A 144,179-nucleotide genomic window follows, 5' to 3' on the forward strand; every position below is an offset into this window, starting at 1 on the left:
AGTCAGTGCCAGAGGCATGGCCACTGTTGTTTCCTCCGCTAACATACTCAAAATGGAGTATTTATTGCTGAGGGGGACATCCACAGAGATGCTCTCCAGTATCTGACATTCTCCCTTCCCTCTTCTGACAGTCACCCATTTATCTGTTTTCTGTATCCTTGGGGTGGCTACCTCCCTGTAGCTCCTATCTATCACTGCCTCACTTTCCCTAAAAAGTCAAAGGTAACAGGACATATGCAAAAAGCATGTTGGGGAGATGAACTTAAGTGGATAAATGGAATGCACACAGAAGAGAAAAAGCTAAAAAGTCAGGTTGCAGTTTCAAAAAGAGCTCTGATCTGCATGCTGTTGAGGAAAACTCTGATAATATTGAGGGTTACGCAAGAATCAGGTTTATTATCACCAGCATATGTCATCAAATTTGTTAACTTTATGGCAGCAGTACAATGAAATATATGAAAAATAAATACAGAGAGAAAAATTGAATTACAGTAAGTATATATGTCTGTTAAAATAGCTAAGTTAAAATAAGTAAAGCAAAACAGCAAAGGAGATAAAGATGCGGGCGGAGCCAAAGATGACAGCAAAGGTGACTTCTCCCAGCTTATCAACAAGACATTTAAATTCCTCCTGTTCTACTGTCTCTGTTTTCCTTTTCAGGGTTGCTGGGTTCTATAAGAATCTTTGATCTACAGCAGCACTCAAAGACTGCAGTTATGCACAACACCACGTTGCTGTTCTTAGAACTCGCCGAACAGCAGTGCTTCAACGTGTCCAGGTTTGGCCTGAAGTCGGGCGCTTTCAGGGCCCGCGCGGCCCTGTGGATGTGAATTCTCACCGGTGTTGAGTACTGAAGTATAGTGGCAGGTGGCACATCAAAGACGGCGATAGTGGCTCTTGGAGGGTTCTGCACTTGTTAATTGATTTGCCAAGTCTTGAGTCGAGCAACTGAAAATGAAAAAGCAATGCTTTAGACTGACTGTAATATCAAAATAGCAACTGTTGTCTCTCCTGTCACTGTGGAAGGAGCGATATCTGTTTTTCCCTTGTTGTTGGGAGAGAGCCTGTGGGATGTCAAAATGTTGGAGTGAACAGTTGGTTTTTAATGGACTGTAGACATGATCTCACTTTGAGGTCTTCGCTTTTGCTTAGTATGGCTAGTGGTGGGAATACTGATGCTTTATGCTAGAAGAAGTGGGGGAGGGTTGATGCCGCTTGCTGTTGCTTGTGTGTGGGAGGGGTGGGGGCTTTGAGGTTCTTATGTTTTTTTCTGTCATTCATTCTTTGGGTTTTTTTTCTTCTGGTTTGAGGATGCTTGCAGAGAGTAAAAGTTTCAGGTTGTACTGTATATTGTACACATTCTCTGATATTAAATGGAACTATTGAGAAAAAAACTGAAATTAAAAAAGTAGTGAGGTAGTGCTCGTGGGTTCAATGTTCATTCAGAAATTGAATGGCAGAGGAGAAAAAACTGTTCCTGATTCACCGAGTGTGTGCCTTCAGGTTCCTGTACCTTCTTCCAAATGGTAGCAATAAGAAGAGGGCATGTCCTGGGGGGTGCAGGGGTCCTTAATGATGGATGCCACCTTCCTAAGGCACTGGTCCTTAAAGATGTCTTGGAGTCTAGAACCCATGATAGAGCTGATTTTAAAATGGAATTGGACACTGGTTCATCTGTTTCAATCATTCCATAAAATGAATTTGAGCTGCATTTCAAAGATGTTAAACTGAAGCCTGCAGATGCCCAGCCAGGAGTTTATACTGGAGAAAAGTTAACTGCTGTGGGAACGACATTCACTCAATAACCAACAAGCGATATTGGGCTTGTATGTGGTAGAAACAAAAGGGCCAGCAATGCGGGATCATGCATGGCTGAGACATCTACGGCTTGATTGAAGATCCACCCATCATTTGCATGCCATATCCTCTGCAAAAGAGTCCAGAGCAAATTCAGAAATGTACTGGATGATGTTCTGGGACGGCATAAGAAAATTCAAACTTATCAAGCATAGAATAGTGTTCAATGAAAGTGACACACACTAATTTTACAAGGTCTGTCCAGTTCCTTATACAATTGACGACAAAGTAGCCAGAGAGCTAGATTGCCTGGAGGCCAAGGAAATTCATTCTAGGGTTGAATGGAGCCCATGGGCAATGCCAATAATCCTAGTAGCCAAGAAGAAATGGTCTTTTAGGATATTTGAGGATTTTAAGGTTACCATCAACCCAGTATTGAAAGTAGATCAATACTCCCTGCCCAGGATAGAGGATATCTTTGCAAACCTCTTGTAGCGATGTGCTACACACAGCGCTGAAATAACGACACGCAGTCGGTAAGTCGTTTGGAGACTAGTTTATTCATGGCGCTGGCATTTAATCCCTAGTGCCTGCCCTCTCCGGGTGGAAATGATGTCAGAGGTACATTACCAAATTCTCCCCCTGTGCACTGGCTATTTGTGAGCTGGTTTGCCTGCGCAGAAAGTGGGTCGCCACATAATCCTCCCCACCCCCCCCCCCAAGCACCGGCGATACACCCCTGAATGTCCACAGTCTGAATCAGCCTCTGTTTGGGAGGTCTGCCTCTGTGCTGCGGTGCCTGAGCCTCGACCGGCTGTGCCAAGTCCACATGGGCCAGTTTGAGTTGGTCCACCATGAAAACCTCCTCTTTCCCCCCAGTGTTCAGAAATTACGTGGACACATTGTTGTTGATCACCCTGAACGGCCCCTCGTACGGCTGCTGTAGCAGTGCCCGGTGTCCGCCCCTTCGTACAAACACAAACTTACAGTTCTGCAGGTCTTTGGGTACATGGGTCGGGGTCCGTCCGTGCTGTGAAGTTGGTACAGGGGCCAGGTTCCGAGCCTTTCGCGTAGCCTGTCCAGGACTGCTGCGGGTTCTTCCTCTTGCCCCCTTGGGGCTGGTATGAACACTCCCGGGACGGCCAGGGATGCTGTACACCAACTCGGCCGACGAGGCGTGCAGATCCTCTTTGGGCGCTGTACGTATTCCAAGCCGGACCCAGGGAAGCTCATTATTTTTCTCTCAGGGGGGCCATGAGAGCCAACTTCATGTGACGGTGGAAGCGTTCCACCAATCCGTTCGACTGTGGGTGGTAGGCAGTTGTGTGGTGTAGCTGCATTCCCAACAGGCTGGCCACAGCCGACCACAGGCTGGAGGTGAACTGGGTGCCTCTGTCGGAGGTAATGTGGGCTGGTACCCCGAAGCGTGCTACCCAGGTTGCGATCAGTCCTCGGGCGCAGGAATTGGCAGATGTGTTGGTGAGCGGGACCGCCTCTGGCCACCTCGTGATTGGTCTACCATAGTTAGGAGGTACCTCGGGACACTGGTAGGGGGCCCACGATCTCCACATGAATGTGGTCGAACCTCCGGTGGGTGGGTTCGAACTGCTGCGGCGGGGCTTTAGTGTGCCACTGCACCTTGGCTGTTTGGCACTGCGCGCACGTTCTAGCCCTTTCACTGACCTGCTTGCGAAGTCCATGCCACGCAAACTTGCTGGAGACCAGCCGGATGGTTGTCCTGATAGATGGGTGTGCCAAACTGTGTATGGAGTCAAAAACTCTCTGCCTCCAGGCTGCCGGGACAATGGGGCGAGGTTGGCCAGTAGCCACGTCGCACAGGAGGGTCCTCTCACCTGGGCCTACGAGAAAGTCCTGCAGCTGCAAACCTGAGACTGCGGTCCTGTAGCTGGGCATTTCGTCGTCTGCCTGCTGTGCTTCCGCCAGTGCTGCATAGTCCACCCCCAGGGACAGGGCCTGGACAGCTGGTCTGGAGAGTGCGTCCGCCACGACATTGTCCTTTCCCGAGACATGCTGGATGTCCGTCGTGTACTCAGAGATGTAGGACAGATGTCGCTGCTGGCGAGCCGACCAGGGATCGGACACCTTTGTGAACGCAAAGGTCAACGGTTTGTGGTCCGTGAACGCGGTGAACTGCCTGCCTTCTGAGAAGTACCTGAAATGCCGTATTGCCAGATACAGTGCCAACAGCTCCCAGTCGAAAGCACTGTACTTGAGTTCGGGTGGTCGTAGGTGCTTGCTGAAGAACACCAGGGGTTGCCAGCACCCCTCGATGAGCTGCTCCAGCACCCCACCAACTGCTGTGTTGGATGTGTCCACCATGAGGGCGGTCGGAACGTCCGTTCTGGGGTGCACCAGCATCGCAGCATCTGCCAAGGCTTCCTTGGCTTTAACGAAAGCGGCCGCGGCCTCCTTATCCCAAGTAATGTCTTTGCCTTTACCCAACATCAGGGTGTACAAAGGGCGCATGATATGGGCTGCTGAGGGGAGGAAACGGTGGTAGAAGTTCACCATACCAATGAACTCCTGCAGGCTTTTGACCGTGTTGGGCCGGGCAAAGTGGCGGATCGCATCTATCTTGGTGGGCAGAGGTGTTGCCCCGTCTTTGGTAATCCTGTGGCCCAGGAAGTTGATGGTATTGAGACTGAACTGGCATTTGGCCAGGTTGATTGTGAGGCTGAAATCACTCAGGTGGGAGTAGAGCTGGCGGAGGTGGGACAGATGCTCCTGACGACAACTGTTGATAAGGATGTCGTCCAAATTGATGAACGCAAAGTCCATGTTGCGTCCCACTGTGTCCATTAGCCGCTGGAATGTCTGTGCGGCATTCTTCAGGCGGAACAGCATTCGGAGGAACTCGAACAGGCCGAACGGGGTGATGAATGCTGTTTTGGGGATGTCTTCCGGGTGCACTGGGATTTGATGGTATCCCCAGACGAGGTCTACTTTGGAAAATGTTCTTGCCCCGTGCAGGTTTGCTGCAAAGTCCTGTATGTGCGGCATGGGGTAGAGGTCTGGAGTGGTAGCCTCGTTCAGTCTGCGGTAGTCGCTGCATGGTCTCCAACCCCGGGCTGCTTTGGGCACTATGTGCAGGGGGGAGGCCTATGGGCTGTTGGACCTCCGTACGATCCCCAATTCCTCCATCCTCTTGAACTCCTCCTTTGCCAGGCGGAGCTTTTCCGGGGGGAGCCTTCGTGCGTGGGCGTGGAGGGGTGGTCCCTGGGTCGGAATATGGTGCTGTACCTCATGTCTGGGCATGGCTGCCGTGAACTGTGGTGCCAGAATTGTTGGAAAGTCCACCAGGATTCTGGTGAATTTGTTGTCTGACAGCATGATGGAGTCCAGGTGTGGGGCCGGCAACTTGGCTTCGCCCAGGGAGAACGTCTGGAAAGTCTCGGCATGTACCGGTCTTTTCCCTTGCAAGTCGACCAGCAGGCTGTGAGCTCACAAGAAGTCTGCCCCCAGGAGTGGTTGGGTCACCGCGGCCAGTGTGAAGTCCCACGTGAACCGGCTGGTGCCGAACTGCAGCTGCACTGTGCGGGTGCCGTAGGTCTATATCGTGCTGCCGTTTGCAGCCCTCAGGGTGGGTCCTTGCTTCCTGTTGCGGGTGTCATACCCCGTCAGGGACAGGACGCTGATCTCCACTCCAGTGTCGACCAAGAAACGGCATCCCGACTGTTTGTCCCAGACATACAAGAGGCTGTCCTGGTGGCCAGCCGCCATAGTCATTAGTGGCAGCTGTCCCTGACCCTGGCCCTTGCAGGGCGGGCGATAATGGTGGGCTTTTGTGCCCCACCGCTGGTGGTAGAAACACCACTGTTCACTGGCCTATTGCCTCTGTGTTGTGTGCGCTCCCCTGCCGGGCCTGGTCTGGTCTGCTGTTGGGCGCGTGGCCTGGTAATCTGACCAACGGACGCCACGCTCTCCTTCTTGGCTTTCCACAGCACGTCTGCCCAGGCCGCCAGCTTCTGGTGGTCACTGAAATCTGCGTCAGCCAGCAGCAGATGTATGTCCTCGGGCAATCGCTCTAGAAACGCTTGCTCAAACATGAGGCAGGGCTTATGTCCGTCAGCCAGGGACAGCTCGTTCATCAATGCTGACGGCAGTCTGTCTCCCAAACCATCCAGGTGAAGCAGGCAGGCACCCCGCTCACACCGTGAGAGGCCAAAGGTCCCAATGAGCAGCGCTTTGAATGCTTCATATTTGCCTTCTTCCGGGGGTGACTGTATGAAATTCGCAACCTGGGCGGCCATCTCCTGGTCAAGGGCACTCACCACGTGGTAGTAACACGTGGAATCAGAAGAGATCTGCAGAATCTGGAACAGGGCTTCTGCTTGGCTAAACCAGACGTGTGTTCGCAGCGTCCAGAAAGTCGACAGTTTTAGCGAAACTGCGTGAACAGATGAAGAATCAGTCATCTTTGGTCCAAGTTCCGTTTGGACCGTCGGGGTCACCAATGTAGCGATGTGCTACATACAGCGCTGAAATAATGACACGCAGTCGGTAAGTCGTTTGGAGACTAGTTTATTCAAACTTCACGGCGCTGGCATTTAATCCCTAGTGCCCGCCCTCTCCAGGCAGAAATGACATCAGAGGTGCATTACCAAAGTCTCCCCCTGCGCACTGGCTATTTGTGAGCCGGTTCGCCTGCGCAAAAAATGGGTCGCCACACTCTTTGCTTTCTCACTATAATTTCCAACTATATATAGTTTCCAACTATACCTGCACTCTGGCAGAAAGCTATGGTCCAGGTGCTGCAAAGCTGCCCAGGCACTCAGAATTACCTAGATGACATCATTGTTACCAGTAAGAATGACAAGGAACATTTCCAAAATCTTAAGACAAAATTAAAAATAGGCTACAAGCATAATGTAACAAGTGTGAATTCTTTGAAATAAGCATTACATATTGTGGTCACATTATTGATGCACAAGGGTTACACAAGTGTGCTGAGAAAATTCAAGCAGTATTTGATGCCCTAAGGCCAAGGGGCATGTCACAGTTGAGGTCCTTTCTAGGATTTGTCGATTACTATAACAGGTTCCTGTGAAGCCTGGCTACTGTGCTCCATCCCTGGAACTCATTACTACAGAGCAGGAAAAAATGACAATAGACTAAACACTGTGAAGTGGTTTTCAAAATGGTCAAGGAAATGGTGATGTCAGACATTAAACTGACACACTACGGTCCACATTGTCCTGTTAAGCTTGTCTATGATGCCTCACCTTATGGTGTAGGTGAAGCCATGTCACAGGGATGAGTGATAGAAATGAATGCCCCATAACCTTTCCATCACATTCCCTTACAGCAGCAGAAAAAATTAGGCACAGATTGAGAGAGATGCCTTGAGTCTGGTTTGGGGAGGAGGGGGTAAAATGTTTGAATCAGTACTTGAATGAGAGAGTGTTTACCCTCATGACTGACGATCAACCACTAGTGTTCATTTTCAATCCAGTGAAGGGTGTTCCACTCACAGCAGCAGCACAAATGCAAACATGAACTCTGTTTCTTGGATGACACAATTACAAGATTGACTAATCATGGAAATGCTGATAGGTTGTCCTGTTTATCCTTGGAAATACCTACACGTTTACAAAAGTGGGCACTCTTCATAACGTATTCTCCCTAACACAAATCAAGAGTCTCCTTATTACAACAGAGATGATCTAAGTGGAAAGCAGAAAAGATCCCACACTGTCTCTGATCTAAATGATCATCCTAATTGACTGGAATTTGCCACAGAAATCCTAGTTCTCCTATTTTTACCTGTGCCAGTATGAACTTGCCCTGGACAGAGGTTGCCTTATGTGGGGATTGAGAACTGTACCATTAAAGTTGAGAGCTAAGCTGTTGGAGGAGTCATCTAGACATGGTTCAAATGAAACTGTTGGTTCAAAACTTCGTCTGTTAGTCTGGGATAGACATGGATATACATACACATACATAGTAGTTATATTATGGAGTATACTGTTGAATTGCATTCTATGTTGAATTGTGGTTTATAGCTAAATGGAGTAGTGTTGTTTATTTAATATTTCAGTAATATTGTAAATATATTGTTTGATTAAGAATTCTTTGTTGTTATAATGTATTGCATATTATATGTAGAAGCACATGAACTGTATACATCATTACACCACCACATCATATGTGTGCCCCTCACTTGAAGTAAAAATGAAGAAAAAACACTTTTATTTCTGGCTCTGTGTTTTCCTTTCAGTAAGTTTTATGCTTTGAAGTTCCAAAACATAACTGTAGCCAGTTTTTGATCCCACGTATCCATCAATGATGATGTGATAATTGGAGGTTTCCGCCTCACTGAATATGCTCCATTCTGTGCTTTAAAAGCTGTTCTGAAATGCTGAAGTGGCACCTTCTGGCCAGGTCCTCATCTCCCTGTAAACCGGTTTGACTCAATTAATCACTCGTCAATATGCACAATTTGCAAAATGGATATGTGTTCTCAGTACCCAAGGTGAAGGTAAGAGTCATTCTTGTACGTTCCATTAATGTTGGTATAAACTAGGTCTACTATATTATCAAACACTTCTATAGTTATACCATGGAGAGCATTCTGACAGGCTGCGTCACTGTCTGATATGGAGGAGCTACTGCACAGGACCAAAAGAAGTTCCAGAAAGTTGTGAATCTAGTCAACTCCATCTTGGCGACTAGCCTACAAAGTAACCAGGACATCTATAGGGAGTGCTGTTTCAGAAAGGCAGCATCCATTATTAAGGACCTCCAGCACACAGGGCATACCCTTTTCTCACTGTTACTATCAGGTAGGAGGTATAGAAGCCTGAAGGCACACACTCAGCGATTCAGGAATGTCTTCTTCCCCTCTGCCATCCAATTCCTAAATGGACATTGAAGCTTTGGACACTACCTCACTTTTTTTTAATATACAGTATTTCTGTTCTTGCACGTTTTATTTAATCTATTCAATATATGTAATTGATTTCATTGTTTATTTATTATTATCAGTTTTATTTTATTTATTATCTTTTTCTCTCTGTTAGATTATGTATTGCACTGAACTGCTGCTGCTAAGTTAACAAATTTCACGTCACATGCTAGTGATAATAAACCTGATTCTGATTCTGATTGTCTCGTCTGGTTGTGAAGTTGGTATGTTGGTAGAACTTTAACAGGACTGTGTTTAATTTGGAATGAATGAAGACACCATCAGGCTGAGTGGCTTCGAGGTCGCAGATACTGCTTCCCCAGCACTAGCACATGGACGGATGTGGACAGCAACAATCACAGTGACAGTGAACTCCCTCAATAAGTAGCAGGGCTGGAACTTAACCATTAACAACTCTATCTGTGATGTGCAGTGAGCTATTAGTACAAAGTCATTCACACATTACTGATGTGGACACACAGACCTTCTCCACAGGTCTTGCCGGAGTTGCTTCATTTCTGTTTGCCCGAAAGGAGATTAAGTGTTCTAACTGGATGGCCAAGACTGGTAAAGCTTAGGAGTTAATATGAGAATTCCATGCTGCATCTCAATAAATAAATAAAACCTATCTGTTTCCCTAGTGCCCTTCAGGAAAGGAAATCTTCAGAGCCACCAATATTAAATTATAAAATATTTCAGGATAGAAACTGACCCCTCAGCTTACCTTGTCCATGCCAATCTAGATGTCCATCTAAGTCCCACTTGTCCGTGGTTGAACCATATCCCTCTAAACATTTACTATCCAATATGTTTAACTCATTACCGACTTCTCAGTTCAGTAATAATTCAGGAAGGACAATAACTGTCAACAAAATCCACAAGGATTGAACAAACCTACTCGATAATTTTCCTACTGAAATGCCACTCGTGCACTGTCAATGCATTTTTATATTTTTAATTAAATTAATTAGCTTTGTCCCAATGGCCAAGAATATGACACAGTGGTTACATTTTTGTCTCTGAAGAACAGCTTTTTGTCTTTGAGATAAAGCAGCAATCCTAACATTGGACACATGACAGAGGCCAATATGATAATGTTGAAGTGGCACTGGGCTCCAGTGCTACAACAGCTGTAACATTAAAAACAATCACTCTCCTCTGTCATTTCAATGTCCAAGAACAAATTGGCAGAAACACAGATTGGTAGATGTTGGTACTCAGCCAGAAATCCCTGAACACTTTGTAAATACAAGCCATAAAATGTAATCTACGAGGCTGCCCAACAAATTACAGTCTGGAATTCTCATTAGACCTGGCCATCAGATATGCTGGCTGCATTTGCATGTATGAAACCAATTATTTTGCTGAAAACACTGTGGCAAGAGGGGAAGAGCTTCTTTCTGGCCCGGCTGAAGAACAAAGCAGAAGGTGAGAGAATACATAGAGCAACATACAAGAGCAAAAAAGGTTGGTTAGCAAGCGTGTAACAATCCACAGAGGGAAAAAGGGATAACATAATGTCATAGCTGACTAGATAACACTCTGACTGCTTTGTACTGACAAACCTTTGTACAAAGAACCAACAGAAAGCACTAATCGATCATAGTGCAGACAGGGCATGAGGATGATTGAACACACTTTAACAGCTGCACTAGCCTGGCTAACTGACTTCTGCTAATCAAATTCGGACAAATTTAAGTAAATCACAGTTCAACCACTTGTTCAGTTGTAACGTGAAGTGTAGACTAAATATCCACTGAAATAGCGGCAAAGTTCCCTCATTGAACAAACTATTTTATCTCAAAGTAACTCTGGACAGCGCACTCTTATGCAAGAGCCAAATTTTGAAGTTGTGCATAAACAAAACTGAAAATATCCTTGGGAAGTGTGAATATTTCACAGTTACTCCAGAGTTGAATGTATTTGTCCTGGGTGAGAAGAGTGCAGAATCAACTTGGGCTGCTTTACGCACATCCTTGCTATAATTAAAATAACATCTGAAGAGCTGTGACCAGCCAAGCAAAAAGGTAACAGAACAAAGCCACTACATAACCCTGTTGGTGCAGATGATTACTTGGTCATACAGGAGCTCTCCTTTATTAGGGAGGAAGAGAGTGTTGGTTTGTTGAGTTGTCGGGAGAAGGACTATTTTTTATTGTATTTCAGATCATGGTCTCTTTTGGGGGCTTTGCTGTTGTTTGCTTGGCGGGTGGAGGGTGCTGAAGTTAAGTAACAGAGTGAGAGGTTTGTTGCTTTGCTGCGGTTTGTGTGTTGGGGGAAGTAGGGGGGCTTTGAGGTTCTAGTGTTTTTTTTCTGTTACTCACTCTATGGGACACTCATGTTTTTGTGGTTGTCTACAAAGAACAAGAATTTCAGAAGGTACATTGTATACATTCTCTGATATTAAATGTAAGTATTAAACGATTGAACTATAGCTTGGGCCATTCACAATGAGCTGTGCCAACCATAACTCACACACCTTGATGGTATAGTCAGCCAAAGTATTATGGCAACTGGAGCAGAGGAGAATTGAACCATCAGGATGTCCTTAAATCTCTACCTCTGTACACAAATGAAAGGATCTATCTTTGACAGGGTGAAGTAGTAGGCATCTAAATCACCTGAGACTTGTGAAAGCAGCGAGCGATGGACCAAGCAACAGCTTGTGGCATTTCCATTGTCTGAGATGAGGCTGACATTGTTTGGGATTTCACCAAGACCAAATTGCAAATTTTTCCTAGAGAAGGATCAATGATTTAAGTAAATACGTATGAAATTAAAAATTCCAGTCTGGGAAATACGTGCAGGGATCCAGATATGTGATTAGCTCTCTGTCTAATCTGACTTGGAACATGTGCACACTGCAGACTGAATGTGTTAATATAACTATAATAAATAACAATTAATATATTAATTAACATAATCAGAAGCATTAATATTACTGTATTAACCACATCATCAAATATTGCAAGTGGTTAGCAACAACCTAACCAGTTTTGATTAGAACCAACCAGAAAAAAACTAAAATCGATTTGTGGTTATAAATCCACAAAATTTTTATCTGGAGGCTTGTCAACTTTGCGGTAAAACTAGAATGCATGTAAAGTGATTATCATCAGTCCAACTGCTGCCTTGATATTCTGTGACTATATGTACTTGGTAGCTTTTTAGTTGTGAATACCAGTGCAAAGCCTTGGAAGAGACGAACAGCAGAAAACTGTGAAGCGTAATGAGTTAGCATTATGGTCATCTACATCATTTTAATGTTTTCTACAATATTTGAAGAACAGCACAATGCCTTTTTTTGTGATATTTATTCATACAAGATTTCTTTTTGTATATTCTCATATGTTATCTGAGAGAGAGAGAGAGAGAGAGAGAGAGAGAGAGAGAGAGAGAGAGAGAGAGAGAGACCGAGACCGAGACCGAGCCCCAAGGACAAGTTTATATTTATTCAGTTCTTGGGATGCAGACATTGCTTGCAAAACAAAATTTATTGCACATTCCTAATGACCTTGAGAGAAAAAAAAAACAGAAGAAAAACTAGGCTACCCTGCCTTGTTTTCTGCTAAACTTTTCAAAGAGGCTATTGGGTGAACTTTGTCTACCCCTCCCCCTTTTCTGCATTCACTCCATACCCTGTAATTCCATTAATACCTAAAATCAATTCAGTCTTCATCCTCAATATATTAACAGCTGATCCTCCATGTTCATCTTTCCCTCTTGGTAAAGAAACTTGTTCCAATCTCAGTCTTGAATGGTGAGGGGAAACACAAACTCCACAAGTATCCTCTCAAGCCCTATAAGAATTCTATACATCTCATCATAAGCACTACTCATTCTTCTATACTCAAGAGAGCATAGGGATAGTTTGTTTAATCTCTACATATGTGATAAACCTGCCATTTCTGGAATCAATCTGGTGAAATTTTACTGCAATCCATCAAGCACCACTTTATCCTTTCCTGATAGAAGCCTGGATTTACAGACGGCTGTATTGGTACAATTTCACCCAGGCTAAATATATTTGGAGCAAGATGATCCTACACTTGAAGTAAAATTCTTTTGAAAAGAAAGACAACATTTCCATTCTAGGAGAAAAACTCAATCTAGTCAATCTATGCCTCTCATAATTTGGAAACGTCCATTGGTTCACTCCTCAGACTCCACTTCTCCAGAGCAAACAATCCAAATTTGTCCAACCACTCCTTATAGCCAGTACTTTATAATCCAGGTAATATCCTGGTAAACCTCTTCTCCACGCACTTCAAATCCTCCAAACCCTTCCGTACTGCAATGATCAGACAGGTCCTTGTTCTTAATTTTCTGAGCTAGTACCTTTGAGGTACCTTTAAGGTACTAAGTTAGTACCTTAGTACCCACTGCCCCTACCTCCTTATTCCACTTTTGGCTAACGCTTCCAAAAACATGCAACGTTTAATTATCAGCATGGTAATACTGCAACTACATCTCTGCAATGGCAAATTAATTGCCCAACTTGTTACATGTTGATTAAGAAAAACTTTGCAATTTAATTTTTTACCATGTACTAACATGTTTGTGTTTGGATACGCCACACCACCCTTACTAACTCTGATTCACTATACTGCACTAAATACATTCTTTTTTTAAAATTTTCTACATTCAGAACAATTACCATCTGATAATACCTGGCAACATTTTTCATCATATTACTGATGACTGAGAGTAAACTGATTGGTTGGTAATTAACCCGATTGGATTTATTCTGCCTTTTGTGGAAAAGATATACCTGGGCAATTTTCCACATTGCTCAGTTGATGCCAGAGTTGTAATTATAATGGAATAGCTTATTTGAGGTTCAGCTGGCTTTAGAACACCACTCTTCTGTAGTACAATAGATTTGAATGGAAAACAAGCAGATTTCATCACAAGATGACCTTTTAAAATTAACTTGAAAATAACAATTAATGTATTTTATTAATACGTCAGGTACTAATAAACTCTCAGTGTATTTAATACCTAACAGATTGTTGCCAACCTTTTAAATGATGTGATAGTGCCACTTTGGCAGCCACCTGAATCAAATGCTTAACACTGTTGGCTGTTAATTTTATCTGGCAGTGATTTACATAAAATGAGACATGCACGTCATTTGCATAAAGTTACTTTATGTCACTGCATAGTATATTAAGGCTTTTATGTGATTTGTTAGAATTAGGTTATTACAACCCCAGGAAAAATATTAAGTTTGAGGTTGAAGAATGTTTTGATGCTTTCCAGGTGAATACACCTAAAAAGTTTGTTTTCTGAGATTGAAGAGAAAGGTATTGAAATTCCTTTGAAGTGGTTAATTATCTATTAGTTATATTCCAGAAATATACATACTGGCCTCTTTATTAGGTACACCTGCTCAATAAAGCAAATATCTAATCAGCCAATCACATGGCAGCAACTCGATGCATAAGAGCACTCAAACGTGGTAAAGGGGTTGAGTTGTTGTACAGACCAAGCATCAGAACGGGGTGGAAATGAAATATGAGCGTGTTTAACGGTAGCATGAATGAGTGTTGGTGCCAGGGAGGCTTGGGTATCAAAATGGCTGCTCTCCTGGGGTTTTTGCACACAACAGTCTCTGGAATTCAAGAGAATGGTGTTAAAAACTGAAAAACATTCAGTGAGCAGCAGTTCTGTGGGCTAAAAAACCTTTTTAATGAGATATGTCAGAGGAAAATGGCCAGAATGGTTCAAGCTGATAGGAAGGTGAAATTAATTCAAATAACCAAGCATTACAACCACACAACACATTGAAGCTTGAAGTAAATGGACTACAGCAACAGAAAATCATGAACATGCATTCATTGACCACTTTATTAGGTACAAGAGATACCTAACAAAGTGGCCAGTGAGCGTACAATGAGGAAATAGTGGTGAAGTTTGGAAATAGCATGATAACAAAAAACAAAACTTTGAAAATACTCAGCAGGTCAGGCAGCATCTGTAGATATGAGCTAGAGTTTATGTTTCAAGGCAATGACCTCTCATCAAAACTAAGCAACGTTAGAGATAAAACAATGAAAATTGGGAAGAAGAAAATAAATATCAAACAGAAGCCAAGAGACACTGCTTTGCACAGGTAATAGAAGTGTTAGTTGAAACAAGATGGTGAAGCTGGTTAATTTATTAATAAATTTTCACTGCACTCCTTCAGCCAGCATTAACACTTCATGTGTCATTCATTCTCTCAGTATCCATTTTACTGGAAATTTCTTTCCATCTCTCCTCCCCTCTCCACCCTCTTCGCTGCAATTTACCACATAACTCATTTCAAATGTTTGTCATTTCTGTAGAAGGGTATTAACTTTAAACATTAAATTTGTTCAGTCTCTACTGCCTAAGCTGATGAGTATTCCCATATTTTCTGCATTCATTTAGCTTTCTGGGATGTAGTTACATTTTTTCCTTGATTACTCCACAGCTCAAGGTCTTTGACAAGGTCCCGTATGGGACATTGGTCAGGACTGCTCAGTCACTTGCCATTCACAATGAGGTAGTAAATTTGAATCAACATTGGCTTTGCAAAAGAAGCCAGAGAGTGGTAGTAGTTGGTTTTCTCTCTGACTGGAGGTCCATGACTAGTGTTGTGCTGCAGGGATGAGTGCTGGGTCCATTGTTGCTTGCCATTTATATCAATGATCTGGATGATAATGTAGTAAAAACTGAATCAACAAATCTGTGGATGACACCAAGGTTGGGGCTGTAGTGGACAGAGAGGAAGCCTATCAAAACATTACGGCAGGATCTACACCAGCTGGAAACAAATGAACTGAAAAATGGCAGAAGGAATTTAATGCAGACAAGTGTGCGGTGTTGTACTTTGGAAGAACAAACCAGGGTAGGAGCAAAACACTCAAACTGCTGGAGGAACTCAGCAGGCTAGGCAGCGTCTATGGAAAAAGTGCAGTTGATGTTTCAGGATGAAACCCTTCGGCAAGACTGGAGAAGAGGCAGCTGATGAGTAGATTTGAAAGGTGGGGGGAGGAAGAGAGAAATGCCAAGTGATAGGTGAAACTTGGAGGGGAGGAATGAAGCAAAGAGCTAGGAAGTTGATTGTGAAAGAGACAAAAGGCCATGAAAGAAAGTAAAAAGGGGGAGGGAGGAGCACCAGAGGGAGGCGATGAGCGGGCAAGGAGATAACGTCAGAAAGGGATAAGGGGATGGGAAATGGTGAAGGGGTGGAGGCAGTATTGGAAGTTTGAGAAATTGATGTTCATGCCATCAGGTTGGAGGCTACCCAAATGGATTATAAGGTGTTGTTCCTTCAACCTAAGTGTAGCCTTATCCCGACAATGGAGGAAGCCATGAATGGACATATCGGAATGGGAATGGGAAGTGGAATTAAAATGGGTGGCCACTGGGAGATCCCGCTTGCTCTGATTGACAGAGCATAGATGCTCAGTGAAGTGATCTCCCAATCTATTTCAGGTCTCACTGATATACAGGAGGCCACGCTGGGAGCACTGAACACAATATATGACCCCAGCAGACTCACAGGTGAAGTGTCACATCACTTGGAAGGACTGTTTGGGGCTCTGAATGATAGAGAGGGAGGAGGTGTAGGGACCTCCCCCTCCAAGTTTCACTTTTCACCTGGCATTTCTCTTTCCCTTCCCCTCACCTACTTCTATCTACTCCTCCGCTTTTTTCTCCAGTCCTGCCGAAAGGTTTCTGCCCAAAATGTCGACTGTACTTTTTTCCATAGATGCTGCCTGGCCTGCTGAGTTCCTCCAGCATTTTAAGCGTGTTGCTTGGATTTCCAACATCTGCAGATTTTCTCCTGTTTGTGACTTAAAACCAGGGTAGGAATTGCACAGTGAATAGTTTTGCACTAAACTGTGCAGTAGAACAGAGCAATCTAGGAATACAGATCCTTAATTCATTAAAAGTGGCATTACATATAGATAAATCCATAAAGAAGTTTTTGGCATATCAACCTTCATAAATCAAAGTATTAAGTGTAGGAGTGGGGATGCTATGGTGAAGTTGTATAAGATGTTGGACAGGCCTGATTTAGAATGTTGTGCACAACTCTGGCCTCCCACCTACAGGAAGGATATCAATGATAGAAAGAAGTTGTAGGGAAAGGTTGAATAGTTTAGAACTTTATTCCTCAGAATAGAGGTAAGTGAGGAAAGATTTTGTATAGGTATACAAAATTATGAGGGGGATAAATAGGGTAAATGCAAGCAGGCTTTTTCCATTGAAGTTGGTTGATTCTACAGGTGATAAGTTAATGGTGAAAAGAGAAAGATTTAAGAGGAAAATGAGGGAAACTTCTTCACTCCTGGGTAGTGAGAGTGTGAAAAGAGCCACCAATAGATCTGGTGGATGGGGATTTCATTGCAACTTTTAAAGAAGTTTGGATAATTACATTGATGGGAGGGGTATGAAGGACTATGGTCCAGCTACAGATCAACGTGATAATAGTTCTGCACTGTACTGCTCTATGATGCTAAATCCTTTTGAGGATTACATCAACTTGTGTACCTGAACAGAAGAATCTTACTTAAGTATGTTCCAGAGTGGACAAAACAAAAAGGGAACTCTGTTTAAATAGACCATGGTCATTGGTTTTGCACATTTAGTCTTAGGCTTAAAGTTTCCACCAAGCAGCAATTGTTTTTTTCTTCATTCATCCAATGTCTTATAACCTGCTTCAAAGAACCAAGACAGATAACTTCTAGTGTAAAATAAGTTGGCACAAGATTTTGGGCTTTTTTTAAAACCACGCTAAGAGCTGGCCTTGCCTTTAGAAATAACTCCAATTAATCACTGATGTAACTTTTGGTCAGCAGCAGTGAGCCTATGGCACATACAGTCAAGATAACACACACAAAAACTGTGTTGGCTTGCAGCGTGCAATGCCACCCCTCAACTCATCAGCCCACCCATAATAACATGATATATGTGATTATTTTTATTGCTAAATGAAGCAACAAGTAATTTCTTACAACCCAAGAGAAAACATCCTTCTCCAACTTGGTTCCAGCTAAATAGTTGCAAGAACAAGTGATGTTGGATAATACATTTTGAAACCCTCATTAACCTGGTGTACACACCAGTATTTGGATAGTAAACAAGTACAATAACAGTACTATTTGGAAAATGTGTTATTTTTCAATTGTCTTTTAATATAAATCATACTAATAATTATGAACAGGTTTTCTAAAGGACCCCATTCATTTCAATCTGTTTCTGTTATACTATTACAGCACCAATGACCCAGGTTCAATTCTTCTGTTGTCTGTTAGGAGTTTGTATGTTTTTCCTATTACCATGTGAGATTCCTCTGAGTGTCTCAGTCTCCTCGCACAGTCCAAAGACATATGGGTTAGTTGGTTAATTGGTCACAGAGGTATCACTGGGCAACACAGGCTCATTGAGGTGGAAGGGCTGATACAGTGGTAAATGCAAATAACATAAATAAAATAATAAAGTAATTAAGAGTTTTATTGGAACAAATTATTGGAATACAACTTCCACATAATCCAATATTATTTTTACTAGGTGATATTGAAGGGATAAAACCGATACCCAAATTGCATAAATATCAGAAAGAATTTATAAAAATTGCATTGGCAGTAGCCAAAAAGGCTATTGCAGTTACTTGGAAATCGGATACATATTTAAGTATAGATTGTTGGAAGAATGAAATTTCCAGCTGTATTCCACTTGAAAAAATTACTTATAATTTAAGAGATAAATATGAAACATTTTCGAAAATTTGGTGCCCTTATTTACAAAAGACAGGATTAAATATATAGGTGCTCCGAAGATGAAATAATTGGTTATTTGGGAAAAGAAATAAATATATATACTAAAGTTATTACGAACTCCGTGGAGCATGTGGGGATCTTCCGATATCCAGGCACTCTTTCTTTCTTTTTTTTTCTTTCTTTCTTTCTTCTTTTTTTTCTATAGGGATGCGAGGGGGGATGGGTAATACCCATTTTTTTTCGTAGTTTTATTTTGTAATTACTTGAAATACAATTTAAAAAAGTTAAAAAAATAAAGTAATTATGGACTTTTTCTTCAAAAAAATCCATAACTATTATATCCTTCCATTAATCAATGATAATTTCTGCTCAAACTTATCAAGGCTGCGAGAGGAATTTTTAAAATACAATGGATTCTAGGTAATTGGGACACATCAGGGCCTTTGCATTTAGGGACAATTCAGTGGCTGTCCCAGTTAGCAGAAGTTTCATAAAAATAGCTAAAGAGATATAGAGACAAACTACCATTTAATTGAGTTGACAGATTCTGTATTTAAAAGAAAAACAGAACAAATTGGAACACTATCACAGTACTATAAAATTGGGCATTAATTCCTAATATTTGTTGATGGAGGAATTAATCCGGTGTACACTGCTGTGTCCTTTTCTTTGACTTTAAATGAACAATATCAGTGCAGGCACCTAGTGTAGATAAAGAACTGCCTTCAGCTATTATATCTTCCAAATTGTTATTTTCATTTTAACATTAAAATTGTGATATTAAAGTTGAAACCTTAAAATTCTTCATGGTCCTTAAATTATTGAATTAATGAAATTGTTTCATTTTCACTCCTGGTTGTTTCTGACATCTCTAGCATTCAAAGGGGGGAAAGGGGCCACAGTGGTTGACAAAGGAAGTCAGAGATTGCATAGCATTAAAAAAAAGGAACTATGACAGAGCTAAGGTGAGTGGGAGGACAGATGATTGGGAAATTTTTAAGGAACAACAGAACTTAACTAAAAAGGCAATACGAGGAGAAAAAATGAGGTACGAACACAAGCTAGCCAGGAATATAAAGGAGGATAGCAAAAGCTTTTTTAGGTATGTGAAGAGAAAGAAGATAGTTAAGAACAATGTTGGGCCCTTGAAGAATGAATTGGGTGAAATTGTTATGGGAAACAGAGAAATGGCAGGAGAATTTAATAAGTACTTTAGATCTGTCTTCACTAGGGAAGACACAAGCAATCTCCCAGATGTATGGATGGGCCAAGGACATAGGGTAACAGAGGAAATGAAACAGATTGACATTAGGAAGGAAACAGTGATGACTAGACTGATGGGACTGAAGACTGACAAATCCCCAGGTCCAGATGGTCTGCATCCTAGGGTACTAAAGGAGGTGGCCCTGGAAATTGTGGATGCATTGGTAATCATTTTCCAATGTCCTTAGATTCAGGATCAGTTCCTGAGGATTGAAGAATGGCTAATGTTATCCCACTTTTTAAGAAAGGAGGGAGGGCGAAAACAGAACTATCATCCTGTCAGCCTAAAATCAGTAGTGGGGAAGATGCTAGAGTCCATTATTAAAGATGAAATAATGGCATATCTAGATAGCAGTGATACGATTGGGCCGGGCCAGCATGGATTTACCAAGGGCAAATCATGTTTGACTAATCTATTGGAGTTTTTCGAGGATGTAACCAGGAAGTTAGACGGGGGAGATCCAGTGGATGTAGTGTACCTCGATTTTCAGAAGGCATTTGATAAGGTCCCACATAGGAGATTGGTGGGTAAAATCAGAGCTCATGGCATTGGGGGGAAGATATTGACATGAATAGAAAACTGGTTGGCAGATAGAAAGCAAAGGGTAGCAGTGAATGGGTGTTTCTCTGAATGGCAGGTGGTGACTAGTGGGGTGCCACAGGGCTCGGTATTGGGACCATTACGATTTACATCAATGATTTAGATGAAGGCATTGAGAAAAACATCAGCAAGTTTGCTGATGATACTAAGCTGGGTGGCAGTGTGACATGTGATGAGGATGTTAGGAGAATTCAGGGTGACTTGGATAGGCTGAGTGAGTGGGCAGATACTTGGCAGATGACGTTTAATGTGAATAAGTGTGAGGTTATCCACTTTGGGAGTAAGAACAGGAAGGCAGATTATTATCTGAACAGTGTAAAGTTAGGTAAGGGAGAAATACAAAGAGATCTAAGAGTCCTTGTTCATCAGTCACTGAAGGTGAATGAGCAAGTGCAGCAGGCAGTGAAGAAGGCTAATGGAATGTTGGCCTTTATTGCAAAGGGAATTGAGTACAAGCACAAGGAAATCCTTTTGCATTTGTACAGGGCCCTGGTGAGACCAGATCTTGAGTATTGTGTACAGTTTTAGTCTCCAGGGTTAAGGAAGGACATCCTGGCTATAGAGGAAGTGCAGCATAGATTCACGAGTTTAATTCCTGGGATGTCTGGACTGTCTTACGCAGAGAGGTTAGAGAGAATGGGCTTGTACATGCTGGAATTAAGGAGATTGAGAGGGGATCTGATTGAAACATATAAGATTATTAAGGGATTGGACAAGATAGAGGCAGGAAATATGTTCCAGATGCTGGGAGAGTCCAATACCAGAGGGCATGGTTTGAGAATAAGGGGTAGATCATTTAGTACAGAGTTAAGGAAAAACTTCTTCTCCCAGAGAGTTGTGGGGGTCTGGAATGCACTGCCTCAGAAGGCAGTGGCGGCCAATTCTCTGGATGCTTTCAAGAAGGAGCTAGATAGGTATCTTATGGATAGGGGAATCAAGGGATATGGGGACAAGGCAGGAACCGGGTATTGATAGTAGATGATCAGCCATGATCTCAGAATGGCGGTGCAGGCTCGAAGGGCCGAATGGTCTACTTCTGCACCTGTTGTCTATTGTCTATTGTCTATTCTTGAAACCACAGTGAGAAAAGTAATTCTGAATTGTCTTACTGTTTGTTACTTCCCAACCATTAGTGACAGAAGTCACTGCTTTTTGAACACACACAAATGACACAATTTAAAAACTGTTTGTTCTAAACATGGTGTAATGTTCAACAGGCATGCAAGGGCACACAACTGAAACTAATTAGAAACAGTTCAACAACAGTCTGTCCCAATTAAGTGACATGGTATCCCAAATAAACAAAGGAAATCATGGCTATTTTCTCGATTAGTTTTTCTCCTTTAAGAGTGGTCCAAATAAACAGCTGTCCTAATTAACCAACAGCCCAATTAATGAGAATCCACTGCATTACTGCAAATTTTGGCATACTCTCTCAAAAAGGTTTGGCAGGCCTGCTTTAAGGTATAAGAACAGATAGAATCTTTAGAAAACCTTATGTGTTATTAATACCAAAGCATTTAATATTTTGTATTATAACTAAACTCCCAAATGTTTCTGTATTGTTTTATAAGTAAAGTTCAGCATTCAAAATCAGGTTCCTCACACAGGTTGTGCAGTAATAAAACTCCACTTAATTGTAACACATATAATTCTTGAAAGGTCACATTCAAAGGCACAATTCAATACTAGTCATTCTTGGAGGATTTTATTTTCAATGATGTGCATATAAGTTAAAGCAGCTTAACAAAAGCTGCTTTTGCTTTTTTGCAAACTAGTACAGTCTGTACCTAGACCATTGAATATGGCTAAAGAAAAATGTAGGATCTCACTGGAATACTGTATCTAATCTTGTTTCATTTGTGGAATTACCTTACATAATATCTCCAACACACAGGGAAATGTTGTGTGGAACAGGCCCATCAAGACTACACCAACCATCAAACTCCCATTTCTATACCAATCATATCTTAATCCATTTTAATCTCCTTACGTTCCCGTTCATAATATTGCAATAAGCATTCTACCAAGGTCAATTAACCTATCCACCTACACATAAGAGGAAATAAAAGCACCTAAAGAAGGCCCATGCAGTTGATGTTGAATGTGCAAGCTCCAGACAGACAACAATTAAGGTAGGCTTTGTACCCAGACCAATCAAACTGTGAGGCAGCATGCTCTACTGCTTCTGTGTGCTGTATCAGCCTTTGAGAATAGGAGAAGAGCCAAGCAGCACTGCATAGCTTAACTTTGTACTTGATGATACTTCCTCAGCATGTCCTGAACATTCACATTTCAGGTCTGAAGATGGATTTGAGCCCAATATGCATAATTAACAGCTGGAGTGGTGGTACTGAATGGGCAAGAAAGCATCTCAAAGAGGCACAGAGCATCTACTCTAAACATTCTTTCCCAGAATAGTGTTAAAGGCGCTAATGTAAATGGATAAGACTGATGGCAATCCAGTAGGACCCTTTAAGTCATCTTGTGTATTTGGATAGGTACATTCTTACCTATTTACGCTCTCACAGGAATAAATCCAGCATGTCTAGAAGGTTTTTAGATGGCTCCTCAAGAACCTTTATGACAAGCTAGAGAAGTATGAGTTCCACAAAGAGCAGATATCGTTCTTGGGCTACGTCCTCACCCCTTCTGATGTTCAAATGAACCCATGTAAAGTTCAGGCAGTTCGTGAGTGGCCCAAACCATCTACAGTCAAACAGGTGTGGTGCTTCATGAGGTTTACAAACATTTATTGCCACTTTATCAGAAACTTCAGCTCTATCGTAGCTCTCATGAATACAGTCTCTTCTCTTTCTTTCTTTCTAAATCTTTTTATTATTATTAGTAATATGGATAGAATACAAATGATATATTGATAAAGAAATTAGAAACATACAAATTCCATTACATATGAAAAGAAAATATAAACAATAGTTACAATATAAATGTTTACCAAGACATAAGCCATACATAATATGTATGAACATGGTAAGTCTAAATGTTTCATAATATATGATATAAAAAAAACAGAAAAAAGAAAGAAAAAAAATATAATGCAAAACTAGCTAATCTACTAATCTAATAACTAATCACTAATATAGAAGAAAAAAGAAACAAAAAAAAGAGAGAAAAAAAAGGGGGCTGTTTATAATATCTCACAAGAATAAATATTCATCAATGTCTTCACTTCCGGTCCTCTCAACATACATAAGCTAAAAGCTGGGAAATCAAATGAACTTGGAACAGGGTCATATTACATCATCTGAAAATGTTGAATAAATGGTCTCCATAACTTTTCAAATTTAATAGAAGTCTCAAAAACACCACTTCTAATTTTTTCTAAATTGAAACATAACATAGTTTGAGAGAACCAATTAAATACAGTGGGAGGATTAATTTCCTTCCAATTCAACAATATAGATCTTCTAGCCATCAGAGTTAGGAATGCAATCATTCGACGGGCAGAAGAAGATTAATGCAGTGAGTCTAACATTGGTAAACCAAAAATTGTGGTAATAGGATGAGGTTGTAAATCAATATTCAAAACTGCAGAAATAATATCAAAAATATCTTTCCAATATTTTTCCAAAAATGGACAAAACATATGAGTTAAAGACGCAATTTCAGATTGACATCTATCACAGATAGGACTAATATGAGAGTAAAAATGAGCTAATTTATCCTTGGACATATGGGCCCTATGTATGACCTTAAATTGTATTATTGAATGTTTGGCACATATCGATGATGTATTAACTAATTGAAGACTTCTATCCCAATTCTCACTAGAAATAATAAGGTTAAGCTCTCTTTCCCAATCCTTTTTGGTCTTATAAAGGGGTTCTGAATGTATCTTCATAATTATATTATAAAGATTTGAAATAAGCCCTTTTTGAAAAGGGTCTAATTCAAATAAACTCTCCAAAATATCTGAAGGCACAAAATTTGGAAATGTAGGGAGTACAGAACTTAAAAAATGTCTAATCTGTAAATATCTAAAAAAATGAAATCTAGGCAAGTTATATTTGTTGGATAATTGCTCAAAAGACATAAAACAATTGTCCAAAAATAAATCAGAAAATCTTAGTAATCCCTTAGTTTTCCAAGCCATGCAGTCTCCAAGAAGACTGCTGTAGGATTCCAGTGGACCAGTGAAGCAGATCAAGCATTCTCAGAGCTAAAGTGATGCTTCATCATCATCCACTATCCCAGACCCATCCCAACCTTTCATCATCGAGATTGATGCTTCTGATGTCAACATTAGATCTGTACTCTCCCAGCTATTTTCAGTACATGCTCAGCTGCACCCTTGTGCTTTTCCTTCCCATCACTTGACTCCTGCAAGAGTGAAAACATGATGTCAGGAGCTAAGAAATTCTGGCTATCAAGGAGGCCCTGGAGGCATGTGACACTGGCTGGAGAGAGCAATGAATCTCTGTTTGGTATAGACCAGGGGTCAGCAACCTTTACCACTGAAAGAGCCACTTGGACCCGTTTCCCACAGAAAAGAAAACACTGGGAGCCGCAAAACCCGTTTGACATTTAAAATGAAATAACACTGCATACAACATTTTTTTTGCCTTTATGCTATGTATAAACAAACTATAATGTGTTGCATTTATGAAATTGATGAACTCCTGCAGAGTAAACGAAATTACATTTCTGCATGCAACAAAAACATTTTGAACTCCGAAAAAAAGACATTGGGTTGAAGGTTACTTTTAAGTAAAATACTCAATGTCTATTTGAGTTCTTCTTGTATTTATGAAAAACGCTGAACTTAAATTTTCCGCCAGCAGCAAACCAAAAATAACATCAGCCAGCTGTCAACCTGAAAAATAAAAGGACTATTTCACTAAACAATGAAAAAATATGAATATTCCTAAAATAATAGGCAATTAAAATATGTATCATACTTGGTTAATGGGATTTCTGCTCCTGGACCTCAGCGCACAGCATCTGCACATCAGGGCTGTATGACGTCACCTTCATCTTTACACAGAATCGCAAGCTGTCATCTGTGAGTTGCGCACGATGTTTGTTTTTAATAAAGTTCATGTTGGAGAACACCTGCTCACATACATATGTGGATCCAAAGATCGACAGGACTCCAAGCGCATACTTTTTAATGTTTACATAAATGTCGGGGATAGCATTCCATGTTTCGAACACAAGTTTGTCCGGTTTACGGAGGTTTTCAATATCACTCCATTTGTGATTCTGAGCAAGAACGGCCTTCTGACGGGCAACATCTTCAAGGTCTGCTGTCAAGCGTCTAAACTTGGACACCCATATGTCTTTGTCGGCTATTTCGGCCAGTTCCATCTCAAGATCAGGTTTACTCACACCTGCCAATGCAGTCGTATTCAGTAGGGAAGGATCGATGCTTGGGGGAGTGACCGGGAAGGATAATGTGTTTTTTTTCCTCTCTGAACTCACAGAAGCGTTTCCCAAATGATGTTTGCATTGCGATGATTGCAGAATGTAAATACTCCGAATTTATCATGTCGTGACCTTGTTTGAACTCTCTCAAATTGGGGAAGTGAGACAAAGTGCCTTTCTGTCAATCTCTGGCAAGCACTGTCAACTTGCGCTCGAATGCCAAAACATCCTCCAACATGTGTAGGGCTGTACGTCCTTTCCCCTGAAGAGCTGTGTTCAGCGTGTTCAGGTGCGCTGTCGTGTCTACCATGAAGTGTAGCTTTTCCAGCCCTTTGCTGCCCAGGAAAGTTTTCACTTCTTCCAGACACGCGACAAATCGCTTCAGCACCTCCCCTCTGGACAGCCACCGGACTTTGTTGTGCAGCAGGAGATCAGAATATGCGCTTTCCAGCTCGTCCAGTAACAAACGGAATTGACGGTGATTTAAACTTTTTGCCATTATTTTATTGACAATCTGAATGACAACATCCATTACTTCTGTGCATTCCGGAGGAAATGTTTGAGCGCACAGTGCCTCTTGGTGCAAGATGCAGTGAAAAATCAACAGCTTTCTGTCCAGCGACTTCTGCAGAAAAGCCATAATTCCCTTGTGCGTTCCCGTCATATTCGGTGCCCCCATCAGTAGCTACTGACACCAGGTGGGTTTATTCCTTTGGCTCTTAAACAATTCAAGACAGCCTCACAGATGTCCGCCCCCCATGTTTGGTCTTTTAGAGGTATCAACTCAATCAGTTCTTCCCGTGGCCCGGCAGAGTTTACATACCGGCAGAACAACGCTATTTGTTCAATATCACCTTAGTCTTTAGACTCGTCACAGGCAATCGAGTAGGCCACAGCTGAATTGATGTCTTTAATTTGCTGTCTTGTGATGTCTTCTGCCATTTTTATGGTTCTGTCTTTGACAGTCTTTACAGAGAGGGGCATATACCTGATTTTCTGCACAATTTCATTCTTGTTTTTAAAGTCCGTGAATAGATGTTCTGAAATCTTAATGAAAGATTCTTTTATATATTCACCATCTGTAAACTGCTTCCCTTGCCTGACTATTTCCTAAGCGGCAATATAACTAGCGTATGTCGTTGGTTTTCTGGACTTCATCCATTGCTTGAAATGATTTTTGCTCAGATCAACCTTCCGCATCAGTTCCGATACGGCTTTTTTTCTCTCATCTCCATCCGGATATTTTTGAGCAAAGGCTGCGTGTTTATTCTAGAAATGCTTTGCAACATTTGACTTTTTGTTGTTTGCTAGTTTCTCATTGCATATTAAGCATACCGGTAAACCAGTCTCGTCAGCAGTGAAAGCAAATGAATCTGTCCACGTATCATTAAACGTTCTGTTTTCTTCAGTCACTTTTCTTTTTTTTAGAATTCATAGTTGGCCTACCTTGGATCGAAAAATTAAAGAAATCGCGCACTGACGGGTGTCAGGTATTGGCAGTGGTGACGTATATTAATAGCGATAAAAACACGTTGTAGCGGTGTGCTCACGCAGTCAGTAAACTGCAGTTGAATAACTTTATTCGAACTAAACAGCCTTGCTTTTAAGCCTCCCTCAACCTGGCCCCCATGGGCGCGGATGCTGCAAAAGACCAATTATTTCCCAAAGCAACAGGGAGCCGCAGCACAGAGGTAAAAGAGCCGCATGTGGCTCCGGAGCCGCGGGTTGCCGACCCCCGGTATAGACAAATCTCTAAAACCTCATTTGCATTTGTGATGCAAAGAGACTCAATTCAAGTCAAGCCTCATATGTTCTCTTCTTCACCCAGTTTAATCTCACCCTCACTTACCATCCTGGCAGCAGAAGTACCAACACCGATACTCTCTCCCACCGGTCTGGCATCTCTGATGACAACGTCAGTCTAGAGCCCACCCTTCCTCACACATGCATAGCTGCTCTGGTGATCTGGGGAATATAAATGGAGGCAAGGGCTGCCAACAGGCAGATCCAACCCAGGTGTGTAACATTCCAAACAGCTGTTTGTCCCTGCCACTGTGCATCCAAGAGTGAGAGTGAGGTCCCTCCTCCCATCAGGTTGGCCATCCGGGGATTCAATGGACTCTGGAATTTATAAATACATGATTATGGTGGCTATCTATGTCTCAAAAGGTCCACAATATCATCGCTGCCAGTCCCACTTGGGCCCAGAACAAGACATCATGGCAGCACCCCGATGATCTGCTCTACCTGTTGACTGTGCCAAACCGCCCTGGTGGATATCATCACTGGTCTGCCTCTGTCAGATGGGCACACTACCATTCTGATAGTTCTGGACCAGTTCCCTAAAGCTGCCACTTCATTGCTCTCCCCAAGCTCATGACTGCCACTCTCACAGTTCAGCGTGTGTTGAGGTACAGCTTCCCTCAGGGCATAGTGTCTGATAAAGGACCACAAATCACATTCCATTTTTGGAAAGCTTTCTGTTCTCTTTTGGGAGCCACAGCAAACATCTTATTAGGTTTCCACCCCCCAAGTTAATAGCCAGACCAAGAGAGTAAATCAGTAAAAGGAGACAACCTGGAACTGCCTTGTCTCTTCCAGTCCCACATCCTGGAGCTCCCAACTGGTTCGGACAGAAATTGCACACAATAACCTCCAGTTGTCAACTACTGGCATGTCCGTGTTGAAGGCCAGAACTTATTCCAGTCACCACTCTTCCCTGATAAGGAGATTGCTGAACAGTTAGTACAAAGCTACAAATGCACGTGGAGCTGGCCAGGGCTTATCTGCTGCACATCCAGAAACAATATGCCCACAGGCCATGCAACTCTGCTGACAGGTGAGGCTTCTTAAGCCAGTGGAAAAAGTCTGGCTAGCATCCAGAGTTCTTCCATTGAGAGCTGAGAGCCACAAGTTGGTCTCATGGTATATAAAAATATTGGTAGTTGAGCAGGCTCTCAACAGAGCCTCCTATAGGCTACACCTACCATCATCCATGAGGATTCACCCAGTGTTCATTCCATATTTCCCAACTAAAGCTGGTGACTTCCTCATCCTCTTGTTTCAGTCATCCCCTTCCCACTCCTCCCAACTTGATGAATGGGTCCCTGCCTTCTGGCATCTCGTTGAGTGTAAGCCAATGTTCAGTACTTTATGGATTGGCATGGGGATGTAGTTGGGTTCCAGCTCGAGACATGCAAGACAAGTCTCTCATCTGGAACTTAGTGCGGGCATAGGACTCTGGTGCCTCAGGAACTGCGTTTGGGGTAAGAAGCCCTGTCACAACGATAGAGTCTGGGCACCCTCGCAGGTAGTCAGCTGGAAGCAGACAGCAACCATGCATGTAAGCATGCAATCTCAGCCATTTAGAGTTTCTTTGTATTGTATTTAACTCTTTTCCTTTCATTTTAGTCAGAATCAGGTTTATTATTACTGGCATGTGACGTGAAATTTATTATAGCTTATTGCAGTTCAATGCAATACATAATTAAGCAGAGACAGAGAGAGAGAGAAAAAATAATAAGAAATAAAATAAAACATAATAATAAATAAACCAGTAAGTCAATTATGTATATTGAATAGATTTTTTTAAATGTGCAAAAGGAAATACTATATATTAAAAAAAGCGAGTAGAGTAGGTGTCCATAGATTCAATGTCCATTTAGGAATCGGATGGCAAAGGGGAAGAAGCTGTTGCTGAATCGCTGAGTGTGTGCTTTCAGACTTCTGTATCTCCTACCTGATGGTAACAGTGAGAAAAGGGCACACCCTGGGCTGCTGGAGGCCCTTAATGATGGACGCTGCCTTTCTGAAACATCGCTCCTTAAAGATGTCCTGGGTACTTTGTAGGCTGGTGCCCAAGATGGAGATGACTAGATTTACAACCTTCTTTCGGTCCTGTGTAGTAACCCCTCCTTACCAGACAGTGATGCAGCCTGTCAGAATGCTCTTAGCAGTACAACTATAGAAGTTTTTGAGTGTAGTTGTTGAGATGCCAAATCTCTTCAAACTCCTAATAAAGTATGGCCGCTGTCTTGCCTTCTTTGTAACTACATCAATATCTTGACACCGAGGAACTTGAAGCTGCTCACTCTCTCCACTTCTGATCCCTCTATGAGGATTGGTATGGGTTCCTTCATCTTACCCTTCCTGGAGTCCAGAATCAGCTCTTTCGTCTTACTGACGTTGAGCGCCAGGATGTTGCAGCAGCACCATTCCACTAGATGTCATATTTCATTCCTGTATACTCTCTCAACACCACCTGAGATTCTACCAACAATGGTTGTATTGTCGCAGATTTATAGATGGTATTTGAGCTATGCCTAGCCACACAGTTATGTGTATACAGAGCACAGAGCAGTGGGCTAAGCACACACACCCCAGAGGTGCTCCAGTGTTAATCGTCAGTGAGGAGGATATGTTATCACCAATCTGCACAGACTGTGGTCTTCTGGTTAGGAAGTCATGGATCCAACTGCAGAGTGAGATACAGAGGCCCAGGTTCTGCAACTTCTCAATCAGAATTGTGGGAATGAGGGTATTAAATGCTGAATTATAGTCAATGAACAGCATCCTGACATAAGTGTTTGTGTTGTCTAAGTGGTCTTAAACCCTGTGGAGAGCCTTTGAGATTGTGTCTGCCGTTGATCTATTGTAGCAATAGGCAAATTGCAAATCTTGTCAAGTGTTGACCATACCTTAGCCAGCAGTCTGGGGAAATGAACCAGTGATTTTAAATAGACACTTATTAAAGGAACAGTATAAATTTAATTCAAGGTTACTGTTTTTTCAAGATGTAGTGATACCATGAGTTTTTATGTATCTTGAGGGTTTTTAGTGAATGGCCCTGTTGGCCTAGCATTTATTATTTTCCTTTGTTCTGTAAAACTGAGCAAACTGTTCATTCTGAGTCTCCCTCGGCTCTCGGATCATCACTGAGCTCCTGTCACTGCTACCACTGCTGCACCACCTGACAAAAGTCAACTTGGAAGCAGAATTCTAAGGAATGGTTGCATGGATGGATGAGAGGGTTAATCTTGTCAGACAGAGCATAGCAATGAATTGAACTCACTACAATCCAGGCCATGAGAAAAGTGCATTTTAAAGGTATTTGAAAAAAAAAGGAATATAGTTAACAGGACAATGGGGAATGAGACAGATAGGATCATTTTGGACAGACTCAATCAACATGAACTGTTGATTTAATGTCCTTCTTCTATGCAGTAACAATCCTATGATTGTAAGTTTCAGTTTTCTCTATTTGGTTGTTCCCTCTGTTTGAAGTTCAAGTTCAAAGTAAATTTATTATCAAAGTACATATTATCACCATATACTATCCTGAGATTCATTTTCTCGTGGGCACCTGCAGTAACTATGAAGAAACACGATAGAATCAAGGACAAACTGCACATAACAAAGAAAGTTAAATAATCAACATGCAAATGACAAACTGCTGAAATACAAAAAGAAAATAAGTAATAATAATAAATAAATAAGCAATACATAATGTGAACATCAATTGTAGAGTCCTTGAACGTGTGTCCATAGGTTGTGAAACTAGATTAGTACTGGGGTGAGTGAAACTGTATGAAATATCCCCACTGGTTCAAGAGCAGCGTGGTTAAGGGGAAATAACTGTTCCTCAACCTGGTGCTGTGGGACATGAGGCTCCTGTACCTCTTTCCTAATGGCAGAAGTGAGAAGAGCTGTAGCCTAGATGGTGAGGGTCCTTGATAATGGATGCTTCTTCCCTACAATGTTGCTCAATTATGAGGAGAGCTATACCTGAGACATGCCAGGCTGTAACCACTACTTTTTGTACAAAGCTCTTCTTGGCCAAGGTGATGGAAATTAGAAATACTTTGAAATTGGGCAGTTTACCCATCATTTTAGATCCACAAAAAGTAGGTTATTAAGTTTATGAATCTGTCTTTGATAACTACCAATACCATTAATGATATTTGAATGAGGCAGACCTCATCCACTCTACTCACTGGTGATCAGGTTTTCAAAGGGGATTATCTGTTTATTGGAACATCTGATGCCTGTTTTAGATAACATTCATGTGTCTAAATGCTCTCTATGAAATTGACAGTGCTGCTATTACCTAGGAGGACTGGTTCAATGGCTATATCAGCGATAAGCTGGAATGATTTGTCACCAACTTACACCACAAAGCAACATAAACCAATTTCCCTGTGCATGTGCCTCTTCACACATCTGTCCTTTGATGGCTTGTGTTGTTGAAAGGTAACCAAAATTTAGGACTAGCCAGATTGCTTTTGAATAGGACCATGCATGCATCTTTAAGCACAGTAACTTTTTGAGGATTTTGTTTTATTCAAATAGTTCTTTCACTACTTCGATTGCTATATTGTATTTTAAGTGAAAAAGAACCAAAAAAAAATTGAAAATGCAGTAAGACAGGCAAGTATTTGAAATACAGTGTTAAAACTTTAAGTGGTTGACCTTTCATCAGGGCTTATATGTTAATACGTATGTCCCTGATTCACCACATTTCTGTGACAACCTTGTCAACCTGTATTCAGCACCTGTTTTCCTCAAATATGTGGGTGATTTTATTTGCCTGAGAGTGCTTAAAGAGGGCCCCTGCTGACTGGCAGCTTCTGGAGAGGATGTGAGAGAATAATTAGAAAGTAGGCTGTTTAAATTTACAGACTTTTTTGAGTTACATAGCATGTGAAATCTTCAGAGAGAATTATGGTGGGACTTTTATTTTTGCAACTTTATGGAACAATATTCATTTTCAAGTTTATCTTCAAAACTTATTAGGGCTGCATGGATTATGCAGTCAATTAGTATGCAGTTAACCAGATGAAATAAAAATTCTATTGCTTTAAGTCATGGCAATATTTTACCATTCCTTCCATATGTGCTGATCAATCTTGTTATGTAGTTGGCAAAGTATCACTACCTAACAAGAAATCCATAAAAGCCATTTAGTCGGAATAAATTGGAGGAGGCAAATACAAGAAGTGCTTTATGTTTTACTTTAACAAGACTAGTCCAGAAGCTGCCTTTGGTGTCTTGAGATCACTGCATCTGCAAGTTTCTACCAAGGGACCTTGACTGTTTTGCACAGGGAAGTAACTACTTAGATAATAATAAGGTTGCGTAAGCTCTGATGTGAAACCAGAAAGGCAGAAACAAATTTGGATTGAGGAAAGGTATTTCAGAGGAAAGCTAATCTTCTTGCCGCTCATTTGCTGCTGAGGTATTCCTCCCTGATTTAAACTTTGTGTTTCCATTTCTGGGAGAAACGTTTGAACCCAGGTGCTGGAGCTCTGAAGTTTTTTTAATGTGCTTCCATAAGTTAGTGGGAAGCAAAGAAATAAAAAGGTAAATGAACAGAAAACTTTACTTAGCCCCATGACTAAGTGGGTACTTGCCCTTCCAAGATCCAATTAAAAAAGACTAAGGTGAGACACATGGGTCAACAGTTTAGTCTTGAATTCATTATGCTTTGACTGGATTTATACGATTGGTCACCTTCATTTTGTGCAGGTACAAGATATTAATAGAGTGAAAAATCAACTAAATATTCTGGAACAAGAGTCATCTATGAGTCAGAACAGGTTATGGTGGTAAACCGTTCTTTAATGAATATTAATGAACCATTTGAGGTTTATTACATTTCATTCATTTCATAACCACTGCCTCTTACTCTAGTTCTCATTATTGATCTATTTAATTCACTGAATTTTAACTGTCCTAGCAGGATTTGAACTCCTTGGCCTGATCTTTAACCTAAACCTCTGGATAATAAATACAGTAGCAGGGGAGTCTATATGTCAAACTATATAGATGGTATGAATGTCTAGAACTATAGCTTCCCAATCTTTATTCTGCTCCATGCATTCTCCACCTTTATTACAAGTATTAAATAAAAACTAATGATTTTTAAAATAGTCAATTCCTTTCAACTTTGCCATACACTCAAATGGAAACTCCCCCCTCCCCCCATTTGGAAATCAAACCCCTTCCTCAGGGAGATTGTATTCCACCATTGGAAAACTTACAATCTATATATTTCTATTGTGCAAACAGAATAAACAATGGAAGGAACATAAACAAAGTAGCAGTAGAGCACGGATATATGCATAGGAAGCGTAGCTGGAGTTCATACAGATGAAGGAAACAAATACTTCATATAAAGAGTCAAGGTGATTTTAGAGTAAGATTTGTCACACGCTAGCAGCTACTTGGAGCCACAGATGAGATGCAGCTATGTAAAGCTCTGGCAAAACCCCACTATAAGTGATACTTAGTTATACTGATGAGACACCACTAAGCCCAGTTCTGGGCAGTACGACTCAGGAGAGATGGCAGGTCCAGCCTTTATCACCCATCCCTATTTTCTCACAATGCATCTGTCTTCTTGTATTACAGCTGACCTTGTAATCAAAGTGCTTCCATACTGATAGGGTGTTCCAGAATTCTGACTCAGTGTCCTGGAAGGATTGGTGGTTCACTGTTAAGTCAAGGTGATGTTTAAATTACCTAATACGAAATGTTAAGCCTATTTCCATGTAGAGGGAGTCCAGATCAAATCTTGGGTCTAAACCATTTTGGGGTAATATCAGGAAGCATTATTTTTTGCAGAAATTAGTGTTTTAGGTCATACAAGTCCTAGGAAATTACAATGCATAAGTCATTCCATTATTAGCACAGCAGAATAATTTCCTATGACCTTTTGCCACTCCATCATAACCCAAGGAGGATTGATTAGCATAGTTCAGTTCACTCGTCCCCATTATCAAAGACAGTTGCACGTTTCCTGAATTATAGCCAGGCTTCTATTCCATCCACTTAAATTGAGAAAATAATTGGGCTATTGAATATAATTAAATCCAGAAAATTAAAATAATTGATTAAAGTAAAACCAAATTTTATTCTTTGTAGATATTATTAATTCTGAGTCAAAACCTGTCACAGCATCTTTTTTCAATGTAATTTAGCATCAGGAGCAGTATATACAGTCATTCTTGGTGTTTACATATCCAGAGACACACAAAAGTAGCCATAAGGACAAGTGATGTGTTGAATATATACTTCCCTTCTTTACCTGGAATTTGCATGTTATGGTCCTATGGCTATGATTCATTTTCAATATCCATATATAATTGAAAGCAGTCAGGTCTCTGTGCCATGCAAGAAAAGGGTACAGAACACATTTGCACTATGCATAATATCACCAGGGGTCCCTCAAACCTAATGCTCAGATTCTCTCTATCACCTGAGAGGGAGAACCATCCCCATTATCCTGATTTCTAGCTCACTTTGACCACCCTCATCTTCTATTTCTTGTTTCTATTCCAGGATCACATTTCTTGAAAATGAAGAGGATAGAGTATCGATTGACCCAGCTACCAAAGAACCAGAGTTTACTCCAACATGAGTGCTTCCATTGTTGTCCCACATAGAATCTATATCCTTGCTGATCAACAGGGTAGATATCTTTGCAGAACATACAATTAAAACAGAGGAGAATAAAAAGTCTGGATTGATTAGAAAGCTGTCTGTTTCCAAAATATTAATCAGGATTGCATTTACGTAGAACAGCCATTTCCCCAAATCCATCCATTAAGAATCCTGTCTAAAAAACAAATCCATCCATGGCACATCCTTATCGCCATGGTTTCTCCATGCCTGCAAACCTATCCGTTCTCTGCACTCTACAAGTCTGATCTCATAGGTGTTCCTGATATTCTTTATTTGGCTTGGCATCAAACCTTATTTACTAATCCACCTGTAAAACACTGGATTATTTTACCACATTAATAAATGAAGGATTAATTGGCCTAAGTGTCCATGATGTTGCATTTTAAAACTTTGAACTTGCCTGCTGGAGTTCAGTCCTTATTGAAGAATAAGAAGTGGAGGGGGTTAGCAACTTTAAATTCCTAGGTTTTATTAGTTCAGTAGATCTGTCCTGAACAAAACACGTAAGTGTAATTATTAACAAAGCACGGCAGTGACTCTACTTCAGCATGACATCTAAAACTTTGACAAGCTTCTATAGATGAGTAGTGGAGAGTATATTGACAGGCTGCATCATAGCCTGGTATGGAAACACCAATGTCCTTGAACAGAAAACCCTACAAAAAATCGTAGATATAGCCTAGTCCATCACAGGTAAAGCCCTCTCAGCCATTGACCACATGTACATGAATGCTGTTGCAGAAAAGCAGCATTCATCATCAGAGACCCCCACCATACAGAACATGCTTTCTTCTTGCTGCTGCAATTAGGAAGAAGGTACACAATCTTAGGACTCACACCACCATGTTTAGGAACAGTTATTAACCCTCAACCATTAGGCTGTTGAGCCAAAGAGGATAGCTTCACTCAACTTTACTTGCCACATCATAGAAATGTTCCTATTACAAATGGACTCACTTTCAAGGACTCTTCATCTCATGTTCTCAATATTTATTGCTTACTTATTTATATTACTTTCTTCATTTTGCATTTGCACAGTTTGTTGTCTTCTCCACTCTAGTTGAAAGCACTAGTTGGTCTGTCATTCACTGATTCTGTTATAGTTACTATTCCATGGACTTGTGGAGTATGTCTGCAGGAAAGTGAATCTCAGAGTTGTATATGATGACATATATGTGGTTTGATAATAACATTTACTTTGTACTTTGACATATTTCCAACAGCTAAGTCCAGTTAAGTTAATCATGGGTACACACCACTCTTGTTGAATGGGAATCACTAAAAGCAGCCAAATTAAATCTTTAAATTATCAGTTTCACCAACATAGTGTTTGGGTTTATTTCAATGTAGGAAATGGAGAAATATTGCCTGGTCTATATAATATTTCATGGATTAATAATTAAGTGATCAATGAATTACTAAAATTAAAGATTTTGAAGGATCATGAAATTTGAACTATTGTCATGAAAAAGTCAACTGCTGTTTCTTTTATAAAGTCATAACCATTGACAAGGTTATCCTAGACATCATAGATAATGCTAAGTTCAAATTTAGCTCAGACCATTTCTATATATATCTAAGTAGTGATACCTGAAATAGGTATATATTATTATTATTATTATTATTATTATTATTATTATTATTATTATTATTATTATTATTATTATTATTATTATTATTATTATTATTATTATTATTATTATTATTATTATTATTATTTCCATCATCTTATTGAAACAATGGAAAATGTTTTCCTTACCTTTGGTGAAGTGGAAAGTTTTCAGTTCTGAATCTAGAATTTTCAGTTCTAGGAATAACTGTGCATAGTTCCCTGAAAGTGGAGTCTCATGTAGATAGGGTGGTGAAGAGGGCTTTTGGAACGCTGGCCTTTATAAATCAAAGCATTGAGTACAGAAGTTGGGATGTAATGCTAAAATTGTACAAGGCATTGGTAAGGCCAAATTTGGAATATTGTGTGCAGTTCTGGTCACCGAATTATAGGAAAGATATCAATAAATTAGAGAGAGTGCAGAGACGATTTACTAGGATGTTACCTGGGTTTCAGCAATTAAGTTACAGAGAAAGGTTGAACAAGTTAGGTCTCTATTCATTGGAGCGTAGAAGGTTGAGGGGGGATTTGATCGAGGTATTTAAAATTTTGAGAGAGATAGATAGAGTTGACGTGAACAGGCTGTTTCCATTGAGAGTAGGGGAGATTCAAACTAGAGGACATGATTTGAGAGTTAGGGGGCAGAAGTTTAAGGGAAACACGAGGGGGTATTTCTTTACTCAAAGAGTGATAGCTGTGTGGAATGAGCTTCCTGTAGAAGTAGTAGAGGCCAGTTCAGTTGTGTCATTTAAGGTAAAATTGGATAGGTATATGGACAGGAAAGGAGTGGAGGGTTATGGGCTGAGTGCGGGTAGGTGGGACTAGGTGAGATTAAGGGTTCGGCACGGACTAGGAGGGCCGAGATGGCCTGTTTCCGTGCTGTGATTGTTATATGGTTAACATATAGTCTTGTACAGATCTTCAGCATTGGCAACACAGAGGTACTGGGATGTGCACTGGTTTAATATGATCTATTATCTGCTTGGATAAAGATTAAATTAATCTTCTTTTTATTTCATTACTTTCACTAATATATGTCCAGCTGTTGCTTGTTCCCTTAATTCTTTTTTTAATCCAAACATTTCTGCTTTTCAAAAGTTCATCAGAAAGATTTGGCTTTGTGAAGTGTCTACTTTTAATTAATAGGTAGCATGAGATGGTCCTTGTGATTCTTCCCTCATTCATTGGGTAAGAGTGACATTGGCAAAGCCATCATTTATTAAGTCTCCCTAATTGTCCTTGGATTTGTTCCAGCTTGTTAAGTAAAGGTTTTCCAACAGTGCTGTAAGATAGGGAATTCTAAGAAATTTTATATATAGCTATTTTCCCTTGCACCTACTGTCTTATTACTTTCCTGATGAAGGGTTTCATCCCAAAACATCAATTGTACTCCTTTCCATAGATGCTGCCTGGCCTGCTGAGCTCCTCCGGCATTTTGTGTGATTTCAGCATCTGCAGATTTTCTTATCTTTGTCTACTGTCTTATTCTTTTGGATGAAAAATTTAATTTTCAAAGTGGATTAAAATTAAATATAAATAACTTCTCTGCAGCAATATTTATAACTGTTAATGTTTTTTTATTATAGCTATAATCTTGCATACTCTATTTCAAGATCAACAAATTAAGCATATAAGGAAGCAAAATTGGGTTTCATCCAAAGGCACAGCTGATCATTTATGTCCATTCTATTTTAGACTGGTAAGAAGAGTATACCACCAATTCTTTTAGACATCCGGAATAATTCAGTGAACTGAAGTCTCAAGAATGAAGATTCAGCCACAGTGGAGATTGTTGGAGCAGAATTGAAATGGTGGATCCCAGGCCTGAGAATGGAAAATGAACTGACATTTGGCTGATTGAAGCACTGACCCAGATTGAAAAGATCAAGGCAGCAAGGCTAAGGTCAAAGTTCATGAACTAGTGTTAAGCTCACTTCTTAGTGAGGTTTACCCTCCTCAGCTGTCTCTACAGCTGTGACCTGCAACCAACAGCCCTTGCCTTATCTGCACATCCTGGACCAACTTCATTTACTCAGTGCTGAACTGGCTTTGAGGCCGTAGTCTGCAACCATCTGACTCCTGCACCAGTGCTGAACTGGCTCCATAACTCTGGCCAGCAGCAGCCTTCATGCTCCTGGAGTGGCTACAATGCTAAACTAGCTTCATGGGCTATAGACTCACTTTTGGGAACTCTGTAATTCATGTTCTATGTGTTATTTGTTTACCTGTTTATTATTTGCACGTTTTGTTCATTTTTTCACACATTGGGTGCTTGACAGCTTTTGTTGGGTGAGCTTTTTTAATGTGCTCTATTGTGCTGCTTTGTGGTGTAGCTCCCTGCAAAAATAATGTAGCTTAAGGTTGTAGATAGTACACATACTTTGATAATAGATGTATTTTGAACTTTGACATTCTGCTTCAACCTCATGGTTGAAGCTGATCTTCTTCCAGCATTCCTAATAGTCATAATATGCAGCTATCTCCTTAAACCATTCCTCCTCACTCTGTTGGGCAGAATATGAGCCAATTCTGAACTGCATTCTGCACATTCTATTGGAGTAGGAATGCAACCTAAGCTCATTAAGCATAATCCTGAATTTAACTGTGATTTCTAATTTGATTCCTACTAACTGAAACCCCATGATATACTTAAGGGAAATTGTTAAGTGAAATGATCTTTAAAGACAGAACAGATTTAAACTGCCAGGTATGAGGTTGCACTTTTTGGTATTTCCGTCATCAGGCATTACATCCAGCAAAGTTATAAAATTTCCCTGTTGGCCCTCACCACCCTCCTCAAACATCTGCTCACCATCTTAACAGGGATAAAGTTCCTCTTGTCATTACCAACCACCCCGTGAGCCTAAATATCCAGCACATAATTTTCTATAACTTCCACCATCTTCAACAGATTCCTAACATGAAACACTTCTTTATCTCCCCTCCAGTCTCCACAGAAATAACTTTCTCCATGATTCCCTTGTCCATTCATTCCTTCACACTGATCTCATTTTTAGCACTTATTCCTACAAGCAGAACAAATGCTACACCTGCCTATTCAGCTCCTCCCTCATCTCCATTCAGAGCCCCAAACAGACAGGGCAACATAACACTTAAACTCTGATTCTGTCAAGGTAATCTACTGTACCCAATGCCCCTGGTGTAGCCTCCTATACATCAGTGAGACCCAACATAGACCTAGGGACTGCTTCATTAAGCATCTTCGCTCTGTCCTCAATAAGTAGGATTCCATCACTTTCTGACATGCAAGTCTATTGCTTTCATTACAGCCATGATGAGTTCACTTTCAGGTTGGAGGAGCAGTACCTCATATTCCATCTGAATAGTCTCCAACTTGACAGTACAAACATCGGCTTATTTTAACTTCAGATAATTTCTCCCTTTCCCCTTCTCTGTTTTATTTTCCCCATTCTGGCTCCCCTTATCTCCTCACCTTCCTATCACCTTCTACTGGTGCCCCTCCTCTTACTCTTTCTCCCATGAACAACTCTCCTCTCCTATCAGGTTCCTTCTTCTGTAGCCTTTACCTTTCTCCACCTGTCACTCCCAGCTTCTCTCACCAACACTTCCTTACCCTCTCCCCTTCTTATTTTGCCTTCCTACCCCTTCCTTTCCAGTCTTGATGAAGGGCTTCAACCCAAAACGTTGACTCTTTATCCCTTTCCATAGATCCTGCCTGACCTGCAGAATTCTTCCAGAATTACTTGTGTGTGTTACTCTACAAGTAAAAAGTCCAGCAATGGATTACAAATCCTGCATTGGACAGCAGCAAAAGTTGACCGTGTGGTGAAGAAAAGGAAAGATACTGGTAGAGTGGCAAGAGGGGTAGAAAAATGATGCCAACCTGTGAGAAAACAATACACTTGTGTTCCACAGAGCCATTACCACCGATGGCCTTGCGAGATCTATCATCATAATCCACTGGAAAATGGTTTGTCAAACTGCAGTAATTCATTTTACAGAAGATAATCCATAGCCACAAAGGCAGCAACCTGAGCTTACTCTGGAGACCTCTGATATTTGATTCCCTCTGCTTGTGACTCAGTCTGGCTAGAATACTCACCATCAAATGCTACACTTGTCCCCACACCTCTCTCCTTACCACCATTCCGGGCCTCAAACAGTCCTTCCAGATGAGGCAACACTTCACCTGCGAGTCTGCTGGAGTCGTCTATTGCATCCGGTGCTCCCGGTGCGGCCTCCTCTACATCAGCGAGACGCGACGCAGATTGGGGGACAGCTTCATTGAGCACCTAGGCTCCATCCATCACCATAGACAGGACCTGGTTGCCATCCACTTCAACTCTGCCTCTCATTCCCATCTAGATATGTCCATACATGGCCTCCTCTACTGCCATGATGAGGCCAAACTCAGGTTGGAGGAGCAACACCTCATCTACCGTCTTAGTAGCTCCAGCCTGGTGGTATGAACATTGAATTCTCCAATTTTTGATAATACCCTCCCCCTGCCACTTCCCCTATCCCAGGTCCCTCTCTGCCTCTCTCCCCTTAAAACTTTCTGCTTCTTTATCTCTACAGTTCTTTCATGCTTATCCCCTCCCCTCCCCCCCCCTTTATCTTTCCTCTGATTGGTTTTCCACCTGGTGCCTCTAGGCACTACCCCCTCCCCTATCTCTATTACTGGGCTTCAGCCCTCTCTTCCCCCCATTCCTGATGAAGGGTCTCGGCCCGAAACATTGGCTACTCTTTTCTCACGGATGCTGCCTGACCTACTGAGATCTTCCAGCATTGTGTACGTATTCTTTGATCCACAGCATCTGCAGTTGTATTTTTTCACCATCAAACCCTGCTTCCAGGTTAAGTAGGCAGATGTTTAACAGCAATTGGCTACCACTTCCATACAGGAGTGGTTTGGTTCTAAGTAATCCCCAAAGATCCGTGCCAAATTGACTCTAGGCTCCTGTATTGGTGCTAGATGATGTATGCTTCCACCCCCAAAAAGGTATTTCTCTGTCCATTTGCATCCATCTTCATCAATAGCCTATGCTGGTGAATTCCATAACTGCAACAGAACTGGAGGATAACCTTTTCCTTCTGGTGAGCTAGCAGTTTGATTTTGCTTTCCCATGACCTGCCTGTAACATACATCATCACAAGCATATTCTACCATTTCGAGCAACTGAACTAATGGTTGTGAATATGAAAGTGAGTGATTGTGCATTGGATTCATCACTGACATCATGCTGCACTTTCCAGACAGATTCCAGCACTTGATAATCTGATGTCGTTGGAATGGGGGCCAGGCCTCTGGTGTGGAGCCAGAATGTTTGAAGTGAGTTACAGATAAGATGATGATGTATCATTGACAACTTTTAAACTTTTAAATCAGAAAGAATTCCTGACTGATGGAGAAGGTGGGATGTGGACTGGAACTTTGGAAATAAGGAAAGTGCCAGTGATTTGATATTTCAAACACACTGTTAATGTGATTCCAGCAATGGTCATAAACATCTCTTCCATGGGCTTAGTGGCATAATCAGACACAGTTGCTCCCGTTGTCTCACTTTGCCCTGCAAATCAGAAGTGTATTGAGGAGGTGCCATTGTGTTGACTGAACAGTTGTGAGTAGGGGATTTGCAGAAATTGTCTGTCTGTGAGGGTGCACTGCAGCAAATGGCAGTGATTTCAGAGTCCTCACTGATAGAGATTCATAGTAAATAAAAGGATGGATTAGGAATGTCGTGAGAGTTAAGCTGAGAATTGAGCAGGGACTTTGTCTTATGGTACTGGTTGTAGGATTTACATTTATTTGGAGATGCATTCACTGGCTTGTTCATTAGTGAAAGGTTAACTAAACTTTGCGCAATATTAAATATTGGTCATTGTGGATGAGTTGGAGCCAAAGGGCCTATTCTATTTGCTCTGTGAATAATCAGGACTTCGGGATTGAGTGCCAGCCAAGGCTCCACAGCTATCTACTCCTACTGCCTTTCAATCAAGTATTTGCATGGCTCTTTGGTCACTGGACATATAACCATATAACAATCACAGCACGGAAACAGGCCATCTCGGCCCTCCTAGTCCGTGCCGAACCCTTAATCTCACCTAGTCCCACCTACCTGCACTCAGCCCATAACCCTCCACTCCTTTCCTGTCCATATACCTATCCAATTTTACCTTAAATGACACAACTGAACTGGCCTCTACTACTTCTACAGGAAGCTTATTCCACACAGCTATCACTCTCTGAGTAAAGAAATACCCTCTCGTGTTTCCCTTAAACTTCTGCCCCCTAACTCTCAAATCATGCCCTCTCGTTTGAATCTCCCCTACTCTCAATGGAAACAACCTATTCACGTCAACTCTATCTATCCCTCTCAAAATTTTAAATACCTCGATCAAATCCCCCCTCAACCTTCTACGCTCCAATGAATAGATACCTAACTTGTTCAACCTTTCTCTGTAACTTAAGTGCTGAAAACCAGGTAACATCCTAGTAAATCGTCTCTGCACTCTCTCTAATATATTGATATCTTTCCTATAATTCGGTGACCAGAACTGCACACAATATTCTAAATTTGGCCTTACCAATGCCTTGTACAATTTTAACATTACATTCCAACTTCTGTACTCAATGCTTTGATTTATAAAGGCCAGCGTTCCAAAAGCCTTCTTCACCACCCTATCTGCATGAGACTCCACCTTCAGGGAACTATGCACTGTTATTCCTAGATCTCTCTGTTCCTCTGCATTCCTCAATGCCCTACCATTTACCCTTTATGTTCTATTTGGATTATTCCTACCAAAATGTAGAACCTCACACTTCTCAGCATTAAACTCCATCTGCCAACGTTCAGCCCATTCTTCTAACCGGTATAAATCTCCCTGCAAGCTTTGAAAACCCACTTCATTATCCACAACACCTCCTACCTTAGTATCATCGGCATACTTACTAATCCAATTTACCACCCCATACCCCGCTAGTCACCGGCCTCCATCCCGATAAACAAATATCCACCACTACTCTCTGGCATCTCCCATCTAGCCACTGTTGAATCCATTTTATTACTCCAGCATTAATACCTAATGACAGAACCTTCTTAACTAACCTTCCACGTGGAACTTTGTCAAAGGCTTTGCTGAAGTCCATATAGACTACATCCACTGCCTTGCCCTCGTCAACATTCCTCGTAACTTCTTCAAAAAATTCAATAAGGTTTGTCAAACATGACCTTCCACGCACAAATCCATTCTGGCTACTCCTAATCAGATCCTGTCTATCCAGATAATTATTAATACTATCTATAAGAATACTTCCCATTAATTTACCCACCACTGATGTCAAACTGACAGGTCTATAATTGCTAGGCTTACTTCTAGAACCCTTTTTAAGCAATGGAACCACAAGAGCAGTACGCCAATCCTCCGGCACAATCCCCGTTTTTAATGACATCTTAAAGATCTCCGTCAGAGCTCCTGCTATTTCTACACAAACTTCCCTCAAGGTCCTGGGGAATATCCTGTCAGGACCCGGAGATTTATCCACATTTAAATTTCTTAAAAGCGCCAGTACTTCCATCTCTTTAATTGTCATAGGTTCCATAACTTCCTTACTTGTTTCCCACACCTTACACAATTCAATATCCTTCTCCTTAGTGAATACCGAAGAGAAGAAATCATTCAAAATCTCTCCCATCTCCCTTGGCTCCACACATAGCTGACCACTCTGATTCTCTAAGGGGCCAATTTTATCCCTCACTATCCTCTTGCGTTTAATATAACTGTAGAAACCTTTCGGATTTACTTTCACCTTATTTGCCAAACCAACCTCGTATCTTCTTTTAGCTTTTCTAATCTCTTTCTTAAGATTCCTTTTACATTCTTTATATTCCTCGAGCAATTCCTTTACTCCATGCTGCCTATATCTATTGTAGACATCCCTCTTTTTCCGAACCAAATTTCTAATATCCCTTGAAAACCATGGTGCTTTGAAACCTTTAACCTTTCAACAAATTGACAGCAATATCAGAAACTCTGAAGACCTCTTTTTCTCGCCCTATTGTGTATTTTTTTCACTGTGTCAGCTTCAGCTACAGAATGCGCTAACATATCATGTTTAAGAGCTGAAGGCTAGCTTCTAGCAGCACACAATAGGTTTAAATTGTGCTAACCACTTTTGACATTGGACCCTAAAGAAATGTTTATTACAGTATGGTTAGGGCTGATTTGACACCCCATACATTTAAATATGCAAGCTACATTGTGAGAATAAATGTTCGGCATGGACCAGAAGGGCCAAGATGGCGTGTTTCTGTGCTGTAATTGTTATATGGTTATATGGTTATACATATGTAGAACTACTAACAGCATTGGTTAGTTTGTTGGTGCTGCATGACCAACACTTCGATCATTTTTGGGGGACTATCAAATTTGGATTCATTGTAATTATATTGGATGCTGCTTATCTGAAAAGTAAGTTTTTCATTGCAACTATGAATACATATACTTGTGCCTCTGACACTAAACTCAACTTTGACTTTAATCAGATAACAATCCTAAGAAATGGATTAAGTTATTCACTGTACAGAGAAGAGAACATTAGATTTCCAAATTGAAGAACTGAATGTTCTGTTTTTGCATGTGAAGGTTGTCATAAAAATTTGTCATTACTTTTTTCGGAATGAGATCTTGTATTGAAAGGCACCGTTACCTAAGAGATGTAGATGGAAATCCATCATGAATCTTCATTTTGTTCAATAGGTTTATTGTTAAAATGACAACAAAAGTCTTGCTATATTATCAAATGAAATTAACAAAGCATGTGGTAATGTCATTATAGATTTATTAATGATGACATTGATGTGTCAGAAATGAAATGACAACTTTCTCTCCACAGCTGTTAGATTAAAATCTTCTCTCTAGTCCTCTTTCAACTTTCTGAATCAAATTATACAAAAGTCCTCCAATTCACTTTAAGCAATTACGTTCCTTTCTGGAGAAAGTTACTGTTAGAACTGCAACAAGAAAAAATAAAAGCAAGGTGCATAAAGGGAGGAAAAAAGCAGCCAAAAAGTAAAGCATTAAAGAATATAAAAATAAATTTTAAAAGAAAGACTGTCTACAGTGTAAATTCAGCAATACCCTTGAGGATGAAATATGTATTTCAGGAAAAGCTTTGCAAAAGTAATTGATCCTCATGGCCAATGCCTCTATTAACTAATCAGAGCACCATATTTGTTCCATTTATATCATGTAATAATGTCTGCATCACAATGATTCTAGCCTAGAAAATGTTAAAGAGCTCCCAGCATTATTTTTCATTGTAGACTTAATGAATTGCCAATTGATAATGGAACAGAGACCTCAGGTTACATTCGAGTTCTCTTGAATATTAAGTCACATGGTTCATCTCCTTAACTAATGAAATATAAGGTAGAGAGATAGAGAATGAAATATTGGAAATTGAATCAAACTGATTTGAGAAAGAGGGAAAACAATGTAAATTATTGAAGATCAAGCAAGATATTGGAAGGAAATTTGATTAAAAGATAAATATTATGGATGTTTGATAATTATATTCAATATTTTAATAAAATCTTATACATCAAAGAAATTTCAAGCTGAAATGTTATTTTTGCAGTTCCGTTATACTCATGAGTAAGCGAGCATCAGTGGTGTGCAATTAGTCTTTCGAACATGACTTATAAGCAAGGAGTTACCACTTCCAAGAAATTCTTGTTAGGTAATTAGGGCTGGTGGTTTCCTGGTGAAAAAGTAATTGTTTTCTTATCTTAATGGAGTTACAAGACTGCAGATATAACATACAGTTTACTGAAGGAGTTCAGCAAGTCAGTCAGCATCCATGAGTCCAGAGTCCAGAGTCCAGATCAAAAGAATTCAAAAGAAGCATCAATAATTCCTTTCCTCCCATAGATGCAACTCAGTCTGCTGAGTTCCTCCAGCAGATTGCTTGTTGCTTGCTGATATTAAAAGATTACCAAAATGCTCTCAAAATAACAAACATGAACTTACAGGTTTTGTCGGTGGAAGTTTGGCACTCAGGTTAAAAACTTTGCAACGTCTAAGTACTGTATTTTATGGAAACCTGTAAATTAATCATAAAATCAGAATAGGCTCAGATGGTTATAACAGAATTATGAAAATATTACTGCCTATGCAAATCTATTTATTGATACAAAGAAAGAATGAATGTTACACTACTTTCTTATAATATAATTCCCTTGATCACCTTATATTTTTCCTCTTTATGAGGTGGCTATCAGAGGCCTCTCAAATTCTTGCATAACGTTTCCTGCTATATTTTAAATCATATAATATATATATAAATGCAGTGGGTGCTTCAGCAGGGAGCAACTTAAGAACTGTTTTTTTTAATCTAGGTAGAAGAATGAAAAGCCCTTTGAAGATGAAATTACTTTCTTCAATGTAATTTATGCAATGAACCATAGAAAATTAGTAGCACAACAGTTACTAGATATGTACAGTTAAATTATTCTCAGAGGATTTATTGTATGTAACTCTTAGAAAAAGTCAATGTACCATGCTCTTATTAAGATTCAACGTTCTGAATTATGAATTCGGCATGAGTTTCATAATATACAATATCATTTTAGGGTTGGTTTCATCTCTTCAGCCATTGATAGCTAGCCAGCTTTCCCAGGCAGTAAGTTGCTGTTATTATGCAGCATTACACTATTGTCAATCACAGCATGACAAGGAGCAGGGAAAGTGTGCCAGGAATGTTAGAAGGCACTGTGCTAGTGTCTGCACCTGCCACTATGCCACCCACTTTATCAACAACTGCCTGACATAGATTCAGAAATGATTTAATGGAGTTGGATTTAATGGAGAGGTTGATTTTACAGCTGTGGTATCTGATTTTAAAAAGGTTCTCCCAATATTCCCATATACACACTTAAGATGACAATAGTGCTCTGTTTATTTTGTCCTCATATCTACCTGGACAGCAATTTCCTTTGCTCCTCAAGACTAAATTTCCTCTTCTGGTGTTTGAGGGGCAATTTAGGTAACATTATGCCTCACTGAGACTTCCCATTGCCACTCCCACTCCATCCCCTCCTCATGCATCAATGGAAAACAATAAGTGTATGCTGGTCATCTAATCAACAGTTGCTTTCTGTAATTGGTTAAGGCAGTACAAAGGTCTGGATCTTACTTCTATCCCAACATGGTTTAACACTTCTTCAGCCCTTTACCTCATCCACCTATCACCTCCCAGCTTCTTCATTCATTGGCCCTCCTCTATCCCTTCATCTTCCCCCTCACCTGGTCTCATCTATCACCTTCCAGCTTTACTCTTCCACCTCCTGCTCCTCCCTCCTTAATCCCATTTCAACCCCATTCGTTTCCAGTCCTGATTAAGGGTTTCTGCCCAAAACATCAACAATTTATTTTCTTAGACAGATGTTGCCTGACTTGCTGAGATTCTCCAGTATTTTCTGTGTGTTGCCTGTATTTCCAGCATCTGGAGATTTTTCTCATCATCCTCCTCCAGTATTTTGTTCAAAGTTCAAAGTAAGTTTATTATCAAAGTACATATACAGTATGTCACCAGATACAACCTTGAGATTTATTTTCTAGTGGGCATACTCAACAAATCCATAATAGAATAATAACCATAGTAGAATCAATGGAAGACTGCAGCAACTTGGGCATTCAACTGATGTACAAAAGACAACAAACTGTGCACATGTAAAAAAGATAGAAAGAATAGTAATAAATAAATAAACAATAAATATTGAGAACATGAGATAAAGTACCCTTGAAAGTGAGTCCTTAGGTTCAGGGAATATTTAAATGTTGGGGCAAGTGAAGTTGAAAGATGTTACCCACTTTGGTTCCGGAGCCCGATGGTTGAGGGGTGTGTGTTTGACAAGATTTCAGGCACCTTCAGAATCTCTTGTCCTTATGGTTAATTCTTGAATAGGTAAACAAATATTACAGTTTTTTTTTCATTCATTTGGCAATTAAGGTTGGCATTAAATGACAGTGACTACAATAAAACACAGACTTTTCATTTGGTTTAGGGCTACGGTATCAAGAACAACTACTAGGTACAACGTAGGTACAGATGAGTCTTTGAGCTGAAGTTGATATTCAAGTCTTGGTACAATAGTTTCAGCAGACTGAAAAGAGCAGTAATCTAAGCTGCAAACACGAGGAAATCTTCAGATGTTGGAAATTCAAACAACAACACACACAAAATGCTGATGGAACACAGCAGGCCAGGCAGCATCTATAGGGAGAAGTGCTGTTGACGTTTCAGGCAGGGACCCTTCGTCAGGACATAACCTAGGCTTATATCTTTTGACATGTCTCCAATTAGCATGGGCAGTGAAATTTGTTTAGAAATGAAAAGATAGTTCACTCAGTAAATCATTTCCATAAAATAAATTTGAAAAGTGGCTTTTCCAAGAATGTTGTAAAACTAAAAACCAAGTAAGAGCAGGAGCAGGCTTCTACCTCTCTTTTCAATATGATCATGGCCAATCAGCTCCAAGTCCTATCTATTCTGAACCAGAAATGCTCACAAGTGCATGGTATTTTGAAACAGTGGCTACTTTCTCTTCAAGTACCAATGATCGCGTGTCCCAAACCCTCTGATAAAGAATTCCGAAGTTTGATAGATCTGTGAGAAGGAATTCCAACACACCTGTTTGAAGTAATTTTCCCTAATCTTTCCACTATATGTGAGTTTTCTCCACTAGCAGAATTATTGTGGCATTGAACATAAAGGGAATGGAGGGATACAGATAATACACAGAAATAAAATGTACAGTGTATATAAGATCATAAGATCATGGGCTGAATGGCCTATCCAGTGATGTACCTTCCTATGTTCTATCTGCCTAGTCATGACCCCTAATGAACACGTGTTTCAAGAAAATCACCCTTCATCCTCATTTCCATTTCATTTTTCTGTCTTTTTATTGATCTTCAAATAAGGGATATACAAATCAGAGGAGGAGTTTAGCAAACAAATAATACAAAAGACATATAAACAGCAATAAAAAAACCAGAAAGTATATATTTTCAAGATCAGATAGGTAAAAGAAAAAAAACAACTAACTAAACTTAAACAAAAAAAGGAGGAAAGAAAGAAAAAGAAAGATTAGGCAGTCCAAATGAGGATAAAATTAGAAAAAGAGAAAGAGAAAAAAAAACCATCCTTCCAGTCATCTCCGAACCTTCATGGATAAGGATTTTTCCAAAAGAGAACAAAGAAAAATAAATAAATAGATACATACATACACACACACACACACACACACACACACACACACACACACACACACACACACACAAATAAATAAATAAATGGATAAATAAAAAAAAATTAAATCATGTGAAAATATTAAATAAAGGGTCGCCAGACTTGTTCAGAATTAAAGGATGTATCAAATGTCTGGCTTCTAATTTTCTCCAAGATTAGACATGACATAATGGAGGAGAGCCAATAAAAAACAGTAGGTGGATTAGATTATTTCCAGTATAGCAAGATAGCTCTCCTAGCCAGTAAAGTTGATAAGGCTACCACATGTTGAGCGGAAGCAGACACATTGCTTGCTTCCTCTGGAATAATCCCAAAAACTGTTGTAAGTGAATTGGGTTGAACATCCACACCTATAACTTTAGATAATATTCCAAAGATATCCCTCCAAAAATTGTTTAAGCTTACACATGACCAAAACATATAAGTTAGAGTAGCCACTTCTGCATTACATCTGTCACAAATAGGGCTTATATTAGGAAAAATATACGCCAATTCATCCTAATTTCCAAAGAAAGCAAAAACTCAGGACTACGGCAGTAGAAAGTAAGCATTAGTTTTACTGAGAGTTCTCTCAGTGAAAATCCACAGTGAAATACTTTGCGAGAGAACATAGAACAGTACAACACAGGAACAGGCCCTTGATCCACAATGAATTAATCTAAAGAACTAAACTAAACTGAACTAGACAGACTAGCAATCAAATCCTCAACTAAACTAATCTGTTTTGTCCATGCATGTCTATATTCTTCCAATTCCTACATAGTCATGTCGCTCTATAAGAGCTTCTTGAACGCCTCTATGTATTCGCCTCCACCATCATCCTATTCTGCAAGTCTCCTTTTAACTCCTTCATGTTAAAGGCATACCCTTTAATATTAAACATTTCAATCCTGGAAAAGCTACCAACTGTCTATAATCATCTCATCATCTCAGCATCTCATAATCTGTACATATCTACCAAATTTCCATTCAGCCTCTGCTATACCAGAGAAAACAATTCAAATTTGCCCATCTCTCCTTAAAGCATGTGCTCTCTAATCCAGGCTTTATCCTGGTAAATATCATTTGCACCCTTGCAACATCTCAATATCCTTTCTATATTGAGGCGACCAGAACTGAAGGAAATAATTCAGATGTAGTCTATTTAGAATTTTATAAAGCTTCAACATAACTTTCCAACCTTTGAACTCGGTTCCTTGATTAATAAAGGCAAGCATACATTATGCCTTCTTTACCACCCTATCAGACTATGTAGCCACTTTCTGGGAGCAATGGACCTAGACTGAAAGATCCTTCTACATATCAACATTGTTAAAGATCTTTCCATTAACTATGTGGTGTCATTTTACATTTGATCCCTCTAAGTACATATATATACACACACACTCTGGATATCACCTAAAGCAGGGGTCCCTGTATGGGACACCATTGATCACAAATCACAACTTCTAACCAAGTAAGTACCATTAACTTTGTCTTCTATGGGAAAGCCAACTCTAAATCAAAAAAGCCAATTCACTGTAAATCCCACACCTCTTATTTTCTGCATGTGCCTCCAATAATGGATCTTGTCAAACATCTTACTAAAATCCATGTTGACAGCATCCACAGCACTATATTCATTAATCGCTCTTGTCACTTCCTCAAAATTTAATCAAGATAGTAAGATACAAATTGTCTGGCCCAAAGCCATGCTGACTATCTCAAGTTAGGCCATGGATTTCCAATTGCTCATAAATCTATTACCAAGAATTCTGTCCAGTAGCTTCCCTGCAATTGGTCCAAAGTTTCCAGGATTATCCCTACTCACTAGTTCTTCAGGACCTTACCTGCGGCTAAAGAAAACACAAATTCTGAGGTCAAGGCTTCAGCAACCTCATCTCTGGACTCTGTTGATAATCTGGAGTATAAAATTCTTGCTTTGTGCTTGGGGGGATTTGTATGCTACTGCAATAGTGTAAGAGGACACGTAGCTGTTGCTGTTTGCCAGTCAAACAATTTTGCCAAAACACAAAATAGTTGGAAGAATTGGCTGTGGATGGATGTGGAGGTGGTGGTATTGACAAATGGGCAAATATGGTACTGTACAGTATACTCATTGCTTCACGGAGAGCCAAAAGATTTCAGTAACAGACACAGAAACAATAGGAAACAAAGATCAACAGAAAAGAAAATGATGTTTCTTTGCATTACCAAACAGCTCCGAAAACAATGGTTTTGTGAGCAATGGAAGTTGTCTAAACACTATCAGCGCAGGACTATTAAAGGAAATCAGAGTGCAGACATATTTGGCATCAACATGTAGTTAATTAATATTGAAATGTGCTCTTCATGGGCTTGTTTTAGAACTGCATTTTTTAAGAGTTGTGTTGATTATCTTTTACAGCTTGAACACAAGCCAATTTGTGAGAAAATTGCATCAGTAAATGCCTCACATTCATTTTTCTGGGAGCAGCCCAACAGTTAAAATGTAAATGCCAAGATGACTTTGACATTCATTGGGAATAAAGTTACAAATGATGAAGAGATTTGGTAAAGTCATAGTCGTGCACATTCTTCTGCCAAATTTCAGCTTTTTTAAACAGATGTCTCTTCTCATTACAGTTCAGCTGTGCTCAAATACTAAAGGTTGCCTATTTAACGGTACCTGAACTTGATAGTATGTACTCACCACCTGACATCACAGGCAGCATTTGTTCTTCCTGATCTGTCAAGTGCTAATGCAACTCCAGAATGACAAACTAAACACCAAAAACCTTGAACCAACCTCCTTTCAAATGAAGACTACAGTTTTCTTCTTTCAGTCTTCTGACATTTTAATTTCCTTTTGCCACATCTACAATTTCAAAAAGCATTATCATTCAGATTTATCAGAATAGGAGGGGAAATGGGATAATTTAAAGCATCAAATATGACAAAATCCACTTTTCTTATCAATTATTAGCATATAAATTCAGTAAGGCTTGTGAAGCAAGCACTGAGAACAAACTACTCCACAATCCTTCTGTTATCTATAATACACATACCGTTGTTCACTATTTAGAAAAGCATAGAGCCATGGGGTTTCAAACATAAAGCAATGAGAGGGCATTAACCATGTTTTTGTTTATCCCATTGGTTACTTCATACTTGAAAGGGCTATCAATTTTTAAATCTGAATTGACTTTATTACTTCCATCTTTCATATACAGGAGGAGTAAAAATTTTTACGTTATGTCTCCGTCTAAATGTGCCATGTGCAATTATAGTAGTTTATAATAAATATTATGTACAACAGGATAGTCACTATAACAGAAATATAGTTGCATCAGCATGAATTAAGCAGTTTGATGGCTTGGAAGAAGAAGTGGTCCTGGAGCCTGTTGGTCCTGGCTTTTATGCTGCGGTACCGTGTCCCAGATGGTAGCAACTGGAACAGTTTGTGGTTGGGGTGACTCAGGTCTCCAATGATCCTTCTGGCCCTGTTTACACATCTGCCTTTGTAAATATCCTGAATAGTGGGAAGTTCACATCTACAGATGCGCTGGGCTGTCTGCACCACTCTCTGCAGAGTCCTGTGATTGTGGGAAGTACAGTTCCCATACCAGGCAGTGATGCAGCCAGTCAGGACGCTCTCAATCATTCCCCCTATAGAAAGTTCTTAGAATATGGGGAGGGGGGGCATACCATGTTATGCCGAGGACATTAAAGCTGTTCACGCTCTCACCCCAGATCCAATGATGTCTATAGGGGTTAGCTTGTCTCCATTCCTCCTGTAGTCCACAACCAGCTGCTTTGTTTTTGCAACATGGAAGGAGAGGTTGTTTTCTTGACACCACTGTGTCAGGGTGATGACTTCCTCTCTGTAGCCTGCCTCATTATTATTTGAGATTAGGCCAATCAGTGTAGTGTCCTCAGCAAATTTAATTAGCAGATTGGAGCTGTGGGTGGTGACACGGTCACAGGTATAGAGGGAGTAACTAAGGGGCATAGTACACAGCCCTGAGGGGCTACTGTGTTGAGAATCAGAGGGGCAGAAGTGAGGGAGCCCACTCTTTCCACCTGCTGGCAATCTGTCAGCAAATCCAGGATCCAGTTACACAAGGCAGGGTGAAGGTTGAGTCTGGATGGAACTATGGTGTTGAATGCTGAACTGTGGTCTAAGAACAGCATTCTCACACAAGCATCCCTCTTCTCCAGATGCGTAAGAATGGTGTGTAGAGCTGTGGTGATCGGTTGTGTCGGTAGGCAAATTGTGTGTGGCAGCATGCTGCATATGTAATCCTTGACCAACCTCTCAAAGCATTTGCTTATTATTGAGGTGAGTGCAACAGGGTGTCAGTTATTCAGACATGTTACCTTGGTCTTGTTATCTTGTTGAGGAAGTAGTTCAAAATTAATTTGGTAAGTACTCCATCTGTAAACAAAGTTTGAAAGCAAGTTTCAAACTGCAAGTAATCAAGTGTTTAAATAATGTGACGTACAGTGACTGAAGACATGCTAAATAAGCTCTTCCATGATGGTGCTTCTATCAAGAAAAGAAAGCTGAATAAGTATTCAAAAAATCTTTTATGCATTCAGGAATAGAATTGTGAGCTCAGGTATTGGCAGCTTTTTTCTATATGAGCAGGGGCCAAATTTTAGCATTTTCTACCACTTTCCAAATTGCTTCATCATTTCTACAAGCTTTCCTGTATTTTTTTATATGTATCCCTGTGTTTCCAAGTTGTACTAGAGTGCAACAAAAGTTAAGGAGAAAGTTGTCATTGTTAAACAGGTCAGAAAGATAGATTGCTGGGTCGTGATGTAAACTGTTGTTCAAATTATATGACATTTATTACCTGATCTGTATTCATCTAATTTAAAGACAAGTATATATGTTGACAGCATAAGATTTCTTCCAAAAAAAAATCCCAAGAACTAGCTTCTGCGGAATGGTCAGTGGAATGGTCGGTGGCCTAAAATGGTGAGGAGGCACAGTGTGGTAATGGGATAGACTGGTCATCAGTGTTGATCTGTTCAGTAGCTGAGAATAAGTGCCTAGGTTCCAAAAAGAAAGATTGGAAATGTGGGCATATATATCTGAACCTGAACATTTTTCTGGATCTGAACAGTGAGGGTTTTGGAGATAGGACCACACTGGGAAGGATCTCACCTAATGCATATTTGACACAAACATTACATCAAGTACTATTTGATGAATCAACAACAGAAAATGCTGGAAAACTTCAAAGATTAGATGGTATCTGCGAAAAGATGGACAGTTCTCTCTCTACAGATGCTGCCTGATCTGAATTTACCTGGAATTGTATTTTGATTAAAATTTCCAGCACCTGCAGCATTTTTGGTTTTCAAATATTGAATCAAGACAGGAGTTGTTTGGTCAGACTTCTGAAGTGATGTAATAGGGGTCAGAAATGTTCCAGGTAAAATTCACTTTTTCAATTCTGTAACGTCAACCAAAACAGTGTGGTGTAATCTTCTGGTGTAAAAGAACATTCCATCTTTTAAAACTCTTAAATTTTAAGTTCTGTTGATGCCATTTCAACATATGCAGACAGAGAAAATATACTTTGTTACAATCTGGTTCCTTATGGGATACTTGGTGTAGGTTTGCCTTTCTATATGGGAACAAATACTATATTTTAATATATTTTTACAAATTATCTTTCCACAAAATGCATTTGCTTCCATTGCTGATTTCACAGTCCCATCAGATTCAATATATTACATGGAATGATACCTCAAAGGAATAGCCCCTACAACCATGATGGCTGTGCAGGCCTTGATGTTGGTTTAACTTGTCCCATCTGCCATCTGGTGGTAGAGTGGTATCCTCACCAGACTTCGAGCTGAGGGTGCCAGGTTCGAATCCAGCTGGCTCCTTGCAGGTTTTCCAACTGTGCTGGGTTGAGTGTTGAGCTAGCAAGCCAGCCTCATAAAACAGACAAATCCTACAGAAATGGCACGGTTGCCGCCCAATGCTCTAATGAGTTGTGGGAGGATATTGTTATTACCTGCCAGCACATGGTCAATATCACTCCAACGCTGCATATTCATGTACCTACCAAAAACTTCTTAATTGTTTCTATTGTGTCTACTTCCAAAACTTCCTTGGCAGAGTATTCCAGACTCTGACAATTCCCTATTTTTAAAAAAAAACTTTCATAAACGTCCTTTAAATTTCCCTTCTCTACTTAAATCTTTGAACTCTACCATTACGTATGCAAACTTTACCTCTTCAAATTGAAGTTGTGTCCAATGTTTATCCACTATCTTTGATATGATTTGGTCTGTATCCAATTGTTAATAATTTATTCTTTTGCTGCTGTCAGCAGTGAACCTTCAGTAGGTTAGGATTATCCAAAGTGAACCCTTGATCTTGCCTCAGTGCTATGACAATTACCAATTAACACTTGTGCTCTTAGTTATTTACTTCCAAATCAATTAATTAATATTAAGTGGCATCCAATTAAAATGATCACAACATTCAAACTCACTTTCAATCCATTCATATAGTTCTTCATAATTTAGTCTGCTCTTTTCTAACTTACAAGTTCTGATATGAAAACTGCAATCCTAATTTCACCAAAATATTATCTCATTTCGTTGAATCTGAATTGCAAGGAAGTTGAAGTTAACAGAACATCATAAAGCCTTATAGGGAAGTGGATAAAAAAAATAAACTGATAGATTATATATTACCATGACTTAGTTTAAAGTTCAAATTACATTTACTATCAAAGTATGTATACTATATACAACCTTGAGATTTGTCTCCTTACAGGCAGCCACAAAACACACAAACTCAATAAAACCCATTGAAAAAGAAAGTCAAACAATAAAAAGAAAGCAAATAATATTCAGAACTGAAGTTCATAAAGGTGAGTCCGCAGCCTAGAAGCCAGTCATCACTGTAGCCAATCCAGGAGCTTGTTAGTTGCAGGCCACAGCCTCAGTTCGGCACACAGACAAGTAACCCTCATGGACTAGTGAGCTGAACACCCGCCCATCCCTCTCCTCTGGCACAGACACCCTGGTCCTTTCAATCTGACCTGCTGCTGAAATCAGCCAAATCATCTAAGTATTAAATGCTAATCATTCTGCATATGATATTCCCATTTAAAGGAGGGAATTTTGTTGCTGTGAGCTGTTTGTAACAAGTCAGTTCATAAGTCAGAAGCACAGCCACAGGGGCAGAAGATGCCATTGGTCTCCCAGATGTTCAATTGTATGCACAGGACATGCATAAATTGGGCATACGTAAACTGGGAAGAACCTATATTTGTCATGTCACTTTAATTAATATTTCATGAATGAATTTCTCTTTGTGTATACATAACAATAATCTTTGAAGTCAACATTCCAGCAACTGACTCTGCACCTCTGTGGAGCAGTCTCCGGCCTACACAAAAGGTGGCATTCAGAAGAGCATGCTGCTTTGCACAATGCAAGTTGTTTTATGGACGACATACTGTGCTTAGGCATGTGAATGAGAGAATAAGAAAGAAATGAAGACACAAGGAATCTACAGAGAAATTACTATATTCTATAAAGATGTAGACCAGGGAAAAGAATATCGTAACACGTAAAAATTCAAAGCCGAAATTAATGTATATGCAAAATTTCATAGAAAATAAACAGTACAATCTGCAGCTATGTCTATGGAAGAAGAACAACAATTGCTCTGAAAATTTTAAGCAATCAGTTTTGTTGTATTTATATTATTTCATGACTTAATTAAATACAACTTGCTTTTCGAGATTCTCAAACTATCATCTCCTTTCATTAGACACTTAACAACTTTGCACTCAACATCAGCCAGACCAAAAAAAATGATTGTGGACTTCAGAAAGGGTAAGATGAGGGAAAACACATCAGTCTTCATAGTGGGATCAAAAGTGGAGGGAATGAGCAATTTGAAATTCCTGAGTGTTAATTTCTCTGAGGAACTAACCTGGCCCTAACATATTGATGCAACTATAAAGAAGGTAAGATAGTGGCTATATTTAATTTGGAGGTTGAGGAAGTTTGGTATGTCATCTGAAACACATGCAGATTTCTACATATCTACTGTGGAGAGCATTTAAACTGGTTACATTACCATCTTTTGGTGTCGTGGCTGCTGCACAGGATCAAAGTAAGCTTCAGATAATCATAAAATTAGTTAGCTCCTTCATGGATACTAGCCTCCATAGTATCCCAGACATCTTCAAGGAGCGGTGCCTCAAAAAGGCAGCATCTATCATTAAGGACCCCCCCCACCACCCAGGACATGACATCTTCTCATCAATACCATCAGGAAAGAGGTACAGAAGCCTGAAGGCACACACTCAATGATCAAGGAACAGCTTCTTCTTCTCTGCCATCCGATTTCTGAATGGGCAATGAACCCATGAACACTACCTCATTACTTTTTATTTCTTTTTTTTTGTACTGCTTATTTAATTCAACTATATAATTTTATATAGTTTCTGTAATCCGCTGTTTTTTTTCCTCTATGCTACTGTGCATTGCATTGTACTGCTGCCGTAAAGTTTCCAAATTTCTTGACATATGCCAGAGATATTAAACCTGATTCTGATTCTGGTGTATACAGTATTGACTAAGGTTGTAACATTTGCTTGAATTTCTGTAGATTTTACAGATTATCAACATATTTATAATTTACCTTAATTTACCATGGAGATCATTGGCTATTGGTGAATTTTTAAGTTGCCTGGGTTGCCCACTTAAGAAATTATTGGAATACTTTATTTCTTTTCTATGTGTCTTTAAATAATTTATTGCCTTGCCAGTACAATTAACTGTTATTTTTAGCTCTGGCTCTACTACAGGATCATAAATCACATTACTGCACTCTTAGTGTGGCCTAGATTATGTGCCTGGAATGGAGTTTGCTTGTAGAACAAGCCAACTTCAGTAGTGCAGTTTCTCTGGTACAAATTTCTTCAGTTAATTGGGGGGCAATTTAGCATTTGCTAAGGTGAAATGAGTGAATATCTACTAAGAGTTGATGTTTTTGAGTTTATTCACATTCAAAATGGAGCTTTAATTCAATTCTGCAATTGTTGTGCAATGAGACCTAATTTAGTATGATGGTTCAATTTACAGTGAAAGGAAACCTGGATTAATTATTTCATCTTACTTCCCCCTGGAGTCACCTTGTGCCATTGTATATGATTAACACTGAAATTGAAAAAGAATGCAAACTCATCCAAACGTAGCAGAATTTTTGCCTCGGATTGTAGTTCATTATTTTAAAAATATTTTACCATGAAGCAATAACCTAAATGGTAAACCAAAGATTAGGACATTCTACTTACTTAGAATTCTTGAATTACATTGTAAACTAATTTATCTCATGCATTACCTCACATTCAAAAATTGGCATAGCGGTGCAACTTGGAAAACCATTGCCTCGAAGTGTCAGAGACTCAGGTTGAATCTTGACCTCTGGTGGAGTTTGTATGTTTTTTTGTGACTGCATGAGTTTTTCCTGGGTGCTTTGGTTTCTTCCTACATCCCAAAAATGTCCAGATCAGTAGGTTAATCTGTCACTCTGTATCATCCCTGGTATGTAGGTGGGTGTAGAATCTAGGGAGAATTAAACAATGAGAATAATGTAGAATTAGTGTAAATGAGTGGCTGATGTTTTGGGCTGAAGGGCCTGTTCCCTTGCTAGATTTTTCTATGACTTATTTTCTGTTCTCTTTTTATATAATAACATATATGTATATTTTATTTGTGTGCCGTACTCTGCCTGAGCCTTGGCGACCAATGTTTTTTTGTGTTTTTCTTGGAGGAAAGATTCTGTGAGTGGTCCCCCACATCCTTCTCACAGCACAGTGCTTTTTTTTACGAGGCCGAGTTGCGAGCTTGACACTCAACCCAGCACGGATGGAAAGCGTGCCTGGGAGCGGCCTGAATGGGTTCGAACTCGGGAACCTTCACTCCGGAGTCCAGCGCTGATGTCACTGCACCACCAGCTGGCATATAATAATATAAGCAACTAAAATTATTGTAATTATGAATATGATGTAGGAAAAGAAATATGTTGTTAATTTCAGAGCTTTGAAACAAATAGATAAATTCCTGTGCCATAATAAGAGTCAATAACAAGGTTCTTTGCATTCACCAGCCTTGAAGGATGTAGGAGGCTGCAAACAGAATCTGAACTGGACGTGAGTGGTGCAGTTATTTAGAGCCTGTGGGGAAAATTACACCCTCGCCTGCTGTAATCCTGAATATACAGTGCTTCATTGCAATATACACTGTCATTAGTGCAAATTTAATGGAAGTATCTTTGAAGTAAATGTATGGGACCACCACTATTTTCTCAAGGGTACTTAGGGATAATAAACGTCCTCAAAAAACTGGATGTTTCTGTAGGTGTCTAAATTCCAAATCATTAACAACAGAAAAATGTTAAAATAGTTGATTTGTAAAATTAGTCAAACAATTAAAGAGCAATTAGCAATGTTTGTGTAATCTCAATAAAAGCAAAAGAAAAGCAAATTACTCCAACCTTAATTTGGTCGTCAGCCACTGTTCCTCCTTATTGAAGTCACAGTTACTTCCTGAAGTGACTGACTTTTCCCACTTCATAAGGTCAGAAGATAAGATATTTACTGCTGATTGCACCATGTCCAGTCCCATTCTTTCTTCATTCCCTCCAAGGCTGGTTTTCATCCAGTCTATAACATTGATCTATGTATTATGTATATCAGTCTCCATCAGCAATGTATTAACAGCCTCATGGTGAATTCTCATGCAAATGTTAGCAGAGGCATTAGTACCTTTCCTCAAGATAACAGAAAGGGAATTTAATACAAAAAGATTAGCTTGCTCCCAGGGTAAAACACAAAAAACAATTTCACCAATGTAATTGTTTTATTTACAAAACAATGCAAAAACTGCTCAAGATGCATAACACGTTTATCAGCACCTGACAAAAATAGTCTTAATATAGGCATTGAAACAACTGAACCTTAGCTCATTATGCATGTTGACACAGTTGTAATCTATTTTTCTATCTGTAAATTTTCAGTATTTGCCTACTCCTGCCTTTTTAAATCTCATTAAAATATTGTGTTTGTTGAATGGAATATTGATCTGACCATGATTTCATTTTTCTAAAAATGGAGTAAATGTATCTCTCAAAGTAATAAATGCAAAACCTTTCTTGCAAATGCATTGGCATCTGCATGCTGTTTGTGATAGTAATTTGTAAAGCTTCCTCTTTCAATAATGCATATTCTTCTTGAAAGAGACATTTTCCATTCCCATATACAAGTTATTTTTGTCTATACTTTGCTGTCTTACCCACAGAAAAATAAAACTAGCAGTGATGAGCTCTACAGCTTAGTAATATGTTCCAATGTCTGAAGATCTGCTCCCATGTTAATAAGTAGACAACTGAGCTTCGAAATATAATAAAAATTTGAGAATTTTTTTGAGAATTTGAACTCTCAAATAAATATTTTTGTATTTGAAAATGCAATTTGAGAAGGAGAAGGGAAAATTGTATGTGTCAGTATTAAAGTTGAACAAAGGGAGCTATTGAGATACGAGGGTGGAGCTGGCCAAAGTGCAATGGAACAATACCCTAGCAGGGAAGACAATGGAACAAAAATGGCAGGTATTTCAGGGAATAATGCAGAACGTGCGGGGTCGGTTCATTCCAAAGAGGAAGAAAGATCCTAAGGGGCAGCCGTGGCTGACGAGGGAAGTAAAAGGGAGTATAAAAATAAAAGGGAAGTAGTATAACATAGCAAAGATGAGCGGGAAACCGGAGGACTGGGAAGCTTTTAAAGAGCAACAGAAGATAACAAAAAAGGCAATACGCCAAGAAAAAATGAGGTACGAAGGTAAACTAGCCAAGAATATAAAGTAGGGTAGTAAAAGCTTCTTTAGGTATGTGAATAGCAAAAAAATAGTAAAGACCAAAATTGGGCTATTGAAGACAGAAACGGGTGAATTTATTATGGGGAACAAGGAAATGGCAGATGAGTTAAACAAGTACTTTGGATCTGTCTTCACTTGAGAAGACACAAACAGTAGTTCCCAAAGGAACTAGGGTAAAGGATGAACTGAAGGAAATTTATATTAGGCAAGAAACTGTGTTGGATACACTGTTGAGTCTGAAGGCTGATAAGTCCCCGGGACCTGATGGTTTGCATCCCAGCGTACTTAAAGAAGTGGCTCTAGAAATCGTGGATGCATTAGTAATCATTTTCCAATGTTCTATAGATTCAGAAAGAGTTCCTGCTGATTGGAGGGTGGCTGATGTTGTCCCACTTTTCAAGAAAGGAGGGAGAGAGAAAACAGGGAATTATAGACCGGTTAGCCTGACATCAGTGGTGGGAAAGATGCTGAAGTCAATTATAAAAGAGGAAATTACGACACATTCAGATAGCAGTAGAAGGATCAGTCTGAGTCAGCATGGATTTATGAAGGGAAAACCATGCTTGACTAATCTTCTGGGGTTTTTTGAGGATGTAACTATGAAAATGGACAAGAGAGAGCCAGTGGATGTAGTGTATCTGGATTTCCAGAAAGCTTTTGATAAAGTCCCACATAGGAGATTAGTGGGCAAAATTAGGGCACATGGTGTTGGGGACGGAGTACTGACATGGATTAAAAATTGGCTGGCTGACAGGAAACAAAGAGTAGCGATTAGCAGGTCCCTTTTGGAATGGCAGGCTGTGACCAGTGGGGTACTGCAAGGTTCAGTGCTGGGACCGCAGCTGTTTACAATATACATTAATGATTTATATGAAGGGATTAAAAGTAACATTAGCAAATTTGCTGATGACAAAAAGCTGGGTGGCAGTGTAAAATGTCAGGAGGATGTTATGAGAATGCAGGGTGACTTGGACAGGTTGGGTGAGTGGGCAAATGTATGGCAGATGCAGTTTAAAGTGGATAAATGTGAGGCTCTCCACTTTTGTGGCAAGAACAGGAAGGCAGATTACTATCTAAATGGAGTCAAGTTAGGAAAAGGGGAAGTGCAACAAGATTTAGGTGTTCTTGTACATCAGTCAATGAAAGCAAGTATGCAGGTACAGTAGGCAGTGAAGAAAGCTAATGGCATGCTGACTTTTATAACAAGAGGAATTGAGTATAGGAGTAAAGAGGTTCTTCTGCAGCTGTACAGGGCCCTGGTGAGACCACACCTGGAGTATTGTGTGCAGTTTTGGTCTCCAAATTTGAGGAAAGACATTCTTGCTATTGAGGGAGTGCAGCATAGGTTCAAAAGTTAATTCCTGGAATGGCGGGACTGTCATATGTTGAAAAATTGGAGTGACTGGGCTTGTATACACTGGAATTTGGAAGGATGAGAGGGAATCTGATTGAAACATATAAGATTATTAAGGGATTGGACACACTGGAGGCAGGAAGCATGTTCCCGCTGATGGGTGAGTCCAGAGCTAAAGGCCACAGTTTAAGAATAAGGGGTAGGCCATTTAGAACAGAGATGCGGAAAAACTTTTTCACCCAGAGAGTGGTGGATATGTGGAATGCTCTGTCCCAGAAGGCAGTGGAGGCCAAGTCTCTGGATGCATTCAAGAGAGAGTTAGATAGAGCTCATAGATAGCGATGTCAAGGGATATGGGGAGAGGGCAGGAATGGGGTACTGATTGTGTATGATCAGCCATGATCACAGTGAATGGCGGTGCTGGCTAGAAGGGCTGAATGGCCTACTCCTGCACCTACTGTCTATTGTCTATTAAAAAGGTATCATGTCTTATTGTGTGACATGGAATACAAACAGATGTGATGAGTGGTTGCAAGACCATGAAAAAAAGTTCTGATTAAAATGAAGCTTTCAGTATGAGTAACTGCAGAAAATAAAATTTAAGGAACGTATCAAAACAAATGCAAATTCTCAGCCCAAAACGTAGACATTTACTCTTATCCATAGTTGCATCCTGGCCTGCTGAGTTCCTCCGGTATTTTGTGTTTGTTGTTTAAGCAAATATACTTTGGTTTAGCATAATGTGTGCATGCCTGTGTAAAAAGAAAATTGCCCTGACATTTTGAATCATAAGTAAGCAGTCTGCTGAAGTCAATATTTTCTTCTCTACACACCTCCAAACTTATCCTTCCATCTGCCTGCAAACACACAGAGAAATATTTGTTTCATGGCCTGTTGGCTCACCAAGACAATACGTTTTCAGAGCCTCAATTAAGTCCTGCTGAAAATTTTGGAAGGGTTAGCCAAGGAATGATGAAGCCTGCAATTTTCAGCTCCAGGAATGTCATGTCTATTTCTACAAAATGTTGCCTGCTTTCTATAAAATATTTGGCAGAGGAACCCATTGTGCAAGGAAATACAGTTAGACACATACCATGATACAGTCCTTTGTGCAAGATACCGGTCATGAGCTGAACTGAAACATTCAACCAATGGCAAATGTCTAAGCTTTAGATATCAACATTCGTGTTCAACATCCATGTTAATAGAAGGCATATCATGAGAAGATAACATGATTTTTTCTCAGATTAGGATAATAAAGCAAATCATTCACATAATTTTGGTTCTATGCTTCACTTTTCTTCCTTATCAGGTTCCATCATTGCTTATCCTATGGTGGAGTTGACAATCACTGCCAGACTCTGTTGCTATTTCTACCCTTCTCTTTCCCATCTACCTATTACCCCTCTTCACCTGGACTCCTCTCTCACTTGCCAGCTCTGGATCCATCTCTTCCCCTCGCTTCTTTGTATTGACTATTTCCACTCCATGATGAAGATCATGACCTAGAACATCAGCTGTCCATTTTCTTTCTCAGATGCTCCATACCCAACTGAGTTTGTCCTGCATTTTGTTTCCTTCCGGCACTTGGAGTCACTTGTGTCTCCATTCACACTTCATGTATGAGAAGTGACCTTCTGCGATGGGTTCAAAATATGAAGATTTAAGAATTATGGTAAATGTTACTGATAACCTCATACAAATAATCCATGTATTTAAAGGCTTAAGAAGTTTCCTGTATACAGATTATGAATAAACAGTCAATGCCCTAGAAATTATGCTGTAAGTGGAGAGGTCTTCGTAACTGCCAATGTATAGTTGCTCCATCATTCTATAATACATGAGGTCCAAGATGTCACATGCAATAACCCAGACCTGGCACTATAGATTGCACATTACGGCCTTACCTCTGCACTGCTCAGGTGTGTCATGGGTTCTGATTTGGTATCACTGAAGGTTATAATAAGTAAATGTTTGAGGATGGAGAAGATTAACACTTCAGTCCTGGGGATGAATGGGACTTTGATAGTTAACTTAGGGCAGATAAATTTACATTGGTATCTGCTGCTGTAGGGGGCAAGTCAGCAGTTTGATCAGGCACCAAGTCAGCAATATGATCAGAAGTGAAAATATTGTCAATTTGAACTTAAATGTACTGTCGGTAGTTCCTAGTGCCAGACAACATACTCTCGGACCTGGTTTCACAGGCTGTCTTTTAAGGGTTGCAAAAACAGTCCTCACTTTATTACATGCCTGTACTCTGAATTTTTCCAAAGCTGTACTAAAGGAGTGAGAACACTGTTAGACACTGCAGTGCATACTCAGCCTGTGAGAAGCATGGAGGACATGGAAGCTATTAAACTTTGCCTGTGGACTGTGCTCTGTTTTTAGTGATCAGTTCTTTCTCCAATAAATTTAGATTAATCATTTTCAATAATCCGGAGGTTCTGCTATACAGAAGTATTAGATGGTGCTTATAAATATCGTGCCATTGAAATTCTCAGCGTATTTTTTCACCTAGCTTAATTGCAAAAATACACGAATTTTATACTGTGCTTTGTCAGAATGTGTGCAGCCCAGAGTGAATATGAAATAATGTTGCTAAATCATATTACTTCTTCCTAAGAGGTTTGAAAAGAACAATGAGCATGAATTTATGCAGCATCTTACATAAACGAATTAAAGGGCCAGAATTTGAAGGGAGATAGGAACAGAATGAGACCATTTGGCCCATTGTGTCTGCTCCGCCATTCATTTATAGATGGACTATTTTTCCCTATCAACCCCATTCTCCTTATAACCTTTGATGTCTTGACTAATCAAGAACCTATGAATATCCAATTTAGATATACCCGGTGACTTGACTTCCACAGCTGTCTGTGGAAATGATTTCCATCCTCTGACTGAATAAATTCCTCCTCATCTCTGTTCTAAAAAAATGTCATTTTATTCTGAAGTGTTGCCTTCTGGTCTAAGATTTTCCACTACTAGAAAACATTCTCTCCAAGTCCACTCAGTTTAAGCCTATCAATATTTGGTGGTTATTAATGAGATCCTTCCCTTGCTCCCTTCATCTTCCTGAACTCTAGTAAAAACAAGACCAGAGCCCTCAAACACTCCTGATATGCTCCCCGTTTCATCCTCAGAATGATGTTGTGGGGGTGTAACTGGACTCTCTGACGGTGGTGTCTGAAAAGAGGATGTTGTTCAAGTTGCATGCCATCTTGGACAATGTCTCCATCCACTCCATAATGTACTGGTTAGGCACAGGAGTACATCCAGCCAGAGACTCATTCCACCGAGATGCAACACTGAGCGTCATAAGAAGTCATTCCTGCCTGTGGCCATCAAACTTTACAACTCCTCCCTCAGAGTGTCAGACACCCTGAGCCAATAGGCTGGTCCTGGACTTACTTCCAGTTTGCATAATTTACCTATTATTATTTAATTATTTATGGTTTTATATTGCTATATTTCTACACTATTCTTGGTTGATGCGACTGTAACAAAACCCAATTTCCCTCAGGATCAATAAAGTATTCCTGCCTGTCTGTCTGTAGAATCATTCTCATCAATTTCTTCTAGATCCTCTCCAACACCAGCATATACTTCCTTGGATATGAAGACCAGAACTGCTTACAATACTCTAGATATGGTCTGACTCATTCTTTATAGAGACTCAGCATTACATCCTTGCTTGCATATTCTAGCCTTGTTAAAATGAGTGTGAACATTGCATTTGCCTTCATAGCTACCAACTCACCCTGCAAGTTAACCATTAGGAAATCTAGCACTAGTTCTCCCAAGTCTCATTGCACCCATTTAGAAAATTTATTCCTTAGTTCATCTCCCAAAATACATGACCATACACCTCCCTATTGTGTACTCCATCTGCCACTTCTGTGCCTATTAGCCCAACCAGTCCAGGTCCTTCTGCAGACTCACTGTATCCTCAAAACTACCTGACCCTCCACTTTAATATCATTTTCAATATTGGCCATCAATTATGTCATCCAGATCATGAACATATAATGTGAAAATTAGTGGACCCAGCACTGACCTCCACAGAACACCACCAGTCGCTGGTACCCAACAGAAAAGGCCCCCTTTATTGCTACTCTTTGTTTTCTGTTGATCAGGTGTCAGATCTCTCAGTGGGAGAGCATTTTGGAGATAGTGATCACAATTCTATCTCCTTTTGGAAAGGGATAGGAACAGACAAGTTAGGGAAATGTTTAATTGGAGTAAGGGGAAATATGAGGCTATCAGGCAGAAACTTGGAATCATAAATTGGGAACAGATGTTCTCAGGGAAACGTACATAAGAAATGTGGCAAATATTTAGGGGATATTTGCGTGGGGTTCTGCATAGGTATGTTCCAATAAGATAGGGAAAGGATGGTAGGTTACAGGAACTGTGGTGTACAAAGGATGTTGTAAATCTAGTCAAGAAGAAAAGAAGAGCTTATGAAAGACTCAAAAAACTAGGTAATGATATATATATCTAGAAGATTATTAAGGCTAGCAGAAAGGAGTTTAAGAATGCAATTAGGAGAGCCAGAAGGGGCCATTGGAAGGACTTGGCGGACAGGATTAACGAAAACCCCAAGGCATTCTACAAGTACGTGAAGAGCAAGAGAATACGACATGAGAGAATAGGACCAATCAAGTGCGACAGTTGAAAAGTGTGTATGGAACCGGAAGAGATAGCAGAGGTACTTAATGAATACTTTGCTTCTGTATTCACTATGAAAGAGGCCCTTGGTGACTGTAGTGATGACTTGCAGCAGACTGAAAAGTTTGAACAGATACATATTAAGGTAGAGGATGTGCTGGAGCTTTTGGAAAGCATTAAGTCGGATAAGTCACCAGGATCAGACGGGATGTGCCCCAGGCTTCTGTGGGAAGCATAGGAGGAGATTACTGAGCCCCCATCAATGGGGGCGGGAGAGATTCCGGAGGACTGGAGGGTTGTGGATGTTGTTCCCTTATTCAAGAAAGGGAGTGGAGCTCAGGAAATTATAGACCAGTGAGTCTTACTTCTGTGGTTAGTACATTGATGGAGAAGATCCTCAGAAGCAGGATTTATGAACATTTGGAGATGCACAATATGATTAGGAATAGTCAGCAGGGATTTGTCAAAGGCAGGTCATGCCTTTCTTTTTCCATTTTTTTATCATTATTAATAACAACAAAATAAAATTGGTACATAGATAATGGGATTACAAATGTACATATTTCAACTAACTATAAAAGATTACAAAGACAATGATTACAGTATAAATGAGTATTCCCACATCGTAAAAGATACAATATACAAATAGATAAGGCAAACCTAGGTATATCATAATATAGAATAAAAAGAAAAAATAAAAAGGAAAAAAGAAAAAAATCATTATGCAAAAACTAATTTAAAAATCTAATAACTAATAGAAGAAAAAAAACAAAAAAGAAAAAAAGAAAATAAAAATGAGAGAAAAGAAAGAAGAAAAAAGGGCTGTTTATAATATCTCACAAAAATACAAAATCATCAGTGTCGTCAACTCCGATTCTCTTGACATATATGAAAGCAAAACTGGAAAATCAAATAGGCCTGGAACAGGGTCCTATTACATAATATGAAAATATTGAATAAATGGTCTCGATATTTTTTCAAATTTAGTAGAAGTGTCAAATACACCACTTCTAATTTTTTCTAAACTTAAACATAACATAGTTTGAGAAAACCAACGAAATACAGTAGGAGTATTAATTTCCTTCCAATTCAACAAAATAGATCTTTTAGCCATTAGTGTAAGAAATGCAATCATTCGACAGGTGGAAGAAGATAAATGAAGTGAGTCCATCATTGGTAAACCAAAAATTGCGGTAATAGGATGGGGTTGTAAATCAATGTTCAATACTGCAGAGATAATATCAAAAATATCTTTCCAATTTTTTTTCAAAAGCAGACATGACCAGAACATATGAGTTAAAGGCGCTATTTCAGATTGACATCTATCACAAATAGGATTTATATAGGAATAAAAATGAGCCAATTTATCCTTGGACATATGGGCCCTATGTACGACCTTAAACTGTATTAATGAATGTTTGGCACATATAGATGATGTATTAACTAATTGAAGAATTCTATCCCAATTCTCAATAGGAATACTAAGGTTAAGCTCTCTTGGTCATGACTTATGAGCCTGATTGAATTTTTTGAGGATGTGACTAAACACATTGATGATGCAGAGTATATGGATTTCAGCAAGATATTTGATAAGGTACCCCATGCAAGGCTTATTGAGAAAGTAAAGAGGCATGGGATCCAGTGGGGACATTCCTTTGTGGATCCAGAACTGGCTTGCCCACAGAAGGCAAAGAGTGGTTATAAATGGGTCATATTCTGCATGGAGGCCGGTGACCAGTGGTGTTCCTCAGGGATCTGTTCTGGGACCCCCTACTCTTTGCGATTTTTATAAATGGCCTAGATGAGGAAGTGGAGGGATTGGTTAGTAAATTTGCTGATGCCACAAAGGTTGGAGGTGATGTGGATAGTGTGGAAAGCTGTCAGAGGTTACAATGATAGGATGCAAAACTGGGCTGAGAAGTGGCAGATGGAGATCAACCCAGATAAGTGTGAGGTAGCTCATTTTGGTAAGTCAAATATGATGGCAGAATATAGCATTAATGGTAAGATTCTTGGCAGTGCGGTGTATCAGAGGGATCTTGAAGTCCAAGTCCGTAGGATACTCAAAGCTGCTATGCAAGTTGATTCTGTGGTTAAGAAAGCCTACGGTGCACTGGCCTTCATGGGCCATGGGACTGAGTTTAAGAGCCGAGAGGTAATGTTGCAGCTATATAGGACTGGTCAGATCCCACTAGGAGTACTGTGCTCAATTCTGGTCGCCTTATTACAGGAAGGACATGGAAACTATAGAAAGGGTGCAGAGGAGATTTACAAGGATGTTGCCTGGATTGGGGAACATGCCTTATGAGAATAGGTTGAGTGAACTCAGCCTTTTCTCCTTGAAGCGATGGAGGATGAGAGGTAACCTGATAGAGGTGTACAAGATAATGAGAGGCATTGATCATGTGGATAGTCAGAGGCTTTTTCCTAGGGCTGTAATGGCTAGCACAAGGGAGCATAGTTTTAAGGTGCTTGGAAGTAGGCACAGAGGAGATGTCAGGGGTAAGTTTTCTTCGCAGGTAGTGGTGAGTGTGTGGAATGGGCTGCTGGCAGTGGTCCTGGAGGTGGAAATGAAAGGTTCTTTTAGGAGACTCCTGGATGGGCACATGGAGCTTAGAAAAATAGAGGGCTATGGGTAAGCCTAGGTAGTTCTAATGTAAGGACATGTTTGGCACAGCTTTGTGGGCCAAAGAGCATGTATTGTGCTGCATGTTTTCTATGTTTCTATGTTCCTATTAATTATAGATACATTCCAGTAACACAGTCTTACAGTCCAAACCTGCATTGCCTAATCAAACCCTTGTGATCAATAAATGTACCAACCCACACTTCAATGAAATGTGGGTTGAAAATAGAATACCTGGAGGAAACCCTCACAGTCATCAGGAGAACTTACAATTTACAGACAGCAGTCAAACTGAACGCATGGTCACGGGTGCTGTAATAGCATTAATGTGTATGAATGTTAGAGAAGAGGCAGGGACAATAGGCAGTAGATGTGCATGAGGGTTTTATAATTTGGCTGAGGGGATTCAGCTACAGATGTAGTTTTGTTGACTTGCAAGCAAAACGTTAGATTTCAGCTAAAGAGCAACATGCCAACAGTGACTACAATAGCATGAGTAACCTGATACTGATAAACCTTCAACTTGCCAGCAGAATGGCACCAACGAAGAGCTAGAAGGGTTCAGAGCAACTCAAGGAATGCTCCACTCTTATCACAGTTTTTATGTGGTCTAGACAGACTGCAAGGTTGTTTCTTTCCAATGACAGTTCAAGGACTAGAGGTCACCAGTGGAGAATATGGGGTAACATGAGAGAAAATAATAACTAGTCAGAAGCCTTCCCTTGATTCTTGTTTCTTGCTTGTTCTTTTTTTTTGTGTAACAACTGTGAAATTCTATGGACATTTTGGGTCTGCTTTTCTACATCCTTGGATTTAAGTAAATAGTATTTCTCTGGAAAAGACATGCTTTATTGTTTTGGGCAGCCTCTGCTAGTTTCTCTGCATGTTTTCTTGGCTGATTAATTTGCTTTATACTCTTGGCAATTGAAAATTGTTTTCTTAATTTCCCATTCCCTCAATTACATACACACTAAGAAATCCAATGCAGTGTGGATCTCTTGTCTTCTACCCAGGTATTCCTGCCAAGTATGAAAATCAACGGTATGAGTAGTACCTTCAGGTGGGTTGGCAACTTCAGGAACAATGTATTATAATTACATTCAACTAAAGTTTTTAGGGTAGTTATGCTAATTTTTTTTAAGATTATGGGTCAGATAGTATATATTCAAAGAAGTGAAAAGAACATTATTTTATTATTTGCTTCAAGCAGTTTTGGCTGGTTTACAGCTAAAATTACAGCCTTCACATTTACAGAAAACTATGGTAAAATAACTCCATACAATACAAATGAAAACTATATTGATATACCTATCTGATATCCTTCATGCATTAAATGCCAGCTAAAGCAATCTCCCCTTTATCATGGGCACATTGTAACATTCAATGAATATCATAGAGATGTCAAACTTTTCTGAATTTCTGATTCTGAAAGTATTTGTGTGCAAGGATGTACATTGATAAAAGTCTTTAGTTTAATAATGAACATTTCAGCATTCAAGGCTTTCTTTTAAATATGCTTTTAGTGAAGTGGGTGTCATAAAACAGTTTTACCTGGTCCCTGAAGAGCATAAATGAGGCAGTTGAACAATTTCACATGGATTTTTTAATGACAGTTATGAAAATAAATGATTTCTTATTTAAATCTGGATTGAACTACAAATTTTTAGCCTTCATCTGTCCTTAGGATAACAGCATGAAACTTCAAGAGGAAGGGAGAGAAACAATGATTGTTCTGAAGGGTAACTTACTTTACATAAGGCCATCACTCCTACTGGGATATAGGCAACCAACACCAGCTCACCAAAGTCCTCTGTCCAAGGCCATTCTTTCAAGTTATCCCAGACGTAGCTTATCTTCTCCTTCCTCTCACAGGGACGAGGTCTTTGCATATTCTGTTCAAAGTATATTTATTGTCAAAATACATACAGTATGTGTCACCATATTAAACCCTGAGATTCATTTTCATGTGGGCAATCATAGCAAATACAAGAATCACGTTAGAGTCAATGAAAGATTACAGCCAACAGTACAGATAACAAATGTGTAAAAAAAGCCAAACCATGCAAATACAAAAAGAGCAGGAGAAAAGAAATAATAATAATAATAATAATAATAATAATAATAATAATAATAATAATAATAATAATAACAACAAACTAAATAAGCAATCAATACTGAGAACATGAGATGAATAATTCTTGAAAGTCAGCCACATCTCTCCTTCTCAGCACAGTTTTCTGAAGGGACCACGCTCTCGGTAGCTCCCATATTTGTTCATTCCTCTCCACTGATCCCCCTCCAAGTACGTATCCTTAGGCCTGCTGTTATTCCTCCCCCCCCCCCCTCACCAATATTCAGGGCCCTAAAGCAGTCTTTTCAGGTGAGATAGTCCTTCACTTGTGAATCCATTGGTGTCATTTAAAAGATAAGATAAAGATTAACTTTATCTGTCACATGAACATCCAAACATCAAAGCATACAGTGAAATGCATCGTTTGCTACCATGCTGCTTGTTTTTTGCATCCAGAGATCCCAGTGTGGCCTCTTCTATATCAGTGAGCCCTGACACAGATCAGGAGATTGATTGATTGAGCACTTTCGCTCTCTGTCCACTGTAAGTACCAAGATCTCTCAGTGACTAGCCATTTTAATGTCACTTCCCGTCACCACATAAACATCTGTGCATGGCCTCCTGTAGCTAGTATATTGAGACCAGATGAACAGCACTTCATATTTCACTTTGGTAGTCTCTAACTTGTTTGCATAAACAGTGATATCTTCAACTTTTGGTAACCCAGCCCCTTTGCTTTCCCTTATTCCACTAGCCTCAATACTCCTTCTGTTTATTCAGTCAGAGAGCACTGTGTAAGAATGGTGTTCATATGAGGTGTATTAGATCCAGCAGTGGAGTAACAAAGCATTTAACATTAAAAGGTCAACTAGCAACATATCAATGGTAAGGATTTGTAGTGGTCTATTATGAGACATGAATTAAACTTGCTTTGTTGTTTGTTTGCACTTCCTATTTGTGTTGGGAAGACAAAATCGGTCATTAAGTGCACTGTTGATGTCATTTTGTTAGCAAGTGACTGTGGATAAAAATCATCGTATTTAAACCGAATCACACCCAGAAATGCACAGTCTATTTTAACAATATGTGAGATGGCAAGAGGAACAATACAAACACATTAATTGGGAGAAAGAGGTCATTTGGAAAACTCCTTTGCCTTTTAATCAGATTTTTGGTGTTCATATTGAAACATCAGCTCCACATGTCCACCTACCCTCTAAAATTTTACTATGAATCTATCTACTAACTTTAGTGTTCCTATTAAGAATCTATCTATGTTCTATCTTAAACAAAGCTGTTGTATTTGCTTCCACCACTTCCTTGGCAACATATTCCAAGAACCTATCATTCTCTATGTTAAAAAATTTACCACATTAGTCTCCTTTAATCTCTCCCTTTGTCGCATTAAAGCTAAGTATTTGCAAGAATTCCCCAGTCTTGCTATCATCTGAGAGGAAAATTTTGCCTTTTCATTGTCTTAAATGATAATCATTTGTGAAAATTTCCCTCACCCATTTTAGACTCTCCCATAACTGGGAAGTCCTTCCATGTTCATCATGACAAGACTCCTCAGTATCTTATAAATTTAAAATTAAGTCACCTCTCACTCTTCTAAACTACGTTGTATTCAAGCTGAGCCTGTGCAACATTTCCTCATAAGGCAAACTGTTCATTTTATGAATCAGTTCAGTGAACCTTCACTGAAATGTTCCCATTCATTAACATCCTTCTTTTGATATGAGGACCTATACTATACTATACACTGTACTGGATGAACCATGACATTCGAAATTTGCTGAGCGTCAGAACAGAGCTCAGCATTTACCACCATTATTCCCTCAAAACTAAGAAATAAGGTCCAAAACTGGAGACCAAGAATACTACAAGAGGTCCGGTGTGATCTCCAGAAAGCCATGTCATGGACAAGGTGGAGTTTATAAACCAAACTGGAATCCATGAGGGATGCTCGACAGGTGTGGCTAGGTTTAAATGCTATAACCTCCTGCAAAGTAAAATCTAGTGACATGGGGGACAGCAGGGCCTTGCTTCCAGATGAGCTCATTGCCTTCTATGCTTACTTTGACCATCAGAACATGGAGGAACCATTGTGAACCCCCACGTCTCCTAATGATCCTTTGATCTTAGTTAATGAAGCTAATATATGGGCTGCTTTCAGGAGGGTGGATCCAAGGAAAACACTCAGTCTGGATGGGGTGCCTGCTATGTACTCAAGACCTGTGCTGACCAACTGGCTAGTGTGTTCACTGATATCTTTAACCTCTCACTTCAGTAGTGTGTGGTACTCACCCACTTCAAGCAGACTTCAATCTTGCTGGTGCCAAGAAGAGCATAGTGACCTGCCTCATTGACTATCGCCCAGTTGAATGTCATCCACAGTGATGAAGTGTGCTAAGAAACTGGCGATGAAACATATCAGCTCCTGTCAGAGAGACAACTTGGATTCAATCCAGTTTGTATACCGGAGCAACAGCTCAGCAGCAGATGTCATCTCATTGGCTCTCCTCACAACCCTGGAACATCTAGACAGCAAAGATGCACACATCAGGATGCTCTTTATCGATTATAGCTCAGCATTTAATAACATTATCGCCTCAAAACTAATCAATAAGCTCCAAGACCTTGGCCTCAAGACTTCCTTATGCAACTGGATGCTGGATTTCCTCATTTGTAGACCCCAGACAGTTAGGATTGGCAAAAACATCTCCTACATGATCTCCATCAGCACAGGAGCACCACAGGGCTGTGTGCTTAGCCCCCGCTCTAATCAATTTACACCTTGACTAAGTACAGCTCCAACACCATATTCAAGTTTGCTGATGACACCACTGTTATGGGCCATATCAAAGGTGGTGATCTCCCCAGGAGGGAGAATGAAAATTTGGCTGAGTGGTGTTATAGCCACAACTTCTCACTCGATGTCAGCAAGACCAGGGAACTGATTGTAGACTTCAGAAGAGTGAAACCAGAGATCCATGAGCTAGTCATGATCAGAGTTGGAGTAGGTTAGCAACTTTAAATTCCTTGGTGTTACTATTTCAGAGGACGTCCTGGACCAAGCATGCAACTGGAAAGAAAGCATGATTTCTCCTTTACTTCCTTAGGAGTCTGCAGAGATCTGATGTGACATCAAAAACTTTGACAAATTTCTGTAGATGTGTAGTGGAGAGTGTGTTGACTGATTGCATCATAGTGTGCATTGAAACACCAATGCCTTTAAATGGAAAAGGTGGTGGATTCTGAGCAGTATATCAAGTGTAAAGTCCTTCCAACCACTGAGCACATCTACATGAAACACTGTTGTGGGAAAGCAGCATCCATCATGAGAGATCCTCACCACCCACGCCATGCTCTTTCCTTGCTGCCACCAGAGGGTAGAAGTTACAAGAGCCTCAGGACTCACACTATCAGATTCAAGGACAGATACTAGCCCTCAAGCATCAGGCTCTTGAACAAAAGGGGATACCTACACTCACTTGCCCATCCATTGAGATGATTTCACTCAATTATTTCACTTTAAGGATTTTATCTTATTATTTCATGTTTTCATTATTAATTGCTGTTTATTTATATTTGCATTTGCACAGTTTTGTCTTCTGCATTCTACTTGATTTTCAATTGATCCTGTTATAGTTATTACTCTATAGATTTGCTGAGTACAGCAAAGATTTCCTATAGTATAGATTTCCTACAGGAAAATGAACCCCAGGGTTGTCTGTGGTGAAATAGATGTACTCTGATAACAACATTCACTTTCACCTTAACACTTTGAGTACTCATAGATTCATAGTTATACAAAACGGAAACTGGCCCTTCAGTTCATGCAAACATTGATGCCTATCTAATCTAATTCTATTTGCATGCATTTGGACCATATCTTCTTAAAAGGTTCATCTCCATTTACCTTTCCAGATATATTTTAAGCATTGTATTTGTAGCTGCCTCCACAATGTGCTCTCACAGCTTGTTCCATATACCCGTAATACCTTTGTGTGAAAAACTTGCACCTCAGGTCCCCTTTAAATCTTTCCCATCTAATCTTAAATCTTTGCCTTCTAGTTTTAGACTACACTAGGAAAAGGATTCTAACTATCCACCAAACTTATGCTCTCAGAATTTTGTAAACATCTATCAAGTCACTTCTCAGCCTCCTCTGCTCCAAGGAAAACAATTCTAGCAGATCTAATCTCTGCTTGCAACTCAAACCCATACCTGACAATACTCAATACTGACCATACTCTAGCCCTGGCAACAGACCTGATGTCATTTTACCATTAGCAAATAGAACTTGCATAACCTGTCTTATTCTGTACACTGCGCTCCTTACAATAAACTATAATATGCAGTTAGTTTTCCTAATTATTTGATGTATGTGCATGCTGGCATATTGCAAACTGTGCACTAGGACATCCACACCCATCTGCACCTCAAAGCTATGCAGTTCACAAAAAAACTGTTTTTTAAAATTTTCCTTCAAAACTGATGGTCTCATTTTCAGACATTACATTCCATTTGCCAGACCTTCACCCTTCATTTAATAATTGCTACCACATTAAAACAATCATAAAATTCATGTTATGCCTGAGATGGATCTGATTTCCATGCTTTCATTTCAGTGGTTTTCATGACCTCAATGAGCCCCAAAGCACTTCACAACCACTGAATTATGTTTGATGTGTGGTTGTACTGTAGAAAACCTCAAGAACCAATTTATGCCAAGCAAGTTTCTATAAATATCAAATAAGAAAATGAATGGGTTCTCTTTTAGTTGCTTGAATTTTCAGTATTTTCAGAACTACTGTAATACTTTATGTAGGCTTTTTACCCTAACTGAAAAAACAGCCAGGGTCTCATAACTCATCTCATCATGTAAATATTGCATCTCTCCCTCAAATGCAAGTCCAGCATGTGTCCTCAATCACTATAGTGTGGATAAATATAGATATTTTAGTGACGAACTACAATATTAAACCAAGACTGACACCTTCTGGCAGTGGAAACACACACAAGGTGCTGGGGGAACTCAGCATGCCAGGCAAGTGAATAAACAGCCAATGTCTTGGGCCAATAACCTTCATCGGATCCGGAAAGGAAGGAGAAGATGCCAGAATAAGAAGGTGGGGGGAGGGGAAAGAGGACAAGAGAGAGGGTGATAGGTGAGGCCAGGTAGGTGAGGGAGGGGGTGAAATAAGAAACTGCAAGATGATAGGTGGAAATGGTAAAGGGCTGTATATGAAGGAATCTGATAGAAGAGGAGAGTGGACCATGGGAGGAGGAAGGACACTGCGGGGTTGGGGTGGGGAGGTTGATAGGTAAGGAGAAGAGAACAGAGGTCAGAGTGGGGAATTGAAGAAAAGGAAAGGGGAAGGGAAATATTACCAGAATTTGGAAAAATCAATGTTCATGCCATCAGATTGGAGGTTACCTTATTGAGGTGTTGCTCCTCCAACCTGACAGTGACCTCATCATGGCTGAAGAGGAGACCATGGACTGACATGTCAAAACTGAAACTGGAATGGGAATGGGGATTGGAATTAAAGTGGTTGACCACCAGGAAATCCTACTTTTTATGGACCTAATATGCTTGAGTTATTTAAAAACAAAGGCAACAAAATTGGATAGCATATGGCTGGATACTCAAGTGACAATTTGATTCCAATTTGACACATATCTTGAGTGCATATTAAAAAATTAGAATATCTGACAACTTAGCAGTAAGGTACAGAGGTATAAAGAATGAGACATCCGGGAGCCAAAACTCACGCTCTTGGGTTTGCTGCTAGCATCTTCAGATCCATTAAGAATCATCAACACCTGTACATTTTTGTAGCTTTGTGACCGGATGCTTCAAATGAGAATTGTTTGTATAAATTGCTGAAGACCATTACACATAGAAGACAGAGCCATACAACACAGGAGCAGGCCCTCCTCGAATGGCCATGATGTCAATTCAAAATGCCTTCATATGGTCTCATCTCTATCTGTCTTTTCAGGGATCCTTCAAAATACTTCTTAAATATTGTTCTGATATCTGCTTCTACCACTTCCCCTGCCACTTTAATCCATGCAACTGCAATTTTATATGTGAAAGACACTTGCCTTTTAAACTTCCTTTAAGCTTTCATTGTCTCATCTTAACCTATGCTCTCTAGTATCTGACATTTCACCCTGGAGAAAAAGAAAGCGAACCCTGACTCTCTACCCTGTCTATGCTTCTCATAATTTTATATAGTATTGTCAATCTTCAAAATTCGTCTCATCCCTCAGCCTCCAGTGCTCCAGAGAATGTGCAGGTTTGTCTAACCTGCCTTGATAATAGCCACAAATACAGGCAAAATCTTGGTAAACCTCTACTGAATCCTTGTCAAAGCATCCACATTTTTCCTGTGGAAACCTGAACTGCACACAATGCTTCAAATATGGCCTAACCTAAGTTTTATACATTTGCAATGTGACTTACCAACTTTTATACTCCTACATACCTTCATTGACTGAAATTTCAACAATCACAAGAGAGCTCTTAAGGCATCTTACTTGTGTGTAGAGCACTTCCAGTTTCATATTAGAGGACAAAGAAAGAGGAGGAGAGTATGCAAAGGAGGATGAAATGGTAGAGAGGAGGGAAGAGGAGGAACCAGGTGTAGGATTTTCTGCAGGAGAACCTGTTCTGGAAGAATCTATAGTGGTCCTTCACTAAAGTAAGAAGGCAACAATTCTTGAGTAGATGTTGGTTGACCAAGCAGATCCTAATGAAGATCTGACCCATTCTGGCAAATGTGACTCGCTTAGATGAGCCTCTTGGCTGCATTGGACAAGCTAGTTTCTGTTTCTGTACTGTATCATCAATGACTCTATTGACTCTTGACTCTAATGACATTATGACACCACTGCAAAGCAACTGAGAGCCGTTGCATAGACATGCCAATGGTTTTTGTTCTTTCTGGTTGGTTCTGGCAGTGTAAATCAAGGTGTAAGAACCACCAAATGAAAAAATAATAGATTTGTGAAATAGAAGGTCAATGAGAGCTAAATCAGTAACAGAGCAAAATATGCAAATTAACAACACTCAAAGGCAGCTAATTAGTTAAAATAGTTTGTAACATTTCAGAAAATTGAGCCTGGCACAATGCAAAATATAAACTTTGATCTTGAACTTTGATCTTGCTGCCCTATGTTGATGAATGAGATAATAATAAACAATAGACAATAGACAATAGGTGCAGAAGTAGACTATTCAGCCATTCTAGCCTGCACCGCCATTCTGAGATCATGGCTGATCATCTACTATCAATACCCGGTTCCTGCCTTGTCCCTATATCCCTTGATTCCCCTATCCATAAGATACCTATCTAGCTCCTTCGTGAAAGCATCCAGAGAATTGGCCTCCACTGCCTTCTGAGGCAGTGCATTCCACACCCCCACAACTCTCTGGGAGAAGAAGTTTTTCCTTAACTCTGTCCTAAATGATCTACCCCTTATTCTTAAACCATACCCTCTGGTACTGGACTCTCCCAGCATTTGGAACATATTTCCTGCCTCTAACTTGTCCAATCCCTTAATAATCTTATATGTTTCAATCAGATCCCCTCTCAATCTCCTTAATTCCAGCGTGTACAAGCCTAGTCTCTCTAACCTCTCTGCGTAAAACAGTCTGGACATCCCAGGAATTAACCTTGTGAATCTATGCTGCACTTCCTCTACAGCCAGGATGTCCTTCCTTAACCCTGGAGACCAAATTTGTATGCAATACTCCAGGTGTGGTCTCACCAGGGCCCTGTACAAATGCAAAAGGATTTCCTTGCGCTTGTACTCAATTCCCTTTGTAATAACGGCCAACATACCATTAGCCTTCTTCACTGCCTGCTGCACTTGCTCATTCACCTTCAGTGACTGATGAACAAGGACTCCTAGATCTCTTTGTATTTCTCCCTTACCTAACTCTACACCGTTCAGATAATAATCTGCCTTCCTGTTCTTACTCCCAAAGTGGATAACCTCACACTTATTGACATTAAATGTCATCTGCCAAGTACCTGCCCACTCACCCAGCCAATCCAAGTCACTCTGAATTCTCCTAACATCCTCATCACATATCACACTGCCACCCAGCTTAGTAACATCAGGAAACTTGCTGATGTTATTTTCAATGCCTTCATCTAAATCGTTGATGTAACTCGTAAACAGCTGTGGTCCCAATACCAAGCCCTGTGGCATCCCACTAGTCCCCACCTGCCATTCCAAGAAACACCCATTCACCACTACCCTTTGCTTTCTATCTGCCAACAGTTTTCTATCCATGTCAATATCTTCCCCCCAATGCCATGAGCTCTGATTTTACCCACCAATCTCCTATGTGGGACCTTATCAAATGCCTTCTGAAAATCGAGGTACACTACATCCACTGAATCTCCCATGTCTAACTTCCTGGTTACATCCTCGAAAAACTCCAATATATTAGTCAAGCATGATTGCCCTTGGTAAATCCATGCTGGCTTGGCCCCATCCTATCACTGCTATCTAGATATGCCACTATTTCATCTTTAATAATGGACTCTAGCATCATCCCCACTACTGAGGTTAGGCTGACAGGATGATAGTTCTCTGTTTTCTCCCTCCCTCCTTTCTTAAAAAGTGGGATAACATTAGCCATTCTCTAATCCTCAGGAACTGATCCTGAATCTAAGGAACATTGGAAAATGATTACCAATGCATCCACAATTTCCAGGGCCACCTCCTTTAGTACCCTAGGATGCAGACCATCTGGACATGGGGATTTGTTAACCTTCAGTTCCATCAGTCTACTCATCACTGTTTCCTTCCTAATGTCAATCTCTTTCATTTCCTCTGTTACCCTATGTCCTTGGCCCATCCATACATCTGGGAGATTGCTTGTGTCTTCCCTAGTGAAGACAGATCTAAAGTACTTATTAAATTCTTCTGCCTTTTCTCTGTTTCCCATAACAATTTCACCCAATTCATTCTTCAAGGGCGCAACATTGTTCTTAACTATCTTCTTTCTCTTCACATACTTAAAAAAACTTTTGCTATCCACCTTTATATTCCTGGCTAGCTTGCATTCGTACCTCATTTTTTCTCCCCATATTGCCTTTTTAGTTAGTCTTCCCACTCAACTTAGCTCTGTCATACTTCTTTTTTTTTAATGACTGATTTTGCACCTTGTGCATTATTCCCAAGAATACCTGCCATTGCTGTTCCACTGTCTTTTCTGCTAGGATATCCATCCATTTAACTTTGGCCAGCTTCTCCCTCTTGGCTCCATTGTTTTCTTTGTTCCACTGCAACACTAACACCTCCAATCTGCCCTTATCCTTCTCAAATTGCAGATCAAAACTTATCATATTATGGTCACTACCTCTTAATGGCTCCTTTACTTCAAGATCGCTTATCAAATCCTGTTAACTACACAACACTAAATCCAGAATAGCCTTGTCCCTGGTCGGCTCTCGTATAAGCTGTTCCAAGAATGCACTCAACAAGCTCCTTATCCAGGGGTCCAACACCAACCTAATTCTCCCAGTTCACCTGCATGTTGAAATCCCCCATAGCTACTGTGACATTACCTTTGCCACATGCCAATGTTAAATCCCTATTCAACTTGCACCCAATATCCATGCTACTGTTTGGGGGCCTGTACACAACATCCATTAGGGTCCTTTTGCCCTTACTGTTCCTCAGTTCTATCCACACAGACTCTACTTCTCCTGATCCTATGTCCCCCCTTGCAAAGGACTGAATCTCATTCCTCACCAACAGAGCCACCCCACCCCCTCTGCCCACACTTCTGTCCCTACGATAGCTCGTATACCCTTATACATTCATTTCCCAGTTCAAAATAATAGTTCAAAATCAAAACAGTTTTCAATACATTTTGGCTCAGAGCATTACTTTAATTCCTAATTGTTGCAACCACATTCATGATTTCTTAATTATTTCCCCTCATGCACCACCATCTCACCTTTACAGTATTGCTGATTTGTTAAGTTTTCTTCATTATCACAGGTATAGTGCCATTCAGAACTGGCATACTATAAAGTGTTCAGAAGGCAATCTTCAAAGAAACAGCAAGCCAGGATATGCAGGGTTTGTAAATACAATATTATGATTACAATGCTAAACTGTGAAATGTTTCCATTCTGAAAACATCCCTAAGGGACATACGTATGCATCATGAATTTATATGTTTGTTTTGTTTTCATTACAATGATTTTCATATTTGTTCCCAATGGCTTTGCCTTATTGGTGGAGTAATGTGAAACAGTGAGAATAAACACCAAATTACTAGTAAAGAAACAAGTCCTAAATACCATTCAAAACCTTTTATATGAGATACATCTGTTGATGTCAAAAACAAGGATATTATGAAAAACAAATATTTCTCCAATAAATATACAGTCCTGAGTTTACATTAATGTTGACAAATGTGACCACAAATTTATTAATATAAATGTGGGTATACATTATAATTTGTGATAGGATACACTGTTGGTGATTCAAGCAGCTGTATAAATATTGTTATGATAATGAGGAAACAGCTGTAGAATCCAAGGGCCTCATCAAACCTATTTTTCTCTTTATGAATTTCCAATTCTCATTCCTGAGCTAATTTTCAATCCTGATAGCTTATTTGGCATTAAATCAATGTGCCAGAATTTTCTTCAATCACAAGAATGTCAGAATTGTATTGAATCTCTCAGAAGATTCAAGTCACCTATGCCTATATGCCAAAATTGGAGCTAGTTCATTTTAGAAGGGAGGTTAGAAACATTTTTTATTCAAAGAACAGTACAAATCCGAAATTCCCTGCCCAAGGAACCTCTGAGCATTAATGCAACTGAGCACTTTAAAGCTCACAACAACACCAATTTATTCAAGCTATGTGTAACCAGGTGACTATTGAATATCATTTTTTATTGTTAAAGTGCACTTATGTATTCACCTTGATAATGCTAAAATAGCTACCTGTGCCTTTAAGAGAAAATGGTGATGTCATTTTTCATGGGTGGAGTAGAACATGAGTTGCCATGTTCTAGAAAGGATGACATTCAAATAATTTTCCCAGGTTTGGTGAGAAAAGATTTTCGCAAGCAAATAGATCAGCACTGGATAGCATGATTGTGAGGTTCCTTAATTTACCTACTAGGTTGTTGTGAGTTGGGTAATTCAGAGGAACCTCACAGACTCAGATAATGTACAGCCATCCCATGACCATGTACTGCAACAGGCTATAGGAACATGTCCAGTTGTTGAGCTTAAAATATCAGGAGTCTCTGTCCGTGATTGTTAGACACAGGTAGTCAAGTGAGCACCATGACTGAGCAGCTGTTTTGAGGACACTTGAATGGAAAGGATGAGGATATGTTGGCCACTGCTGGCTGGCTTAGGTTAACAGCTGCTAACGGTCTTGATATTCCTTACCTTGGGTATCTAGAGCTAGAGGTTCAAGCCATGGGCATGATGATTACCAGTTGTGGCTTTCTAGCGGTCAGAGATCCTGTTAGCAAGGAGCAACCTGTCCCATGCATAGTAGGCATGAACGTTATAAGCCAATATAGACAACTTGTCTATGCCGAGTTTGAAAGAAAGTTGGATTCTGATTGGAGAGATGTTTTCCAGAAAGTGCAGATGCGCACTATTGAAAAGAAAGCCGTAGCCCAAGTATCAGGAAAAGATACTGAACTCATGCCTGCTGAATCATTGTGGGTAGGAAGGCTCCTGGAGATGCTGGCACTGACCATAAGATGTTTCTTGAGCTACTTAACTCCCTCTACCGGGTGATCTTGTAGTTATTTCCATTCTTGTTGACTCTCGTTGTTGTATACTGCCAGTACAGGTTTGAAACCTCTCCAGGAGGATGTATGGCTCTTATCTAGGACCCCCTGGGTATACTGTCAAAGGTAGATAGTGACCAGCAAGGTACTGTAAGATTTCAGTGGATCTCAGCTGGTATTGAACAAGTGACTGTTGGTGTAAAGGAGGAGGGTAGTAACCACAAGTTAAAGTCAATTCTAGAGAAACTCAACATTGGGGGTAGTGAAGAGCAACAAGCTCAGTAGTACCTGGATACTGGATATCTGTGCAAGTCAAAGATGAAGACCTTGGATACACTGACAAGGTCAAGCATGAAATTCATTTAATTGGTGATAAGGCTGTTTCACAGCCATACCGTCGCATTCCACCAAATCAGTACAGTGAAGTGATAGAGCACATCTCAAAGTTATTGAAGAAGGGTGTGATTCAGGAGAGCAACAGGGCCTATGCCTCACCTGTAGTGTTGGTCTGGAAGGCAAATGGTAGCATAAGACTGTGTATAGATTGTCAGAGACGGAATCCAAAGACTAAAAATGATGTGACCCTGCTTTTGAGTATTGATGAGAGTTTTGATGCTCTGCAGGGAGCGCAGATTTTCTCAACGATAGACCTTGCGAGTGGTTATCACTAAGTGGCAGTAGTGGAACGTGATAGGTGTACGACTGCTTTTTCAACCCCATTTGGTCTATATGAATACCTTCGCATGCCATTTGGTATCTGCAATGGGCTGGCGAATTTTCAAAGACTCATGCAGGCAGCCATGAATGATTTAGTCTTCCAAACAATGCTGGTGTATCTGGATGATACTCTGGTGTATTCACAGGCTTTCCAAGAACACCTGGAGAGGCTTGACACTGTGCTTCAATGTCTCAAGGAGACAGGTCTGAAGATGAAATTGGAAAAATGTCATTTTCTGCAGTCAGAGGTTAAGTTCTTAGGACACGATGTATCAGCCAAGGAGATAGGCACAGACACAGAGAAGGTCTGGGCTGTTCAGCAATGGCCAGTATCATCTACAGTCATAGACTTAAGATAATTTCTGTCACAACAATAATTCAGCAGCACAGTAGATATGGCTATTGTACTTGTGTATATGCACATGTCAGCTAATTACTATTTCATTGTGATTGTATTTAATTCCATACTTGTCATCGTTGTGCTTGTTGAGACGTGGACAGAGCACAGCAACACTTTGTTGCCTATTTGCATTCAGCCGTGCCTGAGAAATTGGATTGTCGAGTCAACTGACTCTGAAGACTAGCAGTATTTGTTTAATATTTAGATTTTCTTTTCAGTCGCAGTGTAGGCTTTGTATTCCATTTGAGAGTTTTAGTTACTGTCCCTGTTTGGCCTAGCATTTATTGTTTTTTTTTTCCTTTAACACTGCTTGTATTAAGGTCTGTGAACTATCAACCTGCTTTAGTTTCTCTCATTCTGCACTTGGACCATATCCAAACCTGCTGACAATTTCTTGGCTTTTGTAGTTATTATAGACGGCTCATTCGGGGACTCTCAATTGCAGGTCCACTGCATGATGTAGTAAATTTGTGTCTTGATGCAGGGAGTCCTAGTAAAGCAATCCAGCTGTTAAAATAGACTTGGATGGAAGAATGTCAATCTGCTTTTGACTTGCTCATACAGAAACTGATCAGTTCACTTATACTCGACTTTGTCAATTTCACACAACCTTTCATTGTGGAGACCGATGCAAGCAGTGACAGACTAGGAGCTGTTTTATACCAGCAACAGGGAGAGACAAATAGGGATCTTGCATATGGAAGTTGCCGATTGAGAAATGCTGGAAAGAATGGTAGCAATTATATATAGCAGCATGAAACTAGAGCTGCTTGCACTCAAGTTGGCTATAGTGGAGAGGTTTTGTGGTTACTTATTGGGTTCCAAATTCACTGTAATAACTGATAATACTCCGTTATCTCACTTGAAAACTGCCAAGTTGGGAGCAATTGAGCAGAGATGGATCTCACAGCTGTCAGTGTTTAATTTTGATGTTCAGTATCCTGCAGGTCAGGGCAATACTGTGGCAGATGCTCTCTCTGGGCAACCACTTGCCGGGGAGCCTGAGCCTATCTCAGTGGATGCTGAATTTGACAGGTCTGCTGTGATTTGTAGTCTGATCATTTCTGGCACTGCTCTTGACCCAGCACTGGTTACAGCTGGTCTTAAAAGCAGTAAGGTTAAGCAAATTCGAGCTCTTGAAGCTGGTACTAGTGATGTAAGTGATGCAAGGAAACTCCCCAACCCTCTCAAGTTATTCTACTGGGGATTTACACACTTTTCAGCAGCAAGGCCCTGTGTTAAGTGTCCTCAGAAACTTATAGGATAGAAAAAAAATAAATGGCAAGGAATGTAGAGCTCTGTCTAAACTGATTTTGTCTCTGTTAAATCACTGGAACAGTATCAGAGAGCATAAGGGGTTACTGTATTGTGTAGTGGAGGATGAGAAAGATGGGGAGTGTTATCAGCTTTTGCTACCTACCAGCTCAAGGAGTGAAATGTTAGGGTATCTACATGACTCTATGGGGGATCAAGGCACAGAGTGTATTCTGCCTATGTTGAGAAGCAGATGTTTTTGGGTGGGCATGCACGAGGATGTGGCACAATGGATCAAAAATTATCTGCATTGTGTTTTAACTAAAATGCCACACACTAAGATCTGTCCCCCATTAAATCTTTTCTTGCTTCTGAGCTGCTTGATGTTGTCGCTGTAGATTTCCCTTTGCTTGAGCCAGTAGCTGATGGGCGTGAGAATGTCTTAGTAGTCACAGACATTTTTACAAAATTCACCCAAGCATTCCCAACTCAGGATAAAAGGGCAGATACCACAGCAAAGGTGCTCTTGAGGGAATGGTTTATGGTCCTGTGTTCCTCAGAGGTTGCATTCTGACCGGGGTCGTAACTTTGAAAGTGAGGTCATAACTGAGCTTTGCAAACCATACAGGGTAAAGAAAAGTCATACTCCAGTCCATCATCTGACTGGTAATGCTCAGTGTGAAGGTTTCAACAGGAAAATGCATGATTTATTGCATACGTTGCCTCCAGAAAAGAAATGCAGGTAGCCAGAGCATCTACCTGAGTCAGTGTATGTGTATAATGAGATGCCTCACGTAACCACCAGATATTCCCCTTATTACCTACTGTTTGTTGTTGATTCTGACTTGTCAATGGATGCTCTGCTGGGTCGAGAACAGTCTGTAGACAGGAAATATGACTGGTTAGCCATATACCATAAACAACCAAGTGATGCTTATGCCAGAGCAAAATAATACTCTGAACAGAAGGCTGCAGAACGTGCTGCCTTACAGGAGGATAAAATTCATTGTCCCAGGATAGATGTAAATGCACTAGTTTACCTTTGGAACACACTATTAGGGCGTAATATGTTCCAAGATGCTTGGAAATCAACTGTCTACAGGGTGGTAGAGGTGCTAGACATCACATGCACTGTGGAACCTTTGGAGGAAGGGCCTATCAAGAGGGTAAACATCAGGCCCTGTGAGAATGTTCCCACTCCAGTTCCTCAGAGGAGACTGCAAACTCCTGTAACTCAAGATAGTCCTTCCCTGGAACATGAATCAGATTCTCAGGATTCAGAAAATGGTGTGATATTGGGAGATGATGTGTCAGAACAGGGTGTACATAATCTTGACTCTAGCTTTGATAGCAAAACTTCTGGAAGTCAGACCATAGCGCCTGTGCTAGCTAATACTGGGTTAGATGTTGATAGTCTTTCTGCTGCAGGAGTAAAAGAGTAAATGCTGGACATCACTCCAACCCACATCATGAACCAAGGTCAGTTTTGGATGTGGCCTCCATAAATCCTGTAGCAGTGTCACAGATACTGGCTAGTCTAAGTTCAGTTCTATTCAGAGAAACAATTAAAGAGATTAAAAGTACTTTTGCAGTGAGCAAGTAATCAAGGACACTTACTGGTATGCAGGGGAGAATGTAACCAGTTGACTGTTGAACATAATTATTATTAAAGTGCAATTATGTATTCACCTTGGTAACATTAAAATAGCTGCCTGCGTCTTTAACAGAAAAGGATGATGTAATTTTGCATGAGTGGAGTAGGACGAAGATTTACCATATTCTAGAAAGGACAATGTTTGAATGCTTTTCCCAGGTTTGGTGAGGAAAGATCTTTGCGAGTGAGTTGATCAGCGCTGGAATAGCATGATCGTGAAGTTCCTTAATCAGCCTTTAAGCGTGAGCGAAGAGAACTCATTTCAAGGTCTAGCCTATATATGTTTGGAAGTTAAGCACATGTGCGCCAACTGTGAGTCTATCTCTTAGTTGAGATGAGATGTATTTATTCATATTTTTGATGTTGTGTATAAGGTACAGGATTGGTCGGATTCTAATGTTGTTTGTATCTTTTTTTAGAATTGCCACTGCCATATTAGTTTTGTATATTTTGTTTTAGTTATTTTCATACTGCATACGTAACAAGGGTGTGGTCTGAAGTTAAACTGAAATTGTAATAGCGGGAGCTGTTTTTTTTAAATTTGCTGTCATTTTTATTTTGATACCCTCTTTCTGCAGTAAAATATCTAAAACAGATAAAGGAATTTAAGATCCAAAAAAGTATTTGTTGTCCTGCGTGGGTATTTTTCCCTGGGCTACATATGTACAGCCAAAGCAAGTAAATAGAGTATAGTTACAGGTCAAATACAGTCTAATTGAATCTCAAAAGAGTTTTGCAGGAATGAATGGTTTCTCCTGTTCCAATGATCCTTGTTATCAGTTGTATATTTGATTTGATAAAAATTGAAAAATATTTTAGGAAGTACAGCTGATTTTCCTGGTCCATTTGTGCCAGCAATACAGTAAGCCAGAAATAGGGTGAGCAAATACATGTTTCTAGATTGTTCCAATCACAATGGTTAATCCCTGGCCATTGATTCCATGGAAATGGATTGGGAATATAATCCTGTGAAAATGGTCTGTGGCCAATTAACCACCGTACTGTCACAAGTGTTGCGCCTAGCAATTGAAATCAAGAAAATAGCAGAGAAATGGGGCCAAGCACAACATGTAGTTGAGAGAGAACAGTTAAAACAAAGGCTGTTATGAAGTCTTAACTCACAGAGCAACAGTTCAGACAAAGACTGGAACTACAAGAGTTGATAAGACTGGGCCACACTCAAAGTAACCTCACGTATCAGAGGGAGATCAAGCATTGCAATCTGTTCAGTTCACACAAATGAGAACTGTGAAGATACGTAAGAGGGCTTCTGGAGTTTGTAATGGGTGGAGGAGGAGTAGACCATCTCAAATCCATTGAAACTATTCTATTTAAGCCAGGAGTCTATCATTGCCACCCAACATTTACGCCAGCTGCAGCTGACATTCCTACATGGTATTGGACAATACTGTAGATTTCTGTTTCCACAGAGGGACTGGTGGATGATGTCCAGTTTTCACATTACTGTGGACTCTCAGAGTACTTCACTCAGAGGTACAGTTTACTCTTCTGCCACAACAGGGGGGCTGACACCCAGCAAGATGGGCTGGAGAGTAGATTGTTCCTCTGAGAGAACAAAGAGTTGAGAAATGGGAGGAAACCACTGTGTGATGGTTGCTGGTTGCCAGTGCTCTAGCAGATCTTGCCATTTAACCAGATGGGAAGCCAACAATTGTGAGATCTGCAGCTTGTTTTATGTCTAATTGCAGGAGAGTTATTGTTTTCTGCAGCATGGAATCTTTCTCTGAAATATCAGCATGTTTCCTCCAAGCATTAGTTCTCAGGCAATGTTTTGTATGGTAACTGCTCTGCCAAAGACTGCAAGAAATTGCAGAGTTGTGAATGCAGTCCAGTGAATTGCAAAAACCATCTCCTTTCCATTAACTCTTTCTACACTTCCTGCTGTGTTGGGAAATTAAATAATTAAAGGCCCTATCCATGACAGATATTCTCCCTTCTCCCTCCTCCCATCAAACAGAAGCTACAAGAACCTAAAAGTATGTACTGCCGGACACAAGGACAGCTTCTATCCCACGGCTGTGAAACTCTTAATGGACCTCTCATGTTCAAAGTTCAAAGTGAATTCATTATAAAAGTATACGTATATCACCATATACAATGCTGAGATTGATTTTTTTTGTGGGCATACACTGTTAATCCAAGAAACACAATAGAATCTATGAAAGGCTGCACCCAGCAGGATGGACAAGCAGCCAACCTGCAAATACAGAAGAAAGAAATTATAATAATAAATAAATAGCAAGAATTATCGAGAACATGAGATGAAGAATCCATAGGATGTGGGAACTGTTCAGTGATGCGACAGGTGAAGTTGAGTGAAGTTATCCCCTCTGATTTAAAAGCCAAAATGTTTGGGGGTAATAATTGTTCCTGAAACTGGTAATGTCCTGAGGCTCCTGTACCTTATTTCTGATGGCAGCAGCATGAAGAGAGCATGACCTGGGTAGAGAGGGTTCTTGATGGTGGATGGTGCTTTCCTGTGACAACGCATCATGTAGATGTGCTCAGTGGTGGGGAGGACTTCATCTGTGTTGGACAGGGCCATACCTGCACTTTTTGGAATTTTCCATTCAAGGGCATTAGTGTTCTTATGCCAGGCTGTGAACCAACCAATCAATATAATCTCCACAACACATTTATTAAAGTTTGTCAAAGTTTTAAATGTCATGCTAAAACTTTGCAATCTTCTAAAGAAGTAGAGACACTGCTGTGCTTTCTTCATAATGGCACCTGTGTGGTAGACCCAGGACAGATTCTCTGAAATGATAACAGTGAGGAATTTAAAGTTGCTGACCTTCTCCACCTCTGATGCTTCAATTGAAACTGGCTCATGGATCTCCAAACAACACACACAAAATGCTGGTGGAACACAGCAGGCCAGGCAGCATCTAGAGGGAGAAGCACTGTCGACGTTTTCATCCTCTCTTAATAGACCTCATTATGGCTCTTGAACCTTTATCATCAATGACTAAGTACAGAAAAACCTACAAAAAGTGATGGGAACAGCCCAGTCCATCACAGGAAGGCCTCCACACTATTGAACATATCTACAAGGAGATCTGCAACAGGAGAAGAATCATCCATCATCAAAAACCCCTACCATGGAGGCCATGCTCTCTTCTTGCTGCTGCTATCAGGAAGGAGGAATGGAAGCTTCAGGTCCCCCACCACCAAGTTCAGGAACAGTTATTATCCTCCAATGATCTGGTTCCTGAACCAGTGTGGATAACTTCACTCATTCTCAACACTGATTTCACAACCTGTAGAATAACTTCAATGACCCTACAACTCATGTTCTCAGTATGTATGTATGTATTTATTATTTACCTATCTGTCTATTCATTTATGTAGATGTTTATTTATTTATCTATCTATCTAGTTATTTATTTATTTACATTTTTATTTATTGTAGCTGCACAGTTGGGCATTTCTTTTGCACATTGTTTGGTTGTTTGTCTATCTTTATGTGTAGATATTCTTGTATCTCTCTGTTCATGAGAATGATTTCAGGATTGAAGAGTTAACATAGGAAGAGGGTTTGATGGCTCTGCTCCTGTACTCGCTGGAGTTTAGAAGAATAAGCAGGGATCTCACTGAAACCTATCAAATATTGAAAAGGCTAGATAGAGTGGATGTGGAGAAGCTGTTTCCTATGATGGATGAGTCCAGGAACAGGGGGCACAGTCTCAGAAAAGAGGAATGTCTATTTAGAAGAGGTATGAGAAGAAATTTATTTACCCAGAGGGTTGTGAATCTGAGGAATTCATTGCCACAGATGGCTGTGCAGGCTAAATAATTGAGTATATTAAAAACAGAAGTTGATTGGTTCTTGATTAATCGGGATGTCTAATCAAGGGGGTGGGAACCGAACAGAAGTGACGAAGGAGGAGGAGGTTGGCTCACAAATAGAGAAAGATGGGAGACAGTGCAAGAGAGAGGATAGGCACATGACAGAGAAGGGACACGCTCAGACCAATGGTTTGAAATGTGTTTTTATTAATGCAAGGACTATTATGAGCAAAGCAGATGAGCTTAGAGTGTGGATCAGTACTTGAAGCTATGATGCCATTACAGAGATTTGAATGGCTCAGGGGCAGGAATGGTTACTTCAAGTGCTTTTAGATGTTTCAGAAAGGATAGGGAGGGAGGCAAAAGAGGTGGGGGCGTGGCACTGCTGATCAGAGAAAGTATCACAGCTACAGAAAAGGAGGAAGTCATGGAGGGATTGTCTACAGAATCTCTGTGGGTGGAAGTTAAGAAGAGGAAGGGGTCAATAACTCTACTGGGTGTTTTTCATAGACCACCCAGAAATAACAGGGATATAGAGGAGCAGATGGGGAGACAAGTTCTGGAAAGATGTAATAATAACAGGTTTGTTGTGGTGGGAGATTTTAATTTCCCAAATATTGAATGACATGTCCCTAGAATGAGGGGTTTAGATGGGGTGGAGTTTGTTGGTGTGTTCAGGAAAGTTTCCTGACACAATATGTAGATAAGCCTACAAGAGGAGAAGCTGTACTTGACCTGGTATTGGGAAATGAACCTGGTCAGGTGTAAGATCTTTTGTGAGAGAGCATTTTTAAGATAGTGACCACAATTCTATCTCCTTTACCATAGCTTTGGAGAGGGAAAGGAACAGACAAGTTAGGAAAGTATTTACTTGGATTAAGGGGAAATATGAGGCTATCAGGCAGCAGCTTGGAAGCATAAATTGGAAACAGATGTTCTCAGGGAAATGTACGGAAGAAATGTGGCAAATGTTCAGAGGATATTTGCATGGAGTTCTGCATAGGTACGTTCCAATAAGACAGGGAAAGGATGGTAGGGTACAGGAACAAAGGCTGTTGTAAATCTAGTCAAGAAAAAAAGAAGAGCATAAGAAAGCTTAAAAAAACTAGGTAATGATAGAAATCTAGAAGATGATAAAGCAGGCAGGAAGAAGCTTAAAGATGAAATTAGAAGAGTCAGAAGGGACCATGAGAAGATCTTGGCAGACAGGATTAAGGAAAACCCCAAGGAATTCTACAAATTATGTGAAGAGCAAGATGATAAGGTGTGAGAGAATAGGACCAATCAAGTGTGACAATGGGAAAGTGTGTATGGAACTGGAAGAGATAGCAGAGGTACTTAATGAATAATTTGCTTCAGTATTCACTACAGAAGAGGATCTTGGTGATTGTAGGGATGATTACTGCAGACTGAAAAGCTTGAGCATGTAGATATTAGGAAAGAGGATGTGCTGGAGATTTTGGAAAGCATCAAGTTGGATAAGTCGCTGGACCGGATGAGTTGTACCCCACGCTACCGTGGGAGCTGAGGGAGGAGATTACTGAACCTCTGGCAATGATCTTTGCCTCATCAATAGGAATGTGAGAGGTTCCAGAGGATTGGAGGGTTGTGGATGTTGTTCCTTATTCAAACAAGGGAGTAGAGATAGCCTAGGAAATTATAGATCAGTGAGTCTTACTTCAGTTGTTGGTAAGTTGATGGAGAAGGTCCTGAGAGGCAGGATTTATGAACATTTGGAGAGGCATAATATGATTAGGATTAATCAGTATGGCTTTGTCAAAGGCAGGTCGTGCCTTACAAGCCTGATTGAATTTTTTAAGGTTGAGACTAAACACGTTGATGAAGGTAGAATTTACAAAGGACATTTACAAGGATGTTGCCTAGATTGGGAAGCATGCCTTATGAGAATCGTCTGAGTGAACTCGGCCTTTTCTCCTTGGAGTGACAAAGGATGAGAGGTGACCTGATAGAGGTACATACTTGATGAGAGGCATTAATCATGTAGATAGTCAGGGCTGAAATGGCTAGCACGAGAGAGCACAGTTTTAAGGTGTTTGGAAGTAGGTACACAGGAGATGCTAGGGGTAAGTTTTTTATGCAGAGAGTGGTGAGTGTGTGGAATGGGCTGCCGGCGACGGTGGTGGAGGCGGATATGATAGGGTCTTTTAAGAGACTCCTGGATAGGTACATGGAGCTAAGAAAAATGGAGGGCTATGGGTAACCCTAGGTAACTTCTAAGGTAAGGACATGTTCGGTACAGTTTTGTGGGCCGAAGGACCTGTATTGTGCTGTAGGTTTTCTATGTTTCTATGTCAATGGTTACAGGGAGATGGTAGGAGAATTGGGTTGAGAAGGATAATAAATCAGCCATGATGGAATTGTGTAGAAGATTCAATGGGCCATGTGGCTTAATTCTGCTCCTATATCTTAGGGTCTTTTGGACTTATAATCTAGTGCAAATGAAAAGAATGCTAACATTGCATTTGTCTTCCTTACTACAGATTCACCCTGCAAATTAACCATCAGGGAATCCTCCACAAGGCCTCACAAGTCTCTTTGTTCCTCTAACTAATGAGTTTTCTCCGTTTAGAAAATAGTCTATGCCTTTATCACTTTTACCAAAGTGCATGACCATACACTTCCTTACAGCACATTCCATCTGCCCCATCTTTCAACATTTTTCGAATCTGTCTACATCCTGCTGCAGACTCCATGCTTCCTCAATACTACCTGCCCCTCATTTTGTCTAGAAACTTGGCCACAAAGCCATCAATTCCATTATCCAAATCATTGAGATATAATGTGAAAAGAAGAGGTCTCAACACTGTCTCCTATAGAACATAACTAGTCACTGGCAGCCAATCAGAAAAGGCTACTTTTATTCCCATTTTTTTGTCTCCAACCAGTCAGCCAATCTTCTATCTATGCATGTGCCTTTCCTGCAATATCATGGGCTCTTATCTTGTTTAGCAGCTCGCATGTGGTACTTTGTTCAATGCCTTTCAAAAATCCAGTGATCAATATCCACTACCTCTACTTTGTCTATCCTGATTGTTATTTCCTCAAGGAAGTCCAACAGATTTGTCAGGCAAGATTTTCTCTGAATGAAATCATGCTGACTTGGCCTATTTTGTCATGTGCTCTAAGTACTGCACCCCGAGGCCTCATCATTAAAAATGGACTGCAATATCATCTCAACCACGGAAGTCAGGCTACTTGACCTCTCATCTTCTCATCCTCTCTCCTTTCTTAAAGCGTGGAGTGACATTTGCAATTTTCCAGTCTGACTGGAATACTATTTGTCATACTCAGCCATGATACATCCAGATAGGATATTATCTAAAAAACTTGAGGATCAATGTGCAGACACACCAAACTTTGCACGTGGAGTATGTGTGGAAGCTTCTAAATGATCAATCAAAGCATCCCTCATTGCTTTTCGTTAATTGAACTTTAATGAATTCTTCTGCTATTCTGTGTTCTTAAAGCAGAAATAGCATGAGGCTGAATATTAATTCCTTAATTGCTAATAATTTAGTCACTTTTCCTGAGAATTCAAGTGTAATGCGGTTAATGCTACCAAACAGTTTTGTGTAAAAAAAGCTTTACCATTACTTAACATTATATGTTGGATATGTCTGTTTGTCTCTTGGGCCAGAAATATGGGTAATCATCACTTGAACACTGGATAAAGAAGCAATTGTGAATAGTGGTTGCACTTACATTACTGAATTAATGACTTTAAGAGAAGTTTGAATCATCAAAGCCATGAATAATTGAGAACCCCTCTTCACATGTTGACATCTCATTCATTTTACACAGTTTATAAAATCATTGCAAAAATGCCTCAAGCCAGTTACAACATTGTTCACTAAGAATGGAATCTCCTTCCCCAATAGTGTCCTCTCCAAGTTTTCGTCAAGTCAAGATGTCATGAGATGCAAATAGCTGCAGAGAGTCAAAGAATGTCAAACCCCAGAATGTGAGAGGGGTCCTTCATTACATGAATTGCAGGCATCTATTTTGCACTAGTTCTGTCTTACGTAGTAACTTTGTGTCAGATGTGCAAAGTGCAACACTTATTTCTGGAGGTATTATATCAGCCAAGAACTTTCAGCTCAGACAACAGAATCTTTGGGATCACCATTTGCTCTAAAGGTTAATCACTTTTGTGCCTCATGAGTTGTATAATCTGTTGTGAATTAGCTGCATCTCAAATTAGACGTCGAAAAAGATAATCAGCAATGATGTCCCTAAAACTGATCAGTAGCTTTTCATAATTTAACACCGCAGTTGTCTCATTCAGAAGCATTCCTTCTGTACCCTTCATCCCCCTGAACTAAAACCTTTTAGCAGTTCAGGTGAAGGACCCTTGACCAAAATGTCAACAACGTTTTTCTCCCCACAGACTTGCTGAAGTCCTCCAGCATATTTTGCTTCAGTTTTGGATGTCCAGAGTTTTGTTCCAAATATTCTAGAGACCTTCAAATAGCACTTTTGATCTTCCATATTTTGGATTCCCACCCCTACCAGTTTTGAAGATGATGAGGAGCAGAAAAATTTGCTAGAGCAAAGATCATGGATCAACAAGGGAGATGATGTAGGCAGGGATGGGTAGCTCTTTAGATGACACTCAGAGAGCATGCATCTGAGTAAGGCTGTGGAAGTGGAGATTGGTGGAAGTTCTGGAGGTCAAATGAAAGCTGTAGGCAATAAGGGAGATCAGTAAGGTGAGCTAGTGTAAATTAGGTAGATGTGGGAAGATTGATAGAGGAGTTGGCCATTTAGAGGTGATATGGCTTTAGGACATGACGATATCATGAGTATGAGAGGTAGGAGATTTGGTCCAGGTGGAAACATTCCCATTCTTCTGCAGTCTCATTATCTATTATCTGACAATATTTGCAGTATTTCCAGATTGTCCATCCTCCATTAGTAATGATGTGATTTTACTGAAATGAAAGCAACAAAGCAACAAATGACACAATGGAATGACCCAGTGAGTCAGGCAGCAGTGATGGAAGGAAATGAACAATCAATATGTTAGGCTGAAAACTATCTATGCTGTGACTCATTTAACACCATTCTGTAGAGTTTTGACTAAAGGCTCAGCTGCCATTTCCCTCCCTAGGTGCTGCCTGAAGCTTTGAGTTCCTCCGAATTTTTTGTGTGTTGCTCTAGATTCCAGCATCTGCAGACCCTTGTGTCTCCTTAATTAATTTAGTCTTTTTTTTTACCACCACTCCCCCATATCCCCACACATCTCTGCTTCCAATAATCGTGTTAATTAAAACCACATATGTGGGTTGAACATGAGTTTGAGATATGATTTCATTTTATTTCCCACCTATTGTCAGCATTGAACTCCCCCTTATTTATTCACTTCCAATAGTTTGTTTTTAATTCATATGAGTTATCTGCTCATTATACTCAGGGCTTGCTTCATTCTCTGTATTTTATGATTCATTTGTGGTAAATGTCCAAAGTTCCATGTGTTTTCATGCCAGAGTCATTAAATAAATTTAACAGTACCTGAAAACTTTGATCCATTTCTCATCCATATACTCCTGGAGTTTGTGACAAGGTATCTCATAGTGTCAGTATTTCCATATATATGCTTGCACTGTGGGTGTAATTCCTTGTTACTGTAATGGCTTAGCCAATTAATAGCTTTGGCCAGTTTGGATATGAAAAGCTTTGTCAGTAAGTGATTTATCAAATGCCCAATATTTTGTGGAAAAAAAAATTCAAACAAGTAAGAAGGCAAATTAGGACTAGTCTCTAAAAGTGAGGCAAAATCCCAGAAATCAGACAAAACTAACAATACACTGAAATAGAAAAAAATGAGTTGCTTTGGCTCATCTGTATCTTTTGTAATCTTCCTTCTACAATCCTCATAACTCACTGTTAATAGCAATTGCTCTTCTGTGGTAGGATATAATCCCGGTCTATTTCAAGATGTACCCACTGAATCATAGATTTTCCATTTTGGGTCACAAAAATGCGTGTGATACATGGTTATCTATCTTTTGAAAATCTTTTGTTTTAAAAGTGGAATCAACTCATTTAAAATAGAGGTTAATGATTCCAAATAAATTGCTGCAACTTCATAAGAGTTGGCAACCAAATTGCAGTAATGTACTGATTATAATAAAGCCTGTATACCTATGGCAGGCTACAGAACTGCAACTACTGTATAATGGACTGAATAGATGTGTGTGAGTTCTAATGCCAAGCATTGCCTGAGCATGAGACGATCTACTCATTAGACCACAAACCATGGCTGATTAAAGCTATTGAGTTTCAACCCTAACCTGCTTCAGTCACAATATTTCTTTGCAACAATAAATGTAAAATAATTCTAAAGATGTGCCATTAAAATTGACTGCACAAATCAGCAAATGCGTCACTGAAGCTGTGCCTGATCGAAGTTTTATACATTTAATTTGCTTTGGCTGACAGCTTTGAATATATGGCAAAACAATCATTCCAATGTGTAATCCACTGTGGGACTCTGTGAGCTGCAGGATCATTAAAAAATGTGCTGAAAAGAAACAAAAGAAAAATGGGTACTGTATTTTCAGATACATTCTATTTCCATTTTTACGCGATTGCCAAAAATGGAGGTATGTATGACTGCCGTCTATATTTTTGATTTTGAATTGCTTTCAGAGGTTTCATAGAGTTACAACAATACAGCACAGAAATAGGTCCTTTGGCCCTTTGAATCCATACCAACCAGGGTGCCTCCCTGAATTAGTCTCTGTATGTGTTTTGCCCATATCCTTCTAAACATTCCCTATCCATATATCTATCCAAATATCTGAAAAATTACAATTAAACTCACCTTTACTACTTCCTCTGGCAGCTTGTTCCAAATACTTCTCGCTCCTTGTGGAAAAACTAGACCCTCATGTCTTCTTCAAATCCTTCCCCTCTCATATTAAACTTATGCCCTCTAGTTCTAGAAGTTAAAGATAACATAAAAGGAAAAGAGAGGGCATATAATATTGTAAAATTAGTGGGGAATTAGAGGATTGGAAAGTTTTTAAAAACCAATAGAAGGGAAATTTTTAAAAAGCCATCAGGAGAGAAAAGAAGAAATATGAAGGTAAGCTAGCCAATAATATAAAAGATGACACCAAAATATTTATTCAGATATATAAAAAGTAAAAGCAAGAGAAGAGTGGATATCAAAGCACTGGAAAATGATTCTGGAGGGGTAGTTATAGGGACAAAGAAATGGCAGGCAGGTCAATTAAGAATTTTGTATCAGTTTTCACTGTGGAAGACACCAACAATACGTCAGAAATTCAAGAGTGTCGGGGGCAGAAGTTACTAAGGAGAAGGGGTTTGGAAGCTGAGGGGTCTAAAGGTAGATAGGCCACCTTGGCCAGATGGACTATACCTTAGGATTCCGAAAGAGGTGGCTGAAGAGATTGTGGAGGTTCTAGTAATGATCTTCAAGGATCACTGGATTCTGGAATGGTTCCGGAGAACTGGAAATTAACAAATATCTGTCCAGGTTTTAAGAAGAGAGGGAGGCAGAAGAAAGGAAACTATAAGCCAGCTATCCTGACTTCAGTGGTTGGGAAGATGCTGGAGTCCATTAATAAGGATGAGGTTGCAGGGTACGTTGAGCCACACTCCAAAATAGAACAAAGGCAGCATGATTTCCTTTTACTTGTAATAGTATGAGAAGATGCTGGAGATCAATATTACAGATGAAGTTTTGGGGTCCTTGGAGGCACATGATAAAATCGGCCAATGTCAGCATGGTTTCTCTAACAAAAAACCTTGCCTGGCCAATCTGTTGGTATTCTTTGAGGAAATAACAGGCAGGGTGGACAAAGGAGTGTCAGTGCATGTTGCTTGCATGGATTTTCAGAGGACCTTTGACAAGGCACTGCACATGATGCTGCTTATCAAGATAAGAGCCCATGGTATTACAGGAAATATATTAGCATAGATAGAAGATTAGCTGACTAGTAGGTGGCAAAAACTGGGAATAAAGAGAACATTTTCTGGTCGACTGCCAGTGACTAGTGGTGTTCTGTAAGGGTCATATGTGTGCACCTCACTAAAAGTAAAACTAAGTGGACTCGTTATCCCCATCCCTGCCTCTAGTCTTTTTTTCTTTCAATTAGTTTCTGGACTTACAAAACATAACAAAATATATAAAATCCTGAGGGGATACCACAAAGTATATGCTGAGATGTTTACATCAGTGGGAAGGTATTGAATGAGGAGAAACAGTTTCTAGGTAAGGAGTTGCTCCTTAAAACAAAGTTATATAGCAATTTCCTCTTGTAGAGAGTAGTGAATCTCTGGAATTCTCTACCCCAATAGGCTGTGAAGTCTGGATTGTCAGATTCATTTAAAGTCAAGGGAGTCAAAAATTTTTGGAAGTCAGAGATGGAGAGCTGTAGGGATCTAACTCAGAAAAAGAGATGGTGGAGCAGTCTTGAAGGGACAAATGGCCATCTCTCTTTCTTGTGATTGTACTTGAATTCCCAGGATGTTGACAACAGGACCAGCTGCCCCATCAACCTGTGCCATCTTTAGCTTAAATCTTCATAATTGAATGCCTGATCCTGAATGATTTCCAGATTGCATGGACTTGAATACCAGAAGAATTTATTTTCTTTTATGTGCATCAACGATATAGTAGTTTTAATGTTCCTGGAATAAATTTTAAGTACTTAAATATTTTATTCTAACCTAACCATGGCAGAATAATAAATAGAATGAAAAACATTGATAGGCTGGATAAGTAAAGTCTTTTATTCATGGTACAGATGTGCGTCCTGTTGCCAAGGTCACCATTTATTGTCATTCCAAATTGTCCTTGAGAATCTAACGGTGAGGTATCACTGCATTACTTCGGGCAAAATTGTTGTAATTATAAAATTGTTATCACAATTATTCAATGTCTAAGTGTGCAGCTATCAAAATTAACAAGCTTTGCAATTTCCTTTCATGGATGCTTATTGATGTGTTATGTATTTCTCAGGCAGTAAATGTTTTGCTTCACACCCTGCCCCCCTCCCCATGGCAACAGAGAGACAATGGGTGAAGATGTTAGCCTGCATCTTATCTATTCACTTCTGGCTGACCCACTATAGGAAAGATGCTGTTGAGCTGGAAAGAGTGTAGAGGAGATTTATGGAAATTTTGCTGGACTTGAAGAATTTGGCTGCGCAGAGAGACTGAGCAGACTGGGGCATTTTTCATGAGCCATAAGGGACTGAGAGGTGATTTTATAGAGCTTTATAAAATAATGTGGCGCAAAGATAAGGTGATTGCACTCAATCATTTCCCCAGTGTTGGGGAATCAAAAATTCAAGGGCATAGGTTTAAGATGAGCGGAGAGAGATGTAATAGGTACAGGAGGGGCAACTTTTTTACTACAGCATGGTCAGCATATGGAATGAGCTGCCGGAGGAAGTGATTGAAGCAGGTACATAAATAACATTTAATTATTACTTGAACAGGTACTTCAATAGGAAAGGTTTAGAGGGATATGAGTCAAGCATGGGCAAATGGGATAACTTAGATAGGATTCTTTGTCAGGGTGGACTAGTTGTCAGGAAATGTAGAGGAGGCTTGACTCTAAAGCGGAGCGGTGGGGATGATGCACCAGTAAATAATAACTTTGATAAAAGACCTCAAAATAGCAAGCCACAAGAGTAACTAAACAGGAGAGAACAGAAACTGAACACATCAGGCAACAAGGCAAACTTCAGGTGGGAAAAGCAAAGGCTAGTATCAACTGGTTGAGGCCAGCTAGTTTGATGTGTGATCAAGGACTGTGGCTGAGAACTGGGGTTAAGTAGTCCGCAGGCGATGAGTCTTGTTGAGTGACATGTGAATTGGGTGCAGACTAGATGAGCCTGTGGGAGTCGTCCTGTCAAGCCCCTCCACCACCCCACAGCCAGCCCCAAAAGTCGAGGATGATCCAGGAGGATACAGTGGAAACTCACTGATGAGCGATGGATCCAAGATATAAGTGGATGGCACCCAAGACCTCTCCCCTGGGCTGTACCGTTCCCAGTTAGACAGGTAATGCACACACTGTCCACGGCGAGGTGACCTCATCAACTGGCAAACCATATACACTGGACCAGCTTCCACCATGCTGGGCTGCAGAGGTGCAGGCTCAGGTGTGTTGAGTGGTCCATAGAAAACAGCCTTGAGGCAATATGCATGGACAGTAGGTGTGATCCTGACAGAATGTGGCAGCTGGAGACAGTAAATGACTGGATTTATGTGATGGGCGGCGGCCCGAAATGTCGACAGTGCTTCTCCCTGTAGATGCTGCCTGGCCTGCTGTGTTCCACCAGCATTTTGTGTGTGTCCTTTACACTAGTTATCTCTCATCTTTCTTTCAGTCTAAATGAAGCATCTAAACCAGGAACACTGACAGTCCGTTTTCTTTCATGGATGTAGCCTAATTGTCTGAGATCCTCCAGCACTTAGTTTGTTGCTCAATATTCCAGCAATTGCATTTTCCTGTGTCTCCATCTCATATACCTAGGTTATCTTTCTCACAGATTTTTTTTTCCTCCTAAGTTAAATGAAATGCAAGTACTTAGACTCTATAAATAAAAATAAAGCAATTGAATTCTGCAAATAAGCCCATCAAACAATTAGAAACAAAATTACTTTGCCTGAATGTTGACAAAAGTTGTCTTCTCTGTTGCCAGCTTCAAGAGATCTGGTAATAAAGTTGCAAATTCTAGCTGTAATCCAAAGGAATCTCTACTCAACAGCCTGGTAGTTGTCACTCATTGAGCAAAGGGAAATAATGTTTGCCACCCCAATTCCTGACTCCTCATCACCTCTTTGACGTAAAAGTCAGCAAATGAAGGCATCTAGTTAAGAGTGGTAAAAGCTAATTTAACAAGCTTCGCAGCCTTCTCAAAGTCACTGCGGGTAAAAGCATAAACAAGGCACAATGCCTATCAATGCTGCATTGAAGCTAATTTACTCAAGCAGGAGTGATTGAGCAAATTTGGAGCAAGGCAAGGATAGTTAGGAAAACAGCAAGAAATCTCCAAATAACGTACGGCTGGATTACGTGTGATGTTCTGGGTCTGAATGGCAACAGACACCGGTGGCTAAGAATGTTTAATATATTGCTAATGATTAAATGTACTTAAAAGAATCACTGCCTCTGAGATTCTGCTACATTAAGCGTGTGCAGCTCTTTAACAGGATAATACAATGGGTGAAGAATCTTTAGATCAGACTTGAAAAGAAGGGGAATTACTGCTTGGGTGTGGAAAATCATGAGTTATACCTACCACAATGAGCTCCATCTCTGAATCTGGTCCCATTGAAGTCAACAGAATACAATCAATATGTGACTTTCAGTCGCAAAAGTTTATACAAATATTTGTGTGCAGTGTTTCAGGAGGAGGCACACTCAACATTTTAGGAACAGTTTCTTCCTCTCTGCGATCAGATTTCTGAATAGTCCATGAACCTATTAACACTAACTTACTTAATTTGCTCTCTTATTACACTATTTATTCTTTTTATATATTTCTTATTGTAACTTATAGTAACTGTTTACCGTTTCCACTTAAACTATTGCCACAAATTTCATGATGTTTGCCAGTGATAATAAAATTGATTCTGATTCTGAAAATGTACAGCAACAGACTCTACAACAATTACCTGTTACGATTGTCTTTACACTGGACACTCCATAGCAATTCTAATACTTGGTGACCAGAATCATTTCTGAAACCAGTGAAAGAGGTAATATTATAATCCTATTGATAAATATTGATAATTGATCTTCATGTACATATAATCTTAAATAGGGACATTGATATAATTATTAATCATTATATTAAGTTCTCACCTCTGATAGCTTGTTTTGTTTTTCATTAGAAAATTAAAATTAACCTGAACTTTAAAAAAAATCAATTTCCGTTAGAGTCATGTCAGTATTCGTTATCTGTTTCATTCTTAATACCAAGATGAACAAAAATAGCGTTTATTTTGTGTTCCAAGTAAGCACCTGAATGATAAATTGGACACAGGAACCTGAAAGGAACCAACTAGCAGGGTCTGCTGTATGAACTAAGTGAGTTGTGCAGTATCTGTGGGATAGTAAGACATTTTTGACAATTTCGGTTGAGAGACTTCATGAGACCTGAGTGCAGGTGGCAGATGGCCTGTATAAAGAGGAGAGGGGGAGTAGTGAAAGTGGAGCCTAATGTGTCTGGGGGACTGAGGCGAGGTATAGGGTCAAGCCAGGTAGGTAAGGGAGAGTGATAGATTTAGGACGCTGAGGCAGGGGGGTGATAGATGGAGGCAGAGCAATAAAGAAAGGGTAGATAAAAGGAGTGATGAGTGAGAAGAAGGGTGAAGGTCAAAACACAGGCTGGAGCGTGAAGGGACACTAGTAGGGATGACGTCAGAACAGCAACGGTAGAATCTATGGGAGCTCCAGCTCTATTGTCACTTCTTCAGCAATGTCTGCTCTGCAGTCATTAATTTGGATGAGATTTCACTGGTTGGTACATTATAGCCAGCCAGTTTGCATTGTACCTGCCCCTGGTAGTATGCCTTGCTGATGTTACAACATAGTAGATGTTGTTCACCAAAGTATACCTCAGGAACATTTTATTTTTAACACACAATATGAACAGGGAAGTTATCATAGGTAGCAAAACCACATTCAGTCAGGTTTCTTGGTTCAATCCCTTCTAGGTGCCTAATGATTCCACTTTGGGTGACATTGCATCAAATTCACCACCCCCCTCCCCCACCAATTTGACCTAGATAACTCCGTTACATAGGATTCAAAGATTCAAAGAGCATTTATTATCAAAATATGTATGCAGTATACAACCCTGAGATTCATCTTCCCGCAGACAGCCAACAAAGAAACACCATGGAGCCTGTTCAAAGAAATTATCAAATAGACAACATGCAAAAAAACCAAATCACATAAAAAGCAAAAAATAAGAAGAACGGAACACACAGAATTTAAAATATCAAGCCACAGTCATTGAAACAGCCTAGGAATGTTCAGTTTAGGATGGCAGGTTGCTTAGAGATATCCAAATTCTCTCATGGTATGTCGGGACATTATGCATGAGGGTACTTCTGATTGTCACCACGTCAGTGAATGGGAAGGACAACTGCAACAAAGGGTGGATTCCTCTCATTTTCACAGCTTCCCAGGCCATGATTAGATAGAGTAAGACCTCAATGAAGCACACAGGGCCATGTGTTATATCCTTTACTGCTGCATTAACTAGATAGTGTCCAAATCCACTTCTGCCCTTACTTCTTTGTTCTACTATCTTGTCCCAGATCACCATAATCTGTCTTATGATCCACTTCAACATTTGCTGAAGCTTGTGTATCTGTTTCTGCAATATCTAAAGCATTGACACGGGACACAGCTACTGAGTATCCTGCTCCAAACAACTCTACTAAACCCCTTTCCCTCCTTCTCTACCATTCCATCCTAAACTCACAATGAGTAATTTGTCCATACAGTAAATGTTAGTATTTTAAGTCTAAACCTACCCCCACCCTCCCCCATGTCCATCTGGACCTCACTACACTGTGGTGCTCTTGTAGTAACAGGAGATTCTGCAGAGATCAATTACTGAATGGAGCAGCCCTGACACATTACTGGTAAAAGTTTCATTGCCCCTCTTTAGTGTGAATGGCTCACTGGTCCCCTACCTCAGCATAACAAATAGTAACATAGAATCCCCCTCTCACACACCGGATGTCCACCAAGCACAGTGCAGATTTCAAATGTCCATTTTGCCAGCATCATGTTATCACCTACTCCGAGTAACACTATACCGTTGGTACAGTTGCAGATTGTTTTCTTTAGTATTCCCTCGATTTACAATCTATATGTTGTTTATTATCAAAAGAGCTCAAAAAGGTGACACATACATTTATCCAAATTCTTCTGAGCAGATTTTGTCAGGTTCCACGTTTACTGTTCCTGTGGATATATATTTGCATGGTTAAATTATTCCTGCCCAAGCTATCTTTTCAGGTGGGACCAGTGTTTCCTCTTGGGCGCTTCCTTAGTTTCCACCATTTTCCAGTCATGACTATTATAAATAGTCCCCTCTATCTGGCTTGTAGTCCTGATTTTGATGGAACAACCTTACCCATTATCTCACCTCCTGCTTCTGACAGGTTCCATTTCACTTGGGCTTCTCCTGCTCCCAGTCTACACTCTCTATCAATGACTTCCTCTTTAAGGTCATACACATGAATGATGCTCTCCCGTACAGACTGGGTAAAATGGTTCTCCTGTAATCATGTCCTCTGGTAGTGGCATAGAGTCCTGTCATTAATTCAAAAGGAGTAAATCCTGTCCCACATAGAGGTCTCTCATTGTTTCATCAGCATTGCTGGTAAGACTATAGACCAACATTTTTAGCTTCCTTTACAGCCTTCATTCAGCTCCTTTTTCGGCAATTCTTTCTCTCACATGCTTTTAACTCTGCCACTTGTGTAGCGGTCTGACCAGATTTCCCCCTGCCATTAAGTTTGTCTTTATCTTTAACAGTCCATTCTGATATTCTGATCATGGATTACTATCATGGTAATTGCTGGATCATCTGCAAGTTGTTGTGTTCACTCACTTGTGACTACCGATGAGACACAAAGTCAGGCAACAGAACAAAGCTGGAACAAAGAATAACCCTTTATTCAGTAAAATCACACAACTACAAAAATCTTGAATCACAAAATTCAACAATACATCCCAAATCACGACTATCTAAGTGTTTTTTCCAAGAACATTTGAAGTGTTCTTAGGACCAAAGACTGATCAGTGAAAGTCAGCCTGGGATTGATTGCCAGCTCACCAATAGCTGTTGATTGTTTCAGCTTACCATAGCACCTTCCTCTTGAAGACAATTATCTGTAGGATTAGAGCAGAGAATTGATTTGGATTGGCACAAATGGCTTAAGTTGGCATTCAGTCCTTCTTTGTAGATGCAGACTGTCATTTTCTTGTCACAATATTGCTCATGGCTGTACTAGTACTGGTGGTTGGTTCAGTCGGGGTTAAGCAAAACTTTCCAGGAGGAGATAAAGATATAGCTTTCTGTCTGATAATCTGCCTGAGGAACTTGTTGTATCTTCAGGAGTATGTGGCTGCTACTGTCCATTGACGATAACCTTGTAGAGCACTTTCCTCAAATTATTTAACAATCTGACCTGATATCCAAGGATATTGTCTGGCCTACGTTGTAGCTCTGGGCTTGAATGACTCCATCCATCAACCAAGGTCTGTGAGGCTGCCTCTGGGCACCTGGCCGATGCTATCTCCAATATTGGAGTGCTGTAGCAGCATTGCATCTAACAATGTGCATAGTTTTCTTCCCAAAAGTGCTTCAGCCAGAGACTTCCCCTCGATGCCTGGATGACTGTAATTCGACATATCAGTCAAAATGTGTTGAGAGCCTTGGTCAATGTTCCTTCCTCTCTTGATTGCAGAAATTACCTTTTGAAAGTATCCATAAACCTTTCTGTTTGGCCGCTGGACCGTGGATATTTCCACTGTTCTGGCAGAATGGAGCACACTGCTGTGAATTGAATTGAGTACCATTGTCAGAAACAAGTACTTTTGGCATCCTGAAGCAGCTTAAGATCTGCAGCAGCTGTTGAATAGTAATTTCTGTCATTGTTGACTCATAAATGGCCTAATCTGGCAATTTGGAATAGGCAACAACCAGGACAAGGTAGGCATACCCACTGATTTGCCCAGCAATGTCAATATGTACTCGATTTGAAGGTCTGGTCACCTGAGCCCATACTTGTGGATCAGTTCTGCTCTGATCTTTCCAACGGTGACTGGAAGACAGACAGACATACTTTATTGATCCCGAGGGAAACTGGATTTTGTTGCAGCCACACCAACCAAGAATAGTGTAGAAAAACAGCAATAAAAAACCATAAATAATTCAATAAAAATAAGTTAATCATGCCAAGTGGAAATAAGTCCAGGACCAGCCTATTGGCTCAGGGCGTCTGACACTCTGAGGGAGGAGTTGTAAAGTTTGATGGCCACAGGTAGAAATGACTTCCTATGACGCTCAGTGTTACATCTCGGTGCAATGAGTCTCTGGCTGAATGTACTCCTGTGCCTAATCAGTACATTATGGAGTGGATGGGAGTCATTGTCCAAGATGGCATGCAACATGGACAGCATCATCTTTTCAGACACCACCGTCAGAGAGTCCAGTTCCACCCCCACAACATCATTGGCCTTATGAATGAGTTTGTTGATTCTGTTGGTGTCTGCTACCCTCAGTCTGCTGCCTCAGCATGCAACAGCAAACATGATAGACCTTCAGCAGTATCCAACAGAACATGTGGGGGACATTGCAACCAATTGAAAACACAGCCATGTCTGTGCCTTCATCTTCAGTAACTTGTTGATTTATGTCTGGAGAGGGCATCTGCCTGACCACATTACTGGGTTGATGTGTATTGGATTTTAAAATTGTGGGTAAATAACATCAAAGCCCACCTTTGTAGACTGTCAGCTGTATACACCAGGATACCTTTCTTAAACTCAGAGATGGACATCAGTACCTAATGATCAGTAAGGAGAGTGAAGCATCTGCCATGAAGCATCCTGTGGAATTTCTTCATGGCATAGATGATTCCTAAGGCTTCCTTCTCCATAGTTCTTTTCCGCTGCTGTCAGTAATCTGCCTGCGTGCATGGCAGCTTATTTCAAACTATCAGGGAAGATAAAGGATATGACAGCTCCCACCCCGTAGCAAGATGTATCTGTCACAACGAAGGATAGCAAATCTGGGATGAAATGCATCAAGTAAAGGTCAGATGATAACACATACTTCACCTGATCAAAAGCCTCTTGGCGTTGTTTGGATCACTTCCACGTGGCACCCTTGCTGAGCAGGACATTGAGTGGCTCCCATAGTTGCTGTATTGCTGGGAAAAATGCTGAACAATGACTGATCATGCCCAAAAATTATCGTGAAGTGCTGACACCTGATAGCGGAGGTATATTTAACATAGTAGTGATATTTTCAGAATCTGGGCAATGACCATGCTCATCTACAATGAATGCCAGATATTTAACTGAAGACATTAGGAGAGTGCATTTTCTCCCTGAAGTTAAAAATCCAAGTCTTGTACTTTGCTCAAGACATGGTCCATGTGTTGGTATCATTCTGCCTGGTCTGTAACATTGTTATCATCGAGGTAAGCAACACCATCATAGCATTCAGCATAGTATCCATAAGCTGATAAAAAAATTGAAGGAGTTGTTTTTACCCTGAAAGGCAGATGGAGGAAGGAAACCAACCCCTTATGTCTTGTAATATTGAATTGATTTGACTTTATTTCTTACATCCTTCACATTCATGAGGAGTAAAAATCTTTACATTATGTCTCCATCTAAATGTGCAATGTGCAATTTATAGTAATCTGTAATAAATAATATGTACAACAGGTCAGTAAATATAGCATAGAAATACAATTGTATCAGAGTGAATTAATCAGTCTGATGGCCTGATGGAAGAAGCTGTCCTGGAGCCTGTTGGTCCTGGCTTTTGTGCTGTGGTACAGTTTCCCAGATGGTAGCAGCTGGAACAGTTTGTGGTTCTGGTGACTTGGGTCCCCAATGATCTTTCGAGGCCTTTTTACACACTTGTCTCTGTAAATGTTCTGAAGAGGGTGAAGTTCGCATCTACAGATACGCCCTGCTGTCTTCAGAGTCCTGCGACTGAGGGAAGTACAGTTCCCATACCAAGCAGTAATGCAGCCATTCAGGATGCTCTCAATGGTGCCCCTGTAGAAAGTCCTTAGGATCTGGGGGCCCATACCAAACTTCTTCAATTGTCTGAGGTGACCGAGGCGCTGCTGTGTATTTTTCACCTCACAGCCAGTATGTAAAGACCACGTGAGATCTTGGGTGATATGTATGCCGAGGAACCCTCTCAGCACCAGATCCATTGATGTCTATAGGGGTTAGCCTGTCTCCATTCCTCCTCTAGTTCATTACCAGATCTTTTTTTTTGGTTGTTTGCTTGACGCCACTGTGTCAGGGTAATGACTTCCTCTTTGTAGGCTGCCTCATTATTGTTTGAGATTAGGCCAATCAATGTAGAAGCTCCTGTGAATTTTCTATTGCTTCTACTTGGTGGTGGGCTTCAACCAAGTCCAGCTTCACGAAATAATTCAATTTTGTGAAGAGATCTGTCAGTACTGGTATTGAGACCAGTTGAGAAGTCTGCACACAAACTCACTTGGCTTTCTTGATAATGGATATTTGAGCTGCCCAATGTGAGTACTTGACAGCTTTGATCAAACCAACTTGTTGCAGTTGATCCGGCTCTTGCTCAACAGTTGCTTGTGGTATCAGATTTTTGGAACAGAAGAATAAATTTTCCATCTGGCTAGAGATGGAATTCAACTTGCATTTGGGGGAAGTAAACTAAACCTTCTTGAAACACTGCTGAAGAGCACTGTTGCAGTTGTTGCTGCATGGTCTCACATACTGATGGTGGTATGGCATCAACTGACATGATTTGAATGGCTACTGTCTTCATACAGACCTCATGCAGAGTGATGCTCCAGAGATCATGCTTTTCAATCCAGTCAATGCCAAGGACATTCAGATCTGGCTGGTCTGTTAGGTGACACACACTTTTGACTTGGTTACCATTCAGCTTTACCATGCGGTGAAGTTTGCCAACCAGCTGGCGAGTTCCACTCAATGCACTGCAGGTGGACTGATGAGTTGATTTTACTCACGGGGACCCAAGATAATGGTGATGTTGGATGCTGTATCGAGTTGTAGTTTGACCAACTGATTGTTGATAAATTTGTTGATGTAATGTCTCCTGGGTGTGAAGACAACTTCGAACCTGACCATTAAAATCCTTGTTGATTTCAATGGCTTTTCAAGCTTCTTGTCTTTGTGTTTCTTTGGCCTAGAAGACAGTTAAGGATAGCAAAATCCTTATTTGTGACCATGGCATTGGCATTTGCTGCAAATGTACTTCTTGCATTGGCAGTTTCTTGTGTAATGCCATGCACCACTGTTCCAACAAGCTGTGTTTAGCCACTTGGAGATCCGCTGAGTAATGACCTCTGGGCTCTTGGACACTACATTGATTTTGTTCTGTTCTACTAGGCTGAAATCGTGTTTCAAGTTGATCAAATGCTGACATTCTTGAGTGACAGCTTGTACAGTCATACCAGGGTCCTGCTCCAGTCTGACCAGGAACCACTTGCAAATATTTGCATTGCCAAATGCCCAAAGTCTGCAAATAAAATCAGACATTTGAATTGTAATTTAGTCAGCTTGAACTTTTCACATTTGCAAATGACGACACCGATATATGTGATAAAGTGATCGGCGTCATGTTTAATGAGTTTTTGGCATGGTAACGAATACTGAAGAGAGATGACTGCTCACCAAAAATGCATATTAACTATTTTACAGTTTCATCAAATGATAGCTCCCACAGCTTCTGTTGAACAGTACCAAATTTTAGGAGCAAAGTGCATGTCTTCCATGAATTCTGTTTATTGGTGAACTTGACCTGGAATATATCTTTGTAACATTTGAATCATGATTCAAACATAACTCTCAAAATGGCATCGAAGTGGAAGTTGGTAATGGACTTTACAACGTTGTAGGACTCATTAATAACCTGCTGGTCAAGGTTATGATTACCTTCAGCTGGGCCACCTCAATTTGAGCTTTCGGCTGTTACAGAACTGTGCTGTCTTCTGCTGAAATTGTCGTGTCGATATAATACAACACCTAGTTGTCAATCAGTTGTGTATGCTCGTCTCTAACCACTAATGAGACATGAAGCAGGAGATAGTACAAAGCCGAAACTCATAATAAACCTTTATTCAGTGTAAGGTTTCACTGCTAATGTAATGACTTCTCTGTACTGTTACACTGCTAAGATAATGGTTTCTCTGTAGCAACAATGTGTGGGTTATGAATAGAGATAACGGGACATGTTAGCCAATGAGCGGGACGTTGTTCTTTCTTGTGTACCTGGGAGCCAGGAATTCGTAGTCTTTTGCCAGGGAGAGATGAGGGGAGAAGACAAGAATGGAGAAGGTTGGTAGACTGTTGGATGGAGTGGACTTGGAGTGAGGGTCCGAAAGTCAGCAATGCTTGGAAGAGGTCGATGGTGGACAAATGGCCTTTTCATTGAGCTCCAACATTGTGTGTTAAACTGTTTCATGAGAACGAGCTCTTTTTATTTTTTTGTTTTCTTTACTAACCATACAGTCAAATTAAGAATTACGAAGCTCAATTGTCTAATCACATATTGTGTGCTGTTTGTCATTTTGTGGTACTGATTTGTAACAGGGGACACATCAAGCGGCATCCACCCAAATGAGATTTCTTAAGTTTGGTTGGGCCGAGGAGGGGTGGTGTTATCATCCCCTACACTAAGCTGCTAGCCAAACCAAGAGTTACATCAGCAAAACCACACAACTGTAAAAACCTATAAACTCAAATCTCAACTGTAGATCCCAAGCACAACTATTTAAGTGGTAGTCACAAGAATATTCCAGACTTTGATAGAAACAACAACAAATCAGCGGATGTCTGCGAGGCAGTGGTTATCAGCTGACCAATAGGTGTTGGTTGTTTTGGTACACTGTAACACAAACAAGGTGAACACTTCATTCCCCGATAACCAACTTCTCAGGTCCTTGAACTAACTCAATGCATTTACATGGCGATCGCTCCTGTCATCAGCAAATGGTTGGGTTAATCAAACTACCTTTACTTTTGTCAACAAGTAACAATATTGATCCTATTTTGTTTACCCACTGTCAGACACTGCCCATAGTTTCCTGTCACCAGGAGAATGGCTATGCTGTGAACTGTGTGCAAGACTATCTGACACATTGGAGTAGTAGGCTCTGATACTCTAACAGCCTAAGTCACACAGTCTAATGCTTACAAACACCAATGCATTCCTGTTACTACAGGGTCCCATTTTATTGAATCATATGCTGCAGGCTGTAACTTGTCACCATACTTTTGACATATAATGGAAGTATAAACTTCTCCCTGGTTGTCACAAAAACGATAGATTGGCCTGTTCATGTATGGGAAACCATAGCTGGTGCCTCAGATAGGAATTGTTTTAGATATTTGAACAAGCATGAATTGCCCCACAATTACTGCTCTCAACTTGACGTTTTGCCCTGCTCTTGCAACCCAAGGCCACATGACCTTCTGCTACCACACCTGAACCATTCTACATTGTCTGGGTTAGATATAGACCCATGCCATTATGCAGAAGTTGTTTTTGTCCTGTTTAAGGCCATTTAGGTCACTATGGTGCTCATATGATTGATATGAGTCATATGAGCGTAATATTCAAATCAAATCAAATTCAAGTTTAATTATCATTCAACCATATATGAATACAGCCAAATGAAACAGCATTCCTATGGGGCCAAGGTGCAAAACAAACACAGCACATTCAAAATAGCGAGCAAGAAAGCATAGTCACACAAAGAAAAATGCACATACAGTCCAAGACTCTGAGCGACATATCCAGCAAATTGATTGCACAGATTACCGGTGGTGCACAGCCACAATAATCCAGCCTGTCATTCCACCAATCATACACTGACGGGCAACACCATCAGGAGGGTCCATCCACCAACTGAGCACATACACCATGCTACACCACCTTTGGCGTCTCTCTCATGGACTACAGCAACAGGCAAGCCTGCAGCTTGAGGCCTAGACCCCACTACAACCAAGGCCATGCAACACCCATGCTTCCTGTTACACCACCAAACAAGAGAAACAGGCCTGCAGCATCTTATATTATCAATGTCCAACAGGGTCTTGCAATCACAAGAGAACCACACAAAACCATGACCCACTGTTACATAGCCTTCAGGCACCAACTCTAAAGTCTCCAAGTAGCATGTAGCAATATGGTCTGCACCCAGGCCAGCTCCTCTAAACCCAGTCTGGTTCCACTAGCACACTTTTAAGGAGAAGTCCGCCTGACAAATCTGTTGGAATTCGTTGAGGAAATAATGGGCAGGATGGACAAAGGATGTCCATTTTCAGCAGACCATTGACAACATGCCATACATGAGGTTGCTAAAAAAGATAAAAATTTATGGTATTATAAGGTATTATAATAGCATTGATAGAAGATTGGCTGGCTGACTGAGAAGGAAAGCTTGTGAATAAAGGGGCCTTTTCTAGTTGGCTGCAGAAAATTGTAGATGATGATCATAGATTTCAATGTTGTCACCACTTTTTTTCATGTAATACTATATGTCAATGATTTGAAAGATAGAATTGATAGCTTGATAGTTTTGCGGCCAAGATTGCTGATGATATGAAAATAGGTAGAGGGGCAGGTTCTGCTGAGGAAGTAGGGAGACAGCCGAAGGACTGAAACAGATTTGAAGAATGGGTAAATAACTGGCACATGGAATATAGTGCAGGGAAGTGTATGGTTATGCACTTTGGTAGAAGGAGTAAAGTGTAGACTATTTTCTAAATAGGGAGAAAAATCAGAAACCCAAGGTGCAAAGGGACATGGGAATCCTTGGGCAGGATTTTCTCAAGGTAAATTTGCAAGTTGAGCCAGTGGTAAGGAAGACAAATGCACTGGTAGCTCTCATTTGGAGAGGACTAGAATATAAAAGCCAGGATATGAAGCTGAGGCTTTATAATGCATTGGTCAGACTGCCTTTGGATTATTGTGAGCAGCTTTGAACCCTTTATCTAAGAAAAGGTGTGCTAGCATTGAAGAAAGTGAAGAGGAAGTTCATAACAATGATTCCAGGAATGAGGAATACTCTGGAGTTTAGAAGAATGAGGGGGATTCTCATTGGAACCTATTGAATATTGAAAGGCCACGATAGAGTAGATGTGGAGAGGATGTTTCCCATAGTAGATGAGTCTAAGACCAAATGGCTCAGCCTCAGAATAGAGCCTCAGCATCATTTGCAACAAAGATGAGGAGCCAGGGGGTAGTGAATCTGTGAAATGTATTGCCACAGACATCTATGGAGGCCAAGTCTTTGAGTTTATTTAACATGGAGGCTGATAGGTTCTTCATTAGTCAGGGCATCAAATGTTACATAGAGAAGGCTGGAGAATGGAGTTGGGAGGGATAATAAATCACCCATGATGGACTGTCAGAGCAGACTTGATGGCCAAATTTTGCTCGTATGTCTTAATGCATTATGGTCTATCCTTATTACTAGTCCCATATTTATCAGCTGCACCAGTTGAATCATCCCAATCTATATCATGTTTTGTGGATGCACTTGGACTCACCCTACCTTACCTTCTCCCTGAAATCAGAGGGTTGTAAACTTGTTTGGTGATCGCTTCTCTGTGGAGATTACATAATAACATTGTACTGATACTATGGCCTTTTCATATTAGCTCTTCTCTTATCCCTTCCACCAAGTAACTTGCTAAGGAATTGTTCCATGTGGATTGTAACCCTTCATCAACAACTTTTTTGGAACAAACTTGCAATTACAGTTGGTTACCATCTGTATGAGGGATTCCCTCAGTACTTCACCACTTTCCTCCGGCCCATGGCCATGCCTATCGGTGTCAGCATACCTTACTGTCTGCAATTCCAGCTCCCAAAACCTATGTCTTAAATAAAATCAGTTCTTCAATTGATTTCCCAAATTAGTTTCAACCTGTAACCACCCAGACCTGTTACCCAGACACCCCAAATTTGGTTGTGAATCAATTTCCCAAATCAATTGAAACTCGAACCACCTGGACCACATCTGCCAGTTATCCAGACATTCCAATCCCCTGTTCTCTGACACCAAACCCCTCGTGCTCCAAGTTCTCTTTTTACCATAACTTATGGAGTTATCCCCTAAACTAAGAGGGTGGTATCTCAAGCAGACTGGGAGCCTCATAGTCGATGGAGTATCTAGCCAACTGCAAGAATTATTGAGGAAACTGAAAGAATTGTTCAAATAACTGGCTATTTATTAAAAGCTGGTGCATACTAGGAAACCAGCCAAAGCTGATCTACTTGAGTGTAAATTTGGTTCAACTTTAACATTCTGGGTTGACGAGATTACCAGTAAAACTGCATTCTGATAGCAGAATGGTGGCAACAGGAATAAGCAGGAATAATGGACTAGGTCCTGATTACAGAATAAAATGGTTATCTACAGGTTAAGCAGTAACTCACATTTTATTACAATAATGGGTGCATGCTATAACATAGCTAAGACCATTAGACCATAAGACATAGGAGCAGACGAAGGCCATTCAGCCCATTGAGTCTGCTCCGCCATTCAATCATGGGCTGATCCAATTTTTCCAGTCATCCCCACTCCCCTACTTTCACCCCATACCCTTTGATGCCCTGGCTAATCAAGAACCTATCTTCTCTGCCTTAAATACACCCAATGACATGGCCTCTGCAGTCGCTCATGGCAACAAATTCCACAGATTTGCCACCCTCTGACTAAAGTAATTTCTCCATATCTCTGTTCTAAAGGGATGTTCTTTAATCCTGAAATTGTGCCTCTTGTCCTAGACTTCCCTACCACGGGAAGTAACTTTGCCATATCTAATCTGTTCAGGACTTCTAACATCCAGAACGTTTCAATGAGATTCCTCCTCCCCCCCCCCTCAATTTCCTGAACTTCAGGGAATACAGCCCAAGAGCTGCCAGAAGTTCCTCATAGGGTAAAGTTTTCATTCCTAGAATCATTCTTGTGAATCTTCTCTGAACTCCCTCCAATGTCAATGTATCCTTTCTAAAATAAGGAGCCCAAAACTGCACACAATACTCCAAATGTGATCTCACAAGTGCCTTATAGAGCCTCAACATCACATCCCTGCGCTTATATTCTATACCTCTAGAAATGAATGCCAACATTGCGTTTGCCTTCTGCACTACCAACACAACCTGAAGGTTAAACTTTAGACTATCTTGCACAAGGTTTCCTAAGGCTACGTCCACACACTAGACCGAATGATTTTGAAAATGCCGGTTTTGCGTAAGAACGATAGGTGTCCACACCAGGTGTTTTTGAAAATACCTCCGTCCACATTAAAATGGGTATTTTGGCAGATCTCCTACTACTGTGCATGTGCAGGCCACATCTACCGAAAACCATTGACATGTTTGGTGTCAAATTTCGCTGAGAAAGTGTACGTTTCTGCACTTACAGACTAGAAAAACTTAAAAGGAAATTGCCAAACAAAGGATATCATTAGGTCTTGCACAGGAGGACTTAAAACTAAAACAAAACAAATACCTGAGTGAATGGAAACAACTGGCAGGGAGTTCATGAACAGTATGAACCGCCTGACGACGAACATTGAAAAACTGACTAACTCTGTTGCATTAATAAAGCACCTTGTTAAATGTATAAAACATGTCTGCATCAGTGTTATCTTGTATTTCCATACAATGTTACATTAGGCTGTTACACATCTATTGTCAGAGAAGTACTTGCATAAATAGGTAAACCACCTTCATATGAGCAAGGACAGAAAACAGGGCAAAGTGAATATATTTATTTATTCCGTAAGTTATGGGTCAAAGTATTTGGTGAGTACATTTCTAACTCTTCTGGCTTCAGTCTTGTTGCTGTCTGTTCTAAAATTGTTAGGTTGTGTGGGGGAGTTCGTTCAGGAAAACAAAGATATACCGCCATCTGTTCCCACACGTCAATACAGCGTTTCTAGAAATCTCTGGTTACCCTGTCCACACTACTCCTGCCCAAGCAGTGTTTTCAAATTTACACACTCTGGAGAGCTTTTTAGAAAAGTTCTGTTTTCGGGGGAGGAAAACGCCATTTCAGTGTGGACGGAGGGTCAAAACAAAGAGAAAAAGCTTCAGTTACAGATTTATCCAGTCTAGTATGGATGTAGCCTAAGTCCCTTTTTGCATCTCTGCAGTTAGAATTCTCTAGTAAGTGAAGTTCTAGAAACTTAGGTGTTGTTGCTGCTGCATTCCATATCACCATATAGTAATTACAGCACAGAAACAGGCCATCTTGACCCTTCTAGTCCTTGCTGAACACTTACTCTCACCTAGTCCCACCGACCTGCACTCAGCCCATAACCCTCCACTCCTTTCCTGTCCATATACCTATCCAATTTTACTCTAAATGACAATATCAAACCTGCCTCTACCACTTCTACCGGAAGCTCATTCCACACAGCTACCACTCTCTGAGTAAAGAAAAACTCCCTCATGTTACCCCTAAACTTTTGCCCCTTAACTCTCAACTCACATCCTCTTGTTTGAATCTCCACTGCTCTCAATGGAAAAAGCCTATCCACATCAACTCTATCTATCCCCCTCATAATTTTAAACTCCTCTATCAAATCCCCCCTCAACCTTCTACGTTCCAAAGAATAAAGACCTAACTTGTTCAACCTTTCTCTGTCTCTATTTCTGGGTACGGTTTCTTGTTAGCACATTAGCACAATCCACAACTCTATTTATTAATTATTAGCCCTCACAATTGTTTCTTCTACAACAGAGGGGCTTTCAATTAAATTGGCTGCTTTCCTCAGGCAGCAAGAAGTGTAAAGCAAGGACAGGTTGGTTTTTGTGATGTGTTGATCCATGTCCACAATTCTTAACTCTCTGGGTAAGGAATGGGGAGGGGAGGATGTAATGGATGGGGCATCTGCCTAATGGATAGGTTGAGGAGGCAGGAGCAGTAGAAGTAACAACACAAAGAGGAGTGAAATGAATGACTAGGCCGAGAAGGAGGACAGAGCAAAGGGACAGAGGGAAAGCAGTTTACCTGAAATTAGAGAATTCAGTGATTATGCTGTCAGTTTGTAGAATACCCAGCTTCTGTCACTATTTTCACTCTCCCCACAAGTGTCTGCCTATCACTAAAATACAGTTGTGTAGGAGGGTAGGCAAAGATCGACACGAGTATAATTACTTCTAATGCACACTTTATTGAACCCGCCAACAAATGCTGATGTGTGTGTGTGTGTGTATATATGTGAAAAATCCCCACCCCCAAATGTAATAATGTACAACTAACTCGTAACATACTCAGTGAACTTATCCGTTAACAGTCTGGGTAAATTCTGCCAAATGAATTTACTTATTATTATTATTATCATTTATTATTTAATTATTTATGGTTTTATATTGCTATATTTCTACACTATTCTTGGTTGGTGCGATTGTAACAAAACCCAATTTCCCTCAGGATCAATAAAATATGTCTGTCTGTCTGTCTGAAATTGGGAGATCCCTTTACAAGACCCCCCAGAATTCACCCTAGCAGACAAAGTCAAACGAGCATTAGGCCCACAAAACTCAGCTGAATCTACTCCTGCCTTCATGGGCAGGTGTCGGGTAGGAGCAACTGTCAACATCAGAAGGTCTGGAAGTGGGAGGCTGGCCCCTCCATGGGGGCTCTGCCACTTCTACTGGAGAGCCCTGGTCCAGGGCAGGCCTGAGACGATCCACAGAAACACTGTCCGGGATACCTCCAAAGTCCAGCATAAAAAATCTTATCCGCCATTTCCAACATGTGGAATGGACCATCATAAGGTGGCTGCAGAAGACCGCAATGTTCATCATGACATGCAAACATGTATTTTGCCATTTGCAGACAGTGAAAAGTTTGGCACTGTCCATAAAAGCTGACCGCTGCTGGAAAGCAGACTATGGGACTGTGGATGTCGAGAGAAATTCTCCCGTCACCCACAGTGTTGCCCGAAAACAAGCTCTGAAGAAGAGGACTGAAGATCCACCTTTGGGACTCTCCTCAGACCCAACATGACTCACAGCAGTCTGTCCACCGTCACTGAGGCATGCACGGAGAGCGGCTTTCATTGAACAGTGGAACTGCTCACACAGATCTTTGACCTGAAGATGATAAGCCAAGGTCTGGTGCAGTTTGACCCCCAGATTACGGGCAACAGCACATCAAAGCTCGGATGTAAACTGCATCCCTTGTTCTGAAGAGATATCCGACGGGAACCAAGCAATACACAAGCTAACGAACACTTGCACCACCTCCGCGGCTGAAATGGATGACTGCGGCCCTGCCTTCAGCCAACATGTGGTCCTGTCAACGATGGTGAGGAGGTGAATAAACCCGCAGGACAGGGGAGCAGGCCAACCAAATCTACATTCACTTGGTCGAAACACTTTTCAGGAACTGCAAAGGGAGCCAAAGCAGCCTTGGTGTATTGATGCACCTTCATGAGTTGACGCCCGAACAAGCACTAGAGCAGTCCCTGATATCGTCCTTAAGCCCATGCCAAACCAACTTTTCTGTCACCAGTTTCTGCAATGCCCTACGGCCCGGTTGAGGAAGCCCATGGACCACATCGTAAATGCACCACCAGCAGCTCGCTGGCACAAACGGCCTGGGTCACCGTGTTGGCACATCACACAGTGGTTTAACACCACTGCCACCGAAAGCAACATACACCAATTTCAACACTGAGTCTGCCGAACGTAGCAATTGCAAGTTCCCGTCCAAAACCTGGCCTGCCATCAGCTGAGCGTAGTCCACGCCCAAGTGGACAGCACCAGTGAAGGACCAGGAAAGGCAGTTAGCCACGAGGTTAACCTTCTCTGCGACATGCTGGATATCTGCGATGTATTCTGAAATAAAGACAGATGGCGCTGCTGTCAAACACACTAAGGTTCAGAGACCTTAGCCATGGTGAATGATAGGGGCTTATCATCCACAAAAGCCGTAAATGGACGGCCCTCTAGGAGAAGACGAAAATGCCGCTCTGCCAGATACAGGCTGGGAAGCTTATGGTAGATTGTGCTGTACTTACTCTTGTAGGGATAAAGCTGAAAAAAGCTGTCATCCAATTGCTCCTGCACCGTGCAATCCATCGCGTCTGTGGTGAGTTTGACCGGTGCATCTGGAATGGGGTGCACCAGCAGCCTTGCATTAGACAATGACAGCTCAGTGTCCGAGAATGCCTTGGACCTTTCCTCTGTCCATTCCATGATGCATTTGGCTGCTTTGCCCTTAAAGGCCTCGTAGACAGAGCACATGAGCTGAGCCGCTTTGGAGACAAAATGGTAGCAAAACTTCACCATACTCAAAAACTCCTGCAGGGCCTTAATGGCGACTGACTGAGGGGAGAACTTAACAACCTTAACTTTAGCCGGCAGGGGAACTGCCCGCGCTGCATTGAAACAGTGTCCGAGGAAATCGACCACAGACAGTCCAGACTGGCACATCGCCAGGTTGACAATAAGACTGTGCTGACTAAGGTGTTTGAAAATGGTTCTCAAGTGTAAGAGATAATTGTCCCTAGAAGAGCTGGCTACCAAAATGTCATCTTCATCTGGTAAATAAACAGAAATGGCAAATCTCTGAGATCACTGTCCATGAGGCACTGAAAGCTCTGGTCTGTGTTCTTCAGTCTGAATGGCTTTAAAGTACCTCAAACCAAGTGGTGTAATAACAGCAGTTTTAGGAATCTCAGTCGGGTGGATAGGGACCTAGTGATAACCGAAAATGAGGTCCATCTTTGTTTCTTTTTTCAATCTTTTTATTATCATTAATAATATGTACAAAATACAATTGATATATTAATAAAGGGATTACAAACATACAAATTCCCATCGCACATGAAAGAATACATAAGCAATGGTTAGAATATAAATGAGTTTTCCCAAAACATGAACCATACAGTATATGTATGAACAAGGTAAATCTAGGTATTTCATAATATATAATATAAAAAAACACAGAAAAAAAGTAAAAAATATTATGCAAAAATAACTAAACTACTAATCTAATAGCTAATAAAGAAGAAAAAAAGCAAAAAAAGAAAAAAAGAAAGGAAAGAAAAACTAGAAAAGGAAAAAAAAGATTGTCTATAATATCTCACAAGAATACATAATCATCAGTGTCATCAACTCCGATCCTCTCAACATAAATAAGATTAAAGCTGGAAAATCAAGTAAGCCTGGAACAGGTTCATATTTCATCATATGAAAATATTGAATAAATGGTCTCCATATCTTTTCAAATTTAATAGAAGTATCAAATACACCACTTCTAATTTTTTCTAAATTTAAACATAACATAGTTTGAGAAAACCAATGAAATACAGTGGGAGGATTAATTTCCTTCCAATTCAGCAAAATAGATCTTCTAGCCATCAGAGTGAGAAATGCAATCATTCGACAGGTGGAAGAAGATAAATGCAGTAAGTCCATCATTGGTAAACCAAAAATTGTGGTAATAGGATGGGGTTGTAAATCGATGTTCAATACCGCAGAGATAATATCAAAAATATTTTTCCAATATTTTTTCAAAAGCGGACATGACCAAAACATATGAGTTAAAGACACAGTTTCAAATTGACATCTATCACAAATAGGATTTATATAAGAATAAACATGAGCTAATTTATCCTTGGACATATGGGCCCCATGTACAACCTTAAATAGTATTAATGAATGTTTGGCAAATATAGAAGATGTATTAACTAATTGAAGAATTCTATCCCAATTCTCAATAGGAATAATAAGATTAAGCTCTCTTTCCCAATCATTTTTGTCTTATAAAGGAGCTCTGAACGTATCTTCATAATTATATTATAAAGTTTTGATATAAGCCCTTTTTGAAAAGGGTTTAATTCAAACAAACTCTCCAAAATATCTGAAGACACAAAATTTGGAAATGTAGGAAGTACAGTACTTAAAAAATGCCTAATCTGTAAATATCTAAAAAAATGAAATCTAGGCAAATTATATTTATTAGATAATTGCTCAAAAGACATAAAACAATTGTCCAAAAATAAATCAGAAAATCTTAGTAATCCCTTAGTTTTCCAAGCCGAATAAGCTTGATCTATAATTGAAGGGTGGAAAAAGCAATTAGATACAATAGGAATATTTAAAACGAATTGAGTCAACCCGAAAAATTTCTGTAATTGAAACCATATACGTAAAGTATGTTTAACTATCGGGTTGTCAATTCGTTTCGGCAATTTAGAAAGAGCAAAAGGGAGAGAAGTCCCTAAAATAGAACCCAGAGCATAACCTAGTACCGATTTAATTTCCAAACTCACCCAATGAGGGCCAAAAGATTCATCCCAATCTTTCAACCAGCATAACAAATATCTAATATTAACTGCCCAATAATAAAATCTGAAATTAGGTAATGCTAACCCACCTTCTTTCTTTGTCTTCTGTAAATGTATTTTACCTAACCTGGGATTTTTATTCTGCCATATATATGAGGAAATTTTTGAATCAACATTAATAAAAAAAGATTTTGGAATAAAAATTGGTACTGCTTGAAAAATATATAAAAACTTAGGTAAACTAACCATCTTAATAGCATTAATCCTACCTATCAGAGATAAAGATAATGGTGACCACTTAGTAAACAAACCTTTAATCTGATCAATTAAGGGTAAAAAATTAAACCTAAATAATTCTTTATGATTTTTTGTGATTTTAATCCCTAAGTAAATAAAAGAGTAATTAACTAATTTAAAAGGTAAATTTCCATAAATTGGGACCTGTCTATTCAAAGGAAACAATTCACTCTTATTAAGATTTAACTTATACCCAGAAAACTCACTAAGTTGAGCCAACAATGATAGAACTGCTGGAATAGATTTCTCAGGGTTAGAAATGAATAATAATAAATCATCTGCATACAAAGATAATTTATGAATATCTGTCCCACGATTAATACCCGAAATATCTTGTGATTCTCTGATGGCAATTGCCAAGGGTTCTAAAGCAATGTTAAATAGTAATGGGCTAAGAGGACAGCCTTGTCTAGAGCCCCGAAATAAACGAAAAAAGGGAGATCTTTGATTATTAGTAAACACTGAGGCTACTGGAGTGTGATAAATCAGTTTAATCCAGGAAATGAATGTCGGACTAAAAGTAAACTTCTCCAACACATTAAATAAGTAAGGCCATTCAACTCTATCAAATGCTTTCTCCGCATCTAATGAAATAACACATTCTGAAGAGCTATGTGAAGGAGTGTAAACAATATTCAATAATCTCCTAACATTGAAAAAAGAATAGCAGTTTTTAATAAAACCAGTTTGATCTTCCGAAATAATTAGGGGTAAAACCTTCTCCAACCTGGATGCCAGTAACTTGGAAAAAAATCTTGGAGTCTACATTCAATAAAGATATTGGTCTATAGGATGCACAGTCAGTAGGGTCTTTATCTTTCTTCAGTATTAAAGAAATAGAAGCTCAATAAAAAGATTGTGGCAAATTCCCCAATCTAATTGCTTCCTCAAAAATTCTGCATAACCAAGGAGAAAGAGTAGCGGAAAAACATTTTAAAAATTCTACTGTATACCCATCTGGACCTGGTGCTTTCCCAGAATTCATTGAGGAAATAACCCCTTTGATTTCTGCGTCCGTAATAGGAGTATCTAATATTGAAAGATCATCGGATGATAATTTTGGAAAATTCAATTTCCCAAGAAAATCACACATGGTATTACGATCCTGAGGGAATTCAGAATGATACAGGGAGGTATAAAAGACTTGAAATGACTTATTTATGTCATCATGGTTAACTGTCAAATCCCCATTCTGCTGACGAATGTTAGTGATTTGACGTTTAACCAAAGCACTCTTCAACTGACTAGCTAACAGTTTACCTGATTTATCACTTTGTATATAAAAATCAGATCTGGTTTTCATTAATTGATTTTCAATCAGAGGTGTAAGTAATAAACTATGTTCCATTTGAAGTTCAACCCTTTGTTTGTAAAGCTCCTTACTAGGAGTGATCAAATATTTTGTGTCAATCTCTTTAATTTTATCGACCAATAAAAGAGCTTAATGCGTTTTCTCAAACTAACGGAGTAAAAGATAATCTGTCCACGTATATACACTTTAAAAGTGTCCCAAAGTGTTCTTCAAGAAATATCATCCGTGGAATTAGTTGAAAAGAAGAAATCGATCTGTTCCTTCATAAATTTAATAAAGTCCGGATCTTGCAGTAAGGTAGAGTCAAATCGTCATTGTCTAACATTAGAAGCTGTATCTGTAAATTTAATAGAAAATTTTAATGGAGCATGGTCAGAGATAGCTATAATATTATAATTACAACTGATTACCAATGGAATAAAACAAGAGTCAATAAAAAATAATCAATTCTCAAAAAAGAATGATAAACGTGAGAAAAAAGAAAACTCTTTATCGTTAGGATGCCGAAATCTCCAAATATCAAAAACTCCATTATCAGACAAAAAAGAGTTAATACAAGTGGCTGACTTATTGGGTAAAGTCTGAATAGATAAAGATTTATCCATCAAAGGATTTAAACAACAATTAACATCACCACCCATTATTAACTTATATTCATTTAGCTTAGGTAAAGAAGTAAATAAGGACTTTAAAAAATCAGGACAATCCACATTTGGAGCATAAACATTAACCATAGCAACCTTTTTATTACAAAGTAAACCCGTAATTAACAAAAATCTACCATTCGGATCTGAAAAGATATTGTGTTGAACAAATGCAATAGAGGAGTCAATAAAAATTGAAACTCCCTTTACTTTGGCATTCGAATTCGAATGATACTGTTGACCCCGCCAAGACCTAAAAAAGCGATATTTGTGCTCCTTCCTCACATGAGTTTCTTGAACAAAAATGATATGAGCATTAAGTCTTTGGAATACTTTGAAAATCTTCTTTCATTTAATCGGATGGTTTAAACTATTAGTATTCCAAGACACAAAATTAATGGTCTGAGCCATAATTCTAAAATCAACCCTTTGGTATAAAAAGGGTTAACTAGATTATAAACTCATGTACCTGGAAGAGGAACAAAAATAAAGAGCGGACCCGGAAGTGACGACATCATAGATATATTTGAAGTTCAAAAACAGCCCAAATGAAAAAACTAAAACAAAGTAGTAAAAGAAAAATAATTAGAAAACAGACCATCCCCCACCCCCACAAGAAAAAGACAAGAAAAAGCCAAATTGTGGCTAGACAAAGGAAAAGATAAGACTAATTCTACCCCCATATCAGCGGAAGACCACTCCGTATATAAAGGATATATATAAAAAAAACACCCCGACCTTAAAAATTATAATCACTATACTAAAACCACACTTTTTAATATACTTAGTTGTAAAAAAAAAGAATATAATCACTAAAAGCTTATAAATCGGGTTATAACCCAGACAAAACAAAAAATATTTAAACTATGATAAGTGATGCATTGTAGGAAGAAGACAAGAGAGAAAAAAAATAACGCCATCTTAAACAAAACCAAAAAAATTATTTTCAAAAAACCACCATCTTAATAAAAAAAGAATTCACCTTCGAAGGGTTAAAAATACACCTTCGAAGGAACAAAAATAATAGTCAAGAATATAGTATAATGGTTAAAGTGTATAAAACAGAGCATTTAATATAACGAAAACACACTTTAACTTAAATATAAAGTATAGGATAAACCTACACCAATAACCAGAGACTAAATCTGGTTTAAGGAATCGAAAACCATCTTACACGATCAGAATCACTCATTTATTAGAGATTAGTGTCTGTATCAGTAGGGAAGTTCTCCTCCAGATAACTTCTCGCTTCAGATGTAGAAAGGAAAACGTGGCGTGGAGCATTCGGCGGAGAGATTCTAAGCTTCGCAGGGTATAAGAGTGCAGGTTTTAGATTTTTCTCATAACATTCAGACATCAGAGGTTTAAAAAGAAGCCTTTTCCACATAACTTCAGGACTAAAATCTTCAACCAAACGGAAATGGTAATCTTGTAATTTAACCATTCCTACCCGCCGAACCACACGAATAAGTTGTTCTTTGTTGTGTACATAATGAAACCGGACAATTACAACCGAAGGTTTAGCTGGAGCACTTAATGATCGACACCAAATTCTATGTGCGCGATCAAGTAATGGAGGGTTATTTGGAAAAAACGACGGAAACGCATCTTTTAAAAGTTGAGCAAAATATTTTGAAGGGTCATCTTTTTCTATGCCGTCTGGGAGACCAAGTATACGTAGGTTCTGTCTTCTGGACCGATTCTCAAAGTCGACACTCTTGGCTTTAAGAGTTTCCACCAATTTAGTGGTCGAAATTAAATCCTGTTGCAATTTTTCAATTGTCAAATCTCGTTTCCGAGCATCTTCTTGCAGAGATGCGATAAGAACTTGCTGCTGGTTAATTACTGAATCCGTCTTAACCATATAATCTTGAAAAGCCTTTATATCTTGTTTAAAAATTTGTTGTAGTTCATCAAATTTTTTAACCAAAACCTCCATAAACAGTTCATAAGTTAATTCAGTGCGTTGCGGATGAGCTTGCTTCTTTCCAGTACCGTTCGGGTTGTGCGCAAGTTCTCGTCCTTTAGATCTAAGAGCCATTTCTGTTTGCATATCTTCAAAAATTCACGATAAACTCTTAACGATAAGTCCAAAAAAATAGCAAGAATCTTTTGGTGTAGTTAAAAATAAGTTGGATAAGGATGATCAAAGGTTAAAAAAAGTAAAGGTTATGGAGTGAATCTAAAACAGTACTCACTCCATGAGCATCTCCCGCTGACGTCCTGAGGTCCATCTTTGAAAAGATTCTTTCCCCTGAAGGGTGGGCAGAGAGATAAGGAGATCCTGGATGTGCGGGATGAGGTATCGGTCAAGGGTCATGGCATCATTGAGGTGGCAGCAATCGCCACAAGGATGCCACCCACACCCCCCCTCTGGTTTTCGCACAGTGCGGAGAGGGGAAGTCCATAGACTGTTGACCACCTGATAACGCCCAGGCACTCCATGGTGTCAAACTCAGCCTTGGCAATGGCTAGCTTCTCCAGATTGAGATGCCTGGCATGAGCGTGAATGGGCAGGCTGGTGGTGAGGATGTGGCTCCACCCCTTGTCCAGCAGAAGAGGAAGAGAAGGTGGACACAGTCAGGTCTGGGAACTCAGCGAGGAGATGGAGGAAATGGTGCCCAGAGACAAGAGACTGTAACAAACAGGAAACTGCCTGACCTGCCCTCGCCCATAGCAACTAATGGGCGCAGGCTAATCTGTTTCCTGTCTCCTTGAACCTGGAGGGTGGGCGGCATTTCTTAGCTCTCGTCCCAAACCTTGTGTGGTAGAAACATAGGGTAGGAAACTATCGTTGAGCCGTGGCGATTGTGTCATGTTTAGGTGGCAGTGAGGTGTAGAGTCATCCAGTCGCACCGTCACACAGACCCTTTTGGTGATGGAAGCCCCCTTTTCAGTCTCGCTCTCTAGAGCCAGGAGGTCTTTGAGGGGGGAGCCAGCCAGGGCCGACCACACTTCTCCTGGTAGTTGTTGCAGGAAAAAGCTCTCTGAAGTTGAAACACAGCAGATGTCCACCATGGAGGGAACAACATGTGGTCCATCAACTCCAACAGCTTGGAGTCAGTTAAGCTTGAAGGAGTTGCTTAAATGTCTCGTACCTGCCAACTTCCGGAGGGTGTGTAGGACGCTCATCACTCTGGTTGCTGTAGAGCTGTCTAAAACTGCAATGACATAGTAATATTTCATGTCATCTTGCGAGATTCCCCACACTGTGAACTGGGCCTCTGCCTGAGTGAACCAAACGGCGGCGTTTTCCTGCCGGAATTCAGGGAGCTTGAGAGCAACGATGTTTGCAGTCATGATTGTAAAATGAGTGAAATCACTCCAGAATTATCCACGGGAGGTTTGGGCTCACCAGTATAAGAGTGTCAACAAAATTCAACTCGAGTGTACTTCTAATATACACTTTATTAAACACACCAACAAATGGTGCAAATGGTGATATTGCATACATAAGCCTCAGGTTCGGCCAACGGCATTGGTCGAGGGGAAGACAGATTCTGGCCCCGCCAAACCAGTGAAATCTCATTTGTGTGGATGCTGCATGATGTTTTCCCCTGTACAAATCAGTACCATGAAATAATAAACAGTATAGCATATGCAATTAAACAATTGAGCTTTATAATTCTTAATTTGACTATAGGGTTAGTAAAGAAAACAAAAAGAAAAAAGGCCCATTTTAATGAAACAATCTGACGTGCATGTCGGAGCTCACAATTTTCCCATCCGTTCATTCTCCATTGATTTCCTCTGATCAGCTCCTGGCCACATTCCAAGTCCACTCCATCCTGCAATCTATGACCTCTCTGTTCTGGCATCTTTTCATCCATCTTCCAACGAACAAAAACCCACAAATACCTCACTCTCAGGCACGCAAGAAAGAAAAACACTCCCCTCATTGGACGCCGCACATTCTAAAGCCCCCAATATCTGTAGTCATAACCCAAACACTGCTGCTGCAGAGAAACCATTACATTAACAGTGAAACCTTTTCCAGGGCGTTACACTCTCCCTCCACCAATTTAATCATGTCCTCATGACTTTGAGATAATTTGCCAACCCTTCCTGCAAAACACAAAGTCAAACCCAGGTGTAAAAGGCAGAGTCATAGCTCCCCAAAATGCTAGGGACCACACTTGGTTTCCCTGGTGCTACATAGCCCAGCCTATCTGGTGGTCTCCTGATTCTATGTGACCCCTGTACCCCCTCAACTACCTCTTCATGTTCCGACACTACAGGGGATACTTCTGGTCCACTTGGCAAAGCCTCCCCCGGCCTGTCACTCAAACTTACCTGAAACTCAGCCCACCCTGTCCCTTAGCTGAGCCCTGCTTCATCCCTTGTAGGGTCCCACTGCAACCCAGATAGACCCCTCGATTTCACCTGACACAGCGTGAGAAGGGTTGGAGGTCTCTTCCTCCATCAGTGGGGAGTTAGCAAAAAGCAGCATGTACCACACCCCCTGTCCTCATCCTCTGAATCAGTATTCTACTCAAGGGCGGGGCCCAGTCTAATCTCTCCTGCTGTTGGTCCTGTAGTCGCTCTGCATCGCCGCAGAGTCCTCTTACAAGGTGTAGATTCTAGGTCGGGCTCTGGCTCAACCTGCCACCTGTCCCAGAGGCAGAAGGTGGTTCCGATGGAGTACCTTGACAGGCCCACTCCCATCCTCTGGTTTCCCTGGAAAACTAGTATGTTTGGCATCTGACTCTCCACCACATAAGGCGTAGCCACCAGGCGGTCTGCCAACTTATGATTCCCAGGTAGCCCCAAATTCCTTATGAGGACTCGGTCTCCCAGCATGAGTTGGGAGAACCTAACCTTTTGATCATACCTCCTCTTTATTTCCTTGATTCTGCTTGGCAGCCGTGACCTCAGCAAATTCATAAGCCCTTTTTCAGCTCCCTTCTCATATCAGACACATACTTCAGATGAGTCTACAGTGGTAGATCATCCTCATCAGTCCCAAAACAAACGTCAGTGGGCAACCTCACCTCGCACCCAAACATCAGATAACATGGCAAGTACCCAGTAGCTTCACCTTGGGTACAGTTGTAACAGTGGACCAGGTGTCCAATATGTTGACTCTTCCTGCTCTTCTTAATGTTCACCAAGGTTCCGAACATGTCTAGCAAGGTCTGATTAAACCTCTGAGGCTGGGGATCACCCTGCAGGTGATGAGGAGTAGTCCTCAACTTCTTGACTCTGGGCAGTGATCTGTGATGACTAAAACTTTTGCCATATTGCTGGCATCTGGCTCTATTGACAGGAAATCCATACACACCAGGTCCAGGTGCCTTGTGCTCAGCAAGCTGGATAAGGGAGCTGCCCGCATAGGCAGCATCTTCCTCTGTATGCATCAAACGCATGACTTGCAGTATTCTTCAACCTCTGGCTTCATTCAGGGCCAGTAAAACCGAGGTGTCTCATCTTCTCTGCCTGAGCCATGTCTCCTTTTTCAACCGCTGACCAAATGGTACTGATGCCTGGGCCATCTCACTGAGCAGCTGCCACTTCCCCAGAACTCAATTCTGGTAACTGGTTTATCTTCAGAGCAGTTAGGTTACAATAATATTGTGGAAGGGCATCATCAGAAGCTCCCAATTGATCTACCGTTCAATCCTGCCCCTGCTTTCCGTCTGCCTTCACCAGCATGACAAACTTTCACATGGCTTTCACCCCCTGGGGCAGAAACTCTCTCCCACTCTTCATCACTGTTCACTTCCTCTTGCGCACGTCGGGTCAAAGCATCAGCACCAATGCTCTAACTTCCCGGCTGGTGCTTCATAGGCAGACAACATCACCAACCACTGATGGCCTGTGGCGTCCAATTTTGCCAAGGTCAGGATATAAGTTAGGGGATTGTTGTCTGTTCTCACTTCAAACAAGTAGGTAGTCACTCAGCTTATCCATCACAACCGATTTCAATGTCAGAAACTGCAACTTGTGCATGGGATAGTTTTTCTCAAAAGGCGACAGACTCCGATTTACAAGTGCAACAGATCTCAACCCGGTGCCCTGATCCTGATTGAGGACATCCCCAAAGCCTTCTCTGCTGGCGTCCGTATGCAGTGCATACAGTAATCGGAGGTCTGCAAAAGCTTCTTTTTGCATCACATCAACTGCCTCAAGTTATTCCAGGATTGTGACTCCAGTCCAGGTTTTCCACTGCAGTCCAATTTTTCTTTAATTAATTAATTGCCTATCACCATATGCAGTGAAGCAACTGTCTTAGCCAGGCATTATGTGGTGTCTTTTAATACTTGTATATCCTGTCTCCAATTCATGTCATAGATAATGTAATCTAAAACTGTCTGTACAATGAGTCCCATGCGCAGCATAGAGTCTGTACCTTTCAAACGTAAGTCGGTCTTCAGAAGACAAAAGAGGCATAGGCCATGAATATTTAAAAAAAAAGCAAACCTTTGCAAATGCATGTCACTTTCTCTGTGTTCTTTCCAATATTCCTGCTAAACAAATATAATGAAATGTCATGTTGGTGGAAACCTCCTATGCAGGTTCTAAAAATAAGGTTTTGTGAACAATTAACAATGAAACTTTATCTGTAATCATCTTATTGATATTGAGTCATAGAGTATCGCAGCACAGTAACAGGTTCCTTGGCCCTTCAAATCCACATGAGACATTAAGCACCCACTTTTTAGCAATAATTTTATCCTAAAATTATTATTCTACCCTCTTCCTCACAACACCCCCCACAGGTTCTACCACATATTCACAGTGACAAATTAAAAACCATCTCATTTTAGAAGTGTTAAATTATTGTTAAAATTACTGTGTTGTGTTGGAGCAGAGAGATTTAAATCTTTTATATCACCCAGAGCTTTTTTAAATTGAGTGTTGGTAAATGAAGGCCAGTTTGTTTACAATTGTGGAAAAATGTCATCGATTCTACTGCTAGAGGGCTTTCTGGAGGCAACTAGATTATTTGTAACTTTAGCCACTACAACCCATGTTTTAGATCCACCTACAACAGCAAGGTTTGCTTTGTTCCATCAAGCAGATACAGGCAGTCCCTGGGTTACAAATGAGTTCTGTTCCTGAGTCCGTCCTTAAGTCAGATTTGTACGTAAGTTGGAACAGGCACATCCATTATTATTTAGCGTCAGTTAGTCAAATGTTTGTCTTAATATATAGTATAAATTTTACCTTTCTATGCATATAAAACAATTAAGAAATGTATGTATTTCAATAATTAAACCTTTGTGTTGCTTAGTAATAATTGTAGCTTTCATCGGGGCAGGGCCTTTCACATGCTCCATTATTCTCACTTTATCCTTTACCTGTATCCTTTAAAATTGTTCTGATTGTTGACCGACTGTAGCCTAACACTTTTCCGATAACTGCTGGTGTTTCACCTCTTTCCGATCGCTTTATTATTTCCACTTCATTTTTAATCGCAATCGTTTTCCATCAACGGAACAAAAAACTGCAGATTCAGCAGCAGCCGCGGGTCCTCCACTCCCCCGGGTCCTAAATTCCACCCACACTGAGACAGGTTAAATGGGACAAGTGGGGACAGTGCTGACTGGAAAAAGGGATGGGGGTCAGGGCGAATCTTGCTAAGAAATATTTAAGCCAAATACAAAGTTACACACTCAACACAGTGTTAACTGCAATGACTTAAAATGGCAGACAGCATCGTGATCTGACTTAAAATGGTGGACGATGTTCTCCTCTCTCTGTTCGTAAGTACCAGTTGTTCGTAAGTCAGACGTTTGTAACTTGGGAACTGCCTGTATTTTTATTCTTATCATACATTAACTTCTGTTAAAATTCATCTCCTTTATTGCACTGTCCCCAATCTTTCCTGTATAGTTGTTAACTGGTTTAATTCTCAGCTGTTGGTGTCCAGTCCTGGGTTGAGTGCTTTTCTTTCATCAGCCTGTTACCAATGTGAGTAATCTAGAGAGAAATTTTTATAAAAAACAGACATTAAACGTATCTACATAGAAAGGACAAAAAAAGCAAGTGTTAATGTGTGCTTCTTACAGACTGAGACTGGAAAAACTATATGGGGAATGCAGAAATGACAGAAAAATTAGTTGATTTTTTTTTGTGTGGCTTCATTGAGAAAGACACAAAAATACCCTGGAGGGATTGGAGAATTATAGCAATTGAGGAGCTGTAAGAATTTAACATCAATAAATAGTAGCATTAGTGTAATTCAGGGAATTGAAAGACAATATATTCCCAGGATTTACTGAGCTTAACCCAAGCTGTTGGAAGAGATGGGTGCATTGGCTGTCACCACCCAAGATTTTACATGGGAAAGCTATAAAATAATAATAGGCCTGGATGGTGTCAACGTGGATTTACAAAAGGAAATTCTTGTTTGATTAATCGCTTAGTCATTCTAACAAGCAGAATAGATAAGGCAGAGCCAGGTAAGGCAGATTCAGACTTCCTGTCCATTCAAAGGTCAAAACTAAAAGTGCTACATAGATAACTAAACCAAGTAGAACAACTGGGGCTGAGGGTAACACACCATTGTGGATTAAGGACTAATTTATGATTAAACAATGCAGCTTAGGAGTAACTAGGACATTTTCAGGTTGCAAGATTGTAACTAAAGGAGTCCCTCAAGGATTAGGGATGGAGTCACAGCTATTCACCATTTATATGAATGATTTTGATGGAAAAAAATCAAGGGTAATATGTCCAAGCCTACTGATGAAACTGAGTGGCAACATGAGTTGTGAAGTGAATGTAGAAAGGCTGAGAGGAATAAGGACAAAGAAATGAACATGGAAGATAATGGAGAAAAAATGTGACGTCCTTCACTTTGGCAGAGAAAAAAATAAAAAGGCAGATATTTTTAATTGTAGGACATCGAATGATGGCCATATTCAAAGAGATCTGGGTATCCTTGTACACAAATCTCCTGAAACAACTGAAATTCACATACAAGGTACAGCAAACATTTAAGAAAGTGAATCGTATGATAAGTATTATTACAGGGATTAGAGTGCAAAAGCTAAGATATCTTACTGAAATTAAATTGGTCTCTAATAAGACTACATCAGGAATGTTATACAGAGGTCTGTTTTTCATGCCTGAACAATGGAGCACCATGGTAGCAGAGTTATTCCATCTCGAGGTGTTCTGGAGTTCAGAGTTCAATTCTTGCACCGTCTGCAAAGAACGTGTGATTTCTTCCCATGGTACAAAGACATCTGGTTAGTAGGTTAATTGATCATTGTAAATCAGCCCGTGATTAAACTAGTGTTCGGTAGGTGGGTTACTAGGCAGTACAGCTTGTTGCGTCAGAAGGGCCTGTTCCATGCTGTACCTCTAAATATATATAAATAAATATATAAAATTATATACTGCAAAATAAAGTGTGTATTATGACTCAAGAGATAGTGTCTTAGAATGCTGGCATTTTCGCTTGATGAGAAATTAAGCAGAATGGGCCCATCAATCAGAGTTTAAAAGAATGGGAATGGATCTCATTGAAGCACAGAAAATTCTTTCAGGGCTTGACAAGGTGCATCCGGGATCATCTTCCCCATGACTGGGATGTTTAGCAACATAAGGCATCAGCCACTGAGGACAGGGGGCGAGCGGATTTGTTTTTTCACCCAGTGCATTTTGAATTTTTGGAATTTTCGTCAGAAGAGTGCTTGTCCAGTTATTGAGTGTATTTAAAAGAGATTGTTAGATATTGAGAGCATTAGGGGATACGGTGTAAGCCCAGGAAGGTGGTAGAAAATTAACTATGATGTTTTTGTATTGTGGAGCAATCTTGAAGGGCCAGATAGTCTTATGTTCCTACTTGTGTCTTATGGCATGAAGGTTTGAATGTACAGCATGTACAAAGATCTCTCTAAACCAATGCACATTCCCGAAATCCCTCAAAAACAGTCACACAGCACGGAAACAGGCCCGTCAGCCAAACTCACCCATGCCAACCAGGAGGTGGTCTCATTTGCCTGTATTTGCCTCAGATCTTTCTAGGCCTTCTCTATCCATGTGCCCTCCAAATGTCTTTTAAACTTTGTCATCTCCCAGAGTCTTTGTCCCTCCAACCCTGACCCCTGTGTAAGCCATCTTTTTCATTTCACATCTATAATAGATCTCTTATTTTCAAAACTCTCACCTCAGCTCCATGACTATACTACTTTTTCTTAACAGCTTTCAAGTTTTTAACATCTCCTAGCCTTTATTTACTTTTTGGAATTCATATTCTGTTACAAAACCTTGTGATGTTTCATTCTATTAAAGGAATTATGTAAATGGAGGTTTTTTAATAGTGTCAATTATTACTCAAGGCTTGTAAGCACAGTGGGAGGTAGCATTAGCAACATGCTTTGCAAAGTCCTTTGCATTCAGTCTAGAGACCTGAGATCTTTCATGATAAGGATTGGATAATCCAACAATGGTTTCCTGATAGCAATGATTTAAAGATAAATCCAGTGTTGGTCTATCAGGGTTTATGGAATTTGTCCTGACATCAAAATCAAAGTTCCTTTTATAACTAGGCCAGTTAAAAATGTAGTTTTTCAAGAAAACAAAATACTTTAGTTTATTGCTGCAAGATTTAAGTATTTATCAATTGCTTGCTTTAAGTTGTATAAGGATTAATGGGACACATATAATACTGTAAATAGCTGTTTATCTACAGGCATTAATTGTGCAGAGTTCCCAATTGGCAAGAGATACTTGTGTCATGTCCTGGAGACCAAGGTACTCTTCGTTGTGCTTTTCAAAGCATTTCTCTGTGATGATGCCATTGTGATGGTACAATCCATTGTGTAATGTGGAATTTCGATAGACTTGTCAAGTGCTGATAATGTTTGTATGGAAATCCTTGGACTGGATCACTTCACGTTACAATGAAGAGAACCAATCAAAAGATTTCAACTTGAAGTGATCCAGTCAAAGAACTTCCATACAGACTAGATAAAAGTCCACACAAGCAGTGTACACTTTAAAACAAACATACTGATCTCAGGAAGGGTGCACAGAATGGTATCAGAGTTTAGAGATTAAATTATAAGCACCGATTCAATTACAAGTCTCATTTTCTTTAGCAAACTTCAGACACACTGGAGGGGCTAAAATAGTAATATGATTTGACAAGATCTGTTCAGGGAGATAGTTTCTTCAAGAAATCCAGAATGCAAATCTGCTTTATGTATCACCAGCAGAAAAAACATCTTTTTTTCGTCACAGGTTGAAATAAAAAGGAGACAATGTATGCTCAGATGATTGGGACTTCCAACATTAAGATAGACAGCTTCACATTGTGTTAGACTGTTGAAGGACATTGACCAATAGTGGGCTGCAGGTTAACTATGATAGATCTTTTTCATTAATTCAATGTCAAATCTGTTCCATCTCAATGCATTCTAATTGCCTTTTACAACAATTGTACATTAGCCCTGTGACTGTGTAAACCTGTGTGGTGAACTACGTGTGCCTGTCTGGACACGCCTCCTGCTGACTGCTCCTGTGGCTCCTCCCACAGACCCCGGTATAAAGGCGATCTTAGCCTGGGCCCGGCCTCTCAGTCTCCAGGATGTAGTATGGTGGTCACTCACTGCTGGTTCCTTCTTCCAGTCAATAAAAGCCGATATCTCGCCTTTACGTCTCAGAGTGAGTTATTGATGGTGCATCAATTTTATTGACTGGAAGTTTTAAAACATGGAAACGGTTTTACGTCCGGAAAGATTGGATTTGGACCCCCAAGACCTTGAAGCAGCCCTTGCCTTTGAACTCTGGCTTGCATGCTTCCAATCATTCTTGGAGGAGGTTCGTGCGACTGATCCTGCCGTTATGCACAGAATTCTCCTCTCGAGGGTCACCCCAAAAGTTTATTCAATTATCAGAGACCTGCTGACCTACGATGGGGCACTGGATGCCCTCAAAAGACAGTACCTGCGGCCAGTGAACACCGTCTACGCAAGACATCTCTTAGCTACCCGACAGCAGCAGCCTGCAGAGTCGAGCACCAGTTTCTCCGAGCACTACAGACACTCATCAGAACTTGTGACTGCAAGACGCTCACGGCAGAACAGCATGCGGAGCTGCTGGTGCGAGACGCCTTTGTGACGGGACTGAGGTCAGTGTACGTGCACCAGTGGCTGCTGGAAAAAGCCGATCTTACCTTACGCTCGGCAATTGAGACGGCTGACACTCTGGAAGCTGCGCTGCACAACGCTGATGCTATCTCGATGTGCGATTCCCCGCCGGTTCTGTGGACGCCTCAGACCCCGCTGCCGCCGGTTCCCGCGAGCGAATTTGCCAACGCCACTGCCAGTCGCGATTCCACGAGCTCCCTGAACTCGACCACGGCTGCGGTCCATCAGAATCCCATGCTGTGTTATTTCTGTGGAGTCGGTAAACATCCTCAAAAATGCTGCCAGGCGCGAGAAGCGACCTGCTCCAGCTGCAGAAAGTGGGGCCATTTCGCCAAGATCTGTAAGTCTAAACTACGAGTGAAGTGCAGCACTGCGGGTGAGACATGGGGGCCGCCATCTTGCATGCCCGGATGTGGGCGGCCATCTTTGTCGGCGTCAGCATGCCCCGCCCCCGGCCCTCCGATGCTTACCGGGTACACCGGATGTGGGCGGCCATCTTTGTCGACGTCAGCATGCCCCGCCCCCGACCCTCCGATGCTTACCGGGTACCCCAACGGCTCAACTCTGGCCACCGTAACCCTCGACCAAAGCGCCCCACACCAGCTTACAAGGTCAATGATGGACATCCTGGTGGAGGGGCACAGGATTAGATGCCTGTTTGATACGGGCAGCACTGAGAGTTTTATTCACCCGGACACAGTGCAACGCTGTGGACTCGCAACACGGCCGGTAAGTCGGAGGATCAATTCGGCTTCTGGGTCGCATTCCACAGACATCCGGGCAGGTTGTGTAGCGACATTGGTGGTGCAAGGCACAGAATATCGGAACTTTGCGCTACTGTTCATGCCTAAACTGTGCGCACCTGTGCTATTGGGGCTGGACTTCCAGAGCCATCTCGAAAGTGTGACTATGGTATATGATGGGCCCCTCACACCACTCACTGTCCGGAGCCCTCAGTTCTGTGGGACTTCATCACTACTGACCACACACGGGCCCACACATCCCATCCAGAACCATGCCGACAGCTGCGCTACCAACACCACTGCCACGTCCGTCATAAAAGCCCTGCGCCAGCTCTTCACTCTGTTCGGGTATCCCTGCTATATCCACAGTGATAGAGGGTCCTCCTTTATGAGTGACGAGCTGCGCCAGTACCTGCTAGCTAGGGGCATTGCTACTAGTCGGACCGCGAGTTATAATCCCCGGGGAAATGGACAGGTAGGGAGGCAGAATGCCACAGTGTGGAAGGCCACACTTTTAGCCCTTAAGTCAGAAGGGTTGCCAGTCTCTCAACGGCAGGAGGTCCTCCCTGAGGCACTCCACTCTATCCGCTCCCTGTTATGTACGTCCACCAATGCCACCCCTCACGAGCGCCTATTCTCTTTTCCCAGGAAGTCTGTCACTGGGACCACTCTACCAGTTTGGCTGACGTCCCCGGAGCCAGTGCTACTCCGGAAACATGTGAGGAGTAATAAATACTCCCCGCTGGTCGAGAGGGTTCACCTTCTACATGCGAACCCCCAGTATGCCTACGTGGTCTTACCTGATGGGCGGGAGGACACGGTCTCCGTCCGTGACCTGGCACCCACAGGAGCAGCAGACCACTACCCTGAACACTCTCCGGTAACTATGAACCCTGTACCCGAGGTGACACTGTGCACACCAGGCCCTACACAGACTCCTCATGACACTCATATACCGGGCGTTTCGTATGCGATATACCAGGCGCCTCGCACATGCATGAGGGACCACTGGCGCCTAGTGGGCTGGAACCTCCATCTCCTGTGCAATCACCGCCACTGCTGGCATCTGTGCAATCACAGCCGGTGCTACGTAGATTGCAGCGACAGATTAGACCACCTGATAGACTTAACCTGTAAGAAACTTCGCCACATGGGGACTCTTTTAAAACAAAGGGGGGGTGAATGTGGTGAACTATGTGCCTGCCTGGACACGCCCCCTGCTGACTGCTCCTGTGGATCCTCCCACAGACCCCTGTATAAAGGCGATCGAGGCCTGAGCCCGGCCTCTCAGTCTCCAGGATGTAATATGGTGGTCACTCACTGCTGGTTCCTTCTTCCAGTCAATAAAAGCCGATATCTCGCCTTTACGTCTCAGAGTGAGTTATTGATGGTGCATCAACCTGATCTCAGGTTGTGTAAGCATTGTTTACAGCACCACCGGATAGAGACAATGGGCCTTCCATCTGGTAAGCTGCAATGGCTCTGCATTCTAGCATCGAAGCCTGACTCACTCACTCTGCCCTCCTCAGCACCCCAACACACAGGAGACTGTGGTGGATTATGGCACAACAGGTGACTTTCTGGACCGGAAGCTGTGTGTGCTGCTTGGGCTCCCTACCCAACCTATCTCTCATCCTTTCTACATCATGACCATTGATGGATGTCCCTTGGCATCTGCGATTACAGAGCACACACGTGGCCTTTTCATATGAACAGTGGAGCGCACCATGAGTCCATCCATTTCCTCGTTATTGACTCACCCAACATTCCTCTCATACTGGGTTACTGCTGGCTCTCCACTCACTTCACCTGGTCAGCCGGTTCACTGCTGCGTTGGAGACCTACCTTCTGGACCACCTGCCTGCAACCTCAGTTCACTTCAGCCCATAAATCCACGGAGACAGAGGAAATCCTGAACTTCACCAAACACCCACAGGAATACCATGACTTAGCCACGATCTTCAGTAAAAGGAAAGTTAGCACCCTGTTGCCTCACAGACCACACAACTGTGCAATCGACCTCCTCCCAGGCACCAAACTTCCCGAGGTTGTCTGTTCTCCTTCTCCCCTCCTGAGACGCAAGTTATGAATGGCTATATCGCTGAAGCCCTGCAGCATGGCCTCCTTTGAACATCCCCGTCTTCAGCTAGTGCAGGATTCTTCTTTGTCAAAAAAATGGAAACACCCTCCTTGCATCAAGTACTGTGGACTCAACAAAGTCAGCTTTATGAAATATAATCTCCTGCTTGACGTATAGTACATTCAGAAGAATCTGCGGGGCCAGATCTTCACCAAACTGGAGCTACTGAGCGCGTACAAGTTGATCCTCATTCACCGGTAGATGAGTGAAAGACAGCATTCATAACACCTACTGGCCGCTATGAATATTTTCTGATGCCTTTTGGATTTACAACAGTCCATCCATTTTCCAAGCCTTCATTTATGAGATCCTCTGAGACAAGCAACACAGGAATGTGTTCACCTACCTCGATGACATCCTTCTCCTCTCTAATATCATGTGTATCTTATCTGTTCAGTGTCTACTTGAAAACCAACTGTACTGCAAGTTAGAAAAATGCCAGTTCCATACCCCACTAATTTCCTTCCTGTATTACATCATTTCACCCCAAGCCATGGACACAGAAATAGTGCATCATTGTTGAATCATCCCAACAGCTTTCCCTCAAAAAAATACTCCAACTTCTACCACCATTTCATTGGATACTACAACCAAATTGCCACTCTCACCTCCCTCACCAAACCTCCTACCCCTTGGATAACCTGTTCTGCTGACGCAGACCTCACTTTCGAGGAGACCAAGAGGCAACTTCACCACCACTCCAATTCTCTACTATCAAAGCCCCTCCAAACCTTTTGTGGTAAAGGTGGACACATGTGATGTGGGCTTCAGAGTCAGCCTCTTCCAGCAGGGTGTGGACACACCCTTGTGACTTACTCTCGCACAAGTTCAACTCTGCACAACACTATTAAGCAGTAGGAGATGGAGCGACTTACCATTCAATGGACATTGGAGGAATACAGCACAGACATGGGCTGATGGAAACTCCAAGCCCTTCCTGATCTGGGCTGACCATCAGAAAGTCATATCCATTCACAGACTCACCCACTCAACATGTGTCTGTCTCGCTGGGCCCTCTTCCTCAAGCAACTCAACTTCACCATCTCCTACGACCCAACTCCAAGAACATTGAGGTGGATGCCATGTCATTACTGCTTGACCCAGCTGAGAAAGGGAACAACCCTCAGCCCATCATTGCACCTTTGCCCTAACAGCTGTAATCTTGAGAACCAGATCCACCAGACCCTACAGCATGAGATTTTGCTGAGCAACACACCTGATAGTCACATCTATGTGCTAGTGGATGTGTGCTCTAACGTCCACTCCTCACCCTTCTCAGGCCATCCAGGCGCCTGACAGAACCTGTTCTTTTCTGCGATGCCAGCTCTGGTGGCCCATGATCACAGATGTATGCTGGCTGCCCTGAGTATGTCCAGTCCAATTCCTCCAAACAGGGGCCCTCTATGCTCCTGTTAAGCCTATGGTGACAATTAAGCTAACGCATACAAAATGCTGGCGGAACACAGCAGGCCATGCAGCATCTATAGGGAGAAGCGCTGTTGACATTTCGGGTCGAGACCCTTCATCAGGACTAACTGAAAGAAAAGATAGTAAGAGATTTGAATCTAGGAGAGGGAGGGAGAAATGCAAAATGACAGGAGAAGACCAGAGGGGGTGGGAGAAGCTAAGAGCTGGAAAGGTGATAGCAAAAGGGATACAGAGCTGGAGAAGGGAAAGAATCGGGATGGGAGGCCTAGGGAGAGAGAAAGGGGAAGGGGAGCACCAGAGGGAGATGGAGAACAGGCAGAGTGAAGGGTAGAGAGAGGAAAAAAAGCTCAAAAAGTTGGAGGCTACCCAGGTGGTATATAAGGTGTTGTTCCTCCAACCTGAGTGTGGCTTCATCTTGACAGTAGAGGAGGCCATGGATAGACATATCAGAATGGGAATGGGACGTGGAATTAAAATGTGTGGCCACTGGGAGATCCTGCTTTCTCTGGTGGACAGAGTGTAGGTGTTCAGTGAAATGGTCTCCCAGTCTGCGTCGGGTCTCACCAATATATAAAAGGCCACACCGGGAGCACCAAACACAGTATACCACACCAGCCGACTCACAGGTGAAGTGTCGCCTCACCTGGAAGGACTGTCTGGGTGATGCACCATCAATAACTCACACTGAGACGTAAGGCGAGATATCGGCTTTTATTGACTGGAAGAAGGAACCAGGAGTGAGTGTCCATCATACTATGTCCTGGAGACTGAGGCCGAGCGTCAGGCCTCAGATCGCCTTTATACAGGGGCCTGTGGGAGCAGCCACAGGAGCAGTCAGCAGGGGGCGTGTCCAGGCAGGCACATAGTTCACCACATTCACCCCCACTTTGTTTGAAAGAGTCCCATGTGGCGAAGTTTCTTACAAGTCAAGTCTACCAGGTGGTCGAATCTGTCGCTGCGATCTACGTAGCACCGGCTGTGATCGCATGGATGCCGGCGACATTGGTGATTGCACAGGGGACGGAGGTTGCGCTTGTTCCTGCCCACTAGGCGCCGGTGATCCCTCACGCATGTGCGAGGCGCCTGGTATAAATGCGTACGAAACGCCCGGTATACAAGTGTCGTGAGGAGTCTGTGTAGGGCCTGGTGTGTATGGTGTCACCTCTGGTACAGGGTTCATAGTTACCGGAGAGCCTTCAGGGTAGTGATCTGCTGCACCTGCGGGTGCCAGGTCGCGGATGGAGACCGTGTCCTCCCGCCCATCAGGTAAGACCACGTAAGCATACTGGGGGTTCGCATATAGAAGGTGAACCCTCTCTACCAGCGGGGAGTATTTATTGCTCCTCACATGTTTCCGGAGCAGCACTGGCCCTGGGGACGTCAGCCAAACTGGTAGGGTGGTCCCAGTGACAGACTTCCTGGGAAAAGAGAATAGGCGTTCGTGAGGGGTGGCATTGGTGGACGTACATAACAGAGAGCGGATAGAGTGCAGTGCCTCAGGGAGGACCTGCTGCCATCGAGAGACAGGCAACCCTTTTGACTTAAGGGCTAAAAGTGTGGCCTTCCATACTGTGGCATTTTCCCGCTCCACCTGGCCATTACCCCGGGGATTATAACTCGTGGTCCAACTGGTAGCAATGCCCCTAGCTAGCAAGTACTGGCGCAGCTCCTCACTCATAAAGGAGGACCCTCTATCGCTGTGGATATAGCAGGGATACCCGAACAGAGTGAAGAGCTGGCGCAGGGCTTTTATGACGGACGTGGCAGTGGTGTCGGGGCAGGGAATTGCAAAGGGGAACCGTGAGTACTCGTCGATAACACTGAGAAAATAGACATTGCGGTCAGTGGAGGGAAGGGGGCCCTTAAAGTCAACACTCAGTCGTTCAAAAGGGCGGGTGGCCTTGACAAGTTGTGCCGTGTCAGGACGGTAGAAGTGCGGTTTGCACTCAGCGCAAATTTGGCAGTCCCTGGTCATCGTCCTGATGTCCTCCAGGGAGTATGGCAGGTTCCGAGCTTTCACGAAATGGTAAAATCGGGTGACCCCCCAGATGGC

Source organism: Hypanus sabinus, chromosome 7 (genome assembly GCF_030144855.1).
Source record: "Hypanus sabinus isolate sHypSab1 chromosome 7, sHypSab1.hap1, whole genome shotgun sequence".
Lineage (NCBI taxonomy): Eukaryota > Metazoa > Chordata > Chondrichthyes > Myliobatiformes > Dasyatidae > Hypanus > Hypanus sabinus.